Consider the following 138,821-nt stretch of genomic DNA (forward strand, 5'->3'; position numbering starts at 1 on the left):
GAGAGTGATGGGAATACCATTTCCTTTTTATAAAATCAAAATTCAGTAAATATTAATGCGACATAGTTTTTATCAACAGCAGTTTGATACCAATAGAGTTTCATCAATCTCTTTATAAGTAGAAGTTTATCGAGTATTTAGAACGAACGTAATTTAAAATGTATTAATAGGTCTTGTAGGTACAGAACATTTTTGTTGCTCTATAGTAAACAGTTATTTAACATTAATCAATTATTAAGAGATTATTCTTTTGCAATTAGGGGAAAAATGCAGTCATAATGTTTTCATATTTAAATACTTAGAACACCTCTATGAAGACTGGTCTATAACTCCCTTATAGAAATGTATCACTAGTGAATTAGTGATTAATCACTTATTTTGAGTACTTAAATTACTGATGTACAGTAATTTCTTGTGATTCAATTACTGAGCTTGTAGTGATTACAAGTACTTCAATATTGAAGATTTCAGTGATTAAATACTGCTAATATTTAACATTAATATTGAAATATTAAAGTATAACACTGCATCAGTGTTAAAATATATTAAAAATTTCAGTGATTAAATACTGCTAACATTTAACATTAGTATTGAAATATTGACGTATAATATTGCATCAGTGATAAAATATACGAAGCACTGATAAGAATTTAATTACTAAGATAAAGCATTAACATTAGTATTTCAATATCCAATAGTATTTCAATATTCAAAATTGAGTGCTTCAATTATTGTTGAAACTTCCTGTGTGTATTTTCTAAAATATTATTGCCTTTAATTTGAGGCTCAAAGCATAAGTATTGCTTTCAAAAATATTTAAAAAATTAGAGAATTTTCTAGCAATGAAAACTATGACATATGCGATGAAATGGGTTTAAATATAAAGTATATAAACATTATTTTAACTGTGATTTAAGTAAGGAAGAGAAAATAATGTACATATTTAATGATATTAAGGATAGGTGCATAAGTCAATGTAGAATAATAACAGGTGCACTTGTTATACAAAATTTCGTTATTGTCTCTTAATAATTTACATTATCAAAATAGAAAGTAAATATATAAAATACAATAGTAGGTAATACTAAAATATAAAGTAATTTTATTACATATAATGTTGCTTAATATTTCTAGCATTAATTCTTGATATTAATCTATATATTAATCTATACCAAAAAGAGAAATACTTACCCTATGATCAGAAAGTACCGGGAATTTTTAAATCAAACAAAATAGAGTTAAATTTCAGGCAAATTTATTTTATCTCCTTCAAAATATGATCCATCTGAAGCAACACACATGTGCCAACGCTTGACCCAGTCCTCCATGCATCCCTGGTAGGCCGACGAAGGGATGGTCTTTAGTTCCCTCGTCGCATTCTCTTTGATCTCCTCGATCGACTGAAATCTCTTTCCACGAAGTGGCAACTTCAACTTGGGGAACAAAAAAAAGTCGCACGGAGCCATATCAGGTGAGTACGGTGCTTGCTTGATGGTATTTACTTGATGTTTGGTCAAATAATTCAGTACAATTCGGGCTCGGTGCGATGGTGCGTTATCATCATGCAAAATCCAAGAATCCATACCCAAAACATCAACCACAATATGCTGTGCCGTTCCATATGCAATGCCAAGTTCACTAGACATCTCTGTTAAGCTGGTATGACGATTTTCAAGCACCATTTCTTTCACTTTCTTCACGTTTTCATCGGTGTTCGACGTCGATGGACGTCCGGAACGAGGGAAATCTTCCACCACTGTATGACCACTTTTAAAGTCTTTATACCACTCGTATGGACTTGTTTTTGATAGAGCAGATTCGCAAAATGCTTTTTGCAACATTTTCAGTGCATCGGCACACGAAATTTCGTTCGCAACACAAAATTACAAACAAACTCTTTGTTCAACAAAATTATTCATGGTAAAATGCGGCAAAATGAAAAAAGTTGACTGATGTAAACAAACGCCAGGCAGACACTAATGATCGGATGGCACTAAAACCTGACAGATGTGCGTCTTAAGGTCGTACCAACATAAGAAAAAAAAATAAACCGGTTCCCGCATGCGCGGTACTTTTAAATAAAAAATTCCCGGTACTTTCTGATCATAGTGTATGACAATAATATATTCGCATACATATATATCTCTACTAATGATTAAAATGTCTTTTTAAGAAAATAAAAACATAAAAGATAAATCACGGAGTTAAAAAACTAGCTTTTCTTTTACCAAACAATTCAATCTGTTTCAAGTGAATTCACCAGAGGAAAACAACAGAATTTTCATCTATCATTTGGATGGGGTGTTATAACGCACTTTTTAAATAACATTTCTGGAACAATAGCTACACATGAATCTGTCTGCTCAACTGTGCTAAAAATTAAGTTAGATGTAATACCAGTTTCTATATCTCTGCTTAAAGATTTACCGGTACAATGTAATTTTAGTCCTAAAAGAACACAAAGTTGCTTATTTGAAAGAGCAGTGTTGACAATCATTATATGAGTGAGAGACAAGAATTCTTTATCTTGTAGTTGAACGATATTATTTGACCTTTTGAACATACGTTCATATCCTTTTACATGATACAAAATATTGTTATGTATAAAGCGTTTGAATGTTTAAATTGAGTATCTCTTCTCTAACTAAAGCTTCAACCACAAGTTTTTTCACGTAATGTAAGAGTGTTCATATCTGGAATACCTAGTAACCGTGTGGAATCTCCATACTTTAAACAATGCCGCAAACTTTTTTGTATAAATAATTTTTTAAACAAATTTCTTGCAATGTCTGAACAGTTATTGTTCTGAAATACATTTGATGCCATTTCCTGAAGACTTTGCATTTTAAGATAAGTTTTACAAATCTGTAAAGGAACTGAGTGAGAATTCCTAAACATTTTTGACAGCACGCCATTATAATGTTCGTAAGGAAAAGCAGACACAGCCCATAAACCTCCAAAGTTTTTCACACTTTTGGGGATATGAAGAAGCAAATGGAAATTATATTTCATAAGTTCAGGTGTTCCATATATATTTTCAATCGAAAGAACAAATTTTCTAAGAGCTTTCGTAGCTTTTATAAACTCGAGCTCAGAAAATTGTTCTTGAAGAAATATGTTAATACTATATACTAATAAAAACCAATGATCTAAGTATTTTTTAGGGAGATTAACACTTTGAAGGCAAAGAAAGGAATAATAAAGAAGAAAATTTTTCCATTCAGAAGCTTTCCACAGTTTCCTGTCAAATAAAGATCGCGGAGTTTTCGTTATTTCACTAAGTGGTTTTATAGAAAACAATAATGTATCAATTTCTTTAATTTTTGTATCATTACCAATGTAAAAAGATCTATCTTTATTTTTGCCATCCATCCACCATGATACCACAGTTTTTACTAATAATACACTGTGCATATATTCTGGTACAAAAGATTTTATTATGTTAAATTCCTTTAATAGCAATAAGACTGATGAACCTTTGATTCCATTAAGAACACGACCATTTCTCATAACTTGTAAAGTGTCATTTCTATGTTGTTGAAGATTTCTTTTTATCCCTATATCACCGCGATATAACCTTGTTTTGCCACGTCCAACCAAATTCTCTTCACCTAAATGGAAGCAAAATGCACATTCTTGATTACCTCTGAAAGTTTTTATATTTTGTAACAAAGGCCTCGCCATAGAATCAACAGACGACAATAATGTATGTACTCTTATTGTAACAGGATTCGTAGTAAAAACCTCAATGCCTTCGGTATGTAAAATATTAAGCTCTTCGACAAAAGGCTGAAGAAAAGTGTTCATATTTGGTTTCCCAGGACCATACCATAAACCACATAACAAAACATTATCTTTTCGAATTCTAAATGGCAACTCATTAATACAAACTTGAATTGGCCATAATTCAATTTGTGATGACTTATGGAGTTGAACACCATCAGTGTTCCATTGTAAAGTGATATCTCGCCTTGATATTGTACCGTTTTCAAGTAACTTTTTATAAACAGCACCATTAATGACATCTTTATGGTTCTCATCAGTCCATCTTAATTGCTTTCTTATAAAGTTATTATTTAAAAGTTTAATTAACTGTTCTTTTAAAGATATGTACAAAAAGTAACATCCTGCCTGTTTTAAATTGGCTTTTGTGCATACTGCACCACACTCACATTCCATAACATTATTCTGAGCAAAGTACGCGCGCGCGGGGGATGGGATGGGTGGGAGTGGGAATGGGGTGGACCTCCCTTCGTGTGGAAAGTCGCAAACTCATGTGGAGGGAGCAATACATATGTAGACCTCGTTTCAAGATATCTATTTGTAAGTGGAATGTGTCTATTAATTAAATTAATTAATTTTATAAAATAAATTGTTTTCATGCCTTAATAAAAAAAATCTACATTGCACAAAAACTAATAATTTTTTTAATCCAAAATAATGTTTTAGCAAATACAAGCAAGTGTAGTAAATGTGGCAGTGATATAATTATTAATAAGCATTTCAAATTTCGTGCATATTTCTATCATAGCGCATGCTCAGTTCTTTACATTACGCCGAGATGACTGATATTCTAACCTGTACAATCGCTAACTTTAATGATTGATATCTCGGTTCTCGTGGCAGAGCGACACTTTTTTTTGCCAGATTTGTTAGTTTCATGTAAAAACGCGTCGAATAAGCCTAATTTCATCAAAATCGGTGAGGAAGACCGTCTCCTTCAGTATTACCATGTTTAATGGTCAATTAAATATATATACTAACAATAAGATAATATTTAAATATAAGTACTATAGAGCTTCACTTACGTCATTTTGCAGTGCATCAGCATTTTGTACATTCTGCAGCCGTCGCCGAAGAGTTGTTGCAGGTATAGGAATATATCTTGCAGGTATTGTCTATAAAGACCTCGTGGCATTTTATAGAAAAACACAATGCCTTCAAAAAAATAATGTTTCTATACACACGCTGTCAAGATGTAAATATCAATATGTAAATAGCGCAGAATGATGTATCGGAAAGCAAACTATAGGTTAAGTGTTTATTTTTTTACAAAAGCTTGGTCTCATTCCTTCCGTTGCCAAGCAACCGCGCACAATCAAGTACATGTACTGCATGCACTTTACGAGGGAATGCGCGCCAATCGCGCCATGCCCGCGCGATTTTTCAAGCGCGGTTTTTCCCCTCCACTTTGTACACAAAGCCGCTCTGTCTATTCGTATGGCGCAGTCGTCACATGAGTAGATAGAGCCTCTCTGTGTGTGTATGTGAAGGGGGAAAACGAGTGTGCATCGCATGTGTGCTCGAAATCGCATCACAAGTGCGCGGGAGTCTATTTCTTTATAAGTTTATAGTGGCAATTATACAATGTCCTGCGAAGAGATCCAGTCTTACAAAAATCTGAAATTGAACAACTCACAATGTTTGTTGTTCAATTGTTGTTCAATTTCGAAACGAACGAAAAAAGCCAATTCAAGTCGGCTTTCAAGCCTGGCTTAAGGATAAAAATATTAATAAGGAAGATATTATTAATAAGGAAGTAATTATTCATTGGCCACTTGAAATAGACATGGTGTGTGCAAAATTTATGGAAAGGAAATTAAAGAATCGGAAGGAGGACCAAGACAAATGGCAGGATTTACCAGTAAAGATAATTTCTTTTGGAGGTAGGTATACTTTTTTCTACTTATTTTACACAATAGAATAACAACTAAACTTTTAAAGTTAAGAGGTTAGGTTTTAATTAACTAAAGATTTGTCAATATCTTTGTAAAAATCAAAATATAAAAAAACATAATTATAAAATCACAAGGTGATTTTTCCTTAATTCTCGGACAAGCCTAAATAAAATCTCACTTGCTGTTCACATTATCTCACTCACTTTTATTCCCGTTTTATTCACATTCTCATCACTTTATAATATACAGCTCATACGATACTCTTATTACTTTGTTTAAAATTTTATAGAATAGACAGAAATGTGTCATCAAGCAAAGAATATTGAGAAATTTGGTGTGGCCAACGTAGATCGCAAGCAGAGACATACTTTTTTAAAGAAAAACGTTAATGAAAATAATAAAAGCGATAGCAATAACTCTGACACTAATTCAGATAAGGATGAGCAAAATAGCGACAAGAATGAAAAGGTTATATATAAAAAATATTTCTACATTTACATTTGATGGCAATTTATAAAATAAAATCGATAAAATGTGTACATTTATTAGATGCAACGTTTTCTTATCTAGTTTTTTTTTTAGTTTAAATATGGTAAAATAAAATTAAACAATAAAATTAGTCAGTCAACTTTAGGACCAGCTCCCAAAAAGAGTAAGACGGCCAGCAGCAGAAGCACTCAAAGAGATAATAAACAAAATATGAATACCACAGTCCTATCACGAATTGGGAACGTTATTCAGGAAAAAGAAAATGTAGTCAGTAGATTAATAAATTTTTTAATATAAAATTTGAATTATTAATTAGAATATTTATCACATTTTATGACAACAATTCTGTTATTACATTACAGGCTAAAATTATTGATAGTGATGAAGACAGTGATCATAAGCATCAGTTTCACAACTTGTCAAAACAACAGTTAAACTACAAAGTACTTATTTTGGAGGAAAAGAATAAAAAGCTGCGACTTGATAATGCCCGATTAAGAACACTTCGATGTGTAAATGAAGGTAAGTGCGTTTCTTTTAAAAAGTGAACACTTGCTACGCTCACAATAATATCACTGATATAATTTTCGTTTACAGATTTAGGGCAAATTAATCAGCTCTCCTCAAATATACTAAAAAATCTTGAACGTCTACAAAAGAAGTCTTTACCACCATTAGCTATGCCAGACAAATACCATGATTATCATCATTGCAGCAATGACAATATAAATAGTAGTAAGAGCGAGATGAGAAAAAGCAGTAAGAAGGATGCATTATCAGCACCAACTACGAATGTGACAAAAACAGCTGTATGTTGTTTACTGCTTTTTACTAATAAGTTATGAAAACATTTGTATGATTAATTGTAAGCGTATTAATAGATAAGATAATCCGATTCCTGCTTACTTCCCTTACAGAAAAGTATTACTAACAGTAATAAATTGGCGAGTAATTTAAGTAAGTACTGTTATTAGTACTTTTAAATTACTAAAATAAATAATATATTACTTAAATTACTCGCCAATTTATTACTGTCAATTAATACTTTTCTATAAGGGTTATATATTTCAATGATTGCGCAAGGTGTGATTAACTTAATTGTAGAAAAAAGTAAAAATAATTTAATTACTCTGCACACCGCCCTTACAAAATTTTATTCCTTATACTTTTTTTGCAGCATCTTTCACCATCAACGTGTACAGTAACAAATGATTATACAAATGATGATCACAATAATGTTCAACCCGAAGAGAATTATCAAGTTTGTATAACTAAAGATTAATCTTTCTTTTTACAAATAGCTATAGGATAACAATTAGAAATATTTAAATAAATAATAGCAAATAAACTAAATACATTTTAATTATTTTTAATAATTAGACTGCAACACTGACACAACCTGATGCAACGGATGGACAACCTGACAGACAAGAGAATCATCATTAAGATCGTGAAAATAACGACCCAATAACTACGAAAGTTGAAGAAGCAGTACTGACGGAAGTAGTAAGAAACCTAATTACATTATATAGTACACATAATATAAAGTTAAATATCTTACATAATTTCCGAAATAAATTATGAACTATAAATTATGACTAAAATCTTTGCTTGAAAATTTAAGTATAAATTTTTATTGATATTTTTCACCGTTTATGTTTTTAGGATGAGTTAATTATTGGTGGACGAATAATTGACAAAAGAAAAGTCATAAGGATTGAAATATCTAAGGGAGTTTCATACTTTATAACTACTCTCATGGGAATTGTTTTCACTAAGGAAGAAATGGGAACATGTAGCATGACAGGCGAAACAAGCAATTTTCAAAAAAATAAATGTGATTTGGCACCAATAGAGAAGAAACAGTTGGATCCTGCTGTTAGGGATGCTCTCATCGGTAACTTATTCTTAATTAAAATAATGCATTTTTTTTCAGTTTTACCTTCAAGTATACTCAATATATAATTAACGTGCAAAAACTCTCTCTTTCAGAATATGTGAAGCATGAATTTAAAGTAAACGAGGATGACAAAGCACAACTTCATAAAATTAAAACTGTTATAAAAAGCAAACTAAACAATGAAGCAACTAAACGGAAAAGTCAATTAATAAAACAACAAAAGGCAGCGATCTCACAACCGTAATGTAAAACAGTAATGTAATAACTACACTAATTAAATAAATGTCTTTCTTACGTAATTAAAAGATTAATTGAAATTACAGATTTTATTTTTCACCTAAACCTATAATTAATATAAATTATGAATTATTTAGCTAAGCTAACTATGTAACGACCCGTCTTTTTCCGCGCACGGGGCGGTGCGAGCGCGACGGACTAGGACGCGGATTGAGGTCGCCAAGAGAACTAGACTTTTTCCGGTTTAGGTGGTATAACAACAGTGAGTTTATTTCGCGTAATATATGTACAGTTGACGAGTAACGGAGTGGCTTAGCCACGACGCGCGGACGGACGGATGGCGGTGACGCTCGGACGGACGCAACAGAATTTACAGAATAACGCGCGGACGGACGAATGGTATATACAGAATGTTTATGCCGCGGTATCGGATAGAGCTATTGACACGGCTCGGTTCGCGGAATTCCGGCCTCGAGTTTTCCGAGAACTCGGAATCGGTGTTGACGCGCGCAGACCGTGGCCACGGCCGTGAATGACGCGCGCGGTGCGACTGTACGCGGATCGCGATTCCCGACGCGAAGCGGTTAATACCGCGATGTTCGGCGGTGGTGATCGACTCACGCCAAGAGCTCTTGGTAGAGGCGCGGAACTCCACACCCCAGGTCGTGAGTCGATACCCAAGCGGGGACGGCGGATCGGGAATGGCCGACCAGGATCACCTGGTGGAGCCCAAGGTGGACTTGAGCCCGTTTTATCGGCGGTGTCAGGAAGGCGGACGGCTCTTGCCAAGACTTCTTGGCGGAAGCTAAGGCGCTTAACTCCCTGGTGAGCGCTAGGAGGGCTTCTTCCACGGACAGGAGAGTGGCCGGAGAAGAAGACCGCTCGACTCTCGGAGCGGCGGCGCTTATATACCCGAATCTCGAGAGCAGGGACGGTGCGGGGGTACGGAACGGTACGGAATCGGTGGGGGTCTCCCCGCCGCTCGAGATCGGTCCGGCGGTCGCCACTCCGGTCGAGCGCGTGCGCGCGGAGATCTGCTACGCAGATCTCACGTGCGGATGCGTCAACGCGCGCTACGCCGGTATTCGCGTGTCTTTTCGGCGCTATGCGCCAGGTTTCTGCTGTCCGGCGGTTGTTCGGCCGGACAGCCCGGAACAGTGGACGGTCCGAGGGGGGGAGCGGAAAGGCGGTTTGTTACAACTATATTAATAAAATAATAATAAATATATATATATATATATATATATATATATATATATATATAATATATAATTATCAATATTGCTGAAATACTGAGAATTATAGATAAATACTAGCTGCCAGTAATTAATTACTATAGCTAGTATTTATCTATAATTCTCAGTATTTCATCAATACTAGTGATTTTCTCATGATCAAGTACTTCTATCAGTGATTTGGACGAAATACTAGCCAAAAAATTACTGAAATATTGCCAGTACTTAATCACAGTATTTTCCCCAATGATTCGCAGTATTACGTTTCTATAAGAGCTTAATAATTAATAAATATTTATTTCCAAATCTGTGTTCATTAAATTTTTTTTTTGTTTTGACAAATACATTCTGCTTTAAAAAAATCATTTAACGCATTTTTTATAACACTATATAATTAAATTACTGAATTATATTTTTCAAAGTAAATAGTTCATATAATCTTTATTACAATATATACAAAGTAATTTTACTTACTTTTCGTGATTATTAATAAAAAATTTAATCGCTACATGAGTAGTTGGAAAAGTTGTGAACATATTATTGAAGAGATCATGGGAATATGCTCCCACATATTTGGAACAAATATTTAAATGTTTTTCAAGAATGTGTAAATTCTCTGAACAACCAAGAAACTGCCTTTGAGATTTGAATGTTTTCTGTTATGCTTGCATGAACTGTTCCCAAAGAGATTCATTCGCCTTTATGAGACCAAAGCAAAACAGCTTTTTTTGCTGTAATAATGGTTCACTAGGAAAAAAATAATAGTAATTAAATAAAATTTGCTTAAGAGTACATATTTTAAGTATACTCTTATTTTACTTCACTATTCTGTACCTTTCGTTACTTTAGTAAAATATAATGATAATACAACAAAGATTATTAATATTTCATTTTCATTCGGTAAACAGAAATAATTATTGTACTTTATATCACTCCCTTTTAATTAAAATTAAACAGTGTTGACTCTTAACAACGTATTATGTAAAATATTATACATATTAAATCGATAAGATTAGCGTTATATGTCATTTAACATTAAATAAAAGTTCGATGAATAATGTATCTAAAATTATTGACTTAGAATTTAGCTGTCATACTTTGCGAATAAATTTTAATATTAAAATTGGTTGTAAAAAAATTGTTACTGCCATTGTACATTTCTTGAAATTTGAAATTAAAATCTTTTTAAATATATCTTTTAATAAAACTTACTTATTTGATATTGGGTCTTCCACATATGCAAGTAATTTAAAAGTAACTTTTGCTTGACAATCCGAAAGACCATATACACATTCATATTTGTACACGTGCATTTTAAGACTTTCAATGAAAAGATCACAACGATGTCCTTCTTTGTCGATACGTTCAAATAGTTTACGCATCAAATGCGATAAAAATGGCTAAAAAAATATATTTTATAATAATCATGCTAACACTAGCAAATTAAAGGTAAGTTGTGAAATAACTTATTAATTTCCTAACAACTGTTTAATAATTATTTTCAATGCTAGATGCTTAATGTATAACAATTTGTGAAATGTATTGTTATACATTAATTATTGTATCCTTTCTTTCTCATTGAGTTTATTAATTTAAATTAACTCAATAACTTGGTTCCGTGCTAATATCGTGTTGGACTGTGATATACGAGTACAGTGCGGTGCAATAATTCGAAGAGCCTAATAGATGGCTGACTTACCATTGCCACAGTCTAGCATATGTTATATAAATTCAATGATACGTGAAATTATTAGTACTCATTCAACTTTAATTTATGGTGCATTTCTTTAGCACGTAAAAATTTTAATAAAATAATGAATGTTTTAAAAATTTATGGTACTGACTGTGCTTGAAGGTATTTTATTAATGTAATATTAAGTTTCGAAACACATCTTCCGTCAAGAAATGCGATAACATTCTGAAGAGAAACAGCTAAAAAGTAATAAATAAAATATAAAATACTTTTTTAAAAATATAGGTACAAATAGATACTATAAAGTAAAATAAGATTTATATTGATTTTTATTTCTAAAACTTTGTCTTAACTATTGTTACATTTTTATTTTGAATATTTGAATAATTTACTTAGGACAAGCAGTAATAATTACATTCACGTGTCTACATATTATAACATAACAGATTTTTTGATAGTGTTAAGAGATATGTCCTTTCTTAAAACACTAGTATATATATTGTTACCGTGAAGTAACGATTCTTTTTTTTCGAAATTGATGCGGCCAAACAGCCGCAGATCACGAACAGGTGGTTCACTTTAGTCGCGCAAGTTATAATTTGTCGTTCAAATTGATGCGGTTGCCTTACGCTTAACACGTGCCGGAAGCAAACGTTGATGAACAAAAAACGCGGACAGTCGACGACCGCGATCCCCTCTGTTGTGAAAGAATTATTAAGTACGATCTCCTAAAAACCGGCGACGGATATCATAGATTAGCCAAAAATAGTCCGATTTATGAGATCACTTCGGGGTGATCTCTCAACAGCTTATAATTTTTACAAATAATAAACATTTAGTAAATCTAAAAAAAGATAAATTATTGTTTTTACATTATCGTAGAAATAAGGAACAATCGACATATTTTAATATTGTCTTCTTATCACCTCCCCCCCCCCTTTTTAGTACATATGCTCAGTACCAAAAACCTAGCTGTTCTAGCCTTTCTGTTAAAAAATAAAGTTTTAAAAAAAGTTAGAAAAATGTATTTTTTTCAGTGCTCTAGACCAGAATAATTTCTTAAGAATTATCTTCATTGAAAGATTTACACTCACGTGTAAAGCATCATGCCCCTGTTTCCATTGACCCTACTGCCGTAATGTGGAATAGCAACATGATCCATTTTCGGTACAAAAACAGTGCTATTGGTGAACTTTTCGAGTTCTTGCTTTGCCTTCTCGATAATATCGAGAAAATATGTGGTATGAACAAGAAGGTGTATTGGACTCCATATTTTCACATTACCGTCCAAATTTGAGACATAACCATAATCAGCGATCACAAATCCTAAAAATAAGTAGACATAATAGAAGTTGTTTCAATGTATGTCCATAATTTTCCGTCGGCTTCGTCGATTTCTGATCGTGTGGATACCATATTCAATAATACTGTATAATTGGGATAGTGCTTGATAAAAAGCTTGAAGGTCGTCTTTTATGGCAGGTTTATCCCAACACGGAAATGCTTACCGCGCGCAGATTGAGCGAAAATGTTTTACGGCTAACCATCTATAAAATTATAATTTGCTTTTTTACTTCTTGAACATGAGATTTTTCTATGCTGACACACGAGTAATTATGTAAACAAAAAATTTCAATAGCAATATAGATCTCTTTAGAGAAATCTCTACCGAGATTTAATTTTTTTCTCGGAAATTAAACTTTATTAATAAAAGAAAAGAGGAATTATGGCTACTCCGTCCTTACGGCTACGCTTAACTGTTAACTTCGTTAGGTATTGCAACTATTCTGTCCATCACTGTACACCTTTTAAGTTATGCAAAGTTAAACAAAAATGTGTGATTTTGCTAGTGCGGTTTTTCAAGTGAAATTTTCATATTAAATTATTTCTTCGATGATTTGGTTATTGCATTAAAGGACTCTGTTCAGAAACATTAAAGATATCATTTTATCCGTGGTGTTTAATGTTAAACAAAGATAAAATGATAATTCTAAAGTTACTTTGAATGTTTTTAAACACAAAATTTATTTAAACATAAAATTCAAAATAAGAAAAATTCTAAACAATGAAAAGTAAATTTTAAACTAAACCAAATTTCACTTTTGAGATAACCATATTACCATTACTTTTCCTTTTCCATCAATTACGCCGGTGAGGCACGTTTTTATAAATCACATCCTAAGTAATAAATATTTCATTACTTTGAGTATACATTCTGTTACACAACACTTTAACAAATATAATCATTTGAGTTTCAATATAAAATATTAATTATTAACAAAGTTATTTAATAAAGCAGAAATAGATGCCATACTATCCCCTTCTTCTTTATTTATAAATCATGATTTGCTTAAACAACACGGGAGGGTCCTAGATGCGCACAGGCCCGAACAGATACCACCAATCACGTAATCTAATCTAACCCAACCAATGGAAATACTCTAGGCATCGGCTGTTATCATTGGTGGTGTCCAATTGGGTTTGTGCGCAACTGGGACCCTCCCGACAACACTAGTTTGCAAAAAAGTATCTTTTTAATCATTTTGAAAGAGACAAAATGGTTCTTAAAAATTTTTCAATGCTAAAAACGATATAGCAAGCCAATTTTCACTGACCTGTCACAGTTCCGAAATAATTGTGGTTTAATAGACAAAAAATGGCTTTTGACGATTAAAATTTTTGTTTTTAAGGTTTATTTTATCAGTGCTATTAATACTTTAAAAAACTAATTATTGTAAAATACAAAACAATGCTATAAGAATTACTATAGTAATATATATAATTAATAATAGTTTCTTATTTGTAAAATATTATTCTAAAGTTTTAATTTAATTTTTGTTTAAGATATATAATTTCTAAGCAAAATGGAATGTTACGGTATCGGTGATATTTCTCAAATTATTGTGAGAAAGTGATAAATCTTATGAACGTTTAATACTATATAATTATGTATAAGTCAGTACAGGTGAGATAATTAAATATTACTTAAAATAATATCATATATTTAACATTCTAATCCTTTTGTTTAATGTTTTCACGAGTGTGCAAATTTTAATTTTTTATGCCTTTAGTATGTCATAATATGACAATTATTGTTAAATTTATGACCATAAATATTTACTAAAAATAAAAAAATTAATAAATAGCATAGCGGAATAAGTATGTCAAATCTGTCCCCACACCGATCGAGCTCAAATTGATACTGTTAGTTGGCATCTTTGAGATGTAAAATTTCCTTAAATAATATCCTTAAAAATGTATTTTTTAGGGAGTTATGGAGGGGGGAAAGTAAAATTTAAAAAGTGGTTTTTCTCGAAAACGGATGAATCGATTTTATTGAAAAAAATATATATTGTAAACATCTTTTAGGTAAATGTAAGGAATTTTGTGCAATTTTTGTGACGAATAAAAACGGTAAAAAAAATTTTTACAAATTTTTTTTTTGTGATATTTTTTAGATACCACTTTTATATTTACACAATATCTTTTCTAGACTCTCTACTTTAACATATTTTTTTTTCAAATTGATTGTAGTTGGGCAACATGGTTAAAAATAACAATCATTCACGTAACGTTGCGCTACGCGCGCTGCGCCGACCGGGCGGCCATGGCCCTGACGCGCCGCAGCGTACGATGGTCGTTGCCATGGAACTTACATACTAGCCTTCTTGCAGTATTGCAATGTTGTCAAGAAAATTAATAGAAATAAAGATTTAATTACTGCATAACATTTATTCAAAATATTCTAGTAATAATATGTAATAATACTACAACTTTGCTATATCAATCTCAAGCCTGGACCTCGTCACACAAAAAAGGAGGAAGGAGGAGGGATAGAGGAGTAACACCTCTGTAAAAAAACCGGGATTTATCTGGCCGGGTGATAACACCCTGTAAGGGCCCTTACCTAGGGAATAGGCAAGGAAAAATTGGTCTCAAGAGCCCAATAAGGCAACCAATTTAAGGAAAAAAAACCCTAAAAGAAAATTACCTAGCCCACCAGGATGAGGATTGAGACGTTACCTGGCTCTTAGAAAAAATAGAGAAGTGCTAAACCGACTAGAAATAGCCTCGAAACCACGGGCGGAGTTCTTAGGCATCGCACAACGTCGAAGGACGTTTTGAAGAGCAATATATAATAATATAATAATAATATGTAATAATACATAACATTTCCATTAATAACGTCTGCAGTTAGCCTATATGAAACTTATAGATCCCGGAGTTTACCACGAGGAGGTTGCAGTACGTTTTCAAACTCCTTTTTCGGGGTGCTTGTTTAAGGTGAGTTCCCTCGCCTCTCACCATTAAGAAAATTTTTTTAATCATCTTCATTATCATTTTGAATTACTGGGATATAATTATCTTTTTCAAATATATTACTGAGTATTTCTGCTGGTTTAAAAATTTTTGATAAATACCTTGCATAAGATAAATAGTATAATATTGCGTAAATATGTGAGCAACAATCAACAGTTCGTATACTATTAGCACACTCACATGCATATTGGATTACACCGGTAACACATACTATTAGGTTTGTACCTTATGAAACATCTGTATGTTGTACGAAAAATATGTTGGGATGGAACCATGGTGGAAGTAGACATGGTGTGCGCGAAATTCGCAAACCACGCCCCTTTTTCGCATCGAGAGACCGTAAGTCCCCAGGTCTGCCAACTACGAAAAACTAAATGTTTGATGATATCAAGTTACTACAACTGTTTTGATTGCATCTTTGTCATACCCTGCTATATATTTGTTGTGTCCTTTTCTCTGATACCTGATACATATCATTATGTCTCTGAAAGAATGCCTAATAATGTATTCTTCTGATGAATTAATTTATATTAGTAAAATTGTTAAAAAATGCTTTATAAATTTTCATGGTGACTACTTTTCTCAAGAAAATTATGTAATACACAAAATAATTACACTTTTTAAAGAAAATACCGAATACTATCAATGCATTCTTGATGAAATATTATAATTATTGTTTGGTACAAACTCATACTTATATACGAGTAGAAAAATAAATAAAAAATATGTTCAAAAAAATGATAGATTAATGTTAATGTTACGGCTGAAGAAGGTCAAGTAAGACCAAAACGTTCCTTACTCGCAATCTTTTTAGATTTTAATAAATTAATTTATAATTTAACAACCGTCTTGCTCGTTTACGGCCTATAATTAATCTGTGATTTATAACACGAGCACGAAACCATTGGTTTAAATATATCAGAGTTTCTTTCATATAAATAAAAGTCGTTTATTATTATCTTTTATTATATTAGTTTTTTTCTTTTAATATTATCTTACATTTATATATTTTATTATTATCTTACATATCGTAGTTGTCGTTAAATAAAATTGACCAGAAATAATGAATTACAATTGGTACTGAACTGGTCACAAACAGGAGATTTTGAAACCAGCTCTTAGAAATTGTAATAATATTACGATATTCTTTGATTACTATGCAAAAGTTTATTTATAAAAGCCCGCGATGCTAGAAATGGCTAGAAATTGGTCCGAGTATTCAGATCGAAAAGATTATAACCAATCAATGTTTAGCTTTTACGGAAAAGTGACAAGCTAATTGATCACACAGTTCTCAGCCCGAAAAGTTGCACCGAGTTTTAGCATCGTGGAGATGAGTCTTAACATTTTCTTTTCAAAATTATCGACATCTTCCATACGTTTTTTATGTCGAATCTAATGTACGTTTTATTATAATTATACGATAAGTGCAATCGTACGACATTCACGCACGTATACGATAAAAAGAGACCGATAGAATACTAAATGACGTGCGTGCAACGAAAACAACCACATTCAGTTGTAGCAACTTTACGGAGTTAAACAAGGTTGGTACACGTGGGGATATACGGTCAAAAAATAAGTGAGAGGGCAAAGAATTAGAGAGAGACACTTGCAAACTGCGCACACCTGTCTACTTCCACCATGGATGGAACGTATAGTTTAAGGACAATTTTTTCATCTTTAACATACTCTATGTTTAATTTTCCATTTTTATCTACCATCTCTACCAAATACGACACGGCTTGAGAAAGTTGGTACGAACCGGTAAATAAAATTTTCATATCTCTTTCGGTTAATTCCGGAAAATCCAAAAGATCGTCAGATGTAATACTTCGGAAAAGAAGTTTTTGGCAAAACCATCCTTTTCCTTCGGCCTCAATAGGCAAAGTATTTTTCATATTTTTTTGATCATGCATCCTATGCACAATTTCATCCGCAATTTCTATATCGGATTGTAATTTTTTCCCAAAAGTATTATTCAAAAATGATGCACTTCTAAAATAAACTCCAATTTTTGTAATTAACTTATTATCAATTTTGCGATCCAGAAGACGATACTATTGTTTCAATACTCCATGGACAGATTCAACTTCCCAGCGAATTTTAGTCACAACAAATCGAGACTGATTAGATTCCTTTGTTAACAATTGCTTTTGTTTTCTTTTCAATGCAGGCATTAAAACTGTAAGCTTTTTTTTCTCTAAATTATGTACTATATCTCGGAATCCGCAATCAAGGACAAAAGTATCACCTTCTGTTAACAGTTTACATAAATTTGGATCTTGAATAACGTTCTTCAAAATTATCGCATTATTTTGATTTGCAAGGTACGGTCCGAGCATGTCAATTACTCGTAGCATCGGATACGATAGATGTATATTCTAATCTGATGTCAAAAAAATTTATGTAAAGTGGATGAGTCTAATTTTAATCTTTTAATTTTATTAACTTTGTTGTTTAGTAGATATGTAAAAACATATCTAATACATTGTTTTTTTAATCAGTTCATAATTAACTCCTCCACTACAGGGCCGTGATTGAATTTAAAAAATTTTATTTTCTTTGATAAAAAAAAATAATAATTTTTTTATATTTGTTATTATGTATTCTTCAAACTATTCAACTTTTATTTAAAACATTTTTTTTTTATTTTTTATAATTGCGACAATCGATTTCTTTCGAGAGAAAAATACCAATTTTCATCAAAGGGCTGTTTTACCCCCTTAACGTGTGACGTATAAAAAAATATGTGTTACTTATTTTTATCTATATTTTAACATATCCATCATTAAAATTGATGCGGGACACTTGGTTGTGTTCCTTTGTTAGAAAATCGGCCTTGTGTCAAGTCTGAATTATTATAAGTTCTTATAAGAATATATGACTTAGAACCTGCACGATCAGTTTTATTGAAATTATTCTAAGTTCTTAAATAAAAAATGAGTTTGTATTTACACGATAAGTGTTAACAAAATTATTTTTACTCCTTAAATAGAAAATGACTTAGAATACACCTTAAGTGTGTTTACCTTTTATTCCTTAAGTGGAAATTGACTTAGAGCGATGTTCACTTATGAAATACACAATACGGACAGAGAATCGAAAATTCAAGTTCTTTCTGAAAGTTTATAGTTAGTTTGGACGTTGTCGTCACGTCATGCGGTACAAGGGTAAACGAGATCATAAGCGCAAACGTCGAGAGATTATGTATTGAAAAAGATCAATGATTAAAAGTACAAACGAGTGAGGTGCGAGCTGTCTGGGAACGACAAAGTACCTTTTCGTTAATTTTAATATTCTGTAACATACTTGTTGGATGCAGTTTTGTTGAAACAGTTGTTTCTTGTAGCATAAAGAATCATATTTGAAATACATCCGAGAGCTTTGGAGGACATTCGGATAATTTTATTTTATAATTAGAAATATATATATTATATATAACACAAAAATAAAAATGCATTTTAGAAATTCAAGCATTTAAAATTTTTTTAAATCTAAAACTAATATTATATAAATTGTGAATTATGGAACATGGTTTAATAATATTAATATGCAATATATACGATAATAATATACATTGCAGTAACTTTATTCTTTCTTATATATTCACAATTTGTATATTTATTTATTTTATCATACGTGGATCAAATCCTATTATGATGTATCGTTGTTTAAGTTGTTGGATTATTTATTTTAAGATGGATTGCTTATTTTTCAAAGCATCTAGTAATTTCGGCAAATTATTTCTCAGTTCTTCCAATTTTATTTTCCTTCTTGTTAAATCTTCTTCGTAATATTTATTATGTTGTTCAGCAAATGCTTTTATCTGTAACATAATATTTTATAATTACAGTTAAAAGATAATTAAAAAACAAAATATTAAATAATGATCTAACCTTGTTAAATTCTTCTTCCGTAAAACTATTGTCAATGAGCTTTCTAACAATATGTGGATTATCCTTAAAACTGCAAAATACATTAAACATAGCTTTAATTGTTCTAAAGGGTTATTCCAAACAATACATTTAAAACAGATCGTAAAAATTGTCGTCCTTAATATGTATTTTAATCATATGTACGTTGTCAGGGATGATGTAAACATATATTTTAGAAGATAAATGTCAATATTATCGTAATAGAAATTATTTATATATTTACATACATTAAAAAGATGATTGGAGTACGTCTGTTTTAACAACTAAACGTTATTATTTTATAGACCAATTCGGTTTATAAAGATAACATCTCCTTAAACAGTTTGTTTTGCTATAGGTATTATACTGTCACAAAAAAGGCAAATCTAAATATGAGAATGCATGTATCAGCGAACCTTAATGTAGAATAATAATTTTTATAATTTCCGGCTTATGCAAACTGCACATTACACATTTGTCAGAACAGTAATTAATACTTATTACAGAATACCTAACAATATTAAAATAATAATTTAGTAATTTTTTGATGTTTAGAAACATTTAACACATAGAATCTCTCTTCTCCGAAAAACTGATAAGAATTTTTAACTATTATATTGTTAAATTTAATTGTTAATTGAAATAACTGTATCCTAATCACTTCTTAATAGTATTAAGAATGCAGGTGTCAGTACGTCTTGTAAGTTTTAGGAACAATACAATTTTATTAGTTTATAGATTTTAAACACTAAACAACGTAATAAAAGCTTATTATTTTACAAGGGAAAATGCATATATGTTTTTTTTATTTAAATTATGCTTAAAGTATCTCTTATAGTGATAAACTACCCCATATCTATTTATTGTAGAATCTAGATTTGCTTTCTTGTTTTGACGAATACATAAAACCTGCTTTTAAAAAAATATATCTACTTTTTATAATATCTTGTATAACTATATTATATATTTATGTTTCCTAACATAAACAATGCATATAATTTTACAGTATATATAACGTGATTTTACTTACTTCTCGTAATTATTAGTAATAAGTTCAAACACTAAATCAGTATTTTGAAAATATTGAAACATGTTTTCAAAAAAAACATAATATTCTTTTGTATCGTTAGAAAGATAATTTAAATGTCTTTCAAGAATGTGCAGATTCTCCGAACAACCAAGAAATTGTTTATGAAAATTTGATGTTCTCTGTTGTGTTTGTAACAATTGATTCCAAAAAGATTCATTTGCTTTCCTGAGACCAATGCAAAATACTTGTTTGTGTTGATATGATGGATTAATAAGAAAGAAAAATAAACGTAATTTAAAGAATTTTATAAAAAATACATGTTTTAAGAAATACTTTTATTTTACTTCATTGTACTACTTCATTATTTTGGCAAACTTCGTTTTCTAGTATAATATAATGCTAATATGCTATAAATTAGAAATATTTAATTATATACTGTTACGTCCGTGAGCGTAAGATCGCTCTCACGCACCCGCGAAATTACAATAGTACTTGCGCACGAGAAATAAAGAGGCAGACTTTATAAAATAACGATTTTAGAAACGGCAAGACAACAACTGACAGTCAACAGTTGTCGACGGCCGATCATCAAGCCAATATCGATATTCGGCAAGCCATGTCAGACCGTCAATAGCGGACGTAACAATATTTATAATTTTTTCCTAATAAATTATCGTAATTTATTATATCTTTTATAAAATAACTACTCAAAGTTGCACGCTATTGATTTATTGTAATTAAACAATATTGACTATATTGAACAACGCAAAATACATATTAAATCAATAAGACCAGAATTATGTGCAACTTACAATTATACAAAAGTTCAATGAATTAAGTAAAAGTGATCATTTAAAATTTACTAGTCTTAATTTGCTAGTAAATTTTTATATTAAAAATGGTTATAAAAAATTGTCATTTTCATTGTACATGTGCTAAAATTTAAAATAAAAACCAATTTTTTCAAATGTATATGTATCTTTTAACAAACTTACTTATTTGCGATTGGATCTTCCATATATGCAAGTAATTTAGAAGTAATTATTGCTTGACAATCCGCAAATCCATATTTACAAACTCGTTCAAAAAGGTACGTTCTAATTTTTGTAGTTAAAACGTCATCCTCAGGATTTTCTTCAAAGCCGATATGTTCAAATAGTTCATGCATCAAATTCGATAAATATGGCTAAAAAAATATTTTATAATAATTAAGCTAATTCTAACAAATTATAGATAAGTTTTGATATAACTTATTATTTTCCTGACAACCACTTAATAATTAATTTAAATTAAATTTATTAATTCAAATTAATTTAATTTAGTTTTGTGACGATATCATCATAGACTGTGATATACATATTTTACCTTAAGGATTGCTTCTCCTTCAGGTACTACCCAGCAGAGATCATTTTGAAACATGTTTTTAATGGCACTGAACCATGGCGCAGGATCAGTTTCGTGTGAGAAATAATTTATAATTTCAATAAAAGTAGTAGAATCAAGTCGTTCAGTCTCCATCATGTAGTAAGCGTCGTCGATAATTTGTGCACGATTCAGAATTGGGATGTTGTGATAATTATCAGTATTAAGAAAAGTAGCGATTCTTTGCCAATTGGTTGCATCGTAATTTACACGATAAAATCCTTTTATCAAGAGTAAAAACATATAAAAGATTGATTAATTAAATAATCTATTTAATATTTTTATACTGACTTATAATGTGCCTCTATTAATCACAATTAAATTTTTAGAAACGTAATAGTAATGAAAAACGCAGTAATTTAAAATAAATATATCCATAATATATAAAAAGTAGGGCTACTAAGCAAGCTGGATCAAAATTTTATTTGTATGCATTGGTTAAATTGACAGAACATAACGTTAAACGTTTCAACCGTGTACTGTGGTCATCCTCAATGACAGGGACGGTGACTTTATGGTGGTGGGTATGGAGTACTTCAGACCTAAGATTTTTTCAGGTATGGAATTCCACACCTAGAATCCCGAAAAACAAGATTAAAATTAAATAAATTTTTTTCTGAATTATATATATATATATATATTGCACTTTTTATATATATATATATATATATATATGTACGAGTATATACAGACTGTTTGTTAATGATTGTCCCCACGAAAGAGCCGACGTGTGTTTTACCGATTGCACTTTTTTTATGAACAGTTAAACGATTTCGGCTGGAACGCATCGGTGCGCTCCCAGCGAACAGCGAGTCACGAATATTCATGGTCGTAAGTGACAGCCCTGTGGCCTGCAATACTTTTGACACTTTTGATTTGTAAGGTGATCAGTAACACAACAGAGTTCACTTGAAAAAAAACGTATTTATTGTCCATCCGCCATTTTGGGCTTCTCATCATCAAGTGAAGGTATATCTCGCAGTCTCATAGCCTGAACGATGCCAGCGCCAGAAACAGGAAAAGGGTCAACCGAGCAAAGACGTAACTGGAGCGCAACCGGCGCTAACATTCAAATTTAACACTCCCTCCCGAGGTTGCACCCCTCCTGTTTCCTCATACAAAATTTACGGTCATCGCTGACTTACAATTAAGTATTCTCGGTCAGGTTCTCATTTAATATCTAATTCATTAATGAAATACTGTTAAAACTGATACAATACATTTTGTTTTGGATACAGAAAACATGAATACTTTTAAATGTAAACTATGACTAAAGACTAAAATTTTAAACATCTACTTCTAATTTGGCATACAATTTCCTTCTTTGGGGAAACACTTTTGTCGAATTCCTTTGCGATGAATCCGGATTTACTTACTACGTCCATCTGTAACTTAAAAGAAGTGTTAAGATCGGCTTGCAGCCTACACAGTTTGAATATTGCAAATACAATTATAAAACCAATCGGTAAGGTTATCAATTTGTGAATTTAGAAGACAGAACAGTCGTAATTTAATATTTTGTCACGTAGTTTCGTGTGAGACTCAAAGCTTAGTGGCTTTGTCATTATGTTCGCCCATTGCTCTTTAGTTGGTACCCAATTGACTATAATTCTTTTGGATTTCACGCATTCTCTAACATAGTCTTCGTGTACCTCTGTCATATGTCTCAATTTGTTTCCTCCGCTTGTTTTGGTACAAAAGATTGCTGCCTTGTTTTCGCCATATAGAGTCGCAGGAAGGAAACTATTATTTAAAATTCTTTGGATTGATTTATCAATTGAGATCGTCTCCTGACACACTTGACTCATTGCTACATATTCAGCCTGACAGGTAGAAAGAGCTACATAACTTTGTTTCGTTGTTCTCCAAGAGATAGTATCGCCAAATAATCTTATTACGTAACCGCAAGTAGAGATTGAGTTTTTACAATCTGCAAAACTTGCATCCGAGAATGCGACTAAGTCATCTCGTCTGCCAAGGTAGTTTAGACCTAATGATTTTGTGCCTTTCAAGTATTGAAATACTCTTCTCACCATATTCCACTCCAACTCAGTTGGATTTCGTTGGTGTCTACTCAAAACATTTACTGCGTATGCTATGTCCGGTCTAGTTGTACCCGCGAGATATAACAGGCTTTCTACTGCTTCACGGTAAGGAAAGCTTTCTTTTGTCAAGTTCACCTCGGAATCGACATCGTCCGTATCTTCTTCTCTTTGCTTGCGCTCTCGATTTGCGACTTGTCGTGTGACCATGGGAGTAATTTTGGAATATTCGTCGTTGAATCCAAACTTGTTTAGAATTTTATTTACATAGTCTTCTTGAGTAATTAACATTGTCTTCATTTCTCGATTTCTTTTAATGTTCAAGATTAGAAAGTTCTTTGGTTCACCCAGGTCTGTCATTTCAAATGCCCTCATGAGTTTTGCCTTCACTTCAATCAGTTTTCTCTTATTATTACTGGCTAGTAACATATCGTCTACATAGATGATAAGAATTACTATAGAATTTTCTGAACTCCAGGTAAATGGACATGGATCATTATCATCGTTTTTGAGTCCTACTGAGTTTGCAATCTCTGTGAACTTTTCATTCCATCTTTTTGGACTTATACGCAGACCATTTAGTGCTCTTTTTAATTTGCAAACTTTCGTTTTTCTCATATGATCAGAGACTTGTACACCTTCTGGAATTTCCATGAATATGTCTTCTTCGATCGTCCCATTTAGGAAAGCTGTCTTTACATCTAACTGACAGGCATCCAGATTATAATAGTTTATCGTTGCTAGTATCGTTCTTACAAGGGTCAGTCTTGATACTGGAGCATATGTCTCTTTCAGGTCGTAAGTATTAGTATCTTTGAATCCTCTTATTACAAGTCGTGCTTTCAATTTCTCCTTTCCATCAACATTGCTTTTCTTCTTGAACACCCATTTAGAATCAATTATATTCGGTCTTTTCTCATCCTTTCCGTAAGTTGGTCTGTCAACCAGTGTCCACACCTCATTCTTGTACATCGAGTCGAGTTCTTCTTTAACTGCCTTTGACCATTCGTTTCTTTCGCTCGTCTTCATAGCCTCTTCATAGGTTTGCGGATCGTTGTTCAGTTTTGCAAAGAAACAGTACATTAATTCGTCTTCTGCTGGGTTTTTTGTTCGATCAAATTCATCTTCAATTGAGGGTACTTCATAATTTTCTATGTCCATTACTGTGTGAATCAACTGAGTAAAACTTGTATCTTTTATCTTTCTACTTCTGGTGTTATAGGGTTCTCGTGTTATGTTTGTCAGAGTTTTATCTTTCTTCTTTTGTATGGCCATTTCTTCTCCCTCCGTTTTCGAGCTGTCTTCCTTGTCCTTCCCTTTATTTTTCTCGTCTCCTTTCGTTTCATCCTTTCCAAACTCTGAGAACCAATCATTTAAATTAATTTTCTCATTCGGTATTGGCCAGTGTTGTACTGAATCTCTCTTGTATTTATCCCCATAAACAAGTTTCTCGTTAAAACGTACATTTCTAGATTCAAAGAATTTTCCTGTCTCAGGATTTAAAAATAAGTATCCGCTTGGTGTGTATCCAGCCAAAACACCACGAATTGCTCGAGGTGAGAATTTCGTCTCCGGTTTTCTGACAATCGACCAGTAAACCATACATCCAAATCTTTTTATTTGGTTAAGGTCGTAATGGAAATCTGGTGCAAATTTTGCTAATGGAGTTTCATAATTGATAGATCTGTGGGGTGTGCGGTTGTATACATATATACTTGCTCCGAGAGCCAAGTCCCACATGTTTAACGGTAATTTTGAGTCAAGCATGTAAACTCGTACTTTCTTTTGTATCGTCTGATTAAATCGCTCAGAAACACCGTTGTGTTGGGGCGTATCGGGACAAGCTGTTTGGTACTCAGCGCCTTCTCTCATTAAAACTTCATTTGTACGGCCTCCCATGTATTCAGTGCCTTGATCACTTCTAAGATAACATACTTTCTCGTTTCTGCCCAAGAGATTCCGGGTACTTTTCAGAAATCTTTCCAGGCAATGACCAGTTTGATCTTTACTTTTCATGGGATATGCCAGAGCTAAACGCGAGTAGTCATCTACAAAAACTGAAATGTATTGGTATCCTGCGGGATGTGTAGGTGGAGATATTTTGCTCATTACATCTGAATGTATAATTTGTAAGGGTCTTGTCGCGCGTCTTCTTTCTGTTTGGAATGGCAATTTTTGCAACTTCGAGAGTGCACAGATTTCACAATCTAGAATACTCTTGTCAAAGACGACATCCTGTAAATCTTTATTGGTTTTCCATAATTTTTGCAATTTTAATAAGTAATTCAACGATGAATGGCCCATCCTTGCATGCCAGAGCATAGCTTTATTTGATTTGATGAAGTCCCTGTATGATTTTGTGAATGGCGAGTCTGAATCAAGTAATTCAATTGTTGGTAGCTCATCAATGTTAGTAATCTTTCTGTCCATGATTGTAGTGTCGAAATTTGAAAATAAAGAGTCCACCTTTCCATTTATTTGTTCTGAGTCGTCTGTCTGTCTTAACGTGTTTACTGTCATTGATCCGTCGTTGGTTTGCGTCACTTGCTCTGCAGCCTCAGTCGTATTACATTCTTTATCCCTTTCAGAAGTAATTTGAAGTTCGTTTCTCAAATCATTCTTACAGTTTTCTTTGTCTTTTGCTACACACGTATCGTAAGTATATCCAATCTTTGATCTTGATCGCTTGTCAACTTCGAACTCGATTAGCCAGTACGAACTGTCATATTTACCAGAGATAAAGGTTTTATTAGAATTTGGATCAAAAATATTAATACTTTTATTATCTAACAGAATTTTCCAGCCGGCTTCTACAAAGTGTCGTAAAGACAGTAAATTTGAAAAGAGTGATTTTGAGCAAATTACATTATTTAGCACTAATGGCGTTCTTTTATCAGAATTAGTAATCAACTGAACTGTTCCTTTCCCTTCTGCGATCAAATCTGCATCACTATTTTTATTTGCGCATTTAATGATATTTACTCCTGTTCTATTAAGAGATTCGAAGATTTCCTCGGTATTAACTAAATGTTCTGTGGCCCCTGAGTCTGCTACAAATGGCGCAAACAGTCTATCGTTGCTGTTGAAATTGTCATAAGTTTCTGAAACCGTCTTACACTCGTTGCTTTCTGTTAAGTCTACATAGTTTGTACTACATATGTCTAACTGTCGTTTGCCTGTATCATTTTTGCTTTTATTTAATTGACTGTTACTTCCTAATTGACCATCAAGAGTTTGATTTTGATACAAGTTCTCACCTTGATTGTTATTCACCGAACCTGTCTGATCTTTTGTTGAGTCCGCTTGAGGAGTTGAGGTTGTTGCAGTCTTAGACGCTCCTCGCTGTCTTTGGTATCCTCCTCGATAACCACCTCGCTTAGCGTACCGACTATTCCGATAGCCCTGATTTTCTTTATTTTGGTTGCTTTGTCTGTTTGTATACTTATTTTTACCCCCGTTGAATTGTTTAGATCCTCTCGTCTTAAATGATCTTTTGTTGTTAGAATGCATTCGCTCAAATCGTTCTGATCCATCATTGTCGTATTGTCTTCCCCGACATCCGCCACGTCTCCTTAGGTTCCTTTGTCCTGATGTACGACTTGGGCACTCAGCAGGTTTGTGCGTGGAAAATTCACCACATTCATAGCACTTTCTCAAGCCCATACCTCTTCTCGGGCACTCATTTTTCATGTGACCAAGATCGTCACATTCGAAACAACGGACATTACATCCGGATCTCGCATAGGCCACTGACGTGATCGAGTTCTGTTTCGAGCTCGGATGATTTGTTGTTATCTGTCCGCGATTAGCTTCGGCTTGAATAATGAATCTTTTTAGTGCATCATAAGTGAGACCTCTTCCGGTTTGGCTTCTTGTCATAAATTCTATAGACTGTACTTCCGGTTCAGATTTTATTATGGCTGCGTAAAATGCGTCTCGTTTTTCCTGTTCAGTTAAGGGAGCAATATCTGGGAGGTTCTCGTAATTTCGTATAATTTCTTCAAACTTGTCCCAGAATTGTAAAGCGGTTTCTCTGGTGCGTTCGTATTTAATGGAGTAGAGTTGCTGTCTGATACTATGGCTCGTTACATTTACCTCGCACCTTTTGAATTCCTTTAGTTTCTCTAATATTTCAACGGGATCTTGAATATGTAATACCTTAGAGTGATAGGTTTGTTCTATTCTGTTGATCAAGATGTCTCTGACTTTGAATTTTTGTTTTTCCATTTGTTGCTCGTTCAGATTTTGCGGTGGCTTGATGGTCTTATCGATGACATACAACAAGTCATTGGTGCGTAGTTCAGATGAAAAGAATTCGTAGAAATTCGTTCAAATTTGGCTCGCTGGCCTAGTTTATAATCGCGTTTAGTACCGCTATCTTTACTTAAAAATTCTATTTTTATAGTTTCTTTAATTTGACTAGCTAAACTTTCATTGGAGGTATCTTCACGAATTAAGTCCTTAACGTCGCTAGTACTATTTGATGCGTTGTTTTGGACTGACGAAAAAGTTTGTTTGTTAGTACTATCACTCAAAAGGCGAGTACCGGGAGGTAAAGCTTCGATAGATGAGATTCTAGGTTTCTTAGTTATTTCCTGACTCTCGACCTCCCTTCGCTTTTGACGACTCTGAACCTCTAAATCTTCTCGCACCTTTTGATGCATATTCATTGTCTTTTCTATTAATGTTTGCAAAGCTTTATATTTTTCATTTAAGTCATCGTAACTGAGGGCTGCGTGCCTTCCCTCGTTTGCCTTCTCCATTTCGTTGCTGGGATCTATGTTTTCTGTAATAATGAATATATTTTAAGCTTATTTTATAGACAGTTGTTTCTCATTTTTTACAGTCGTTATAAATCGTTTGCCGTCGTTACAGATCTTTTACAGTTGTTACAAATCGTTTACCGTCGTTACAGATCTTTTACAGTCGTTACAAATCGTTTACCGTCGTTACAGATTTTTTACAGTCGTTATTTACCTTTCTCTAAATTCCGCTCAGGTTTATCAGTTCCGGAGAAGGAAGCTGGCACCGTGTGTTTAACTGTCTTTTCCACGGTCTGATCCGTGTCGCCAGTCGTAATACGGTCTTTACTATTATTCCCTCGGATCTCGTTAGCCTCTGTCTGCTCCTTCTTCTTAGACTCAACCAAATTTTTGTGACTGTTCTCGCCTGTACCGTCGCCTGAACCATGGCTTCCTTCGAGATTTGCTATTTCCTTTTTTAAGTCATACCATCTATCTTTCAACTTTTCTTTACCTAAAAATAGCGAAGTCGAATAACTATATATTGATGCATAAACTGTCATATTTGCAACAAACTCGAAGTTATTTGCTTCTCGATTGTCTTAGCCGAACACAGACTTCAACAATTCGGAAACGAATTGTTCGTCCACGAACGTTACTTCCGTTCGTTTCAGAGACAATTCTCGTTGCTTTAGCCTTTCTACGATGAACACAATCGCGTACGGACTAGGCAACCCAAAATTCTCGTATTTTATAGATTCCTCGTTAATTTGTATTACGATTTAATACACCGGCGAATTGGTTGGTCAATTCAGCGACGGTTAAGGATATGAACATCTTTTATTCTCATAACGAGTCATTAGAAGAAAACTTTTATTGTGCACAATGAGTACTACACTCTCTCCGGCCGCAAACTGCACTGTGAAAAGGTGCTCGTCTAATTTTATTGTGGCCTGAATGTCCTCCTCATCAATGGACAATGCTTGACTGCATCTGTCTATGATTTCTTTTAAAACTGACATTTCGGCCAATCAGATCGATTGTCTAACAATTTAACTAATCAGATTTCTGAAATATTATAACGTGATTTATACTATTATTTCTCTCTATTTCTTTCAACGCCGCATGCAAATAAATTTTTCTTTTCTATTTCTTTCAACATTGCATGCAGGTACGTTTCTAATTCCACGAGTTACTTTCTCGGCACTGTCGCCCTATTGCTATTCGTTCAAGTGCGCCGCAATGGCGTCACCCTTTACAAGGATCGCCACGCGGTCGCATCACCACGCGGTCCGTCCGCCATTTTGGATGAAATCCGCTTTCCGGAATTTCTTGCAAACCGTTTCATCATGCTCAATAGAAATATACATGCACAACTCAATCCTCGATTTTACATAGGCACGATGCCTTCGATTTCCCGTAAAAAGAATGCAAAAGGAAACCTGATGTGAGCGTCTTCGGTTCTCTCCTATTGTTCTCCTGTGGTGTTCCCGCTGTGCAAATTCGTCTCGCAATAATTTCTCAATTTTCCGGCTTTTTCCTAGTCTTCCTTCACTCGACGACTTTTGACGCAGTGGAAGCGTGCTGGGCCCATAACCTTTTGACACTTTTGATTTGTAAGGTGATCAGTAACACAACAGAATTTACTTAAAAAAACGTATTTATTGTCCATCCGCCATTTTGGGCTTCTCATCATCAAGTGAGTGTATGTATCTCGCAGTCTCATAGCCTGAACGATGCCAGCGCCAGAAACAGGAAAAGGGTCAACCGAGCAAAGACGTAACTGGAGCGCAACCGGCGCTAACATTCAAATTTAACAAATACACTATTTGTAAAAGTGTGAGTGTATAATACATGATGGATAAATATATATCACAAAAGAAGGCTGCGCTTGTTACAGGTACAAATGATCCTGAAAATGTTAGCAGTACCAGTACAAACTCAGGTGTTCGAGAAAAAATTGCGTGCATTCCCAAACTAACCGTTTGTCACAAAAATGTCGGACAAAAAACAAATAAAAATAAAATTTAGTTTTCTTTCACGGCTATTATCTAATTAAATTTATAATTGTGCTAATTATTGCAACTTTGCAGATTTTTCCAATGAGAACCCAGAGACTGTAGAGTCCAGTTCAATAAAAATTTTGAAGCTAGATTCTGACAAAAGTGATAATAAAGAAAACCAAGAAAACTATACAAAATTAGATAAAGCAGGTTTGATTCAACATTATTGTAATATATATTTCTCATTTATTGTCCTTTTAACGTATCTATTTAAAGAAACAATAATTTAATCAAATAAATGTAATGTCTATGAATGTTTCGCGATACAGGTAATAGTAATATTGTACTACCTAAGGCCTATGATCGCTGGAAAAAAGAATTTCCGTGGCTAAAATTAAATGCAGACTAAAAAGCAGTTTGTACCATCTGTATGGAAGCTTCAACTCTACAGTTACCACTGCCTTCAACTTCTCATGCTGTAAGTACGAAAGAAGCGTTCGTAAAAAAGGGGATTCCGTTGCTGGAAAAACGCAATAACTCGTTTTAAAATTCACGAAAGAAGTAAATTTCATCTTGCTGCTATAACTGCTTTATTGAATCTGAAGAAGGAAACAGTTGTCCACCATTTGTCTATTGCAAAGCAAAAGGAAATGGCAGATGCTCGAGAAGCTCTACGGAAAATATTTTCCACAATCAGCTATTTAGCGCGGCAAGGTTTAGCTTTCCGGGGAAAAACTAATGAGTCATCAAATTTATTAAAGCTATTAGAACTGAGAGCTGAAGATGTCGCAATATTAAATAGATGGTTCAATCAAAAAACATACAAATGGATTCACCATGATAGCGTGAACGAAATACTTCATTCAATGTCAAATAAAGTAATCAAAAAGCAACTCAACAAAATTAAAAAAGTTAAATTTTTTGCAATTATTATTGATGAAACTTCGGATATTTCACGATCGGAACAAGTATCCTTCTCGATAAGAATTGTGGACGATGACTTAATAGTCGAAGAAATATTTATGGGCTTCTTTGAAACGAACAGCACGACAGCCGAAACACTCTTTCAAATAGTGAAAGATGTTTTGGCACGGTACGATTTGGACATCCATAACTTAAGAGGACAGTGCTACGATGGGGCAGCGAATGTCAGTGGACGAATCACAGGACTGCAAGCTCGTATTAAGAAAGTACACGGAAAAAAATGACTTAGAAGTGGTAATTAAATATCAGTAGCTAGTTCGATATTTTCTATCAGTGCTAAAAATTGACTATTAAAGATAAAATATATTTGCTGCAAAATACAGTTTTATTAGCTACAATAAAATGTGTGTTTTAACACGTGTAGCTAAAAAAGTGGCAGCTATTTCTCAATATCTTAGTCCCGGACTACAATTAATGTTGCAAGCCTTAAATCGTAAAAATTGACCATGGTCGATTATTCTCCTCATATTCAACTATGATTGGTCAATTTCTTACGGCTTAAGGCTTATTACAGCTGTTGTAGACCGGGACTTAGAAGCGTGAAACTATATACGCATTTGCTAAACATTATTTGATTCTGGCAGCGAATATTTCTTGCTGTAACTGCTAATCTTAATAACTAATAAATTTAGCTCCGGCAGCAACAATATTAGCTGTTCCTATTTTAAAGACACATCTTAGTTTCTACAACTAAATTTTAACTTTGTTGACTAATCTTTTCTCTGCGTGTAGAGCCTCGAGCAGTATATGTACATTGCAATGCCCATACATTAAATCTAATAGTCCAAGATGGGATGGAGCGAGTACCTATTGCAAAAAATTTTATCGATAGTGTAAAAAAGATGATAAACTTCATTCGCGACTCCCCTAAGCGGCTTGCACAATTTAAAAATCTTCAATCAGAAGACAGTCCTGCATTAATGCAATTTTGTCCGACCAGGTACAAATATTCAATTTAAATAACATACACTTTAATTCTTATTAGAGAGTATAGTATACATATTTGCATTGTGTACGATATTGTATATATATATATATATTAGCATATAATAGTATTATATATGTATTTTTTCTTTGCCGTGGCTCCATATAACAAATGTGTCATCTACGTATCGGAACCACGTGGAAGGTTTGAGGGGTGCGCTTTTCAGAATTTTGTCTTCGAGATGTTCCATGAAAATGTTCGCAATAATGGGTGAAACAGGGGATCCCATTGCTGCTCCAGAGGTTTGTTCAAAGATCTCTCCTTGAAACTGGAAATAGGTCGAGGTTAGGCAATGTTCTATTAGTGGGACGAAGTTGGCCGGCAGTTTGTCAGACTTTTTGATAATGTCCAACGTATCCTGGACCGGGACATTTGTGAACAATAAAACCACATCAAAACTTACACAGGATGTCATTGGGTTTCGTTTTGATCTTTGTAATTTTGTTCACAAAATCAATAGAATTCTTGATGTGAGATCCATTGTGACCAGTAAGTTTTTGAAGTGGTTTGGTGAGGTAGCGGGCCAACTGGTAGGAGGGTCCCCCGATATTGCTGACAATAGGGCGAAAGGGGACCGATTCCTTGTGATTCTTGGAGAGGCCGTAGAATCTGGGAGCCGACGATTCCCGGGGGGTGAGGTATTTGATGATTTCAGGAGGGTAGCCTGAATTCTTGAGCAGAACGGATGTTTTTTTCTCTATGGTGGATGTTGGGTTCCGTTTCAGTTTTCTATAAACGCTGCAATCCGAGAGCATAACATTGATCTTATTACAGTAATCTTTTTTGTCCATTACTACTGTGGCATTTTCTTTATGATTGCTATTTTCGACAAAATCGAAATTTTGAATGCGAGATTACAAAAATCGAATCTAAACGTCCATGAAGCGCATGGTAAAGTGCAAGCCATCATGGAAGCTTTTGTCCTAGAGAAAAGAGTTTCGAAACCGTATGGAATGAAGCGACCACTAATGCCAATAATCTGGGATTAGAAGAGCCAAAATTACCTCGAGTTCGCAAGATTTCAAGGCGATTAGAAAATGAAGGTGCAGTTAGCGGGCACGTGTTTCATACACCGAAGGATCATTATAAAAAAAATCTACTTTGAAGTATACGATCAAGTCATCGTATCTTTAAATGAGAGATTCTCTTCAAGGACCATGGATCGTTTAAATCTGATCAAAAATATTGCCATTTGCCAGGATGAAAGTGACATTGAACGCATCGTTTCAGTCTATAAGACTGATTTTGATGCTGATAAATTAAGATTACACAGAGTAATGTTTTTTGACATCGTGGCAGCAAGAAACATAAAGATCTCGACTTTAACCCTTAAACACACCGATCCTGTAAAATACGGAAACACATTTTTGGGTCTAGGAGACTTTTTCAACTTTGAGAAGCTATATCTTTGATTACAATCAATACTTTTCTACAATCTTTTTTTTTAAACAAAAGTTCGAAATCTCAGGAGTGTGACTGCATAATTGGCATTGGCGAAAAATAATTTATTGTGAAGTTATAAAAACAAAAATCATTAAGCAAAAATGAAAAATTGATCAAAAATCCACTTTATCTTCAAAAAATCATATCTTTGCAACAAAAAACATATAAGAACTTTCAAATACGGCGCTTTAAAGCTAAAGAGTCACACTTTCAAAATAAAATTTGGCAAAGTCATTCCTTTTAAAAAGTATAATTATTTAACATGGAGAATATGGGGTATTTTTGGACATGTAAAAATCTACTTTTTAAAAAAAAATCTTTGCAACAAAAAACTTTGAAGAACTTTACAATACGGCGTTTTAAAGCTAAAGATTCATACTTTCTAAAAAAAATTATATTATTGTCATTTCTATTAAAAAATGTACTTATGATGTAACGATAGCATCGTTACGCAGGTAAATTATATCTCTTTCTCGCTCGCACGCCGGATTATAATATATTGTTCCGTCCTTTTTACTCGCACACCCGATCACGTGACGTCAGTACACTCCGTTTTGCTCACTCGCACGCGCGGCCACGTGACGTCGGTTCCGTCTTCCATCTCGCTCGCTCTTGCGCCCGGTCGCATGACGTCACACGTAGCATCGCGCGGGCACGTGCGCGTAGGTACACGCCGAAAAGTGGGGTAAACACGTGGTTCCGACTGCGTGGGCGGCTGGAGGGTATAAATACGGAGCCACACCAGGAAGGAGCAACCAGTCGGTTCCAAATCACCGGTACCGACACTCCGGGTGTACTCGGAGCTCCTTGGCTGGGTGTTCTCGGCTTCCTTATACCGGGTGTACTCGGTTTCCTGAAAACCCCTGACACCGGGCGTTCTCGGCTTCCTGACACAGACCGTTTACGGCCTCCTGATACCAGGCTTACTCGGTTACCCGTTTCTTTACCTGTTACCTGTCCTATAATTTCGATTCTTAATTTTTGTTTTATTTTCGCTGGCACCGACATGTGCATGTCCAAGACTTAAAAAACGCTCCGGAAGAAAACGAAATTTCAATTTGTAATTTTGTCCGTAAAGCCGTGCCCCTGACTTGCGACGCCTTTGCGTTACGCTTCCAGAAGAATTCGCGCCCCCACGTTGCCACATCTCTACGAGCGCAATTCAAAAATTACCCAGAAACCATTGTAAAAGCGCACCGACCTAATAAGGTCAAGTACCGCACACACAAGCACAGTCGCTTGCGAAAGCTCGAAGAGGCAACACGTCTTCGCAAGATCACCATGGCCGAAACCAAGGAAGAAATTTTCCAACGACTGTTCGGCAACATTTCCGATCTCTCGGACGAAGAACCAACTACTAAACCGTCGATCTCCGTACCATCGCAAAATGTACCTCGCGTCGGAACAATAATTCAAAGAGGCGACCGGGAGAATGCGGTAAAGAAAACGATCTTTCTCACGGATCTACCGAAACTACCGAAAAAACACCGACGTTCTCAACAAAATGTAAGCTCAAAAAAATGCTTAAATCTCCGGAAGACGGACATACGAACGGTTAGCGAGACCGCTAAATCACCACCGCAAGCAGATCCCATCGTCGCCGCCATTGAAGAAACTAGTGGTGACAATAAAAATCCGAAGACAATGGAGGCGCAAATACCGTGGCGAGCGCCAGAGCCATTGAATATTTGCGAACAAACGCCGGAGCCTTGTGACATTCGGGAAATTAATGTGATACCACCCCCGCCACCACCGGTAAAAATCACTTTACCAAACGGCCGCGTAGTGGACATACCATACTACGCCGCACACAAAAGTCGCAAATATAAATTGCCACTTATGGGCGAACGATGGATTATACGATTCAATCACCGAAGCCAAGTGACGATGTGCCGAAAATCAAATTAAATCTCCGCGCCACCAGCCTGAGAAGGGGGATGATGTAACAATAGCATCGTTACGCAGGTAAATTATATCTCTTTCTCGCTCGCACGCCGGATTATAATATATTGTTCCGTCCTTTTTACTCGCACACCCGATCACGTGACGTCAGTACTCTCCGTCTCGCTCACTCGCACGCACGGCCACGTGACGTCGGTTCCGTCTTCCATCTCGTTCGCTCTTGCGCCTGGTCGCATGACGTCACACGTAGCATCGCGCGGGCACGTGCGCGTAGGTACACGCCGAAAAGTGGGGTAAACACGTGGTTCCGACTGCGTGGGCGGCTGGAGGGTATAAATACGGAGCCACACCAGGAAGGAGCAACCAGTCGGTTCCAAATCACCAGTACCGACACTCCGGGTGTACTCGGAGCTCCTTGGCTGGGTGTTCTCGGCTTCCTTATACCGGGTGTACTCGGTTTCCTGAAAACCCCTGACACCGGGCGTTCTCGGTTATCCGCACTCCTGTGCCGGGCGTTCTCGGCTTCCTGACATAGGCCGGTTACGGCCTTCCTGACACCGGGCGTTCTCGGTTACCCGCACTCCTGTGCCGGGCGTTCTCGGCTTCCTGACACAGGCCGTTTACGGCCTCCTAATACCGGGCTTACTCGGTTACCCGTTTCTTTACCTGTTACCTGTCCTATAATTTCGATTCTTAATTTTTGTTTTATTTTCAGAGCAGATTTAGAATAATTTCACTCGGTCAGAGACAACGCGTTTACCCGGAGTTACAACTTCCTCGCCGGATTTTTTCCTTGGATATCCTCTGTCCCGAGCGTTTCGTCCGAACAAGCGCCCTCCTAACAAAGCGAGCGTATCTTGACCCCTTCCTCAGGCGAGCGATAGCTATTAAGTTGCGTTAGCATTAAGTCGCGTTACTTGTAATATTTTCCGAGCGTTAGTTTGTAAGATCCGCGTCTCAATCGACGCCGCGAGCGTCGATTAAGTCGATTAACCTTAATTTAGTTTAAGTTTTCTATGTGTTCTCTATGCGAGTACGTTATAATTAGTTTTAGGTTCTTTCCTTGTGTGATCAAACGTTCCGGGGAACACGAGTTCCGAAGGTGTTAACTTCCTCTCTTCCTAATAAATTTTTTTTTTTTTTTGTATCACGGAGTGTGAGGAGAAATTGATTTAAATAAATATTTTGTTAATTTCTTTTCAAATCGGAGTTCCTCTTTTTCTCGACCCTGGCACCGGCGAACTAATCCGTGATCGCGAGAAAAGTCGAACCGTTACAATGTAACAAGGCAAATATGAGGTATTTTTGATTAAATCGTATCTAAAATTGAAAATTGATGTGTTTCATGATATATTTCGGAAAAACTCCCTTTTCTACAGCATTTTATAGTATTCTAACTTTAAAACAAAGTATATGCGAGTAACATTCGCAAACCGATCTGTTCGAACGTATTTTGTCCAGCTTTTTTATGTAAAATACTCACAAAAAAAGTTTCACTTACACACTATATGGGTCACATTGACCCTAACAAAACTTTGCTGCCGTGCCATTCGAATCCTAATTGACCAAAAAAGTTGATCAACCATATCAATCGAAAGAAGAGATTTCAAACTTTTTTTACGTCTTGGTCCGAACTTTCTATCTCATTCCGTCTTTACACAGCAAGCGTTCGAAACTTCATACGGGGTCTCTCAGACTCACTTACGTGTTTAAGGGTTAAATGATGTGGTTGCAGTTCTACAACAAGATCCGACTGTGAGAAAACTTATTTCAGAATACACAAAAGTAATAAAACTTCTGCTCACAATTCCAGCAACATCATGTACTGCAGAAAGATCATTTTCAGCATTAAGGAGATTGAAAACGTATCTACGGTCCACAATGCTGCCAATCCTACTCAATTCCACAGCAGTGTTACATGTACACTCTGACGTAAAAAGTTTAAATATGGATTCACTGATGAATGAATTCATTCGCAGAAATAAAATTCGCAGTGCCACGTTTGCTTTAAAATAGCGTAGTAATACTATGATATTACGTGCAATAATATGCAATAATTTAATGATAAAGAATATGATAAAAAGTTTTTAAAAAACAATTCTAATAACTGTGTATTTTTAAGCATATGTTTAATAAAAGATAGTATTAAACAATTTATAAGTGATAAAAATTTTTGAAAAATACTGTTATTTGTCAATATTATGTATTTTAAAGTATGTGTTCAATGTTCCCCCTTCCCCCGCTACTCGACACCAGGCAGATTCGTAAGTCACCGCCCCTGCTCATTGACAAACACTATTTCAAAAGCAATCAATTTTAAATGCAATACAAAAAAAATTAAAATTAATGCTTACCACCTTCAGGAATTACTATTTTTTTAATTGAAATTGTATTTAGCATCAATGAGTGAGTAAGATGTAAGAATGGTCAAGCCGTGAAATCAAGATGGATTAATAAATTTCATTGATTAACATACAACTGAGGAATTCGATTAATCTGATGATCCGACTATTTGCATTTTCTATACTATTAACAATAGATTTAAACATCTTTTTTACACAAAGAATAATAAACCATCAACCTCATCTTTCCTTCCTAAATCCTTGTTCGTTCCTCTCCATAACATTCCTTCCTCCCTTATGCGTTTGTCGTTACTGTTTTTCTTTTGATTTTAACTTTAAACTTTGTTTTTTTTCTTCTTTCCGACTTTGAGTTTAACAAAAGCTATCACGGTATTAATTAATTTTATTTATTTTTTTTTTTTCTTAAATCTATGATCATACTTATTCAATTTTAATTTTCTTTTATTAATGTGACAATTGATTACTTTAATTTTATTTTCTTCTGATTTAAATTGAGTACATAAGATTAGAAAGCCTAAAATTATTATTTGGCATTAAGAGGATGCTATAGTGACCAAAGAACTTCCTCGACGTCGGTATTGCAGATTATTTTTCGAGGGAGACCAGGCTATCGCTCTTTGTCCAACGCATAGATCTGTATTTGTTTTTCGATTATTTCGCCATCTGCGAAAAGACCTATCAACTACAGTCACTACTCTGCTTGTCATTGTTTACGTGCGCTATGCGAAATTTGTACATGTACAGCTGTTCACATGTTAAACTTTTTCGTTAGGCTTTTGACTGAAATGGCATACAGTCAGTGTTGTTCGTTAGAGTTTTCTAAAGTGCGGCCTGGTCTCATTTTATACATATGAGCTACAGAACGTTAGTAAATGACAAAAGTTAACCTCGGTTGACAGATCCACGAGCCAAAAATAAATAAATTTTTAATTTTTTGTTCGATTTTCTCGTAAAATTTACCAGCCCGCACTTTGTTTTGGTGCGTACTTTTATTCTGTAAAAGGATTTTGTGATCTGTAGAACCAATTCAAAAATTAATGAACACTGTAATGTGTCGGTAATTCCCGTCACTATAGCATCCTCTTAAGAACCGCTGTGACAAAGGCCTTCTATTCTTGTGTTTTAATTTCGTCATAACTTATTATTGTTTAAATTAATTATTTTGATTTTTTTTCTTTTATAAAGTAATGACCATGTTTTCCACACTTTTAAATTCTTCTTATTAATATGACATTTATTATGAAATTAATGTTTGCTTTTTCTTTCTTCATTCTTTTATTCCTAATTTCTAATTTCTGTCTAAATATTTACATTACAGCTTAATAAATAATTCTTTATACTGACGGAGACATTTCAAATGGTTTTACACATTGTTATGAAAATATTAATCCATCTCAGACTCACGGCATCCTTGCTCTTTATTCACTCAATGACACTAATTGTAAGTATGATTTCAATTGAAGAAATAGTAATTCGGAATATTGCGAGCGTTAATTTAAAATTTTTTTTATTATTGCTCGATGTTCTTGTCTTTTTAAGTGTATGTTTTGTTCTTGATAAATATTATATTAATTCTGCCTACATTAAACTAATTTGTAAAAATTGTGTGTGTGTATGTAATTCAGTATATTATATATATAATTACCATAATTACTATTTCTACCTTTAAAAGTAAAAGTTGTAAGAGATCAAATTTGACGTTTTTAATCTGTACACAATTTGACAAATACGTCGTCAGAATACGAAAAAACATACATCTCACACTCTATGCACTGTCTAATTGGAATCCTATGATTACTGTTCTTAATACAAGGAGATTGTATAAAGAAGACAGTATAAAGAATTATTTATTAAGCTGTAATGTAAATATTTAGACAGAAATTAGAAATTAGGAATAAAAGAATGAGGAAAGAAAAAACAAACATTAATTTCATAATAAATTGAGTCGAAACCTTTGGGTTGGATAATGTAATTTGCGTCATATGAACGCCCTTTTTCATAGTTCCAATTAATAAATATTTGCACAATAACATCTGGTGCTGACTGTTATTGGTAAAAAAATACCATTTAATTCTGTTTGTAGCGTTTAAAATTAATTGCTTTTTAAATATTGTTTATCACTGAGGATAAACACAGTGCACAGTCGAAATTTGATGTTATGTTCTGTCTATTAAACCATTGTTTATAAATAACGTTTTAACCCAGCTTGCTTATTAACCTGCTTATTTTCCACATATTGATTTCAAATACTAAGAGCACGGTTTTATATTTCAATTTAAAAAAATATACGTATTAAAATGTTTTTACCTGTTAGATTCTTATTTACAATAATCCAGTCATTAGTGTTCACTCCTTCGATTATTGTATCCTCGTCATGCGGTTTCAGCCAATGAGTGGCTAATGTAGACGAGAAGTCCAAGCTACTTTGCGTTGCAAAATTTATAGGTATCCACCATGTTTCCTCCTTGTTTCCTTTATAGTTAGAATTGTTTTCCGGATGTGTAAATATTTCTTGCGTCAACCTGATTTCGCCTGTAGTATAATCTCGATGAACAGTAACGAGAGGATACCATGCCTGATCGAACCAAGTGTTCATTACCTCTTTTACTTTAAAATCATCATGGGGTACATTTGACTCATCGAAAGCGTCTTGTAATGTCTTCCATAAATCGTTTAGCGTAGCACTACTATATTCGCTAAAAACCAATAATATGCGTAAAATTATTTGTTATTTTGCATATAAAAATTATAATAAAGTAATAAATGATTTAAAAATTTATTGTATACTGACTGTGCTTGAAGGTATTTTATTAAACCGTTCCGAAACACATCTTCTGTTAAGAAATGCGATGCCATTCGCAGGAGAAAAGCCGCTAATAAATGAGAAGCATAATATGAAATTATTTTTTAAAAAGCAGACAAATATATAATATGAAGTAAAATAAGATTTATACAGATTTATATTTATATTTTAACATAAAACTATTTTATAACAATTGTTATAATTTTATTAAAAATGTTTGAACACTTAAAGCGAACACAAATAATTACACAATTAAGTTAAAAAAAAACTACATTGCAAAATCGGGTCTTAATATTCAATAATAATTTCAAGAATTGATATATATTTACAGGTTCATTTAAACTACTCACAGTATATTTGCTGGAATTTGAACACAGCTCTATAAATTCATTTAAGAAATTATTATTGAACACTGAGATTCGTTTTCAACTCGGATGTAGCCACTTTCTTAGGCCCGGTTTTTCATTATCTGGTTAACTTGTAGTTAAACTTAACCTGATGTTTCAACCAATGAGCTTCACCTATGGCATCATCATGAGTGAAGCTCATTGGATAAAACATCAGGTTAAGTTTAACCACAAGATAACCGGATAATGAAAAACCGGGCCTTAATGAAAAATGTGTTAGTATACATAACCGTCTTAACACGTCATTGTTTATTCACAAATAATTACATTAAAAACTTATGTACATATAAAAATTAAGTTGATATAATACGTTTTATATATAATAATGTTAATTTAATAGGTACATACTTTCTTAAATTACACTAATAAAAATATCACTCATGAAGACAGTAATGAAATTTCACTGATTGCGAGAATTAATGAATATCACTGTTCTTCACTATATATGTTAATATTAACACTTTATATTTCTATTTTATATTTTCTTGATATTTCTAATATATTTCATTAATCGAACTAATGCGCACTCAGTGTGGACTAATGACAGAGTTTTGGCACAAGGTCCAATAGACAGTACTAATCGATTTGCAAACGCCTCATTATTGTTCATTAAAAAACGCTGTAACTAATGACTTTAGTAAAATCTTCCTGATTTATAGTGTTAGAATTATAATTACGATGATCAGTGATTATTCACTATCTTTTAGTGATTACATATTGATTCCGTTTTAAAGAAGCGTCTCATTATACATTGCATTGCACACGAGTTATACATTGAGTTTTTCCGTATGATAAAATGTTACTGCAATTTTATATAATTATTTCGGTACTTAAGTTGTCACATTCCACAAATAATAATTATTCGTGTATGATGAGTTATATAAAAATTTCTTACATTTCATATATGTTCTGGGAGAATATGCTTTAGAAAGGACATCTGAATGACCAGTAATATTTACATGAATTGGCTTGGATTCGCTTGAATCATTATCCAGCATTTGTTGTTCCAGGGTCACTACAGTATAATCCATCAATCGCTTTTCTTTGAAAAACTGAGAACAACAAATTCATATTACAAAAGAAAATTGTATGACATATTTTGATTGCATAATCTGTTGGTACCTTATCAGTAATATAATGACTTAGATATGTCGAGATGCCTTCGCTCAACCACAAATATTTCCACCAAACTGAACTGACTAAATTTCCAAACCATTGGTGCGCTAATTCGTGAGTGATTGTCATAATATGTTGTATGTTACTATTTAAACTATTGTCTCCAAGAAGTAAATCTTGTCTGAAAATTTTTTATATACAAATAGAAGTATATTGAAAGAAAAATAATGATGTATTTGTTATATTATGTAATAGTAAAATAATTGTAAGGAAATATTGTGTGACATGTATATTATTATTTATAATACAGAATTAGTAAATATCCCTCTATTCTAATTATGTAGACATTTTATTGTAATTTCTTTTTAATTGAAGAAATATTTTCTCTAGTCTAGAATATTGAAGTTTTCTATTTTTTTATGTATTTTCTTTTACTATTTAATAAATCTTGCACTGACAAGAAAAATTATGCCAATTGTGTATGATTCTTGTCCAGACGTTTCTCTCTTTGATCGTCCGTTCTAATTGGACGATTCCGGCAAATGGCGTCAAATCTGGGTTAAACCATATATGTAATACTCCTATATTGCTAGTTCCGTATCTTCACAATGAGCGGGACGAGCCCCGTAAAAAAGAGATGCACGAATTCCAAATATGGACATGGACGGTCAAGCCTCATTATGCGCAGGCGCGTCTATTGAGTGAGTGTGAGCGAGAGACAAGGATTAGGAAATGAGACGGAAAGGACGCGAAACAGAAAAAACATTACCCGGTCGCGACCGAATGCTTATTTGCAACTTCTAACGGATAAATGTTAATTAACGAATAATAATATTTGAAGAGAATGATTGAAATTATAGGTGTAGGGTTTTTCATTTTAATGGACATTCTAAAATATCTCGAGAATAAGATATGGAATAGGAAAATGTAATCTTTTTAGATAAAAGCGTTTTTAATAGTTCAAGCAAGTCATTATTACTGTTTTAAATGGAACAATCTTAAGATTTAATTACTTCCTCAGAATATTTAGCTTAAAAAGTACGAGTAAAATAGAAAAAAATGGAATACAAAATATTTTATGCCTTAATCCGACGATTTTGGCATAAAATATCTCGTAAATATTTTTTCAAATTTCATGAAATAAAAATTTCATGAAATAAATGATCTCATCAGTAATCTTTCAGAAAAGAGAAATGGTGGTGCATAAGCAAATACATAAAAAAAACGTACATATTAGATCGGATCAAATTTTATGTGAAATTATAAGAAATACATTTTATTTGGATTTTTTTGAATTTGTGAAATGTAGGATAAACTAAAGATTGCGATCATGTCCACAACAATTTCTTGTAATCGGTTACGTAATATGTATAATGTTACATTTCTATGAATATTTTTACATAATTAGTCGTGATTAAATAATATTAATTTTGTGTATTTATTTCTAAGATAAACTTCCTTTTCAGACATTTTATGGGCTTCGTAAAATAATCGAATATTAAGATACCGGGTGTCCCAGACCACCCGTCCCACCCGATTTTTTCGTAAACGCGACATTTTAAAGAAAAATGTTTCAGACAAAAGTTGTAGGGTTTTAAAAGATCAATTTACTGATTTTATCAGTTTGACCTTGGATGGCGTCGCCAAGGTCAGATCAAAATAACATTAACTTTTTTAAATAGGACACCTCATTTTTGGTTCCAGAATCTAATAGCTGGTGTCAAGACCTTTCCAAAACACTATAAGAAAGTTTATTTTTGTTGAGTACTTTCCGAGTTGTGAGGCTTGAAAGTTACGGTGTACTGTTACCTTCAAGCGTCATAACTCGGAAAGTCCTTAACCAAAATAAACTTATTTATAGTGTTTTGGAAAGCTCTCGAAATCGACTACAAGAAAATGCAATGAAAAATATACCTGTTTCAGACCACCCGTCCCACCCTTTTAAAACGTAGGGATGTGCTTGTACAAAAAAATGGCTCAGACAAAATTTGCATGATTTCGAGGGATCAACCTGATGATGATCTTGAATTCGACCTTGAGATCGATCTTGGGCATAAAGGTATAAGTCAAAGTAACATTTTTAAAATGTAAAAACGAAATAATCGGTGCCGCCTGTAGGTATTAGCGTTACCTAAGGTGTACCACGTGTAGGTAACAAGATCGTACTTACACCTTATCGGGGTGCTTTTTTAAGGTGGTTCCCCTCGCCGTCACCTTTGTCGGGGTGCTTTCATAAGGTGGTTCCCCTTGCCGTCACCTTTGTCGGGGTGCTTTCATAAGGTGGTTCCCCTTGCCGTCACCTTTGTCGGGGTGCTTTTTTAAGGTGGTTCCCCTCGCCGTCACCTTTGTCGGGGTGCTTTCATAAGGTGATTCCTCTTGCCGTCACCTTTGTGCATACGCATGTTGTTCAGTCTCGATGTTCAAAATGTCCACCACGTGCATTTATACAGGCTGTTACCCTACTTTGGAAATCATCCGTCGCCCGACGAATTTCGTCAGTATCTAGAGACTGAATGACTTGTCGAATTCTGTTTTTCATATCTTCTGCAGTCGTAGGTCGTTCGCGGTATACAAGGTCTTTTATTCGTCCCCACAAATAATAATCTAAAATTGTAAGGTCCGGTGATCGTGGTGGCCAATTATGTGGACCATGTTTACCTATCCATCGGCCGCGAAATATGCGGTTCAGTTGATGACGAGCAATGACAGACGTGTGAGCGGGACATCCATCCTGTTGAAACCACATATTTAGACGTAATTGGAGTGGAATATCTTCAAATAAACGTGGAAGTTCGTTTTCGAGTAAATCGGCGTATAAAAAACGGTTTAAATTCTCTTGAAAGAAAAATGGTCCCACGATATGCGTATCAACAATTCCGCACCAAACATTGACTTTCCAGATACGTTGATGATCCATTTCTCGATACCAATGTGGATTCTCTTGTGCCCAATAACGAAAATTATGTGTGTTTATTTCGCCGTCACTTTTAAAGGTGCACTCATCAGAAAATAAAATACTTCTATGGAAATTAGGTAATTGTTGAGTAATCCAATTACAGAATATCAGTCTTTGTCTATGATCGTTCAATGTCATGGCCTGGTGAAGTGACATTCGATATGGATGGAATGAATTTTCACGAAAAATTCGACTGATCGTGCTTCGACTTATTCCACTATCTCTTGCTCGTCGCTTTAAAGAATCATTCGGGGTTACAAAGGCAGATGCAATTACATCAGGTGCTCTTACTGAACGAACTGATCGATGAATTTGCCTTCCCTTATTATGATCCGGCTGAACAATACCTTTTACAATTATTCGACGTTGTAAGCGACTGAAAACTTTGCGCGAATGTGGTGTATGATCGGGATATTCATTTCGCCACATTATTTCAGCTGCTCGAAAACTTCCAGCTCTACCCAAAACTGACATCATTAACGCAGCTTCTTCGTTCGGGTAAGGCATAACTACAAATTACGCTTACGACCGGGTTGCTTATTAGAAAACGTGAATTGGTGACGAGTTGCGTAATATTATGAATTCTAAGCAATGACTTTTAGGAGTGGTATGTAAGGGTGCTTTTTCGTGAAAATTACTTTATTGCTACAATAATCAACATTAAATGAAGATTAATATTAATAAATCAAGAATAAACGGCATCATAGAGCTGTACCGAATGTTAGAGATCTCGGTAATTAGGTATCTTCAAAACTCTACGCGTAGGACTATAGGTACACGCACCGGCAGAAATGGTGTCTCTCGACGCTAGCGCTCGGCTGCCGCACACACGCGGAGTCGCGCTCGTACGTGTGTCTAGGCTGCGCGGCGACGATCGGGGTGCGGGCGGAAAGTGGTGGGGGGCTTTACGATAGTGCATCCTCCTCGCTCGACGCTGGGTCGAGAGAGAAAGCATTATTCGACGTGATACCATGGGCGAAGTCGGTGTCCTCTGCTTATATTTTTCATTGCATTTTCTTGTAGTCGATTTCGAGAGCTTTCCAAAACACTATAAATAAGTTTATTTTGGTTAAGGACTTTCCGAGTTATGACGCTTGAAGGTAACAGTACACCGTAACTTTCAAGCCTCACAACTCGGAAAGTACTCAACAAAAATAAACTTTCTTATAGTGTTTTGGAAAGGTCTTGACACCAGCTATTAGATTCTGGAACCAAAAATGAGGTGTCCTATTTAAAAAAGTTAATGTTATTTTGATCTGACCTTGGCGACGCCATCCAAGGTCAAACTGATAAAATCAGTAAATAGATCTTTTAAAACCCTACAACTTTTGTCTGAAACATTTTTCTTTAAAATGTCGCGTTTACGAAAAAATCGGGTGGGACGGGTGGTCTGGGACACCCGGTATAATTCTATAATATTTTTGCACAACTGAGTGCGATGATTATCTAAAATGTCTTGAGATAATACATGATTATCCATCACATCATTCGAAAACGGAATGCCAATGCGATTAAAAGTTTTATTAAGTAGCTCGCGCTTAATATTCTTTTTCATTAAACCATCGTTTTCTCGGATAATTTTTTCACACATGCGACAAATCGTGCAAACATCTGCAGATGGTGCAATATAGGGTCCTCTGTTTTTTATCGCCGACAGCAAAGGCATTTTTGATCCTACTACTTGAGCCCGACATATATCACAATGCAAGCTATCGCTAACGTGTTTGCTAACGTAACCTGCGATGTACAAAATTATATTTTCAACATATGGTGACAAGTCCCAATATGTTTTAATATAGTCGTGGCCGAAATCAATGGATTCGTGTAAAAAACTGGAATCACCAATTGGGCATTTTACATTTTTTACATTAGACGAGACGTGCAGTATGTCTATTCCGTCAAAAAGGCAATTACCATTCTCGAACTCTTTAACTTCGTGTCTAATTAACAATCGTTTATACGCACTTTTGAGTTGTTGGGCATTAGGGTTGTTATTGAACCCTCCTCGGCTTCTAATTGCGCTGAAAAATGTTTCCAGATAATCTTGGGTTAATTTGTATGTCAAAAGATAAGTTAGACCTACTAATTTTATTTTATCAAATAGGCTAAACATATTCCTGAGACATACAATTATTCCGAGAAAACCTGTTTTTCGGCTAGTCCTGAGAATGGGAGTGCCATTTTGATCGCACAGCGTGTTGATGTAAGTCTCAAAATCATCCGCGAAAGCTTTTAATTGCACATAATTATCGTCGGTTAGAGGGGTATTAAATGTTTCTTTTGAAAACCGATTTTTACAATTGAGCATATCAGCCATGTTGTTAAATTGGAGACAAAATTCAGCAGTTGGCATGCAGCCTTCAAATTTACTTTTCACCGAATTGTCATTTAACTGCATTAAAAAAACGAAAGCTTTATAGACGCTATTGCTAAGTGTTTGCATCGCTAATTTAACATTCATTCTACTATTTTGATAGTTAATATGTTTATTGGTTAACTTATTAGCTGCTCGTAAACCTTGTTCTTTTTGGAACTGATGAAGTTTAACAATAAAGTCCCACATAATTTTCTTATCGTCAATAGTCATAAGAATTTTTTTGTCTCCAAGAGTGTTTCGGACCAATTTAATGGCATGACACAAATCGAGAAAAACAAAACATTGCTCAGAGGTAGCTGGATTTATAAAATATGGCTTGAAATTAGGCCCGTATTGAAAATTAGCACCCAAAGCAGTACACATGCTGAGATTTGATGATGCGCCATCCATCGTTATCGAGTATACTTTGCACTTGTAATCTTCTAATGCTTGCAATGCCTGGGTGAGTAAATTTGCTCGTTCACTGCCATTTAACGATTTTATTAAAAAATACCCAATTGGTACTTTCCAGTTGTCATTTAAGGATACTGCCATAAACATTAGCGCGTTTTTTGCTGTAGGCACATTGTCGTTGTCATTGTCACATTCGTCGGTGGTTCCGTAATCGATACCACCATGAAATCTATCTTTATCGTAGATGCACTGCTCACGAATAGCCATTTCGTCTATGACTAGATTAATGATAACCGGTTTTGGTCCTTCCGCTCGTAGTGCTATGGCATTTAATGCTTCTTTCGTGAAACCCGGGCCTCCATCAACGACTCGGTACCAATTTCGGATGGTAGAAGGGTTTGGCAGCAGGTTGTCCCACATTTTTCTTACGTAACCGTAAGCTTTTGGTGAATAGAAATGTAATGTGAGTGCGAAACTGCGAAGTTCAGGTGAGTAACGTCTATTGCCTTTCAGTTTTCTGTTTAACATGTGTTTCACCTTTTCAGGCATCATGGCCTATGAAAGAAAAAAAATTACTGCACATTTGTTTTGATTGGTATCAATAAAAAGAAAAAAATGTAGCACAAATATCATTTTACAATTTCTGTAAAAAGTTGATTTTTGTTTTTGCATGCTATAATATTCAATAAAATTCTGAATAAATTGTATAGACAATAAAATTATAAACAACTTATAATTCTTTTTTGTATATGTTAATAGTAATTTCAAAATTATGTTTTTCAAATTTAGTTTTCTCACCTGTTATTTAATACAGCTGACGAGATGTGTTCATATGCAGTGCAATATGACAAACGGCAATGAGTACCACGCGAATATAATAGGACTTATTCAATTGTAAATCAAAATATAAATATTTTGAATTTCAATTGCATTAACGTCATTGTGTGAACAACCCTTTAAAGTTTGCGCGAAATATTAGTAGAAAACATTAAGTGACCAGAGACAGTTTATCCCATTTTATTTCATTGTCGGTATTTTAGCACGATGTTACTTGTCTCTGTGGCTAATTCATGACCAAAGGAATTTAATTATTTAATATAAATCTATTTTAAACGTTTCGGTTCAAATCTGGACACTCTTAAGAAAAATTAAAATTACAATTTTAAAATTTATGTTGCTTCTTCTCTCTCGTTCGATGACAGCGAATTTTAACACTTCAGTTTTTTTAAGTTTATACTTAGGAATATCAAAATATAAAAGAGATATTTTTCAACTTCAGAAGGTGGACTACATTTGAAGCAGCTTTAACAAGATTAAACCTCAAGCAATCTGCGCAAACTGCGGGTCTGATTAGATTTTGAACCAATTTTGATGCCTGATAGCTCATTCTCTTCATAAAATGATCCATAAATGTAAATATAAAAAAAATATTTTCATAAATAAACAGTAAATAATAAAAAAGTCCGAAAAGTTACTTTGTTTGTCTCATCTTTCTTTATATCTGAAAATATTTGCTCAATCTTTAAAAAATTATCATAGCACAGTCTTATCAGTCCTATAAATAAATGACAAATAAAATTTGCACTAAACATAAGTTTTTCATTTTTTTTAGAACAGTTAAATGTTATTTTATTATGTTCACGATCATTACGAAACCCTATTTGCATACTTGTATATGACTTGTATATGACTTTTTTTATTTACATTATCACCTTCAGAAGAAAATGTGTTATCAGACATGAAAGTCAGTTCATTGGTCAAACCTTCATTAGCTGCGTTCGGCATTCCAAATCAGAGACATCCGTTTGCTCTTTTACCTAAAAGATCTATACGTATACGTGATAAATACTATAAATTTTCGAGGTGGAAGAGCAAACGGATGCCTCTGATTTATAATGCTGAACGCAGCTATTGACAATACGAGCAAACTGGAGCTCTATTCTTGAAAACATGCAAATAACTTACGTATACGAAAGTGACGAAATAGCCAATGGAAGAATACAATCGAATAATTTCATTGATTATTCTGTTACTTTCGTAAACGAAAGTTATTCGCATGTTTTCAAGAATAGAGTCCCAGATTCAACCTTTGTCGTTATTTCGATAGATACTATACCATTAAAGCGTCACCACCTTCCTCTGATATTAATGCTTCTTTACGCAAATGCGTTACCATTTCTTCTAAAGTGGTAATGCGTTTACACAGCTCTCGATTTTTTTTCTGCAGATTGTGGATCAAATTACGTTTTTTATTATGGATTTTGTTCACCATAGCAATGACTCTTCGAGTCCTTTTCGGTGTTGAGAAATCGGAGCTTACAATGTCTGATATGAACCGAGGTTCTGCAAATCTCCGTTTCTTCGGAGGAGTATGCAGCTGTTCATTCTCGTGACCTGTTATTAATAAATCAACATGGATTACGTTCAACTAAAGCTATAACAACTCCTTTCAGTATTTAGTACCCTCAAGAAAAATAGTTTAGTTTTAAATTTACGTGTCTCATCCATCACATTCTTGGATGTTGAAAATTCCAGTTCTCCTACATTTGAAACTGATGTGAAATCTGGAGGAACATCAATAGAAGGCACTGATTCTATAAAACAATATAAATAATGTTGAACCATAGCTGTAACAATACTCTTGTCAGTATTTCCTACCCTCAATAAAAAAAATTTTTATGTTTCAATCTTACGTGTCTCGTCCATTGTATAATCAGATGTTAACTGGAACTGCAGTTCGGCAGCTGAAGGATTTGGAACATCAATAGAAGGCACTAATCCTATAAAACAATATGAATAATGTTGAACCATAGCTGTAACAATTCTGTTGTCAGTATTTACTACCCTCAATAAAAAAAATTTGTATGTTTTCAATCTTACGTGTCTCGTCCATTATAATCTCAGATGTTGACTGGAACTGCAATTCGGCAGCTGGAGGATTTGGCACATTAACGGAAGGCACTGCTCCTGGTTTCAATAACCACTTTCTGCTACACAGTCCTATGCTATTTTTATAATCACTTGGTACAAAGTGATCGGAGCAAATGTGTACATGTATCACATTGTCCTTGTCAGATAATTTGCAGGCATGTAACCACTGTGCCCGAATGCTCACCTCTTTTGGAAATCTACAAATAATTATTATTTATTCCATCATGCTGTTAACTGCTTGATAATCCAATCATGTGTTACAGTAAATCTAGTGTAATAATGCTATGCAAATAAGTTGAATTAGAGAAAATAAGTATAACGTTTTATAAATACATTTTACATGTAAGATATTTACTTGTGCATTGCAAAATTTCCATCCTTTGCTGCCTTTTTCTGACACAAAAAACAAATTCGCACCATTGTAAATTTTTTCTTTGGTTTGTCTCACTTGGGACGCTTATAATATGCGTTGTTTACCGTCGCACACACGCACAAATCACGAAAACAGGTTATGTGAAAATCGCGCCTAATGGTGTTTTAAAAAATGTAACCGCATGCGCACAAATCAGCTGGGCCGTTCGCGAGAGAGAGGCTATTATACGTCTGCACCGTAATGTTTGGGCTGACGGTCAACACTCTTCTAGCAATATAGGAGTATTACATATATGGTTAAAACCCACTGCAGTTGAAAACGCCATTAGTATTGGGATTTTAACTCGTGTCCAATATGGCCGCCTCAATAAGGTTTTTCTATGTCTATGTTCACACTATACACTCAAATATGTACACTCAAAGTATAGTGTGAACACAAACGTGAAATAACCTTATTGAGGCGCCCATAGTTGAAATCCTAATAGGAGACTAAGCATTTACTTTCCGCACAAAGCAAAGCTCACTTAACCCCTCTCCTCTTCAATGTGGAATTTCGCTATGAAATCAAACGTTATCACTATGATCATTACTTGGCTGAATTTGTATTTAAACGACAATTTCAATACCATGATTATATAGATAAATTTTTTAAAATAATAGCTAAGTTCTACCCTATTAATAATGATGATCATGCTGTTACAACAAATAGTAAAAATAAATAAAATTATAATGCTTAAATAAATAATATATTGTTAAACTTATTTTAATAACAACTTTTTAACAAATCACGCCAACTAAAAGCTTTTGAAGATTAAGCTGATAGCACAGAAAATGCATAACATCACATAAGCACAACATAGGACAAATATACCAAATAAGATCTTGTGTTAAAATCAATATGACGATTTTATGTTAGACGCTCATTGGTTTTATGTTATGTCTATGTTCTGTTATAACTTTCATATGCTATAAGCTTCACTTAGAATAATGATGTTGATAACATATGTCAAGATCAACGTAATCGGAGCTGGACTTGTATATTAATTAATTACCGAAAATTTCAATATTAGAGACAGTTTCAAGTTTTGAGTCTAAAGTTAATAATTATCAAATCCTGTACCATTTTGCTTTTTTTGCAGTAGTTCATTAGAAATTAATTTAAATTATAAAGATTTACAAATCAGCGTGCATCCACGTGATTCTGCAATATAAGTGCAATTGTTAATGTTTAAGGTTGTCAGGCACGTGGTGAAGTAATAAAAGAAGTGCTTTAAATAACAATGCTATGTATTGACGAATGTCACTTTGTTCTTTACAGAATTTTATATATACTTATATATAGAGGGAAGAAGATGATTGTGATGATATATGTATACAGATTTGAAGACATGCGTACAATTCAAAAAGCCTACTTGTTACACAGTAGTGTTTCCGTAAAAATAAAGTATTAAAAAAAATTGAAAAAATGCATAATTTTTAAAAGACCTTAGATCAAAAATCTCTTCTTAAAAATTTTCCTTCAATGAAAGATTTATACTCACTGATAGACAATCATACCCCAATTTTCAGTGGCCCCAGCGGTGTCATAGTGTGGAATAGCAACATGATCCATTTTCGGCACACGAACAGTACTATTGGTGAATTTTTCAAGTTCCTGCATTACCTTTTCGGCAATATCGAGAGTATATGCGGCATGAGAAAGAAGGTGTTTTGGACCCCATATTTTGATATTACCGTCTAAATTTGAAACATAATCGTAATCAGCAATCACGAATGCCACTAAATTGGTAGACATAACAGGAGTTGTCTCAAAGTATGTCCATAATTTTCCATCGGCTTCGTCGACTTCTGATTGCACGGATGGCATATTCGATAATGCTGTATAATTAGGATAGTGCTTGATAGAAAACTTGAAGGTCGCTTTTATGGCAGGTTCATCCCAACATGGGAATACTTGTCGCGCGAAAGTTGGCTGTAAATGTGTTACTGCTAACCATCTATAAATATATTATTTGCTTCTTTACATTTTAAACATGAGATATTTCTGTGTTGACATATGATATAAAGGAAAATTTTTAATACCAACATAGGTTTTCTAAAGTGACATGCTTTTCTTTCTGAGATATTAAACTTTATTAATAGTCCTAGTAACAATTTCTGCAGAGCAGAATCCGGCAGAATCTGCGTGCACTTAAACAGCAAAATTGAGTCAGATGTGCAAAAGATTACTTTCACTATAGTCCTACTGACAGTCTGTCAGAAAGATTTGTGCAATGAGATATATATGAATTCTGTTTACAGATACTTGCTCCAAAAATCAAATTTAATTGAAACAAATTCTTCTCGCTAATTGGAGTCTGTAAACAGAATTTGCAATTCTCGCATCAGATATATGCAAGTTTCTTTTGCAAGAATTTGCCTTACAAAATTTTTCGGAGGACTTGAGCAGAATGAGGAAGCAGATCATAGTACGCAAAAGTCTTGCAGCAGTCTTGCAGTAAATTGCTACTAGGGTAAGGAGAAGGCGGTATATTATATGTACTGTGAACAATACGTTTACCCCTGTTATCTCTGTTATTAGATTACGAATTTTAATAAATTGCTTATAAAATTATTCATTTTGTGATCGAACATTTAGTGGTGCTAATATGTCAATGCGCAATAACTGACAATTATTATAAAGCGTTTTGATTTTTGAGTACTTGTAAACTTTCTTAAGGTATACATTTCAGCATTTAATCATTTTTAAATTTGAACGTATTATCACACAAATGCATATATGTACATGCGAATGTTTTTTTTTTGTTATTTAACTATATATTTATTTGTATATATTCTAAGTTATGCACAGTTATACAAAAACATAATTTTGTTAATATGGCTTTTTAATCAAAATTTTTATAGCAAAATATTTCATTGATAAATTGATTGTCACTCTAAAAGACTGTGTTTCTAAACTTTTTTTAAAACATAAGAGATAAGACTTTTAACAAAAGTCAACACCCTTAGGATTTTTCTCTCCTCCGCCCTTCTTCTTGATTTGCATATACTGTATTAAAAATTCGTAAAATAGTGTAAAAGTAAAATATGTACACATCTTTTACAAAAATTAAGATAGCGTAATTTTTCTAGCTTTATTTTGAAAGACAATGTAAGAGCTATTTACAGTACATTGGCTTTACATTGGTTAACATTGGCAAAACATTGGTTATGTTGGAAGTACATTGGCCAATATTTCCCAATGAAAAGCCAATATTGGTCATAGAATTAATTGCACATGTAGTTGTAATATTGTTCGTCAATTGTTATACAATATTGCATTTACATTGGAAGTGCTGTTACCGATTAGATCGTCTGGGCGTACCGGTTGGAAACGTAGTTAGTAACAAGAACGCGTGTGGCGCTACGTCGTTTTTGTGAGACATGGTGGATGAAGAAGATCGTCGCACATGGCGATCCGTTGAAATAAAGTTGTTACATTTGGAAAATCCGTCGAGTCTAGTCAGTTATCATTCCAAAATAAACATTGGCGCCCAACAACCCGAATCTCGCCCACAGTCGGTGAATCGCAACGTAAATCAGCATACGTCGGTCGGACACAACGGCCGCACGACACAAGCACGCACACACACACAGCGTACTAGCCTGGACGCGTCGTAACAACGACGCTAGGAAGCATACGTCGGTCGGACACAACGACCACGCAACACAAGTACGCACACACATAGCGTGCTTACCCGGACGCACCGTAACAACGACGCCAGGAAGCAGTGCAACGGTCGGACACACCGACCGTATAACACACACGCACACGCACACAGCGTGCTTGCGCAGGCGCGCCGTAACAACGACGCTAAGAAACGCAACTCAGCAAGGATCGCAAGGATCAGTGAGACAACACAGTGAGACAACACAGTGAGACAACGCAGTAAGACAACACAGCGAGACAGCGCAACAATATACACATCGAAGCGTTGCATCAACAAGGCAACGCAACATCATATCGAGGCTCGATTCGGTTATACAACGTGGAGCATCGAGGAAAACAGGTTAGTGAGTCGCTTCCCATAATTCATTTCCAATAATATCCTCCTTTCAATACAGTCGTAACTTGTAACACGTCAGTAGTATAAATATTTGCAAAATGTCAGAATTAACAGAACTAAAGCAATGAAGAGATAGGGTTAAAAGTCAAGTCACCAGATTACAGAGCTTCTTTGAGGCTAACTCGGAATGTTCAGCAGCAGAGGTACAGGTTAGGCTCAAAAAATTGGAAGAACTCTGGAATTCATTCGAGGAAATTCAGCAACAAATAGAGGAAATAGACATGCAAGACGGCGTGCCAACGGAAGACGACAGCGAGCAAGTAACTTTCGAAGAAAGATATTACAGCATAGCAGCTAAGACACAGCAAATAATCATCGAAAAAAAGGATCGGTTACAAGCAACGTTGCAACAGCAACAACAAAGAGACAGCAGTCACAATCAGGCATCAACCAGCGGGCTCAGACAAGAGAGCATCCCCTATCGGGAAAGGCGAAACAAACCAAAGCTTCCCGAGATAAAGCTCCCAGAGTTTAGTGGAGAATACATCAAATGGTTGTTTTTCAAAAACAGCTTTGAAACCACAACGATAGAGATTTAACAGGACCACAGAAGTTTCAGTATCTCATCGGAGTGCTAACAGGGGAAGCACGAAAGGTCATCGAAGGCTTCAGCAACGAAAATTACGAGAATGCTTGGCAGCTTCTAAAAAACACATACGATAATGAAATGATGATCATAGAAACGCATCTAGATGCATTATTCAATTTTCCGTCTATCACAAAAGACAACAAGGCCGAATCAATAAGGCAGCTCATATGGCACATACAAACGCACAAATCTTCGTTGAAATCCCTGCATCAGCCCGTGGATCATTGGGATACGATAATATTGCATCTGTCAAAAAAGAAACTTGATTACATTGAACAGCGCGATTGGTAGGATCGTGCAAAGGATCATACGCCACAGAATATGCCGAAGTTAGATGACTTTATCGCTTTATTTCTGACAGAACACTGTCACACATTACGCATGCTAAATCAAAACAAGATTACTCAAACAAAACAGCAGCCGTCTCCCAAAGACAATCAGGAGAAGAAAACAGGAAAGAAGATCGTATTAGCAGCGACTTCACTTCAGTGCAAAATTTGTAACGAGGCACATCAAGTGTTCCGTTGTAACGAACTGTTGAAATTGGCTCCAGACGAGCGTAAAAAATGCATTATGGAAAAGAGGTTATGTATCAATTGCCTCAATACAGTACACCAAGCGAAGGAGTGTAGAGCATCAACATGTAAAAAATGCTCAGGCAGGCACAACACGCTCTTGCATAGAGAAGAGCACAAGAAGACAGAAGAGGAAATCACAACAGCACCAGTTGTCGTACACTGTACAAATGCAGTGAATGTATCAAGCGCAGCGCATAAAAATACAAGTGCGCATCACATTCTCTCCACAGCTCAGGTTTATATTCGAAACAGCGATGGAAAACGAGTAATCTGTCGTGCATTGTTAGATCCAGGGTTGCAGTTGAATGTTATAACAACGGATCTACTGCAAAGACTGAAATTACCATGGACTAAAGGTGACGAACCAGTCAGTGGAATAGGTCGAGTCAAAACAGACATTTGCAAGGTCGTGAGAATCAGCTTGGAAGCAATTCATAACGACTTCAAGACGGAGCTCGAGTGCGTCGTTTTGCCAGCCATAACGGAGCAAATTCCGCAAAGGAAAATAAATTCACACGAGATAATAATGCCAAAGGGAATACAATTAGCAGATCCGGCTTATAAGGAGCCTGGAGAAGTTGATTTACTTGTGGGATTAGGTTTATATTGGAAACTAGTCATCAGTGCACTAAGAAATCGCATTGATGGTCAGCCAGCATTGCAGAACACTAAATTGGGGTGGATCATCGGTGGCAACTTAGATTCAGGTAGCTCCAAGGTAACAGGTCAAGCATCAACATGTTTAGCAATCACGAATGATCAACTGTATCAACAAGTTGAAAAATTCTGGAAAGTGGAGAGTCTTCCGGAAGTCAGGCACTACACAGCAGAAGAAGAAGCTTGCGAAAGGTACTTCATAGACACAACACGGAGAGAACAGGATGGTAGGTTCGTTGTCCGTCTACCTACACGACCAACGGTTCAACTCGGAAATTCGCGAGATCAAGCTCAAAGGAGATTGCAAGCAGTCGAGCGAAGCTTCCAAAGGAATCCAGATTTGCAAAAGGCATATTACGAATTCATGGACGACTATGAGCAGCAGGGTCATATGTCAAAAATTTCAGAACAAGAGTTTCAAGAATACAAAGAGGTATATTTCCTGCCACACCAAGCAGTGCTACGACCAGACAAGTCAACAACAAAAATCCGTGTCGTATTCGACGCGTCATCAAAGACGGCATTGGGTACGTCTCTAAATGACAAGCTCCTCACGGGGCCCAATTTGCAAAATAGTCTTTTTAAGGTATTAATAAAATTCAGAATGCTTCCATTTGTCATAAATGCTGATGTAGCACAGATGTTTAGGCAGATATTGGTTGATAAGAGAGACAGGGCGTTACAGCTCATCCTTTGGAGACGCAACTCTAACGAGGAACCACACATTTATCAGCTAAATACCGTTACCTACGGAACTGCAAGTGCATCGTATTATGCGATGCGTTGCATCCGGGAATTGGCGATTCAGCATCAAGAGGAATACCCGATGGCATCAAAGGCAATAATCGAGGATTCGTACATGGATGACATACTTTCAGGAGGTAATACACGTCAAGAAGTAATCGAACTCCAACGACAGCTGTTCGAGTTGTTACAAAAGGGGCAATTCTTTCTTAGAAAGTGGAGATCAAACGATCGTCAAATCTTGCAGCCTTTACTAGATCAGCGGCATGGTGAAATGCTTACGTTAGACAAAGATGAGGCAAAGACGTTGGGTCTTTTGTGGTGCTCATCAAGCGATACGTTGCAATACAAACTGGATCTGCCAGTAAGGAAGAGCCTTACGAAGAGGACTGTACTATCACATGTATCGCAAATTTTCGATCCATTGGGTCTACTCGGACCTGTCTTGATAAAGGGAAAGATCTTCGTGCAAAAATTATGGGCAGACGATTTGCAGTGGGACCAACCGTTACCCCTGCAACACCAAGCAGCGTGGCACGATTATTACGAGTCATTGTCAGGGCTCAGTTTAATTCGGCCACTACGAAATGTCAACCCAGATAACATTAGAGGAGAGTCCAACTTGTTTGGATTCGGGGATGCGTCTCAAAGCGCGTTTGGAGCGTGCTTGTACATTGTTAGCACAAATCAAAGTGGCAATACAAGTTCGCATCTTCTTTGTGCCAAGTCCAAAGTGGCACCGCTGAAAACACTCTCTCTTCCTAGATTGGAGCTAGAAGCAGCACTTCTTTTGGCGCAATTGTACGACAGCGTTAAGACTGCTTTAAAAGGGAAAATTCGTCAAGTTCATTTATGGAGCAATAGCACAATTGTTCTTGGTTGGATAAAGATGCAACCTCACGTTCTTAAGACTTTCGTTGCCAATAGGGTGGCGAAGATACAGGAGTTAACGGCAAGCGAGGCTACATCGCGACATGTCCCATCGGAGGAAAACCCTGCGGATCTTTTGTCTCGAGGTGTCGCTGTCCAAGAGCTCGAGATTAGTGATTTGTAGTGGCACGGACCAAACTGGATTAAGAGAGATGATCGATGTCCAGAACACATGCAAGAGCCAAGTGAGAGTTTACCAGAAGTAAAGGCTCCGGCTATCACATTGGTTACGACACAAGTAACACCCTCATTTCCTTTATTGCTGAAACATGAGTCGTTCGGCAAGATATGCAGGATAATCGCGTATTGTTTTAGATTCATAGATGCCGCGAGGCGCTCAGCTGATAAAAGCAAGCCGAATAAGCAGCAGTATATGGCGAGGTCAATCGGCATCGAGGAAATGAACAGAGCAGAGAAAGTTATTCTCAAACAGACTCAGAGGGAAGGGTTTCCTCTCGAGCTGCGAAGCTTAGCAAGCAATCAAGACTTGCCGCGAAAAAACAAGTTAAAATCACTCAGTCCGTTCATAGACAATGACGGTCTGATACGGATTGAAGGACGACTAAGGCACGCACGCCTATCAGAAGAGCAGAAGCACCCCATCGTTTTACCGGCGAGGCATCGTCTGGCGCTACTCATTATGCGCGAGGAGCATATACGCATGTTGCATTGCCCTTCAGAACAGCTGTTACACAGCGTGCGACAAAGATATTGGCCTATTCACGGGCGGAGATTGGCGCAGAAAATAGTAAGAACATGCGTTAAATGTTTTAGATATAACCCAAGAATACCAGATATCAGCATGGGAGATCTGCCCAGGGAACGGGTCATAATGCCCACGAGACCATTCATGGTAACGGGTGTAGATTACGCCGGCCCGTTTCAACTTCGAGAAAGTCGCCGACGCGGACGGCTCCATGTATCAAAAGGCTATGTGGCCTTATTCATTTGTTTTAGCACCAAGGCTGTGCACTTGGAAGTGGTGACAAGTCTCACAAGTGAGGCATTTATAGCAGCGCTGAGTCGTTTCACGGCTAGACGTGGACTATGCGCACAACTATTTTCCGACAATGGAACGAATTTTGTAGGAGCCTCTCGAGAGCTCCAGGAAATTCAAGAATTTCTAGAGAAAACAGAACCAGAGATAAAGTCTTTTATGGTCAAACAAAGGATCAATTGGAGCTTCATTCCTCCCAGATCTCCTCATTTTGGAGGGATATGGGAGTCGGCCGTGAAACTTATCAAGCGGCATTTGTACACGATTACTCAAGGAAAGGTACTTACCTATGAGGAATTCAATACTTTAGTGACTGAGATTGAAGCCGTTCTTAACTCACGTCCTTTAACGCCATTGACCAGTGATCCATAAGATTTTAACGTACTTACTCCTTCTCATTTCCTTATAGGCGACTCACTCACTCAACCTGTTCAACATTGTTTGCTTAATGTTCCGGATAATCGTTTGTTTCACTGGCAGCATTTACAGAAACTACGTCAACAGTTATGGCAGCGCTGGCAACGAGAGTACTTGCAGGAATTGCAAAAGAGGAGCAAATGGTTTGTGACGCTAATGTTGGAGTGAACACTCTCGTTCTACTCATCGAGGATAACGCTCCCCCCTTCAAGCGGCCTGCGTCGAGTGGTTGCGGTGCATCCCGGCGCGGATGCTAAAGTTCGAGTCGTGACAGTCAAGACATCGACAGGGTCCTACAAGAGAGCTGTCAAGAAGATATGTCCATTGCCCTTGTCGAATGACCATACTATGTATTAAAATTGAAGACTCTATAGAATAAGGCTAAGTTTCATTTTAAATTTAGTTCAAACCACATTGTTTAATTTCAAACAAAGTTCAGTTCAGTTCAAATCACATTGTTTATGTTAACGTTCATTTAGTCAATTATTTAGTCACTGTCATTTCAGTTTTGAGTTATATTGAAAGAGGATCTTTCAAGGTGCCCCGGAAATGTTACCGATTAGATCGTCTGGGCGTACCGGTTGGAAACGTAGTTAACCTAACAAGAACGCGTGTGGCGCTACGTCGTTTTTGTGAGACATGGCGGATGAAGAAGATCGTCGCACATGGCGATCCGTTGAAATAAAGTTGTTACATTTGGAAAATCCGTCGAGTCTAGTCAGTTATCATTCCAAAATAAACAAGTGCATTGGCCAAGATTTGTCAATTAAAAGCAAATATTGTTTTTTAAAGAAACAGTAATGTGCCGCCAATGTTACGAGTCAAAAATTATACAATATTGCACTTACATTGGAAGTGTATTGGCCAAGACTTGCCAATCTAAAGAGAATACTGTTTATGAAAAAACTGGTAATGTGCTGCCAATGTTACGAGTCAATAGTTGTACAATATTGCATTTATATTGGAAGTGCATTATTGGTCAAGATTTCCCAATCTACAGCGGATATTGGCTATAAAAGAAATGTTAATGTGCTGCCGATGTGCTGCCAATATTACGAGTCAATAATTGTATTGCAAATATTATCAATAGACGAAATAGGTCCATAAATAAAGAAACCTCGATCTACATCCCAATGAGCAAACAATATTTTTCAATTATTAAAAAAAATTTTTTTTATATTTAATTTAATTATTGTATTATATTGACATATATTTTCTAATTGCATTCTTACTCAAACAAATAACAGAAAAATTATTCCAGATACTATTCCGCATTTGTGAAATTAGTAAAAAAACTATAATTTTATATTTGTTTATATAAATAATGTGCTTTAATTATTCACATATTCCATTTTTTCGATAACGTATATTGACCTGATTTACCAGTTATATACGCGTATCAGCACAAAGTGTTCACAGGTCATCACGAGAGATCAGTTTGCCGCAATCACACAGGTCAAGCAACGTTCACCGGAGTTGCGACTTGGATGGATGACCACTTGGGTCAAAAAAAAAATTCGACTAATATTGCAACTCCAATATTGGTTAAACAAGATAAGGTGTTAACCTTCTAATATTGGACCAAAGTTGAAAACCCAATGCACAGCCAATATATAATATCATATTTATATATATATTTTTTCAATATTGGACCAATATTGCAACTCCAATATTGGTTAAATAAGGGTCGATAGCAAACTTTGCAATATTGGACCAATATTGAAAATCAATTCACACTCAATATAGAATATTAGGTTTACATTATTTCCCAATATTGGACCAATATTTTGTGCTACTAGGGTACTTCTAAACCGATTAAAAACCACTTTAAAGTTATATTGTTCTGGTTGGATTTGAACTCCAACCTTTGGCATGGAGAGCAAACTCGCAACTCCTTATGCCACATTGTCACTAGATCGAATATACAGGGTGATCCATAATGGTTGAAACAACTATTTTCCATGAGAGATGACTTACTGATTTCATTCCATATAAATTACATGGAGTGCAGTCGGTAAGTCATCTCTTATGGTAAATAGTTGTTCCAAACATTATGAATCACCAACCATTATCCTGTATATGGCGGACCAAAATGTAAAATTTTTGGGGATTTGAATAAATCGTATTCCAAGGATTTTTGTGGTAACTGATTATAAATCTGTAATTAAACTTTCAAATTTAATACGGCGGACAAAAGTACTTAATTTTGTTGGGTTTGACAGTGATATTTGGTCCGCTATATTAAATCCGCTATTTTAAATTTTGAAATCTTAATTACAGATTTATAATCAGCGTCTCTGAAAACCTCTAACATAGCATGAATTAGATGTTAATTTCATGAAAGGGTTAAAAGAACATAAAATGGTTAAACAGGGGAAAAATAATATTTCTAAAGATACTTTGAATGTTTTCGAACGCAAAAAGATTCTAAACAATGAAAAATTAAAAGTATGTAATTTTGTAACAAAATATTTTGTATATTTTAAACTAAACTAATTTTTAAATTTTACTTTTACTTGCTAATCATACTACCGTAACTTTTCCTTTTTCACCAGATTATCGACGATGCGTCATATTTTTATAAATCACAATCTTATAAAATAATAATTTTTTTAATTGTTTGAAATCGAACAAGATGTTTTTTATAGATTTTTGAATATTAAAACATATTATATCACAAGCCCATTTTGATCAGCACATTAAAGTTCCGAAGTAATTGTAAAATTTGAAACAATATTATAAAAATTGCTATAGTAATATACGTAATACAACTAATACATAACACTGTCTTACTTGTATTATGTTTTCAAAGCTTTATTTTAGTTTCTGTTATAATATATAATTCAACAATGTGGTACGACGCGGTATTAATAATTTGACTTTAATAATTGCAAGAAAGCGATAGTTCACATAAACGTTTAATATGTAATTTAATAATTAGATATGAGTCAGAGTACAGATAAAATAATTAAATATTACTGAAAATAATATCAGTTATTTAACATTCTAAACTTTTTGTTTAATGTTTCTACGTACACAACTTTTTAAGTTTTAAGTCTTTAAGTTTAAGTTTAAGTTTTAGTATATGATAACATGATGATCATGGTGTTCAATTTATGAGTATAAATACTATAACATAAATATTTATTAAAAGTATAAAAATTAATAAATTAACAGAAAATATATATTCTTTGTTATACAATCTTCTACTCAGTCAGTCTTTAATCTTTTTTTAGAGTGGTAACCCGTTAGCGTACTTTGGGTGTACGCTTATTTACAATTTACACAGATTTAGAGAGATTTGCAATTTAAGGCCACTTCCAACTGGTCTAATTAAAAAGGGTCCTTATGGCAAAATATTTTCTGCAGTTTACGATTACCTTCCGAAATAGCGATAGAATAAAATGTTTCTCATTGGTCGAATTTGAACTCGGGACTTTAGCATACAGAGTAGATGCACAACTTTTTGAGCCACAATTACTTCTTGTGTCATATAATATATGTAGATCAATAAATGTTTTCTATTTGCAGTTATTTGCTTCATATTTATGTCATCTTGTTATATTAGCATATAACGTTACATTTGCATAAATTATTATTAATAATTATATCAATTTTTAAAATAATTACTTACGCCTCGTGTCCTTTATCGTTAATATAAAATCTTTCGGACAATCCAGGTTCCCAAGAACCTGGGCGTATCACACCCGTAAAAGTAAAATGCAACGTATACATTACAGGATCCAATAGTTCCTCAAAGCTTAATGTCAAAATTTGTGTTTCAAAGTTATATATATGCTGCTTTGGAACATACTCCGATTTAGAATTTACATCTACGCCTTTGCGAATTAGCTTTGTCAGCGATTCGTCTATTGTGAGGTCTAAAACGTGCAATTCGATGTCATTCGTCGATTCGCGCACTTCAACATCGATGTTCGTTTCGCCATTAGTAGTAAAATTATTTTCCACAATATGTGGTATTAGTTTTATATCGTAATGGATGGGCACAACATTCTGTCGTAGACGAAATCGATTCTCGTTGACATCTTGCACTATTTGATCATTTACTGTTTCATTATCTTGAAGAAAAACGCCTTGGCTGGTGAGAAGTAATAAGACTGCTGCCAATAAACTTTTGACGATTGCCATTACGTAATTATTTATTTAGCGGTTACAACAACTTATAAGACTGTCTCTATAAGACTAACGAAATGACTTGCTCGTCGCATATAATGTTTGAAAAATTCTATTTATATATCATGTACATGCTTAGTCATAGAAAAACGGTTTAACAAAAATATTATGGCTTGACTGTGTTGCTATCGTTCCATAGGTTATCATATTCACTGCTTTGAATGTTTTTTATTACACGGAGAAAAATAGCTGTCGTAGCTAAAAGAATGCATGTGGTAACTAAATTACGTCGTAATGGGCAGCTAATCTTTTATCTGCAATTATTTATAAATATTTCATTTGTTATATCCAAAATATACTTTAAAAGAAAAAAAAACTTACAATTAGTAGCTAAAAGTTATTCTAGATAACTTCATAATTAGCTACCAAGTGTATTACCTATACACTAACATATTGGTTAGATCCAATAATTATTTTTATGTTGCTATACGATGTGATTCTGATAGACATGCATGTTTTGCTACTTTACTAAGGTATTAGGAACAACTGCAAATCGTTTTGCTGTAATCATAAATTCATAGTTACGACAGTAAATATAGCCTTAGCAAACCATGATTCGCTATAACAGCGAAAATTTTTCTTTCTGTGTATAAAATAGCATTTTAAGTAAAATATTATTTATAAATTACAATAGTACGTTGAATGAATGCTTTTTAGATTTAAAATCAAACAAACAATTGTTAAGAGCTATAGAAGCAGAGCTAGGTGTTGATATAAACAATCTTTAGATAATAACAATATACTATGAATCTTTAGACGTTTTGACCGTAAATGTGGTCATCTTCAGTAAAAATCAAGTAACATTATTAAAATTATGTATTTAACAGACTGCTGCCAATAAACTTTTAACAATTGCCATTACGTAGTTATTTATTCAGCGATTGCAAGAATTTATAAGACTGACGAAATGACCTGCTCGTCGCATACAATGTTTGAAAAATTCTGTTTATATGCCATGTATATGTTTAGTCATAGAAAAACGGTTTAACAAAAATATTATCGCTTGACTGTGTTGCCATAGGTTATCATATTCGCTGCTTTGAATGTCTTTTATTTAGACAATATCTTATATTATCTTATATTAGGATTAAAATTTGTCTCGACCAAAAATGGTATCCTTCTTTGCATAACTTTTTACATTTTAAGCAATACAATACGAAAAAAGATCAAGGATTAAAAGTACAAACGAGTGAGGTGCGCTGTGGCGGCCTTTGAACGGCAAAATACTTTTTCCTTAACTTTAATATTCTGTAACTACTTGTTGGAGCCATTTTGTTCAAACAGTTGTTTTTCCATTCAAAAAAATATTTTGCTGATGTAGTTAGATTTCTCACTATTTTTTGTATCTGCTGATAAGAATTGTTTGTTACATATAAAATTCATAGAAGTAACATTTAACATTATCTTCTAGAAAATTTAGATTTTATTACCAGTTACAGTCAAATTTTATAATAAATATGATTGAATAGACCTCATAAACAAATTTTCTTCTGAAATTTCTCAAGTAGTTTAGATATAAATTCTGTCTCTATTATTTAGATTAGTTAAGTATCAAACATCATGCAATATAAAATATTGTTAATCGTTTATCTTAGTTAACATTTTGCAGCCAAAAATTGTACTATTTTTTTTTAGCGTGATAGAATAAAGAATTATATCTAAAATACATCCAAGACTTTTGGGGGATATACGGATGAGAAGAATCATAAAATAAAAATAAAAACGCATTTTAGAAATTCAAGCGTTAAACATTTTTTATTTAAAATTAGTATTACATTAATTGTGAATTAAAAAGCATCATTTAATAGTATTAATATGCAATATAGAATATAACGCTATATTAAAATGTTATTTCTTCTTATATATAATATATATAATTTGTACACCTTTTTTCATTCTTTTATTTTAAACTTGGATTAAATCTGATTATGATGTATCATTGTTGAATGTATTAACTGACTGTATATTTTTTAAAACACCAAGGAATTTCAACAAATTATTATTCATTTTGTCTAAGATTGCTTTCCTGTTGTTTAAATCCGTTTGTATATTGATTCCATATTGTTCAGCAAATGCTTTTATCTGTAACAAAATATTTCATAATTCCAGATAAAAATCCTAGAACAATAAAATGTTTAATAATGCTGTATAACCTTGTCAAGTTCCTCTTCCCTGAAACTATTGTTAATGATTCTCTGAAGAATTAATGGTTCATGGATACTGTAAAACATATTAAAACTTATATTGATTATTATTAAATACAATCTTAAATAACAATGAATGTCTACAAAATATCGTTAAAAATATTGACATGACTTATGCAATGTCTCAGGTAACATTAATAGAGAATGTTACCTGATAATAATAAAGAAAGGAAGAAAGTGATGGAAATACCATTTGTTTTTTATAAAATCAAAATTCAGTAAATATTTATCAACAGCAGTTTGTTACCTATAGAGTTTTATCAATTGCTTTATAAGTAGAAGTTTATCAATTATTTAAAACAAACGTAATTTAAAATGTATCAATAGGTCTTGTAGGCATAGAACATTTTTGTTATTCTATAGTAAACAGTTATTTAAACATTAATCAATTATTAAGAGGTTATTCTTTTACAATTAGGGGAAAAATACAGACATAATTTTTTTATATTTAAATACTTAAAACACCTTTTACTATGAAAACTGGTCTATAACTTAATAAATATTTGTTTCAGAATCTGTGTTTATTAAATTTCTTTTTGTTTTGACAAATACATTCTGCTCTCAAAAAACCATGCAACGCATTTTTTATAACACCTTTTATAATTAAATCATTCAATTATATTTTTTGAAGTAAATAGTTCATATAATTTTAATTACAATATATACAAAGTAATTTTACTTACTTCTCGTGATTATTAATAAAAAATTTAATCGCTACATCAGTAGTTGGAAAAATTGTGAACATATTATTGAAGAGATCATGGGAATATGCTCCTACATATTTGGAACAAAAATTTAAATGTTTTTCAAGAATGTGTAAATTCTCTGAACAACCAAGAAACTGCCCTTGAGATTTGAATGTTCTCTGTTGTGCTTGCATGAACCGTTCCCAAAGAGATTCATTCGCCTTTATGAGACCAAAGCAATATAGCTTTTCTTGCTGAAATAATGGTTCACTAGGAAAAAAATAATAGTAATTAAATAAAATTTGCTTAAGAGTACATGTTTTAAGTATACTTTTATTTTACTTCACTATTCTGGTACCCTTCGTTACGTTAGTAAAATATAATACAAAATAAAATATAATACAAAAAAGACTATTAATATTTTATTTTAATTTGGTAAACAGAAGAAATTATCGTACTTTGTACCACCTTTAATAAAAATTAAACAGTGTTGACTCTTAACAACGTATTATATAAAATATTATACATATTAAATCGATAAGATTAGCGTTATATGCTATTTAACATTAAATAAAAGTTCGATGAATAATGTATCTGAAATTAATGACTTAGAATTTGGCTGTCATATTTTGCAAATAAATTTTTATATTAAAATTGCAAAAAAATTGTTATTGCCATTGCACATTTCTTGAAATTTGAAATTAAAATCTTTTTAAATATATTTTTTAATAAAACTTACTTATTTGAAATTGGATCTTCCACATATGCAAGTAATTTAGAAGTAAGTTTTGCTTGACAATCCGAAAGACCATATACACATTCATATTTGTACACATGCATTCTAAGACTTTCAATGAAAAGATCACCAGGATTTCCTTCATTGTCGATACGTTCAAATAGTTTACACATCAAATTCGATAAAAATGGCTAAAAGAAAATATTTTATAATAATCATGCTAACACTAGCAATATAAAAGTAAATCGTAAAATAACTTATTATTTTTCTAACAACTGTTTAAAAATTACTTTCAACGCTAGAGTCTTAATGTGTAACAATTTGTGAAATGTATTGTTATACAAAAGTTTTCTTTTTTTTTTCATTAAATTTATTAATTTAAATTAACTCAATAACTTGGTTCCGTGATAATATTATGTTGGACTGTGATATATAAGTACAGTGCGGTGCAATAATTTGAAGAGCCTAGTAAATGACTAATTTACCGACAACACAGTCTAGCATATATTATATAATGTTAGACTGTGGTGTCGATAAGTCAGCCATCTACTATAAGCTCTTCAAAGTATTGCACGGCACTGTACATATATTACCTTAAGGACTGCTTCTCCTTCGGGTAATCGCAAATAATCATTAAATTCCCAAATGTTATTAAGAAATCTCCACCATGGTGCAGGGTCAGTTTCTCGTGACAAATAATTTATAATTTCAACAAAAATGTGTAATTCAAGCCGTTCAGCTTTCACCATGTTGTAAGCGTCGTCAAGAATTTGTGCACGATTTAGAACTGGTATCTTATCGTAGTTGTCAGAATTAAGAAAAGCAGCGATTCTTTTCCAATTAGTTGCATCGTAATTTACACGATAAAATCCTTTTCGTTAAGAGCAAGAACATGTAAATGATTGATTAATTAAATAATTAATTCAATATTTTATACTGACTTATATCTCTCTTAATCACTATTAACTTTTTAAAAACGTAATAGTAAGAATAGTTAAAAATTTTAAAAATATACAGATTAAAATATATTTACCTGTCAGGTGCTTATTTACAATAATCCAGTCATTAATGTTTACTCCATTAATTGTTATATAATTGTATTGCGGTTTCAGCCAATGGGTGGCTAACGTAGACGAGAAGTCCAAGTTACTTTGCGTTGCAAAATTTATAGGTATCCACCATGCCTCTGCCATGTTTCCTCTATAGTTAAAATTGTTTTTAGGTGTAAATATTTCTTGCGTTATCTTGATTTCGCCTGTAGCATAATCTCGATGAACAGTAACGAGAGGATACCACGCCTGTTTGAACCAAGTGTCCATTACGTCTTTTACTTTAAAATGATCATGCGGTACATCTGACTCATCGAGAGCGTCTTGTAATGCCTTCCATAAATCGTCTGATGTAGCACTGCTGTATGCACTAAATTTAATGATACGTGAAATTATTGGTACTCTTTCAACTTTAATTTATGGTGTATTTCTTTAGCACGTAAAAATTTTGTTAAAATAATGAATGTCTTAAAAATTTATGGTACTGACTGTGCTTGAAGGTATTTTATTAAGCCGTTTTGAAACACATCTTCCGTCAAGAAATGCGATAACATTCGGAAGAGAAAAGCAGCTAAAAAGTAACAAGTAGAATATAAAATACTTTTAAAAACATGGGTACAAATAGATAGTATAAAGTAAAATAAAATTTATATTGATTTTTGTTTCTAAAACTTTGTCTTAACTATTGTTACATTTTTAATTTGAATATTTGAATAATTTACTTAAGACAAGCAGTAATAATTACATACACATGTCTACATATTATATCTATACTAATATAACAGTTTTTTTGATAGTGTTATTAGAGATATGTACTCTCTTAAAATACAAGTAAATATATTGTTACGTCCTATGGAGTAACGATACTTTTCTTTTGAAATTGATGCAGCCGAACAGCCGTAGATCACGAGCACGTGATCCACTTTAGCCACGCAAGCTAGAATTTGTCGTTTAAATTAAAGCAGTTACTTTACGCTTGACACGTGCCGGGTTTGCCTGGAAGCAAACGTTGATGAACGAAAAACGCGGACAGTCGATGACCGCAACCCTCTCGATGCTAAACATCTGTTGTGAAAACATTATTAAGTAACGATCTCCTAAGAACCGGCGACGGATATCATAGATTAGCCAAAAATAATCCGATTTATGAGATCACTTCGGGGAAAAACGTTTTTCTGCTCCTGATGAAAGTAAGATAATCCTCGCCAAGCCCTAGAGACAATAACAGATTAGAAGCCAAAATTCTGAGAAAGTGTAGGGATAATAGGTGATAGTACACTTGGGGCTTAAAAACCCATAAAAATCATTGGCAAAATCAAGTATAAAAAGAAGAATTAAGCGCCAGGGCACCTCGCTCATTACATTAATTTATTACTCATTACTTATTCCTACTCTAGTGGTAACGTCTCTCAGTCCGTGACAGTCATACGTCCGAGTCTGTGACACCCATCCGCTGTGTTCACCCATCCGCTATCTTCTGACTCAAAGCTTTGCGCAACGAGTTGAAGTTCCACTCTCTGACACCCTGGTCGAAGTTGTGCGCGACGACTAAGAGATCCTTCCATCTTAATCGACTGAAGTCTAGTACAGTGCGGTGCAATAATTTGAAGAGCCTAGTAGATGGCTGACTTATCGACGCCACAGTCTAACATTATACAATATATGCTAGACTGTGGCATCGGTAAGTCAACCATCTACTAGGCTCTTCAAATTATTGCACCGCACTGTACAAACCCAGTTATTTGCGGTGATACTCGATTGGCAACAAGTTCTGCCTGTGTAACGTGCCATCATAAGAATTCAGCCTAACGACGCCGTCCCTTGCGTGTGACTGATTGTGAGAGCCTATAGATGAAAAGTAACCAGCCGTCCACTGTCTCTCCACAGAGACCCACATAGCCCATCTGCTGCGCACGGGTCTACCATTGTCTAGAAACCTGATTCTGATAAGTATAATAATAAGTGACCGGATCATCCTCTTATTTTACTTTCATGAATAAGCATACTCTTTTTCTCTTATTAATCTTTCGCTTATTGTTGACTAACCTTTCTTCTGAAGATAAATTGTTTCAATAATCCTTCATACAATTCCGAGTTCAATTTTGATTTAATGTTAATATAATGAAGAGAGAATCAGGAGCTTCATTTTTAACCCCCTCTAATCGATATAAATAAAATAATTTTAGTAAATAACCAAATTCTCCCCTACCGCACCACCAAAATAAATGACGAGTGGCCGTGAAACACCGCCGGAATCGACGGAACAGCCGAATATGTAAACAAGCGATTAAGCTTCAACATTTAGTTAATAAACCTACTTTACCTACCCCCAATTTTTTTTATCATTCTTCGGACTCAGCTCCACCAAACCTAGCAGAAAACCCCTTTTCCCCACTTTTGGGATACCCTAAAGAAAGATTTTCCTTCCCCCTAGCTTCCCGTCAAGAAACTGAGGAACTTGTCAACCATCTCCCTCTAAAAATCTTAGACGAAATAGCAGATCTATTCATTTCTCTTCCCTTAATCTAGTTATCAACCTTGTAAAGATAATTAATATAATAATGGTCAAAATCTAACGAAACTATTTACCTCTTTCTATAAATATTAAAGAAGTCCCTTAGATTTTTTTTACTCTGCGCCTCATGTTACCTACACGCACACCCACATTTATGTACAATCACTTGCATGTTAAATTACCATTACGTTAACCAAATGTAACCGCCTTGAATTTAAGTTTATTAACTCTATATTTTTTTATTAAGCAATGATTTTTTTTATATTTTTGTTATGTCTATTACAACAAAATGGTATGTCTTAACCACTCCATATTATAAACTAATGTAATCATTTCTAATTTCCTTTATTATTATTATGTTAGAATAAAGTGTAATTTTTAATTTCAACCATTTTTATTTAATTTATTTCAAGTACTTCTGATCCTTTGCTCCAATAAGATTGTACTTAATTCGATCCCGCGTAAAAGCGATTAGATTCGTAAATAAGGACCAGACAAATGCATGAGTTCGAATGAGAGTCACAAAGTGTCATTCTCGACACCTGACCTGCATTCTAGCTCACCTGATGCATTTGACTCGTCGCACGCGTCCTGAAACATGTGTATGCGCAAAATTAGGCTTGGTACGTCCTTCCTATCTCACTCAAGTTACTTTTATATATCTGGACCCGCAAGTTGACCCAAGAAAATTCTTCAAAAACTCTGAACGTAATAATATTAATTGTGAAGATAATAAAAGAATTTCACTAAGAATCAGTGACTGTATCACCCATTTTCAATATAATCGTTTGTTTTGCATTTCTATTTTGTATTTTACTGATATTCTTAATTAATTCTTTCAATGAAACTGTACTTTACAGAATCAAAAATATAACTGCAATTATCAGTAATTATTTACTTTCTTTTAGTGATAATATATTGTTTTAATGAATATTCTTCTTCATACATATATTACACTCAAGTAATATATTAAATTCTTCTGTTTAATAAAAAATTATTAAGGCAATTTGATATATTTATCGCAATGCTTATTTTAATATATAATATAATAATTATTTATGTAGGAAGAATAAGAAAAAAGAAAGAATGAGAAAGAAAAAATAAGAATAATATAAGAAAACAATAATAATAATAATAATATAAGAATTTCTTACATTTTCTTGAATTTTCGACAGTTCTGTTAGCAAATGGTTCAAAAATGTGTGAATGACCAATTATATTTATATGAATTGGGGTGGATAAAGTTGAATCTGTATTCAGCATACGTTGTTCAACAACCACTATTATATAATCCATGAATCGTTTTTCTTTGAGAAGCTGAGAAAACCAAACTCATATGAGAAAGAAAAACGTGTTTGATATATTTTAATTGTACATTCTTCTTACCTTGTCAGTAATAGAATAATGCAGATATGTCGTGATGCCTTCGTTCAACCAAAAATATTTCCACCAAACTGAAGTGACTAAATTTCCGAACCATTGATGCGCTACTTCGTGAGTGATTGTCGTAATATCATCTATGATATTAATCAAAGGTAATCTCTTGTCTCCAAGAAGTACATCTTGTCTGAAAATTTTCACATATAAATAAATGATGTATTGATAGAGAAATTATATGATGTATCTATTATATAATATAATAGTGAAACAATTATAATAAAGTAATTTGTGATATAAATCACTGCTTATAATACGGAATTAAAAAATATCCCATTCCAGTGAGAAATGATAAGTTAAAAAAACCTCTATTCGACTTCAATACCGTTTATAGTTGATATTAATAAGTATTTCAACTACTTTTCAACCACTCGAAAATTTCGTTTTTATTAGATGTAGTTTTGCAAATATATAATTAACAAAAATATTTAACGTCACTATTTTCTTCTCTTATCCAGATAACATAAGGTTGAATATTGGGTCATGTAAGACGTCTTTTAGACGTTTTTTATTAATTCGACTTTCCAACATTTTTTTGTATTTAAATTAATTATTGTATTATATTGATATATAACTTTTAATTGCATTCTTATTTAAACAAATAACAAAAGTTATTCCAGATGCTATTCCGCATTTGTAAAAATAGTAAAAAAACAATAATTTTCTATATTTTTATATAAATAATATTCTTTAATTATACATGTTTCATCTTTTCAATAACATATAATTGACCTAATCTATCAGATATTTACACGTATCAGCACAAAGTGTTCACAGATCGTCACGGAGAGATTAGTTTGCAGCGGGAGTCAAGCATCATCCACCGCGGTCACAACGTGGATGGCTGGCCGCTCGGAAATTTCCAAAAAAAATTATCTGAGAATCTTTTTTTACGAAAAATGTTTTTTAAAATATTACAAAAATTTTGTCTTGTTCATTGAGATTATGTGGTGCAATAATAAAATTTTTATGTGGATATTTTGAAGAAAGTATTCATAGAAGACGTCTAATAGTGATCTAATTTTGATGACACAAAGACGTTGTTAAGTTTAATCGATCAAATTTTCATCTATATCAACTGGTTTATTATACGTTGATTTGACGTCTTTTCAACCTGTCATTTCTCACTGGGTCCGTTCTAATTATGTAAGTACTTTGTTGTATTTTTTTAATTAAGGAAATATTTTCTCTGATTTAAAACTTTGAAATTATCGACTTTTTTACATTTTTTTTTAGTTTAGAGTCTTGAAAATATGTCTGTAAAATATTAAATAAAAATTCAAAAAATATCAAAGTTATAATATCAAAAAGCAGAACGTATCGTAAAACATTTGGAAATCTAGAACAATTAATTGTTTATTTGTAAAGATGTGATCTTTCGACGCTATTAGAGGATATTACTAATTATGATTAAATAAAATATAATTTTTAGTATAACTATGGTCACAAACGTCTTCTTGTTATCTCACTACCTTTTGTCCTATATTTTCCTACAGTTCAGCTTGCTATCTAAATATATTTTTCCAGGTAAACTCATTTAAATTACTCGAAATAACAGAGGGCATGTTTCCGTTATAATATTTGCTACATCATTAATATTGTTATTAAATTAACAAAATATTTCCAAGATAGATTATAGTTATTACTGGGGCGCACTGATTACATATTTCAAGTGTCGGTGCAACTAGTGTGTTTGGCTGGTCAAGTAGTGCATCCCTCATTGATGCCGCATTGATTTCGTCTGGGCTTGGTACAGCGCAAAGGTGCTTTTTAGGTGTACAAAAAATCTCTCATAAAATAGTCGGAGCCAGTTGGTGTAATCGATAATATTGCAGGTAATTCGAGTAAAATCATCACAGTGCAACACTGTACAAGTGTACACATTTGCAACAACTCTACACAAATGGCACACCAGCAGACCAACCGAAATCGCTATTAGATAGATGTTGATTCAACAACGTCAATATCTTTTTATTATGTTATAGATAACACAGGTTTACGAAATTTTGGGCGGGGGGGGGTCTTGTGCATTAAACACTGAAAGATATTTCTATAGGATTTCGATGCGCTGAAAACGGCGCTGAAAAAACTTGTCCATTTTTTTCCGTCAATTTTCAATTTTTAAATAATTGCAAAAATTTTTTTTAACTTTACTTTTTTATGAATTTTTCTGTCTAAAGAATAAATGATAGCAAGGTCAGTTTTACGGCATGCTATAGAAACGTTCTTACAATACTGAAAATATTTCTTTGCATTTATAAAAATGTATTATGCAAACTGTAAATTAAAAGCTTTGATAATATCGTGAAAAATGGTAAAAAAATGTTAAACTTTCAAATATAAAACCAAGTAATTCAAAAGAAAAAAATATTTGACCATTTAATAAGCTTAAAATTGCATGTTTCTAGTTTAAATCTATTTAAAAAAATTTTTTTCTAACAAATAGTTTTCAAAAATTAATTTCTGAAGACTATTTGTTAAAAGGTTATTGAATTTAAAGCATAAATGCATCCCACGCGCGGCGTCGCCTACAATGCGCGATCAGACTTGAAAAGATATCCTATTGTATCAGAATATGAGAGCAACATGACGAGATTAACATTATTAAAAAATTTAAATTTAAAAAAATTTTAATTTATTTAACAACTTATAATTTTTACAAATGATAAACATTTAGTAAATCTAAAAAAAATAGATTATTGTTTTTACATTATCATAGAAATAAAGAATAATCGACATATTTTAACATTGTTTTTTTATTTCCCCTTTTCCCTACATAGTGTTGTGCTCGTTCGGCCGAGCTTGAGAAGCTGGCCGAAGGAAGATCTATCGATCAGACAGAAGAAGCGCGGCCGGCTTTTGTTTGGTGTTCAGGACGCGGAGCCGTCAAGAATTATTCTGTACAATTACGCTACAATATTATATAAAGTTCCACGATTAAAGTTTGAGTTCTTTTTGTAAAGAATGTTTATTCATTTTGTGTCGCGCGTTCGAGTGTCCTAGCGCGAGTGAATCCAGATAGCACACAATATTTATGATAAATATTAATAAATATTTATCATAAATATTTTTTATAAATGTTATAGAAATATTTTATACATATTTTTATATATATATATATGACGGAAAAAGATTATAAAAATCTTTATCAAAAGTATTATTAAAATATTTTTTAAAATATTGGTCGCGACTTGGATGACCGCTTCGGAATTTCCGAAAAAAATTCCTAAGAATGGAATTTTTTTGCAAAAATTGTTTTTTAAAATATAGAAATATTGTTTTACTGATTGGGATTATATGGTGTAATATAATATTTATGCGGATATTTCGAACATTTTCAACATAATTATCATAAATCATAAATATTTTTGAAACATTTATGATAAATATTTATGATCAGTCCAATCTACGGCCATAAAAACATTTATTAAATGTTTTAATAAATGTTTATAAAATATTAAAATAAATATTATAAATATTTAGTAAATATTTTATAAATATTTTGTGCTATCTGGGAAGCGTGTGCTCGTATCGTCGAGTATAACAATATGTTCAGTACCAAAAACCTACCTGTTCTAATTTTTCTGTTAAAAAACAAAGTTTTAAAAAAAGTTAGAAAAATGTATTTTTTCAGTACTCTATAGATCAGAATAACTTCTTAAGAATTATCTTTATTGAAAGATTTATACTTACGTGTAAAGCATCATACCCCAGTTTTCAGTGACCCTACTGCCGTAATGTGGAATGGCAACATGATCCATTTTCGGTACAGGAACAGTGCTATTGGTGAATTTTTCGAGTTCCTGCTTTGCCTTCTCGACAATATCGAGAGAATATGTGGCATGAGAAAGAAGGTGTTTTGGACCCCATATTTTCACATTACCGTCCAAATTTGAGACATAACCATAATCAGCGATCACGAATCCTAATAAATAAGTAGACATAATAGGAGTTGTCTCAAAGTATGTCCATAATTTTCCGTCGGCTTCGTCGATTTCTGATCGTACGGATGGCATATTCGATAATGCTGTATAATTGGGACAGTGCTTGATAGAAAGCTTGAAGGTCGCTTTTATGGCAGGTTCATCCCAACACGGAAATGCTTGCCGCGCATAGACTGAGCGAAAATGTGTTACGACTAACCATCTATAAATTTATAATTTGCTTCTTTACTTCTTGAACATTAGATTTTTCTATGCTGACACATGAGCAATTATGTAAACGAAAAATTTTAGTAGCAATGTAGGTCTCTTAAAGATCCGAGATCCCATTTTTTCTCGCAAATAAAAATTTATAAATAGAAGAAAAGAAGGATTATGGCTACGGTGGACGTTACGGCTACGCCTGTTAACTCCGTTAGGTGTTGCAACTATTCTGTCCATCACTGTACACGTTTTGAGTTACGCAAAGCTAAACAAAAATATATGATTTTGCTAATGCGGTTTTTCAAGCAAAATTTTCATATCAAATTATTTCTTCGATAATTTAATTATCGCACTAAAGGATTTTGTTCAGAAACATTAGAAATATCATTTTATCCTTGGTGTTTAATGTTAAACAAGGATAAAATAATAATTCTAAAATTACTTTGAAAGTTTTTAAACACAGTAAAATTTAATATAAAAAAATTTTAAACAATGAAAAGTAAATTTTAAATTAAACCAAAATTTACTTTTGAGATAACCATATTACCATTACTTTTCCTTTTCCATCGATTACATTAGTGAGTCACGTTTTTATAAATCACATCCTAAGTAATAAATATTTTATTACTTTGAGTATAGATTCTGTTACACAACATTTTAACGAATATGATCATTTCAGTTTCAATATAAAATACTAATTATTAACAAAGTTATTTAATAAAGCAGAAATAGGTGCCATACTATCCCCTTCTCCTTTATTTATAAATCATGATTTGCTTAAACAATACGGGAGGGTCCCAGATGCGCACAGACCCGAAGGGACACCATCAATCACGTAATCTAATCTAAACCAACCAACGGAAATATTCTAGGCATCGACCGCTATCATTGGTGGTGTCTAATTGGGTCTGTGCGCAACTTGGACTCTCCCGACAACACTAGTTTACAAAAAAAGTATCTTTTTAATCATTTTAAAAAAGACGAAATAGTTCTTATAAATTTTTAAATGCTAAAAACAATATAGCAAGCCAATTTTCACTGACCTGTTACAGTTCCAAAATAATTGTGGTTTAATAGACAAAAAATGGTTTTTGACAATTAAAATTTTTGTTTTTAAGGTTTATTTTATCAGTGCTATTAATACTTTAAAAAACTAATTATTGTAAAATACGAAACGATGTTATAAGAATTACTATAGTAATATATATAATAAATGATAGTTTCTTATTTGTATAATATTATTCTAAAGTTTTAATTTAATTTTTGTTTAAGATATATAATTTCTAAACAAAATGGAATGTTACGGTATCGGTAATATTTCTCAAATTATTGAAGAGAGAAAGTGATAGATAATACAATATAATTATGTATAAATCAGTACAGGTAAGATAATTAAATATTACTTAAAATATCACATATTTAACATTCTAATCCTTTTGTTTAATGTTTTCACAAGTGTGCAAATTTTAACTTTTTATGCCTTTAATATGTGTTAATATGACAATTATTATGTTAAATTTATGAGCACAAATATTTATTAAAAATAAAAAAATAAATAAACTTGAAAAATATATATTTTTGTGTCATATAACCTTTTATTAGAGTCGTAGTAGTCCCTTCGTAGCGTACTTCTGTTGTGCGTTTTTTTACAATTTGCACAGATTTGAACAGATGAAGTCTACAATTTAACTATTTAACGTCTCTTTCAAACGGCATAATTTTAAAAAATTCTCATGACAAGATAATATCGATAATTTGCGATTGCCTTCCGAGAGTGACCGAATAAAATCAGATGCTTCTAATCGGATTTGAACTCGAATGTTCAACATAGGAAGCACATAGACAACTTTTTGCCATAATTACTACTTGTGTCATACAACATCGATTAATAAATGTTTTTTATTTGCAGTTATTTGCTTCGTATTTATGTTATCTAGTTATAATATTAGCACAAAATTATTATTAATAATTTTAATCAATTTTGAAAATAATTACTTACATCTTGTTTCCTTCGTCGTTATAATAAAATCTTCTATACAATCCGCGTAGGACCCCATGTCCAACATTACGGGATGAATATATTACGCCCGTGAAAGTGAAATGCAGCGTATAGATTCCAGGATCCAATAATTCCTCAAATCGCAGAGTCAAAATTTGTGTTAGAGAGTTATATTCATGCTGCTTTGGAACATACTCCGATTTAGAAATTACATCTACGTCTTTGCGAGTTAGCTTCGTCAGCGATTCGTCTATTGCGAGATCTACAACATGCAATTCGATGGCATTCGTCGATTCGCGCACTTCAACATCGATGTTCGTTTCGCCATTAGTAGTAAAATTATTTTCCACAATATGAGGTATTAGTTTTATGTCGTAATGGATGGGCACAACATTCTGTCGTAGACGAAATTGATTCTCATAGGAATCTTCCACTATTTGAGTATTCACTGTTTTATCATCTTGAAGAAGAACGCCTTCACCGGTGAAAAATAATAAGGCTGCTGCCAATAAACTTTTGACAATTGCCATTGCGTAGTATGCAGCGTTTATAAGAACTTATAAGACTGACTCTATAAGACTGACGAAACAATCTGCATGTTACGTATAATATTTGAAACGTTCCATTTGCATACCCAGTAACGTAACTTTAAAATTTGGACCCGAGGACATGTCCTATCATTGAAAATAGTGAGTAATACATTTTCCTTAATTATTTGATTAGACTTAGGCGGTTAAAAGATCATAAAGTAAAATCCAAGGAGATGTACCTGCACACTATGGCTTCCGTTTCACACATGATGCGCATGATGTATTATTTTTTCCTTGTAATTTCCTGAATGTCAGACAAGGATAAAATGATACATCATGCACATCATGCGTCAAACGTAACGTGGCCTATATTGCACACAACTTGCACACAGTGGTTCTCCGCGTGCGACACGAGATCGTGCACGAACATCCAAACGTCAAATCTTAGTTTGCTACAGTAACAGAGTATCTTTGTTAGCCAAGATTTTATGGAATCATTTCTGATACTTTTTTGGCGCTGACCGTAAAAATTTGACCTAAAGTTGAGTTTTTAAAGAAATCTTACAAAGTTTCTGAAATAGACGTTTTTAACATTTTAAGTTAGTTATTCTTTCGATACAGAGATCTACTGGAAATGACTTGTAAAATGTGAAGACAAATTGTATTGGATAATGTAATTAAAAAGAAATTAAATTTCAAGAGCCCCAACGTACCACCCAAAGGACCTAAATACATTATTTTGTGTACATATGATAAATTATTACAAATTTATTTAATATTTCATATATATAGGCTTCATACATATAATATTTGATTAAAAATACGTTATGTATGTTAAGTCAATTTAACAAGAAATGTTACTAACAAACATCTAAATGAGGCAATAATGCAAATAAGAACTCTTTCCTCTCTTAAAAAATAAAAATAATTTTTCTTGTCTGTTTATAAATACATTTTTAACTTAACGATTTAATTGTTATTTATTTTCAATATTAAAATTTATTTTACCAGCACATGGAAACAAAATGACAAAATTGACATATTATTAAAAAATCTAGATTTTAAGAAATTTTAATTTATTTAATAGCTTTTAATTTTTAAAGATGATAAATAAGGCTTTAGTGAATCTAAAGAAGATAGATTATTCTTTTTACATTATCATAGAAATAACGAAAAATTGACATTCTAACATTTTCTTATCCCCTCTTTTCCCTTGTATATGCTTAGTTCCAGAAACCTACCTTTTATAGCCTTTCCGTTAAAAAATACAGTTTTAACAAGTTTATTGAAATTATTCCAAGTTCTTAAATGGAAAATGATTTCAAATTTACACGATAAGTGTTAAAGAAATTATTCTAACTTCTTAAATGGAAAATGACTTCGAATTTATACGATAAGTGTTAACGAAATTATTCTAAATTCTTAAATGGAAAATGACTTAGAATACACACGATATTGACATCATTTTAAGTCCTTAACACTAGAACCGCAGCCGCGGTCAAAATGACCGTTTCAATAGTTACATGAACATTTAAATAAAGGCAATTTATTATTTTTAAATGTCCGCTGTACCTAGGCATGTATCTGATAATTATTGTTAAAATTATAATAATCTAAACGCTAATTTTTAATGAGCGGTTAAATTTACCTCTGCCGTGGTTCTAGTGTTGAGTGAAAATCGACTCGATTCACTTATGAAATACACAATACGGATCGAGAATCGAAAATTCAGTTTTTTCCCAAATTTTGAGGGATTATATGTATATGTATATTATGTTCGGTACGCGTGTCATCATTTTCTCTCGGTTTCCATTGCGCGTCTTTGAGTTTGATTCGTTTTCATCGCACTTTTGCGATTGCCCTATTTTCATCGCCTACTCCTTTTTTCTCGCGAGTTTTCCCTTGGCAACAAGTCTCTGTTTACGCATATTCCCATAAAGCGTCGTGCGTCTTAGACAGGTGAATATTCGCGTTTCTGATCGTCTTTTTTGATCCCCTTTTCTTTGCTGCTCTCGCGCTCCGCGATCACAATTATTCATAGTTCAGTCACCGATGCGTGCAGACGTATCTGTATATTTTTTTTATTAAAGCGTGTCGATATTCTTGTACCCGGTTTTTCGCAAAGGCTGTAGTGTGTTTTCAAAGTTCTAAATAAACTTATTAAAGAAATTAGAGAATTAGCCAGCAATTCTCGACCGCGCGTTTTCTTGTGAGTTATTTGGTGCGAAACGCGCGGACAGGGCACAAGCCCCAGATTTTGAGAGCCATTCTCGAAACGAACATATTATATGTATAATTAGTTTGGACGTCGTCATCGCGTCTCTCGGTATAACGAAAAACGACATTTTGCGTTTGAGCATCGTTAAATTACATATCGATAATTGTATCACGCACTATATTTTAACCTTCACATATTTCCATTGTTGTTAACCGAAATTTAGACTATGAAATAATAAAAAATGATTTATTTAATGGGATCGATTCAATTAATTTGGGACACTCTAGAACGGAATTTAAATCTGAGAGGCTACCTCTCATGCCAAACGACGACTCGCTTGCGCACGCTGCGATTTTTTATCAATAGGCTTCCGTCTAGTCGGCCGTCGCGCATTCTTTGCCGAGCATGCTAAAAAATCATCGATTATTATGACCTATCTCAATTATTTTTTATCGGTAATTTGTGATTAAGCGCATTGACATGTGCTGTGAGGGAAAATGCATTTTATTCAACTAAACTAATGCCGGACGTAACAATAGGAACAATTATAAATTAAATCAAACAAAAAATAATTAAAATAATAAACATAAAAAACTAGAAAAATAAGATCAAAGATATATCGAATGTTCGATACCTCTCATATTTCAGTATTCTTGAGCTATCAAACAGCGATTTCTGAAACATATCATGTTTTATGTAAACCAAAACATATGCCATTTAATCAGTCATAATAAAACATTATTATCAGTTATCATTTAGTAATGGTTTGTTAAATGATCATGGTAGTCAAATAACAATTTGAATCTGACGCAACGCAACTGTTACTAATCGTTGAGAGAAAGGAAGCTACAACTAAGAAAAGAGTTAAGTAATAATAATTGAACCTAGATGATTGTTATTAATACCATTTTATTTTTTTTTAATAATTCAGTAAATATTAATGCGACACAATTTTTATCAACACCATTTTAGAAGTTTAATAAGCATTTATAACAAACGTAATATACAATGTACCAATAGGTCTTGTAAGCAGAGAACATAGTACATTTTTGTTTTTTTATAGTAAAGAGTTGTTTAAACATTAAACAATTTAATGAGAATTTATTGCAGACACAATATTCTCATATTTAAATACTTAGAATACTTGTTACCAGAAATGAGCATTATTGAATAATTTTTTTTTAAATAATAAAAAATTAAAAAATAAAAATTTATTCGTTATTCTGTTTAACAGGCTGTTACAATGAAGACTGGCCTATATCTCATTAAATATTTGTTTTAGAATCTTAGTTCATTAAATCTTCTTTTGTTTTGACAAATACAATATTTTCTCAAAAATACACGTACTTTATTTATTATAACAACTTATACAGGGTGTCCCAGACCAATGTATAAATATTACTACAGTAAGGTAGAAGGGATCAAGATAAATCAAAAAGTCTAATAACAGTTTGTGATATTTGCAATAATTTTCGTGTAATAAAATATTAAAGTCAGCCGAATAAGAGCGCGCGGAGAGGCAAACAGTTGGTCGCCTGAGCCGTAAGACTGCCCGGCTCGACACGGTGCAGTGCCAAGCTATCCTTTCCCTCGCCGCGCGCCACTTACCGTCGCCTACAATCGGGCCACAGTGAGCGGTCCTACGGCTCAGACGAGCGACCGCTTGTCTCTCCGCGCGCTCTTATTCGGCTGACCTTAATATTTTATTACTCAAAAATTATTGCAAATATCGTAAAATGGTATTAGACTTTTTCATTTATCTCGATCCCTTCTACCTCATCGTGATAATCTTTATACATTGGTCTGGGACACCCTGTATATAATTAAATTATACATTTACATTTTTTAAAGTAAACAGTTTATGTAATTATCTTAATAATAATATATACAACATGATTTTATTTCTCGTGATTATTAATAAAAAATTTAATCGCTACATCAGTAGTTGGAAAAATTGAGAATATATTATTGAAAAGATGTTATGTCTTCTTGTATCTTCGGAAAAAAAATTTAAATGTTTTTTTAGATTATTTAAATTTTCTGAGCAATCAAAAAATTATTTATGAGGTTTTAATGTACTCTGTTGTGCTTGTAAAAACTCATCTTAAAGATATTCATTCGCCTTTATGAGACCAAAGCAATATTGACTTCCTTGGAATAATGATTCACTAAGAAAAAAGTAATAGTAATTAAACAAAATTTGTTTAAAAGTATATGTTTTAAGTATACTCTCATTTTACTTCATTATTTTGGTACCCTTTGTCACTATAGCAAAACATAATGCTAATATGCAGATATGAACTGTAGGCAAAAATTTTTGTGTACCAACGTACGTTTGTCTTTTAATTTTATATTTGTGCGCAATGGACCTTATTGGCTATCGAACTGTAGACAAAAATTTTTGTGTGCTATGTGACTTGTGCGCAATAATGTCATGTGTACAAACGTACGTACATTCGTTTCTCAATTTAATAATATTTGTGCGCAATAGACCTTGTAGGCTATCAAACTGTAGACAAAAATTTTTGTGTACAATCAATTTTGTAGATAAAAAATTTTGTGTACGAAAAATTTGAGGACAAACGTGCCTTGGCTATCGACGCTGTAGATAATCGATTTGTAGGCAGTTGGGCCCTTCCCCTTATTTGACTGAAATTTGTGTCATTGAAATAACTTATATTTATATAAAATATTATTTGTTTAAATAAAAATTTTGTTGTTTTGTTAAAAAAATTTCTATTATTTAACAAAAATAACACTATTATTTAAAGTAATATCTTTCAACCAAATAATATATTATTTGATTACAATAAGTATACGAACAATGAAACAAATAATTTATTTATATGAAAATAGCAAAATATATAGACAATATGTTTTTTGTTTCAAACAAATAATTTACTTAAGACTTAAGAAAAATATATATTGTTTTAAATTTAAATAATCATACTTATTGATTCAAATATTGGTTTGTTTCAATCATTCCAAATAACAAATTTGTTTCGATTCAATAAGATTTATTAAGTTTGAAGAAATCGTTTTCTCTGTGTATAAATCTGTCGGGTTATGTAATATTCGTGGAAACTCACCGGCATGCAAATCTTTGATGCGTCTAATCTTGAACGCGATCCATTGCACATCGGATAACTTATCCAACTGGCAAATCAATTAATTTAATGTTTGAAATTTGCGATATAACACATAGACGACAACATCGAAGATGAAGCTGTTAATCAACGACCGCGCTAATATGTAGTAAAGCAGCATAGATGCTACAGAAGGTTTGTTTGCTAAATATTGTACGACAAGATAATAATACAGAGATTGAATAATTGAGCTCAAAGAACAAAAAGTGAACGTCATGAAAACGTTTTGACAATTTTTATAGAATAGTCATTCATAAATATTTCTTTCCTGATCTTCTGATCGAGTTCTTTCAATATATCCATTAGTTTCGGCCATTTGTTGTACCAGCTGATTCCGTAATAAATATAATAAAAGATTGATATGTAACACATCATCCATTTCAGAAGATCTATCCCAAATAGCACAAAATATTTATAAAATATTTACTAAATATTTATAATATTTATTTTAATATTTTATAAACATTTATCAAAACATTTAATAAATGTTTTTACGGCCGTAGATTGGACTAATCATAAATATTTATTATAAATGTTTCAAAAATATTTATGATTTATGATAATTATTTTGAAAATGTTTGAAATATCCGCATAAATATTATATTACACTACGTAATCCTAATGAGTAAAACAATATTTTTATATTTTAAAAAACAATTTTCGCAAAAAAATTCCATTCTTAGGAATTTTTTTCGGAAATTTTGAAGCGGTCACCCATCCAAGTCGCGACCAATATTTTAGAAAATAGTTTAACAATATTTTTGATAAAGATTTTTATAATTTTTTTCCGTTATATATATATATGTATAAAATATTTTTATAATATTCATAAAAAATATTTATGATAAATATTTATTAATATTTATCATAAATATTGTGTGCTATGTAAGCAATTTATTTTGGTCGGAATATGGGGCTCCGCCCCTCCCCCGCAACTCTCCCCGTATTTTTTCTAACCCAACCTAACCCTATTTTAATTGTAATTTGATATCTAACCAAAGATACCAAGGATATCTAATTGACGCTGCAATATTAGATTTGAAATTATGGCTCACCTCCTTTCGCACCCACCCCGTCATTAGTGGACCTGAGACGAAGTGGATTGGATTAGAAAAAATACGGGGTGGAGGTTCAAGGGGAGGGGCGGAGCTCCTCCCCCGCCCACGCGTTCTCTGTATATTGTAGAAAAACTGTTTTGCGTCAAAAACTTTTTTAACGCAAAACAGTTTTTCTACAATAACGACGAAAGTATTGAAATTAGGTAAAATATATATATGACCTTTTTTATAGAGCTTATTACTAGCTTCATTTTTGCTTGACACATTTTTTTATAAAATAAATATTTTTTGAAATAAGTAAGAAAAACTGTTTTTTCTTTCTGTAATGATATTTTTTGAATAAAAAGTGAGCATTACTTAAAACCTTGTGTATGTCACTCAGTACCGTCCCATTGATAACATATGTCAAGATCTAGGTCGTGCTCCCCTTTTGTAAAGGTTTACCGTAATTTCTTGTAAACAATGATTTTTTTCGACTAGAAACACCATTATTGATTGCGAATTTCTTTTAAGAGGTAACACCACTGTAGAGCCTCCAAAGAAGGCCTATTTTTGATCATTTTTTATGGAAAAACAAAAACGGTAACGCCAACGGTAAAATCCATTTTAAGTATCTTATTTTACATACTTTAAAATATTTAAAAAAATGTTTTTGCATTTTTTTATTACAAAATAGCGGTGACAAAGCTTGGCAACAATGATCAATCGTTTCGGAAGGTGTTTTACTGCCACACCAAAATCTGCTATAATTTTGGCTCTAGAACAACGGTAATTCTTCTTAATTATAAAATAAATTATTACGTTACATATTTTTTACTAATTATTCTTAATGCATTATTATTAAATATTATGTTATATAAATATTAAATTATTTATACTAAATCTTTTTTTAGTTGAAACTTTAATAGAAAATTGTACAGAAGATGTACAAGTAAATATGCCCAAAGTTAAAATCAGTTATTCAAGAGTCAATTCAACAGGTAGAATATTATTTATTAGAGAAGCTTTTAGTTACATTAGAGTTTATTTACTTTACTCGGAAAGTTTTTAATTTTTATTATATTTGTAATTTTAGATGATGTTTCAAAAACAATAGATTTTAATTCATCAAATAGCGTTGTACAAAGAAGATAAAGCTACAGAAATCAAACCATAATTATCCAACCGTATACCAAGGAAAGAAGCTCTTAAAAGAAAATGTGACGCTGCAGAAAGAAGATTAAAACAAAATTTAAATATAATAACAAAAAGAATTTAGATGATATTACTTATAGCGATTTTCAGAAACTTTTTTACAAATTTCATCCAAAGCCGATAGCTAATTTTATGAAAGCTCAGAGAGATAATCTTAATAACAAAAAAAAAAAAAAATGGTCATAGATATCAAACAATTAAGTTGACACGTAAAATTAAATTAAGTCTCAAAAGAACTTACAAATAATTCTAAGTACGTTCGTTTTTTTAGTCTTTTATTAGGTGTAGAAGTATGAAACCGGAATTTCTCTATAGATGGTGCTAGCCATCAGTTTAGGGATCGTAAGACCTAAAGTCACTAACAGCTGGCAAACATTTTCAACACACAACAACCTAAGTTCCATACACCGGTATATTTTTCTGTAACCTTAAACATGTTGAGTTTTGTGCCTACAAACTACGATTTGCGAACAGCATTGGTTTTCTGTTATCATTTGAAGAAAACTGCTGCAGAATCGCATAAAATGCTTGTCGAAGTTTACAGTGAACATGCTCTTGGTAAAACACGGTGTTTCGAGTGGTTCAAAAAGTTCAAAAGTGATGATTTTGACGTGAGAAACGAAGACGTGAGAAACGAAGAAACCACCGAGAAAGTTCGCAGACAACAAATTGCAAGCCTTATTGGATAAAGATGATACTCAAACTCAAGAACTCGCGAATTAATTGAAAGTGACGCAGAAAACCGTCTTCATTTGTTTGAAAGCTATGGGAATGATTCAGAAAGTGGAAAAATGGGTTCAGCATGAACTGAATGAAAGACAGCAAGAAAATCGAAAAACCACTTGATGCTGCTTGACAGATACAAAAGAAAGTCATTTCTCCATCAAATCGTAACAGGTGATGAAAAATGAATATATTTTGAGAATCCTAAGCGTCGTAAATCCTGGGTAAATCCAGGCGAACCATCGACATTCACTGCAAGACCAAACTGCTTTGGAAAGAAAACAATGCTCTGTGTTTGGTGTGGGATCAGAAGAGTGTAATCTATTATGAGCTGCTAAAACCCAGTGAAACCGAGTTAACACTGATCGCTACCAACAGCAAATGATCGATTTAAATTGAGCATTACGTGAAAAACGATCGGAATATGGAAAAAAGCAACACAAAGTCATTTTGCTCCATGATAATGCCCCATCACACACAACAAAACGGGTCAGGGAAACGATCGAGACATTCAGTTGAGAAATACTAGCGCATGCGGCTTATTTTCCAGACTTGGCTCCGTCCAATTATCATCTATTCGCATGACTGGGACACGCATCACTGGGACAACTGTTCAATTTGTATGAAAATGTACATACGAAAATGGCTCGATAACTAGTTCGCTTCAAAAAAAGAACTGTTTTTTTGGCGTGGCATTCATAAACTGCCGGAGAGGTGAAAAAAATGTATAAATAATAATGGAGATTATTTTGAATAAAATATTTTTTATCATTTTCAAACAACAGGCGTGTAATTTTTACAAAAAAATTCCGGTTTCACACTTCTATACCTGGTACATTACTAAATTATAAATTCCCTAATAGCACAAGACGTCCTCGGGATGATCCTAAATTCGTTCTGAATGACCTTGTTTACACCGAGCACTTGATACGCGTACTAACTAGTAATTTTCTATTAAATTATCTTAATTTCGGCAATAAATTTAAAAAATAGTATATTAAGTTGGTACAATATGAATCAAGATAATTAAATATATGTATTATGTATACACGCATTGTCGACAGTAAGATAAATTAATAGAAAGTTACGAGTTAGTACGCGTATCAAGTGCTCGGTGTAAACTAGGCCAATGTCCCGGGACAATAATGAGACGGACATAGGACATTATACTAGGATATAAATGCTTATACATTTAGACAAGAAAAGTAAGGCAAATATTAATCGTATCAAAGAATTTTACAACGGTATCAATAGACAAAATAGATCTATGAATGAAGAAACCTTAATTTATATTCCAATAAGCAGACAATATTTTTTTAATGTTTTTTTAATAAAAATTTTTTTGTACTTAATTTAATTATTGTATTATATTGACATATTTTCTAGTTGCATTCTTATTTAAACAAATAATAACATAAAGTTAGATGCTTATCTGCTTATTTCAAAAATCAGTAAAAAAAACTATAATTTTATGTATATTTATATAAATAATATGGTTTAATTATACATATTTCATCTTTTCGATAATATAAATTTACTTAATCTATCAGTTATATACACATATTAGCATAAAGTGTTCACAAATCATCACAAGAGATCCAGTTTGCAGAGATCACGGAGGTCAAGTAACGTTCACCGGAATCGCGATTTGGATGGGTGACCGCTTGGAAACTTCCGAGAAAAAATTCCCAATTGTTTTTTTGCAAAAAATGTTTTTTAAAATGTTATTAAAATATTGTTTTGCTTAATTAAAATTATGTGGTGTAATAATAATATATTTATGCGGATATTTCTTAAATATCCTAATATAGTCCTGGGGTCAATCATGTAATTTCACGTGGAACTTTTCACGTTTCACTTTTCACTTTTCATTTTTCATTTTTCACTCATAGAGAGTTCACGTGAATCTTTTCACGCACAGCGATTATGTATGAATAATGCGCGGAAATTTAGTTTGCGTTCCGAAATTCACCATTAGAGGCTCTGTCATTGCAACTATCAAGCGATCGTGAAAAAGGTTTCTATCTGCTTTTACAGTATAACTTTTACTGTAAAAATTTTGTTATATAAAAAAAAATTGTAAAAAAATATTCATAAATAAATAGCAATATTTCTTATATTGCATAAACTTAATTTACAAATATAATATATATTACATTTATTTTTAATGATCCGTATATTGTAACAACTATTTTATTATGTAGTAATCTAATACTCAAAATTACATTGTAATTTAATTCAAACATTGTTTTTCAAAATTAATTTTAATTAGTTTTTTATGTGTGCAAATTTTAAAGTAAATTAATTTCATTAGTCATTAAATTTAACTTTGTTTAATTAAAAAATATTGAATAATTTAGAATATGGACCTTGATCAAAACTGAATTCTCCGCTCACACATGTATTTTCCAAATTTATAAGTTATAAACACTTACATGATTGATTAATATTCTATTTCACAAGACGCACCTTTCTTATATCATTGAGTATCAAAACGCGTTTAAAGTATATTTTTATCTAAATTTACATTTGATGAAACCTCATTCTATATAATTATCAAAATATCAATTTGTCAAATATAAATATCAAACCTAATTACATCACAAAAACATTATTTTTATTTATGTATAGTATGTATTACTTTATCCTATCAACGCAATGCAATACCAAAATGGTTAACCTTTTCAATAATACCTTTTCAAAGTGTTACCACACTGTTACCACACTTTCATTCTTATTTCAAAATACATACAATTTATTAATGCCCTAAATTTTCACCTTTTCGCCATCACGGCTGATGGCGAAAAAGTTCACGTGAAAAAGTTCATATTTCCGTTCATGAGTGAGTTACATGATTCCGTGGAATCGTACATGATCGTGCAGTTCACGTGAAACTTTTCACTTTTCACGTTTCCGCCCTAGGAGAAATGTTACATGATAGACCTCCTGAAATACGTATGTATATCCCATCTTACGAATGGACATCTTTAAGACTCCCGATGGGATGTCCACAGGATGTCCATAGGCAAGAATGAGGCGCTCATTTGGTAGTCCACGGGGGAGGGTCCCAGATGCGCACAGACCCGATCGGACACCACCAATCACGTAATCTAATCTAACCCAACCAACGGAAATACTCTAGGCATCGGCCGCTATAATTGGTGGTGTCCAATTGGGCTTGAGCGCATCTGGGACCCTTCCGTCCTTAAGACGTCCCGTGGACGTCTTTGTGCTACTAGGGTTCCCTACTGAAAAAAATCACGTGACAAAATCAGGGAGGGTCCCAGATGCGCACAGACCCAATTGGACACCACCAATTATAGCGGCCGATGCCTAGAGTATTTCCGTTGGTTGGGTTAGATTAGATTACGTGATTGGTGGTGTTCGATCGGGTCTGTGCGCATCTGGGACCCTCCCCAAAATCACATGATAAAATCATGTAACGATCAACACATAATGAATTAAATGTTTCAAATCAGTATGTAATTTTTGAAAATTATAATGTTTGAAAAATCCTCTATCATTAAAAAATTATATTATTTTTAAAAAATTAGATAAATTAACATATGTAAATTTACTTTATTAAAAAAAATGTGTGATTTTTTTAATATTACGTAATTTTCAAAAATCACATGATTTTCAAAAATTACGTAATAATTTGGAACATTTTATTATATGATTTATGTCATTAATTACGTGACTCATTAAGTGATATTGTCATGTAATTTGGCACGTAACTTTTTTCAGTAGGGTTGTATTTAGCACAAAGTTAAAATTGTATATCTTTTAGAAATTGTACATTTTTATAAATTATATATTTTTGGAACAATTAATTTATACCCATATAGAGTACAAAATATAAAAGAATTGTATTTTTATTTTATAAGAGAACATGAATCATTGAATTTATACTGTAAATCGACGTTTTATGCATAATTTGTAATAAATTTAATTGTACATTAATTTCAATTGTTTATTATTAAATAAAATAAAAATAGTAAAGATAAATTGTTTATTTTATTTTATTAATTTACTACCCTTAAGGGCCTTGCACATGAAATGCATAACATAACATAAGCACAACATAAAACTGATGGACCAATGACCATCCAACATAAAGTCGCCATATTAATTTACATAAGATTCCTATTGGTTCAGAGGCTTTATGCTACGTTTATGCTCTGTTATGCATTTTATGTGCGAGGCCCTTTAAGGCTATAATACACACCTTCCATAACCGTAACCATAAGACGTACAGTAAGAATTAGCCAATCACAGTCAAGAATTAAGAAATAAGAATCTGAATTCTCGACTGTGATTGGCTAATTCTTACGTGAACTCCCCTTGGCGATTCTCTCTCCTAGAGGTTGTCTAGTACTAACTGTCCTATATTTATAGCACCCCTCTTAAGGTTGGTTCATACAGGCAGTAAAGGCTCTAGCACACACTTTTGAATAGCTGCATAACCACATGCATAAAGAAGTTGATTGGTCCATTTCCTTATGCATGCGCTAATGGACCAATCAATTTTCTTATGCATATTGGTTATACAGCTATGCAAGAGTGTGTGCTTTCCGCTTAACCGCTAACTTATGCCGAATCTGTAAAAAATTGACCAATCATAGTAAATTATTTTTCTATAAATCGATTATGATTGGTCAATTTCTTACAGATTCCGGCATAAGTTAGCGGCCTGCATAAACCAATCTTTAGTGCGTTGACTGCATCAATTTTGACTTGAAGCATTTGATGCGTCATGACGTTATTTTTTTGTGACAGCTAACGAAATATTTATATATTGCGTTTTTGTATTTTTATTTTTACGATGGAAGAGCAATTACACGAATAATTAACGCGATCGGCGTATAATCTGTAATTTTTTCAGTTTTAAAGCGCAGTATTAATGCGTTCTATGCGTTTCATGCGCAATAGAACGCACCCATTCTTATACCATGCACTTGTCTATCATGTGCTCCACTGCTCCCTACACTGTGCTTGTGTCAATAAAGGAAAGTGTAGAAGTAAATATATTGCTTGTAAAAATTTATAATCAAGTACGAGCAAGTGTTATTAATTTCATAAATTGTGCATTTTCAGCACATACCCTATGATCAGAAAGTACCGGGAATTTTTAAATAAAACAAAATAGAGTTAAATTTCAGGCAAATTTATTTTATCTCCTTCAAAATATGATCCATCTGAAGCAACACACATGTGCCAACGCTTGACCCAGTCCTCCATGCATCCCTGGTAGGCCGACGAAGGGATGGCCTTTAGTTCCCTCGTCGCATTCTCTTTGATCTCCTCGATCGACTGAAATCTCTTTCCACGAAGTGGCAACTTCAACTTGGGGAACAAAAAAAAGTCGCACGGGGCCATATCAGGTGAATACGGTGCTTGCTTGATGGTATTTACTTGATGTTTGGTCAAATAATTCAGTACAATTCGGGCTCGGTGCGATGGTGCGTTATCATCATGCAAAATCCAAGAATTGTCGGCCCACATTTCCGGCCGTTTTCGACGTACAGCATCTCTCAAACGCTTCAAAACGGATAAATAATATTCTTTGTTGACTGTCTGGCCCGGTGGAAGGTACTCATAGTGCACAACGCCTTGGCAATCGAAGTAAACAGTCAACATCACCTTCACTTTTGAGCGGCTTTGACGCGGTTTTTTCGGTTTCGGCTCGTTTTCGAAGCGCCACTCGGACGATTGTTGCTTTGTTTCCATGTCAAATTCATAGACCCATGTCTTGTCGCCCGTAATTATCCGTTTCATGAAGGTTGGATCACTTTGGGCTTCAGAAATCATCTCTTCAGCAACTGTCTTTCGGTGGTGTTTTTGCAAGAAATTCAGATCCTTTGGAACGAGCCTGGCTGCCACGCGTCTCATACCCAAAACATCAACCACAATATGCTGTGCCGTTCCATATGCAATGCCAAGTTCACTAGACATCTCTCTTAAGCTGGTATGACGATTTTCAAGCACCATTTCTTTCACTTTCTTCACGTTTTCATCGGTGTTCGACGTCGATGGACGTCCGGAACGAGGGAAATCTTCCACCACTGTACGACCACTTTTAAAGTCTTTATACCACTCGTATGCTCTTGTTTTTGATAGAGCAGATTCGCAAAATGCTTTTTGCAACATTTTCAGTGCATCGGCACACGAAATTTCGTTCGCAACACAAAATTTCAAACAAACTCTTTGTTCAACAAAATTATTCATGGTAAAATGCGGCAAAATGAAAAAAGTTGACTGATGTAAACAAACGCCAGGCAGACACTAATGATCGGATGGCACCATGGTCGTACCAACATAAGAAAAAAAATAAACCGGTTCCCGCATGCGCGGTACTTTTAAATAAAAAATTCCCGGTACTTTCTGATCATAGGGTATATCAATACGTTGCTCAATACATGTCAGTATATCTGTACAAGGACTTTGATTCTGTCCATGGGGAAATTTTCCAAACTGAGAAGTCACCACTTTCTACATACTCGCAGTTCATGATTAATGAAACGACTAGAGCTTATTGGTCGTTACGTTAATCATGAATTGTAAGTATGTAGAAAGATAGCGACTTCTCAGTTTGAAAAATTTCCCCATGGACAGAATCAAAGTCCTTGGGTGTATATACGTATAAATAGGTCTGTTCGAGTTGCTTGAAATCCCCAAAAATTTTTGCACTCGAGATGAGATAAATATATATTCGATCGTAAGAAAGAGAGAGACGACAAAGAAATTAATTCAAAAAGGGCAGCAACACGAACAGGCTTAATATTGTATGAGTTTTGATAAAACAAAAGCAGCTCTGTGAGGCAGTGTTCTCATTGGCTGTGTTCCGTTTTTACTGGCAGTACTGAAAATTTATAGTTCATGTCACCTATACTATACATTTTCAGTACTGGCAGTTAATATCGGACATTGTCAGATTGAGGGATTTCTGACGCATGCGCAGTAAGGCACATGTGCTTTACCTAGCAGTAGCGCGCATAGCTTTACAAATAATAGGTATCGGGGAGCCAGTCTCAAGAAGAGAATAGGAAAAATAAAGGATTTATCTGTAAAGGACTTTATCGATTAAAAAATATAGTTATGGTAAGTAATGATAAACTTTATTAATTTTTTGCGTCTGCAGCCGACTATACAAATAACAACATTTGTTGCAAGGGCAAGGAAAACTGCAGAAAACTTTACCAGTATCCGAACAAATACAAAATTATATAATTATAAATGTATTATATTATTGTAAACAAAGAAATATAAATGTTATTATAATAATTATTTGAGTAACATATTGACTTGGGATCTCCCGACTTTCCAGAGCGGGTATCTTGACAATCAACTTAATATCACTCATGCAGCGTCTCTAAATGTACTCTCAATGATATTTTTATTTTTTCAAAAATGTTAGGTCAATGTGCCAGACATCACATTAACAAGGAATAAATATTTATTGTTGATACTTTAAATTATTATTTTATTATTATTCTTTAAATTTACATTTTTTACAATACCTATTTATTATATATGCAATATAGGATTATGGGGCTAAGAATATAATAATATGTAAATAGAAATTCTATTATAATTATATAATATTAAATTAATATTAATATATAATATTAAATATATGGGCCCCAAATTGCGCCCAGCAGTGTAGCCGAGCACGAGTCTGTCATCAACATAGACATAGGATCTATAGACCGAGCATTCGAGGAGTGGGGGTAAAGTTCTCGCGTGAAAAACTAGAAAGAGATAGCCTGTTTTGGACCACTATTTTGTCTTTGTCTAATGACGCGCGTGGGGGTACAGTAAAGGTAACGAAACTCTCGGTAAGGTTAGAGAAAAAGAAAAGGGAAATGTAAGTGAATGTGAAAAAAGAATGAAGGGGAATTGAAAAGCATTGGAAAAAGTGCCAAAATATAAAATTATATATAATGTAAAATTGTGTATTAAAATTTAAACAATAAAGTATTGAATAAACATTTAAAGCACCTGGCATAATAGTAATAAAAAAATTAACTCTGCTGATCTTCATATATATCTATATATATAATATATGTTATTGATTTTTAAATAAAATGAGTTTTGTGAATTTAGATCTTATTTGTCTAATTTTGTTATTCTTAGAAGCAGCATAATGATGTATACAAAGAGTGAAAAACTTTTCTAAGAGAATACAAATCAATTGATTTCTATGATCCATCAATGGAGCTTGATTAAAAGCATGTTTCTTTTCAGTAAATAAATCATTTATTCTTAGTTTTATTAATGTTAAATTTATCAGTTTCTTTATTATCTTTGTAGACGTCAAAATATAAAAAAAGAAACAAGTGAAGATTCCCCACGCGCGTCATTAGACAAAGACAGAATAGTGGTCCAAAGCTTGCTATCTCTTTCTAGTTTTTCACGTCCCCACTCCTCGAATGCTCGATCTATAGATCCTATGTCTATGGTCATCAATGCATATGCATGAGTGAAGTCCTATCTGTGATGACCAGTGCTACTGCGCATGCGTCAGAAGTCCTTCAATCTGAGAACACTGCTGTGAGGTTATATTTTGTTACGAAATAATATATTACAGTATCAAATAAAATACGACAAGATGTCTGAAGACGAAGTGGAAAGCTTTGAAATCACCGATTATGATTTGGATAATGAATTCAACATAGCTCGTCCTCGACGCAAACTCTCAAAGAAACAACAAATGCTAGGTACGTATATTATAAGCAATGTTAATTATCGCATTTGGGTAATTATGCAGTTTAGCTATTTCACATCCGATTATTATGAAACTAGTCTCATTCGACGCGTTTTCACTTGAAACGAACGAATCTGGCAGAAAAAAGTGTCGCTCTGCTCCGCGAACCGAGATATCAAGCGTTAAAGTTGGCGATTATACAGGTTAGAATACCTCTCATTGTAACGAAAGGGGCCTATTCTCGAAAAATATCGCATACGAAAATATACGAAAATACTATAGTATACGTTACAAATATTATAGAGTTCCCTAGTATTTTCGTATGCGATATTTTTCGAGAATAGGCCTCCTGGGCATGCACTGTGATAGAAATGTGTATGAAATTTGAAATGTTTTCTTATTAATAATTACATCATTCCCACATTTACTACACTTGATTGTGCAATGTATATTTTATCTATTCCCTCTTGTTAATTATAAAAGATATTATAAAAATATTTAATAAAATGTAAACAGTGTTGGATAAAAAAATTTATTAGTTTTTGTGCAATGTAGATTTTTTATTAAGGCATTAAAACAATGTATTTTATAAAATTAATTAATTTAATTAATAGACATATCCCACTTACAAATAGAAGCACAGGGGGGGATGGGGGGTAGGGGTGGAAATGGGGTGGATCTTAGCATGGAAAGTCGCAAACTCATGTGGAGGGAGCAGTACATCTGTAGACCTCGTTTCAAGATTTCTATTTGTAAGTGGGATGATTAATTAATTTTATAAAATAAATTATTTTAATGCCTTAATAAAAAATTTACATTGCACAAAAACTAATAAATTCTTTAATCCAACACAGTGTTCTGGCAAATACATTCAAGTGTAGTAGATGTGGCAGTGATTAACATTTCAAATTTTGTGCACATTTCTATCACAGCACATGCTCAGTTCGTTACAATACGCCGAGATGACACGTATCCTAACTTGTACAATCGCCAATTTTAACGCTTGATATCTCTGTTTGCGTGGCAGAGCAACACTTTTTTCTGCCAGATTTGTTTGTTTCAAGTGAAAACGCATCGAATAAGACTAGTTTCATAATAATCGGATGTGAAGTAGCTGAATAATTATCCTGATAAATAATCAGCACATAGTTTGTATGAACTGTTAATTGTAAAAGTTTACATGAACATTATTAGGTACCAAGATTTGTTGCTGACTGACAATGGTACTTTTTTTACTTTATATTTGATAATTTCATTGGTTCTATATATACAAGTTTCACTATAAGAGAATCTCTAATTCTATACATAACACAATTATACAGTTATTATGTTCTTTTAAATATAATTGTTTTTTTATGTTTTTATTTTTGAACAGGAATCTGGGCAGATGACAGTGATGATGATGATGTGTCTGCCAGACCATCTTTCAAAACTTATAATAAGGGCCCTAAGAATTATACTGCACCAATTAATTTTGTCGCGGGTGGTATTCAGCAAGCAGGAAAACCAAAAGAGAAAGAAGAGAAAGAAGATGAAGATGATGAAGAGGAAATGGGAGAACCTCAAACAAAGCATAGTAGCTCAAGGTAAGGTTTCAATAAAATGTAAGAAAAGTGACAAGTTGTAAGAAAAGTGACAAGTTGAAAGTAGTTTTTGTTCAAGAAAGAGAAAGGAAAATTGTGTAGTTTAAAATTAACTATTTACAGCAATATTAAACAATATTGAACATTAATTGATTAATTTATTTGTTACTAAAATAATTGACCAAAAATTTAAAAAAATATATAATGATTAATTCAATCAATTATCAAATTAATTGTTAAACTATTTTATATAATTATTTGATTAGATTTTGTGTAATAAAATAATCAATTAAAAATTACTGATAACCTTAATGATAAAAGCATCCAAGAGATATTTGATACAACTCTTATTGCATACAGTTATATTTTTGAGTGGGTATTCTTAAATACTGTAAGTTTTTTCATCATTTCAAGGCAGAGACCCATTGGAAAGAAAAAAAATATAATAGTAGAGAAATGTCAAAATCAGTATTATGTTTTTGGATAATATTTTTTAAACAAAAAACTAAAAACAAAACTTTAAAAATATAATTACAATTTAGAGAGTCTTATATAAAATAGTATAGCAGTTTTTATATTAATATTTCATATTTTCGTAATAATTAATGTTTTTGCAAGAAAATTCAAAAAAGGCATCTGAGAAATTGATTTTCAAAACTGGCACCCTACGCAGTAATGACAGAATTCAGACATAGCTCTGTAGCGGAAGAGTTAACTATGAAATAAATTGATAAATGAGTAATGAAATGTGTTTTCATGTATTAAACAACAAAGTTTAAAAAATTAAAAGGATAGAATTTAAAACATAAAACTGTGCATTGTACACAGAAAAGTGCACCGATATACCTTGAGAACAGACCATAGGTAATCTCACTTATGATAATATTGATATCAATGTCGCTACAATCCATGTATAGTCAAAGGGCTTAATACCTTTTTTCTCGTTTTAGACATCTTATCTCGATTAGTAGTTTTGCAGGTTAACAATGGTTTAATATTTTTAACAGGCAAACTTTCTTTTTGATCATCAAGTTGACGTCAACTTGAACACAGTGCTGAACATGATCAGACCTATTGTTTATTCTTACAAAGAAGTGTATCAGTTTACTTTGCACAGTGTTTCAAACTGTACCACGAGGAAAATATGAAAGAAAAATATAAATTAAACAGTTTTAGAAAGTTACAATGATTTAATAATTGTCAATAATGTACTCACTATTATTTAAACTATGTAACTTGCAAGAGAAAATTGTAGAAATTTAATTTTTGTTTTTCAAAAATTTGTTTTATAGCAGATTTTATATTAAAAAGAGCCATGAATGTATGAACAGTTTTTTTAACCCTTAGAGAGGCATTTTTCTTTTAAAATTTTGAATTTTTTAATGTAAAATTTATACATATATAAAATCTACATATTGTACAAAGTTTCCAAGTTTATTACTGGCCACTATAGTGGCCAGAGTGACCCGCTAAAAATTAATTATTTAAATAAACATTTTTTACAGTACAATGTTTAATTTCCAAGAAATATTGAAAGTACTGCTTTAAAAGAAATGTGCCAGAATTGAACTTTCCTCAAACAGAATTAAAAATTTTTTTATATAGAGATCTGTTATGCATTTATTATTCATCTTATTAGAAGAAAACTAATTCATCGTGAAAACTAACTATTCTTAATCTATTACGGATTTTATTATACAAAATATTATCCATAACAGATTGGGAAATTGGGCTTAAATTGGAAAAATTTCTTTCAATTGACAACATTTTCTTATTATTTTTTATTTATTTTATCATTTATTTTGTCGTTTTTTTAATAAAAAGGATTAGGCGTTTTTATTGTTTTTTTTTTTTCAAAAAATATTGTTTTTTTTTCTGGTATACATCTTATTTAAAAAGTATGGAATTTTATCTGTTTTATGATATTGTTATGTTTCTTGTTTTCATGTTTTCTTATTTTTATTTGAATTGTATCACTTTCTGACTGAAGGCCGATATATTTAGAACAATTTTCATAATATGAAACTTGAAAATGTGTCATTTTTTTATTGTGTTGCTTTTCTTGCGGAGATGGTATAATATGTTCTAATATAAATATATTCTAAATATAAACTTTTGTTCTTTGATATTTATTAATGTACACTTTTATATATACATTTGATTTCTTTTATTCAGTTCAGAAGATGAGGGGCCAAGATCACGACCATCCTTCTCCTTGAATTCAGATAACGATATCGCAGGTTTGCGACAAAAGCACAATCAAGTAAATCCGTTATTGATGAAAGGAGATATAGGTAAATGGCAGAAGCATACTAAAGCCATTGGCCTTAAAATAATGCTACAGGTTGGTTTTATAATCGTTTTATCAGCAATAATTGTTATTTATTTTATAAATTATAGCAATATATTATAACATAATAATTTAAATAATATTCTTGATTTAGTATGGATTTGAGGTTGATAAAGGCTTAGGTAAAGATTTACAAGGAATAAATATGCCGATAGAGGCACAAATCAGAAAAGGAAGAGGCGCAATCGGTGCATACGGTCCAGAAAAGACGCCGAAAGTTCCTGAGAAAAAGAAAGATGACGATACGGATGAAACAAAAGACTCAAAGTCTAAGGTATCTCAATGGCGGAAGGGTAATAATACCAAGAAGAAAATCAGATATTATTATAGAAGTGTAGATGAAGTTTTGGAAGATGGAAAATTAAAGCCTAATAGAAAAAGAACAGTTCCACTATCTAATGATATGACTAGAGTTAAAGTTATCGACATGACAGGGCCTGATACAAGAATTCTCAGTGGATACCATGCAATTGGTGGTCAGCAATGTCCCGATGAGACCGTAATTACATCCGATAAAAAATCTAAAGTAAACTTTGCCCTACCCCAATTACAGCACAATTTGAATTCACTTGTGGAAATGTGCGAGCAAGACATTATTCAAAATGATCGGCGAATGAGACATTTGAATGATAGAATGATAGCTTTAGAAGCGGAAAAAAGGAATTTGTCCAAAGTTGTGGAGCAACATGGTCAATTAATTGGCACCTTGGAGAATGTGCTCGCGATTGTGGACAGATTGATGAACGAGACAAACGAATTGTCGCTGCAAGAGACTGCGGAGGCTTTCAAAACTTTACAGGATAATTATTATGAAGAATATAAGATGTATGAGCTTGGCGAATTGGCCAGCAGTTTCGTGGCGCCAAAGATAAAAGATTGCCTAGTCAACTGGAATCCATTAATGCAACCAAAACAGCCAATTAAGTTATTTGAACAGTGGAAGGGTATCTTGGAGAATGGAACTAGTTCAACACTCCAGTCACGAACTATGCAGTCGTACGATCAACTAGTATGGGATGCGTGGATGCCGTCTATTAGAGGAGCTATACAGTAAGGAATTTCTATAACAAATATTAATATATAAAGAATAATTTGAAAGAGAAAAATAAATCGCGAAGGATATTAAATACATTTTTATTATACAATGTTTGTAAATTTGTTGTTTTTTTAAATTAATTTTTTTGAAAGTATGTACAAACAGTTTTTTAAATATCTATCTTCTAATATCTTTTATGTATTAACACATTAGACACTGGACATGTAGGCAGCCTGAGCCTTTGATTGAACTAATAGAATCCTGGATGCCATTACTACCTAATTGGATCTTAGAAAATTATATATTAGACTTATTAATATTACCAAAATTAACATTGGAGGTGGAAGAATGGAATCCTCTTACTGATACTGTACCTATTCACACATGGATTCATCCTTGGTTGCCATTATTACGTAAGTAATGTACTCTGATAAATTTTTTTTCAAAATTTTTTATATAATTTAGAATTTTTTATATAATTTAGAATTTTTTAATAATTTTTTTTTATTCTTGATTTTTTTAACAGTTTTCTGAATTAAAATATTTTTCAAAAATAATTTGGAAAAATCTGAATATTTTTCAGATATTTTCAAATTAGCACAGTTTCTAAAATATTTACATAAGGATATTTAAATCAATTTGAACTACTAGATACAGGTATTTGTGTTAGTATAGCATTTAATATATAATACTGCATTATCAAAATACTTTATCTACTTTTATTTCAGAGTCCAATTTTAGGTTTTCTCTTCAAAACATTACTTTATTATTTTGTTAAAATTTACATAGTTGAGAAATGTTATAATGTTTTTTTTATTCTATTTGGTGCAGTTTTTAAAGTTCCTAAGTAAAACTTTGCGTTAACGACGCAGTATCGTAGTAGAAATTAGAATTAATAAGCATAAAAAGGATCCCTGACACTGTAATAGCTTCCAAATAATGGAATATGTATAACTATGCAAACATGGCGTTGCGAGTGTATTCACAGTATTGTTTCATATTTTGATTGTATTTTACACAATTAAAGTTTCAAGATATATGTGGGACTGATTGTTGCCAGCACTATCTAACGGTTTATATTCTATTTACTAAGAGAAACCGAAATGTTTGGACAAAAACTCGTCCACTTCGCACAGGCTCCACTTGCAGTGCAGGGTGAAATCCCATGAAGGTGGTGTATGGCGTACCGGTGTATGACAAAGAAACTTTGCCAATTACAGGCTTTACGATCGTTTTTCGTTACGCCAGTATGGGTTTATGCTAGTTTTTGTAGCATTCCAGGATTTACGTTATACACACGTACACACACGTACGCAGTTGTGAAAAGTTTATATTATTCATATATACACATTTGTTTTGACTTTATGTATGAATATGTTAAAACGTCAATTGTCTGTTCCATGGGGTGTATTTGCGCCGACGTAATGATCAATAAGCTATTCACAAGATATCTTGAGTATCCATTTTGAAAATAATTGTAAAAAGACTTTGTGATTGACTTATTAATCTTTACGCCGCATAAATACACTCTATGGAACAGCCGATATTTATGCTGACAAAACAAAAGCAGTTGTAAAGCCTGTGATCGACTTAGTTCCTTTACACCATGTACTGCATGCCCAATCCATAAGACTTCACCTTCAGGGGGCTAGGTGATAAGTGACGTGTTGACAACAAAATTTTATCTTGCATGCCATTTCGTTATTATGTGCTTTATTGTGAAAATATGTTATTGTCTCATATTTATCAAAATTATAAAAAAGGGCCGCAAGTAAAGTTACCTTTGAATAATATACATAAAAGCATATTTTTCACTCCTTTCAACAGCTGTTTATTTTTTTTTTATTTGTTTTTTATTTTATGTGACTTTTATAACCATTCATACTGACTCAGAAGGGAAAAGGCTAGTCATTTTTACAAGTGTTTTAAACCTAGTTTATTATTTTCTTTCATTCAAATTCTGTTTATTTACAAATAGCATGCAAGAAACTTTAACGTGTCATTTTTTGCTTATGAGGTTTTGATTCACATGGCAGCAGTAATTAGGAGATTACGAGAAAATAGAATTCCACCATGACTATCTGTCGACGGTATCATATATTGATCATTCGATCTCGTTGCAACAGAAGACTTTTCAGAGCAATTATTAAAAGAAATTTGAAAAAGTCTACATCTTTCCTAGAAATATTTATATATGTGAATTTTGATATATTCTAAGTATTTTTCATTCTATTTTTCTGAAGAAATCTAAAAGAAATTTAAAAAATATGAAAAGATGCGTGCGTGCATATAAAAGTTTATATCCTTTCTAAAAAAGTCTATATATGTGAATTCTAATATATTTTAAGTATATTTCATTCTATAATTTTTGAAAAAACCTTATAAAATTTGAAAGAAATGAAAAGATTTTAAAAAGTTAAATATTTTTTACGTTTTTGTACATATGAAGTCTGACATATTTTAAGATTTCTCATTCTATAATTTCTGGAAAAAAAAACAAAGTATTTTTGCAGAAATTTTTGTAAATTTAAAATATAAAAAATTTTGAAATATTATATGAAAAATTCTAAGAAATTTTCATCCTTCAGAATATCTATATGTTTTTATATTATATCGAAATATTTTGTCATATTATTGAATTATCAATGTATAATAATTTTTTTCAGGAAATCGTTTAGATACCTTGATTTATCCAATAATACGTAGAAAACTTGGATCTGCATTAGGAGGTTGGCATCCATCAGACAGATCCGCTAGACTAATGTTGCAGCCTTGGGCAGATGTGTTTGCCAAGGGAGATATGGAAGCGTTCTTAGTCAAGAATATTATTCCGAAATTGCAAATAGCCTTATCCGAGTTTCTTATAAATCCACATCAGCAACACTTGGATCAATGGAATTGGGTGTATGAGTGGAAGGAATTAATCCCCATTCACATCATGGCAGGTTTGCTTGATAAATTTTTCTTTCCAAAATGGCTACAAGCTTTGGCGTTTTGGCTCAATCATTCGCCTAATTATGATCAAGTTACAAGTTGGTACATGGGATGGAAAGGGATGTTAAGTGATAAGTTATTGGCTGAACCATTAATAAAAGGTATGTTGTATTGTAATGTTTTTATCATCTTTTTCATGATTAACATTTATTAAAATATTAAACAAATGTGATTTACAGAGCACTTCAAGAAAGCATTAGATATGATGAATAGGGCCGTCAATGGGCCACAAACTCATCAACCTGGTGCGCTAGAACAAGTTTCGTACTTAACGAGCTTAGAGAGAACTCAGCCAGCGATGTCACAGATGGCACCGAATGCGCAACCAAGAATGGAAGTACGTATTATTATCAAGGATATTTTGTAATTTTTCCATATAATATAATTTAATCAACATTTTGATGAAACTTGTGATCAATATATAGCCAATTCTTAATTTTAAAAAATTGTTTAACTATATTTTTCTTTAAACAACTCTCTAAAATAAATAAAATATAAAAATTTTGAGAAACATTGATTTAGAGACGAGAGTAAATCAAGAGTAAATGTTTGCGAATTATACAGTTCTCTTTAAATTGATGTTATACTAGTGAAAATGTAGTGACAACGCTTACTACATTTAAATCACTTTTATTAACATTCTTTTTTTTAATATTTATCAACATTGTAAAGAAAAAATTTTAATAGCAAATTATTGTTATTATAGCTTAAATTTAGTTCATTATTTGTTATTTTAAAGATAGTAATACCAAAAGTTGCTATGTTAGAAGACATACAGTAGCGTGCAAAAATTTACTTTATTATTAAAGAAACAGCCTAATAAATTTTGTGTAATTACCATTGTTTTACTATATTATTTTGTTACTTATATCTTATACTTATATCTGATAATTATGAAAATTTTATTAGGCTGATTTTTAATAAATTAGAGTACAAAATGTCACTGGCCGAAAACTTTTATACGCCACTCTATATGAATGAGGGGTCACATGACTCTTCTCAATTTTTTTAAGTTGAAGAAAAATTGCTTGACACAGTGGCGTAGCCGGAGGGGGGGGGGCTGCGCCGTCCCCCTGAAATTCTTAATAGTTTCAATAATTTTGTAGTTAAATTTTAATATTTAAAAAAATAGGATTTTTTTTAAACGTTTAAATTATTGGCGAAAGTTTAGTACATCTATTTTTTTATAAGAAAAAATTTGAGCGTTTCTAGTGACAAAATAAATCTGCAAAAATAGAAACATGATGAACGGTTAACATGCAAAGCAAGGGCCTAGTCGTTAGCTTTGGATCGCGCAAAGTGTGGGTAATATTTTACCGTTAGACGTGCCTAATTATAGTGATAATTGTAACCAATTATAGTTACAGCGCCCCCTGAAACTTTTTTTTAGTTACACCACTGGCTTGACGTTATTAATGATTTAATATTATGTATGCTATTTTTTAATATACTATTTTCTTGCAGAGACTCGCAGAGGCAGTGCGAACAGCCTCTCAAATTCCACAGGGTTTCAAAGATTTTGTACAAAAAAAGTGCGAAGAGAGAGGTATATTATTTATGCCGATTCCAAACAGATACAAAGAGGCCAAGCAGGTGTACAAAATCGGCAATGTTCAGGCGTACATCGACAGCAACGTCTTATTTGTGTGCCATAATGGCACAAATTGGTTACCAACGCATGTAAATGCCTTGCTAGATATGTGTGAACTTTAATATTTGACTTACTGATACAATTGTAAAAAATTTAGTATTATATTTATGTTTTAAATATATTTTAAGATATTTCTCCTGGACATCATTAGACAAGTTGATTTATTACCTAATTACTTTACATTGCTGTGTAAAAATACATTGAAACTGAATAACACTTTCATATCATTGAAACTGTTTGATAAATCAATATGGTATTTTGCACATGCATTTTTATTGTTTTCTAGAAGCATTAATTAAATTGAAATGTATGCTTGTTTCAATATTAAATTACGTCACCTAATTCCAAAGTTGGGTAATAACCAGTTAAAAGGTTAAATAAATTTAAGGCGACATTGGACTGGTCTCTACACATGCATATTTTTATGCACAGATAACTCTTAATTGGCTTTACAGATTGCAAAATCCTTTTACACAATTAAAGTAGTGACAAAAACACATCGCTAGCTATAATTTCATACGAAAAACGAAAGTTGGTAAAAAAATTAATATTAAAAAATTATAGTTAATTATCGGTTTCTGCAGCCGATTCGTGACATATGCTCATATAAAAATTTTAGACAATTGTGTGTATGAAATAAGTAGTTAGCGAGATGTGAATTAAATCAAAGAACAATACGGCGCTTGCAGAACAATCCTAGAAGCTTTAGTATAAAAGATATAAATGTATGAAAATTTGTTATGTAATTTTTACGTGTATTAGTGCGAAGAGCAGAAATTATGTTTATGGTAGTTCAGAGATCTCGCATTAGAGACGCTAAAGTCAAAAAAACAAGGACAGGTGAGTGCGTTTGACAAAGAACGCTAGCCTATTCCCCTTACTTTTCGCCTCACGCACAACCCTCAGTTCGTTAAAGAAAAATTTGCAGCAATTTGCAGTACCGACGTCGAGTGAGTTGCACTGTCATTCAAGCATCGCTTTAAGAGGATGCTATAGTGACCAAAGAACTTCCTCGACGTCGGCATTGCAGATTATTTTTCGAGGGAGACCAGGCTATCGCTCTTTGTCCAACGCATAGATCTGTCTTTGTTTTTCGATTATTTCGCCATCTGCGAAAAGACCTATCAACTACAGTCACTACTCCGCTTGCCATTGTTTACGTGCGCTAAGCAAAATTTGTACACGTACAGCTGTTTACATGTTAAACTTTTTTGTTAGGCTTTTGACTGAAATGGCATACAGTCAGTGTTGTTCGTTAGAGTTTTCTAAAGTGCGGCCTGGTCTCATTTTATACATATGAGCTACAGAACGTTAGTAAATGACAAAAGTTAACCTCGGTTGACAGATCCACGAGCCAAAAATAAATAAATTTTTAACTTTTTGTTCGATTTTCTCGTAAAATTTACCAGCCCGCACTTTGTTTTGGTGCGTACTTTTATTCTGTAAAAGGATTTTTTGATCTGTAGAGCCAATTCAAAAATTAATGAACACTGTAATGTGTCGGTAATTCCCGTCACTATAGCATCCTCTTAAAGTTTCTGAGTACTCGCCGCGGCCATATTGAAGTCGTGACATTAGAAGCGAGAAATCGCATGAAATGACACGTAATTTTGTCAAACATGCTATTTGTAAATAAAGCCAATTTGGATAAAATAAACTAAGCAGATGGCTTTAAAACACTTCTAAATAGCGGTCACGACTATTCTTTTTTCGCCTAATAGTCAGTAAATAGTCATAAAAAGCATGTAAAATGCAACTATTGAAACAGGAAAACACACGGTCACATAATTTTGTCAAACATGCCATTTCCCTAGTAGCATTTTCTACAGGACAGAATCTGCGTGCAGTTAATTGCAGTAGAATTGAGTCAGATGTGTAGAAGATTATTCCTAATACAGCCATGCTGGCAGATTGCTAGCAGACTGCTTCAATATTTGTGCACTGTACTTGTACGAGGTGTGTTCAAAAAGTATCGCGAATTTTGTGTTTTTTCAAAAATTATTTATTTATTCATGAATATCTATTTTGTCCCCTTCAAAGTAATCCCCATGAGATATTATACACTTGTGCCAACGGTTTTTCCAATCTTCGAAGCACTTCAAAAAAATCATTTTTTTTTATCTTGTTCAGCTCCTCCTTCGATGCCGTCTTTATCTCGTCAAGCGTAGCGTAACGTCGTCCTTTCATGGGCCTCTTCAGTTTAGGGAACAAGAAAAAGTCACAGGGGGCCAGATCTGGGGAATACGGTGGCTGCGGCATCATTAGTGTGTTGTTTTTGGCCAAAAAGTCGCGCACAAGCAACGATGTGTGAGCAGGGGCGTTATCGTGGTGCAAAAGCCAATTTTTGTTCTTCCACAAATCCGGGCGTTTCTGGCGGATTGCTTCGCGCAAATTGCGCATAACTTGCAGGTAATATTCCTTATTGACCGTTCTACCTTGTGGCAAGAACTCATGATGCACCACGCCCCTGCAATCGAAGAAAACTGTCAGCAAAACTTTCACATTCGACCGAACTTGGCGCGCTTTTTTCGGTCTTGGTTCGTGCGGCAGCTTCCATTGAGATGATTGAGCTTTTCCACGTCATAACCATAAACCCACGATTCGTCACCAGTTATGACCCTCTGGAGCAAATTTGGGTCGTCGCGGACAGAGTCCAACATCTCATTAGCAATGTTCATGCGATGCTGTTTTTGGTCGCAATTGAGCAATTTTGGTACGAATTTCGCGGCGACCCGTCTCATGCCCAAATCATTGATAAAAATCGAATGGCACGAGCCAATCGATATGTTTAGGTCCTCAGCAACTTCTCTAACGGTGATTCGACGATTGGCCAATACCATTTTCTCCACTTCATTAATTTTTTCGTCTGTTGTTGAAGTGCTCGAGCGTCCGGCACGCTCTTCGTCGTTCACATCTTCTCGGCCTTCTGAGAACATTTTGTACCACCGATAAACGTTGCTTCGGTCCAAGGTAGCTTCTCCGTATGCCACAGTCAACATTCGGAATGCATCCGCGCACTTAATTTCGTTTTTCACACAAAATTTGATACAGGTTCTTTGATCCATTTTTTTGAATAGGTAAAAATCGAAGACGATCCAAAACACGTGCAAGCAAAGCAGCTGTCAACAATTAAGTGAACATTCAAAATGGCCGAGCTTGTCGGCATAAGTGAGAGACATGAGTACCAACATAACGCCACAAAAAGATCGAAATTCGAATATACGTAACCCGCGAAAATTCAAAATTCGCGATACTTTTTGAACACACCTCGTATATGAACTATTTGCAGAAACTTGGTACAAATATTGAGCTATCTTGAAGCAGATTCTTCCCGCAACTGCAGTCTGTAAACAGTCTAGCAAAGTTCTTCAGCAGAGTGACATAAGATTTTCTTCAACTAAAGTAGCGTACAGATATTTTACTGATTTTGTTCAAATATAATCAGCAGTTGTAAGTTTCTTACAACAGAAATGGCGCGCAGATCTTGTGCAGATATTGTACAAATATGATCTGCAGATTTCTGCAAGTTTCTTACAACGGAAATCACGCGCAGATCTTGTGCAGATATTGTACAGATTCTGCTTAATCAGCGGCAAAAAGATCTGCTGCAAGGTTTATAATACTTTCGGAATGAAATAGATTTAACAAGTGAGTGCTGGTGCCACCGCTAGGCGGCCACGCCGCGGAAGATCTCGTGAACCGAGTGCGGCCACAGGCGTTATATCTAGGCGCCGCCGCGACCGACTGTCCAGTTTATATTTCAGTAAGCCTTTATATAGGAGCTTGTTATAACTTTGCTCTTATTCTTTTCAAACATGATGTTTATGTGGAACGTTGTTCCACATAAAATTTTATATTTTTACATGTAAATAACAATTTATATTGTTATTTAATCTTGTACATAAATGTTTATTTCAAATTTAATTGTTTTTTAATCCATTTTAAGACTATACTAATATTCTGGTGAAAAAATTTTACAAATCTTGCAGCAGATATGTATACAAATTTCTTGCAAGAATTTGACTGCAGAATCTTTCAAAAGAATTGAACAGAATGAGGAAGCAGATCATAACGTTCGGTTGACCTACTATATGTGAACATGATACCCGACTTCAAGAAAAATAATTTTTGAAATACGCATTCAATTCAGCTTGGTTTGTATCACTTTCTTTTTTGTTTGTACCTCAAGGGGAAAAATATAGAAGGTTCAAAAAATGTTAGCACCCCACTTTACGATATTTAAAATCTGCAAGTGGGTGCTGTTTCGGAATCGTTTGTACCCGATTGTACCACCGGCGATTTTGTTTGTACCCCTAAGAGGGTGATTGTACAGTAGTTTCAAAATAGGGGTAAGAGCAAACTACGCCATTTTTCAAGATATTCAAAATTCGCAAGCGGGTGCTGTTTCGAAATTGTTTGTACCCGATTGTACCAACGGCGATTTCGTTTAGATTCTTAAGGGGGTGATTGCACTGCAACTTCAAAATAGGGGTAAGAGCAAACTTCGCCATTTTTCAAGATATTCGAAATCCGCAAGCGGGTGCTGTTTCGGAATACAAGTTACACATGTTTTTGGAGAGTAACTGTAAGTGATCTTTTAATTTTGCTGTTGAACAAAAACTTAATCTTTGCTGAAATCAATATTTGAAAAATATCGTAAAAAAAGTACAAAACGATCTTCTAGATCTCATTTTAAAGAGCAAAACTTTTCGATTATTTAAGTTTATTTTTCTAGAAGATTCTTTTACACTAGAAAGTGAAGGAAGAAATTCAAGAAAAAGAGGCCATTTTTGCTTCAGTGTTGCCTAACTCAGTGAAAAAAAATCGTACAACGCTCATCAAAAACGCAAATTAAAGGTAAAGATCCACGCTTTTAAATGCTGTAAACCGCATTTGCGTGCAATTTTTCGCGTCGTAGAGCTTTGCAAAGTTTGTAAAATATTTTAAGATTTGACGCATCCCCATTTAAATCCGCGTGACTTTGTAAACAATCTGTAAATCGTTTAATGACTTATCAATTTTTTAAAACTAGAGATTTCAAGCTATAAAATATATATATATTTTTTAATTGTATTACAAACATTTTTGACAAAGTTACGCTCTTTTGAATTACACCTATTTTTCGGAGTCATAATAGGTGTTTATATTATTTTGTCCAATCTCTGTGCGTGTGCGTGTGCGTGTGCGTGTGCGTGCGTGCGTGCGCGCGTGTGTGTGTGCGTGCGTGCGTGTGTGCGTGCGTGCGTGCGTGCGTGTATGTGTGTGTGTGTGCGCGTGCGTGTGTGCGTGCGTGTGCGTGTGTGTGTATGTATACAGGGTGAGGAAAAAGTACCGGAACACCAAAATATCTCGAAAACTAAGCATTTTAGAAAAAAATGTTTTAGATAAAAGTTATAGGGATTTAAAAGATCTATTTACGAATATTATCAGTTTAACCTTGAATGACGTCGTCAAGGTCAGATCAAAATTACATTAACTTTTTTAAATAGAATACCCTATTTTTGATACCAGAATCTAATAGCTGGTGTCAAGACCTTTCCAAAACCCTACAAGAAAGTTTATTTTCGTTGAGTACTTTCCGAATTGTGAGGCTTGAAAGCTACAATGTACTATAACTTTCAAATGTCATAACTCGGAAAGTATTTAATGAAAAATAACTTTTGATTGAAATTTATAGGGTTACAATGGTATCACACAATCTATACGTAACACCAAAAACACCTATTTTGCTTTGGGGTGCGGGGAAAAGGGGTAGGAGGCGAAAAAATCTTAAATGCAATGTGGGTTTGTGTGAGGATTTGTTTGAAAAGGTTTTTCGAGAGCTGTCTCGTACTTGCAATGCGTATCGAGAGTATAATTGTTGTCGCGGTTTGCATAATTCAAGAAGCGGCTTCCACCCTCTGATGATCCGTGCTCGCTTAATTGGTCAACTGATAAATCAAAGCATGAATTATTTGCAAAACTTTAGCACTGCCGTTTATTGATGGCGCACGTGCTCTCAATTCTTTGTTTCCATGTTCTTGTTTGAAGTTTGGATCACGAATACGGTTGAAATTTATTTTAATGCTCCCACATTGTGAAATTGATTTCACACGGCCCTACATTACATTTAAGACTTTTTCTCCCCCTCTTTCCCCATCCCTCCAGGGATGGCAAAATGGACGTTTTTGATGTTATGTTTTGATGTATAGATTGTGTGATACCATTGTAATACTATAAATTTCAATCAAAAGTTATTTTTCATTAAGTACTTTCCGAGTTATGACGCTTAAAAGTTAAAGTACACTGTAGCTTTCAAGCTTCATAATTCGGAAAATACTCAACAAAAATAAACTTTCTTGTAGAGTTTTGGAAAAGTCTTGACATCAGTTATTAGATTTTGGAATAAAAAATAAGGTGTTTTATTTAAAAAAGATAATGTCATTTTGATCTGACCTTGGCAACGTCATCCAAGATCAAACTGATAATATTAGTAAATAAATCTTTTAAAACCCTACAACTTTGATCTGAAACACTTTTTTTTCTAAAATGCTTAGTTTTGGAGATATTTTGCTGTTCCGGTACTTTTTCCTTTACCCTGTACACACACGCACGCACGCACGCACGCACGCACGCACGCACGCACGCACGCACGCACACACACACACACACACACACACACACACACACACACACACACACACACACACGCGCGCGCGCACACACAAGCTTATTTTGTTTTTAATTGTATTATATACCAAACGCAATCTAAATACAATTAATAATACAGCCACAAAAAAGATGTCATGGGCGAAAGATTAGACCTATGTTTTCCTATGTATTTTGACGCCCTGAAACCAAGTATGACTTCAAAATTGCTCCATCAGGTCATGATTTTTTTTACACTCAAAAAATTGCTAAATATTTTTTTAAATTACAATATACAGCCCGATAAAAAAGTTCTGACCTGATGGAGCAATTCTTAAATTATATTTGGTTTTGGGGCGTCAAAATACATAAGGATACATAGATGTAGTATCTCACGCATAAAATTTTTTTTGTGTGGCTGTGTAAATATTAATATTTCTTATAAATATATATAAATTATTTAAATATTATTTTTTAATATAGAGTATGTATAAATCAAATCGTATTTTTCAGACTGAATTAGGTAAATTGAAATTAATATAGAGTACACGTTTAGATTTTAGTACTTAAGTAAAAAAAAAATACTATTAAGAAACAATAACAAAAATAGATTACTTCTTTATAGTAGCTTATATTGGTCCAGTTATTAAACGATAATTTTACCATAAAATTAGATAAAATTTTAATAAAATTTAAATCTTGGCTTTATTATTTTTCACCTGATATTTTAAACAAGAACGCTTTCTTGAAAAGGATTACCGGAAATATCCGTAGATATGTAATAACGTTACATGTGTATACATAGAAGCATCAATAAACAGGTTCCATCTGAAACGCGGGCACATTCACTCTTGGGCTTCTCTCTGCCTACAGCACCAGGATATGACCAGGACAAAGCACCGACGCTACTCTTAGCAGCTCAGAGTGGTTCTGCAAAAGAGGATGGACGTCTTTCTCGCCTACACGCCTAGCGTATAGCCTGTCGGGTGTCAAGAATGCATTTGCATCAGATCGAAGTGTCCCTGCCTAGTAACCGTGCGGCTGCAACACGCGTGTGAACGGTCCTTGCACTCCGCAAACGTGTGAGTGCTCGCCGAGAACATCGTGATATACACGTTAACGCATTGAAGAATATGTTACGTAGAAAATACGATAGTTCTCCAGATAATGCTTTTTATTATAAAACTGGGATTTATTTATTTTATTATTTTATTATGATTTTTAAATAATTTTAAAAATGTGAAATGTATATTGTACGCGAAGGATTTCTCTTACAAAAACCAAACAAGTTTAAGAAGTTAAATTTTTAAAAACAAAAAATTCATTAAATTAATTTTTGTGTAAACGTTATAATCTTTTCTTTGGACACACAATAAATAAAAATAAAGAATAAAGTTGTAAGTTTTAATTAGTAATTTAAAGACTTATTGAAAAAACTTCGTTTTTTTTTGGTTTTTACGGAGATTTCATATGTATATTTACTATCTATTAATATTTACTATCTGTTATGTTTTACATTTATTATTTTTTATAACATTAATAATAAAAAAGGAAATATTTAAAATATAAGTAATAACTTTTTTCACTTTTTATTTTATAAAATTTTACAAATTGCTTTTATCAAAATCATTTCTTTATACATTCTCTTTATACACATATAGGACTTTTTTATTCAAAATAGATAAAAATAAAATTTTAAATTGATATTTGATTGATATTTTAAAGATTTATTTAAAAATTTAAGACACCTCTGAACTTACTTGGTTTTTGTTATTTATTTATAATTTTTTTTTGTGTTTAATTTTTGTTGGAATAAAATTGTTCATGATGTGACATTACAGAATGATTTAGCACCATACCTAAATTTAAAAAAAAAAATACTTTTTTTTTAGTTTATCAACTTTATCAACTTATATATATATATATATGTATTTTATATAAACTGAACATATGTTCAACACTATAAAAAAATAATTAATTTTATAGAAATTGTTTCTTGCAATTTAGAATTAACTTTTGTTATAAATAATAAATTTATAACATTTATAAAAATACATGTTTTTATATATATAACATTTATTATCTTTTTTAAAATATTTGTATGATTATAAAGATTATTATAATATTATATGATTTTATAAATGATAATAATGCCCTAGTTTACACTGGTTGATTGACGCGTATTAAACACAATATTCGTAATAAATTGAATTAGTTTGGTAATGTAAACGATGACGTATTAGTCTACTCAAATTGCTCAACATATTGAATTAAAATAGTATATATTTTCAGCGCACATGTAACGCTGTAAACATTTACTTATAAAGAAAGACTCTGAGATGTTCTTTTCCAATTTTAACGAGCCTTTAATATGTTGTAGTACAAATAAAAATATGATAAATATTTTTTTTATATTTGCCGGTTTTAACTTTTAGGGGAATAATTAGGGGAATAAAATACCCTTTTGAAGAAAATCGGGTTTTTTTTAAGCGGATATCGTTGAAACTATAAGAGATAGAGAAAAATGTTCTAATTGAGAATAGAATGGCTTGAAGAGTACTTTATATTAGTAATAAAAAAATTTAAAAAAAATTATTTTATATTTTTCCCCATTAGTAATAAAAAAATATTTTTTTGTCACAGTTATAAAGTACTTTTTAAGCCATTTAACTTTCAATTAAAACATTTTTCTTTTATAGTTTCGATGATATACAAAAGAAAAAAAACCGATTTTCTTCAAAGGGGTGTTTCACTCGCTAAAAGTAAAAACATATATAAAAAAATACGTGTCTCTTATTTTTATCTGTACTACACGTATGAAAGGCTCGTCAAAATCAGAGGGGGACACCTGGGAGTCTTTCCTTGTTAGTAACAAAGTGTAAACTAGAGTAATAATATTTCAATATACAATAATTCTATATTAACTTGAATGTTTGTGTCATATCTCAAAGCTCTTGAGTACTTGCTGCGGCCATATTGAAGTCGTGTCGTCAGAAGCGAGAAATTGCGTGAAATGACACGTAATATTGTCCGACGCGCCATTTCTAAATAAAGCCATTTTGGATAAAACAGACTAATCAGATAGCTTTAAAATACTTTTAAATATCACGACTATCTTTTTTTTTACCTAGCAGTCAGTAAATAGTCGTAAAAAGCACGTAAAATGACGCCTATTCAGACAGGAAAACATACGGATAGCTATTGAAAAGAGTGAAAAATGTACTTTTATGTTTAAAATTCAAAGAAACTTTACTTGCGGTCCATTTTTACAAATTTGTTAAATACGAGACAAGTCATATTTTTACAATGAAACACGTAATAACAAAATGGCATGCACGACAACAGCTCATTGTCACTCTGTCACGTTTCACGTCTATTAGTTCTAATTTTGTCCGCGACGGAATGTCGCTACCGCCAACGCAAAGTTCTCGGCTGAGAAATCAGGAGCCTTAAATTTATCAAAAATTTTTAAATTTGAGCATAGTTATGTTATTAATTAATTTAAAAGTTATTTTTTATTTTTTTGTTTTTTTCTCAATTCTTATTTAAAATCGCATTTTATAGTATCATTTGCAAAAACAAGGAGTAATATTAAATACAATTTTTTACACATAGCAATAAAAACTCTGATTAATGTTTGCACAAAAGTTTATTTGGATCCATTTACTTGACTTAAAAGTTATTTATCTAAAATTGCAGCAAAATAGAACTATTTTAAAACTATTATAAGCTAAATTTTTTATTGTTTTCTTTTTTATAACTAATTTCAAGGCCAAAATTTGGATATTTATGACCAAAATTTTTTGTCATTGAATAAAAAAAAAACTCAAAAAACCTTGAGTATTTAAATTTCGATAATTTTTAGATAGATCCAAAACATCCTTAAATAATGTTCATATTAAACTTGTATTGAAAATACTCCATTTCCAAAAAAAATTATTTATGTAATATATATATATATATATATATATTAGGCGTAGTAAAAAGAAATCCATTATTTTTGCATTAAATTGAAGGTTTTATTTAGTATAGTTAGAATAATCCGATTTAGGTCAAATATGCACCGTTTTGTTCGAGCACTTGTTGCCATTTTGAAGGTAATTTCATTATGCCTCTCTTTCTCATAGAAACACTCGTCCTTATTGGCAAAAAACTGGGACAGTCGATTTTCACAAGCTTCTCTTGAGACGAAGTTTTCACCGGCAAAATTATTCGCCATAGACAGGAACAGGTGGTGCCAATCACTTGGTGCCAGATTCGGACTATAAGGTGGATGCATAAGAACCTCCCAACCAAACTCCCGGAGCTTCTGGCGAGTCACTATCGATGTGTATGGCCTGGCGTTGACCTAATGGAACACAATTCCTCTCCCATTGGCCAAAGCTGGCCGCTTCTGTGCGATTGCTTCTTTCAGACGGTCCAGTTGTTGACAGTACAGGTCCGCATCAAGAGTTTGGTCGTAGGGAAGCAGCTCAGAGTAGATGATTCCCTGCCAATCCCACTAAACACACAGCAAAACCTTCCTGACTATCAATCCTGGCTTAGCCACCGTTTGCGTCGGCTCACCGCAATTCGACCACGACCGTTTTCGCTTGACGTTGTCGTAAGTGACCCATTTTTCATCACCAGTAACCATCCGCTTCAGAAACAGGTCGATTTTATTGCGATTCAGCAGCGATTTGCAAATGGAAATTCGGTCCATGAAGTTTTTTTATGGCACTCGTGTGGCACCTATACATTAAGCTTCTTTTTGTATTCAGTCTTATTTAAGTGGTTTCAAACGATTTTTTGTGCAATGTTTAACTCCTGGGCAATCAAAACAGTGCTTACATGACGGTCGGACTCGACAATTTCCATTATTTTATCGACATTTAAAATAATGGATTACTTTTTACTACAACTAATATATACATATACTATATATAAGTATATGATGTACATACAAATAAACACAATAACATATACTATAAAGTGTAGTAATATATGTTTTCTCTTTTATCATTTTTATTCCTGTATATAAGAAAAATAATTAAAAGAATAATTTTTATATTATTTTTTTCAAAGTAAAATTTTTAATTATTATATTATATTTATACATATGATAACATATAAAGTATACAATTATATATGTTAATGTATGAAATTGTATAACTGTATAAATATTACACTGTGAAAATAATTTTATTTTTTGTAAAAAAGGAACAATGCAGAAGTTATTTTTCTAATTACTTTATCATTTTTTAAAATTATATATATATATATATATATATATATATATATATATATATAAACAAAAATTATACAAAAAAAGGAAAAACGTATATTATTATATTTTAAATATAAATATAGTTATAAATGATTATATATATCTATATATGTATATAACTCATTCTTTCGATTTGTGTAAAAGAAAAAATTGCATTATATTATTTTCCTATTTTCTGTAGTTTGAGATTCTTTAAAGGAAATTTCTCGTGTAACAGAGGATTCTACGCACTTATGAGACGCAATAGCGCAGTCATAATTTCTTTAAATAGATCGTGGTTGCACCGGTTTATCCTTCGCATTAATGGCGCTCGACAACTTGTTTGAGATTTTTCAGCGACTTTAACCGACGAGACGCGGTCCATTTAATTATCGTGCAAGATAATTGTCGTTTTACACGGTGCACTCACGCAAAATAGCAAATAATCCGAACTGTATTACGATTGTAATTTCAACGTGGCAATTAAATTATTCTTTCTCGCAATATTGCTTAAAAAAAAAAAAAAACACAAAATATCAAGAAACTCATGAATCGAAAGAGGATATGAAATTAGCATAAATAATTTTCAGAGAATCCACATGTTGAAGGAGTCACATAACATCACGCACGTACTCGCATTTTAATATAAACCGTGATCGTGCTACGCGTACATTCCAATCCTACGCAAATCGCCATTTCTCTCTAAGCCTTCACGCAAAACATTAAGTATTCGAACACCAAACACGGCGATAGTTTTAAAATTCAAATCAACATATACAATTATTTTTCACAACGTACTTCTGAAAGTTTTCTTGATAATTGTACATTATTTGTGTGTATGAAGCATATTATTTGTAGAAGCTTATTAATTATTAAGAGTTCTAACTTTATTTAATAGTTCTACAGTTCTTGATAGATTAACAAATATTTTCTGTCATTAAAGCCAAAAAATGCCTAAGAATTACTTTATCAGATTTACATAATGTCTTATTTTGTTTTGCAAAAGTTTCGGTCATAATTTTTGTCGAAGTTTAAAAGATCTAAAATTTTATAAATTTTTTAAATAGATTCCAATTATAAACATTGCGTTTTTTAATTTTTAAATAATTCTTATTGCTCAAAAAGTTGTTTTTATAAGAACAAAAGTAAGACACGTTCACGCAGTGGTTCGGATTAAATAAAAGTGGAAAAAAATATTTAATTTTGTTATCATTATTATAGTAAATTCTAATGGAATTATTTTATTGACAAATGTTGACAAATATTAACAAATATTTTATAGACAAATATTGACAAATATAAGCATTCACATTTTGCAAAATAATGCAAGGAAATGTAAACTTTATGTCCATAAAATTAATGTAATTACAAAACAAGTTATGTAATTTGAGAAATTTTTTCATAACTGCATAGGAGAAAAGAGTGTAATTCTAAGAATATCGACATATATGTATTGAAAGAGTAGCTTATCCAGGGAGAAATGATAAGGCGTTTCGACATCAAATCGATATTATTTTAACGGTTGAAATGAAATCAAATTTGACGTCTACATTGATATTAAAATGTTCGAATTTTGATGCTATTTGGATGTTAATATCGACACCGGATTAATATCGATTCGATATGAACTCTATTATTTTTCGGGAATTGTTTATTATGGACTGAAAGAACGGAAAAATTATATCAAAAGTTAAAATATTTAATTAAAAATACATTTTATTTAGAAATATAATATACCATTTTTTTAAAATATAATATACATTCCGTAATATAATACAAAATAAATATAATAAATATTTTATAAAAACAATAATGAGTGGGTGCCCTTAGCACACGGTGCGATATCACACATTTGGATAGCACAGATTACCTGGTACGTTCACAATAATCGATGCATCTTTACCGCCTTTTTATGTAAAAAAGTATATATAATTAAACTCTATTTAAAATTATGTTTACATATGTTTTTCTTATTGTGTTGGCATTTAGAATAATCTTAAAAATCTCATTTAAAAAAATTATATTCCAGTATAAAACATTTAATACAAAAAATACTTTTAACACTAAACTTTTAATTTAATATAATTTAATTTCTTAATGCAACTTTTAATTAATTTAGCTCTTTGTGCAACTTTTAAATTTTTTATCGAGGTTTATTAACAGTACCTACTAAAAATTGTAAATGCTGTCGATGTCGAGATACTAAAAGTTAAAACATATTACTAAAGCAATTAAGAATGTACTTTTAAAATATTATTTATAAATACGTGTGCTACGTGTATTACGTGTGCTACGGAATGCTACAAAAAGCTACGGAGTGCTACGGACTGCTACGAATACTACGGAGTGCTACGAATGCTACGGAATGTTACGGAATGTTACGGAGTGCTACAAATGCTACGGAATGCTACGGAGTGCTATAAATGCTACGGAGTGCTATGAATGCTACGGAGTGTTATGGAGTGCTATGGAATGTTACGGAGTGCTACGAATGCTACGGAATGCTACGGAGTGCTACGGAATGCTACGGAGTGAGTGCTACGGAGTGCTACAAGTGCTACGGAGTGCTATAAATGCTACGGAGTGTTATGGAGTGCTACGGACTACTACGAATACTACGGAGTGCTATAAATGCTACGGAATGTTACAAAATGTTACGGAGTGCTACGACTGCTACGGAGTGCTACTGAATGCTACGGAGTGCTACGAATGCTACGGAGTGCTACGAATGCTACGGAGTGCTATGAATGCTACGGAGTGTTATGGAGTGCTACGGAATGCTACGGACTGCTACGAATGCTACGAAATGTTACGGAGTGCTACAGAATGTTACGGAGTGCTACAAAATGCTACGGAGTGCTACGGATCGCTACGGAAGCTGATTATCAAAATACAGTTTTTCCGCAAATGCGCGTTCTCTATCTAGTGATATTGAGCACACAAAAGTTCTTCTTCTTCTTCTTGTTTGAGCCACTGGATTTCTACTATCAACGATAGCAATAGTACCACGTGTTTAGATGAAATTACCCAGGACTTTGGCCATGGACCTGGTATAGACCTCTGGAAAATTACACAAGAGTTATAGAGAAGAAACAAAAAGAATGGTACCAGATTCTACCTAGTTACATAGTGATTCAACCAATCACGTGGCAGATCACGTTTAATACTCAACAATACCTGATGCAAATAGTATAATTTCCATTAGACTAAACAATATTATTTTCATTATATGCAGTTAGAAAATAATTTTTTTCAGTATAATTTCCATTATACTAAACAGTATGTACAGATTTCATTATACGTAAACAGAATACTTTTAAATTATTAATTAACTGAAAATAAAAGATTGAATAAACAATAGTTGAAAAATAAAATAATAATCGCGATATTAATGAGTTTTTGGAAATTTCATGCATTATAAGTTATTTTAATAAAGTTAATAGTCAGAACTCTCTTTGTAAGATGATTAACTCATTAAAGCCAATGGCCAGAAAAGTAAACTAAAAAATAACAATGCGACCGTAAAAAAACATTATTGACATGAAAAGTACGTAACAAAAATTAATTTTGAACTAATTGTTATAAACAAATTATTAGCATAACATAAGAGATAAGAGAATAGTTTACATTGTACATATAATAAATGCACCTTTGTTAGTAATTTAAATAATAACAACTATTAGCACATTCAACCTTCAATAATGTGCATATCCAAAACGTAATATCTATTAGATGTCTGGGTGTTTTTGCTGGATATTAAGTATCCATGAATATCAAAATGATAGCCACTGGACTTGCTTTGGATACCCAAATGTCCGCCAAAAGAGAGCTGTTAAATATCTACTGAATATCTAACGCAATATCCACTAAACATCCATGACATATGTACTAGATATCTGTTGAATATCTGTTGAATATCTACCAGACATCCATGGCATATCTACTAGATATGTGTTACTTAATATACAAATAAAGTTATATAAAAAATTTTTTTTTTTAGTTTTTTAACAGATATTATAACTTAATCTGTTACTTACTGTTTTGCATATAAGATTCTTAATTTTGCTAATTACAATTACGCATTATTTTACAATTTTTGAAAACGCATCCGCGTTGGCGGGATTCCAACCTAAGATCTTCGGGACAGTTACCTAATACGCTAACACTGAGCTAATCGTACACTTGTGATATCGTTAATAAAAAGTTATGTTTGAAGTAAAGCTGATTTGAACAGGAAGAAACTTATATCTTGAATATCGCGCGAACACTTTCTCTAGCCCTTTGATTATTTAGCCTTAGTTATTTTTAATATAAATTATATAAATAACACTCGACAAAAATCCAATATCTTTTTAACTTTAAAGTAAACGCAGTCGTTTTTAATAGATTTTGATGCGCTGATTACGAATCTGGTCGCAAAAATGTCATATCACGTCAATATTCTTACTTAAAAGTGAAAAAAATGAGATTTTTGATCATTTTCCACGACTTATAAAACGTCTAACAATTTTTTTCAGCATCCAGTTGGATGTTACATTAATTAAAGTGTTATTTTTACCCTTTTCAACGCATATTTAAATGCTATAATCCGACTTTTTTTCGCTGAAATAGAGCAAATCAAATTTGCATTTTTTATACTTTTTAACCTTTTGTGTCACATTTATTTGTACCGAATCAATTGTTTTTAAAATTTGTAACCGAGGTTTTTTTGGGTCGCTAATTACAAATCTGAAAACAAATTTTCTAAATTCAAAATAATCGATCTAATATGGCGGATCAAAGTCTCAAAAAATTTGATGGACATGAATATGTGGACAACACGTGGACATCCAATATTCTTTGTAGTTATTCGATGGACATAAATATATGGCTAATACGTGGATATCTAGTGGATATATTCCATAGATATTCGGTGGATATGGATATGTGGACAACACGTAGATATCCAGTGGACATCTTCTGTAGATATTTGGTGGATATGAATATGTGGACAACATGTGGATGTCCAGTGGATATCTTCCATAGATAAGAATATACGGGTAATTCATTACATATCTACTGGATATCCATAACAGATATGGATATTTCATAGATATGTAGATATGCATAAAATATCTACTGCATGTTTTCTTCTGTATGGGTAATAATTACTGCAATGCAGTAATTAGTTATGTAAATTAACAAAATTTACTTCTATATATTTGTTTATACAAAATTACTAATTTCTATATTATAACGAGGACTTGCATGAATTATGTTGAATACTTAAAATATTTGAGACAGTTTCGTACTGCACATATACTTGTCATGAGACATTTTTGTATCTCTTTACTATGCAAATATGTATTTTTTCTGCATGTAGATTGCGTTCTTTAGTTAAAGTAAAAAGTAAATTAATTTAAAGTTAAACTATATTGATACGAAATATTTTTATTAGAATATATTGTTTTCATTCGTCTATTGTTTTCTTTTTGTTTTTATATTTAAATAATAATAAAAATAAGTAAATTATTTATAGATTGTGATTATATAAGCTTGTGTTTTTAAAATTGTGTACTTGTCTTTGATATTATATAAAATTGTATAGTGTATGTAGCTCATTGACGCAAGCGTAGCGCACGCTGTTGTATTCCAGTTATCGACAAATTAACATAATTAATTTATTACGGAGGCATATAAAAAATATTCGAACGTTTCGGATGTACTTTCAGTCCTCATTAGCGAATATTCACTCCAACGCTTTCGAATGAAGGTCGAATCCCATAAGATATCATGCAGATGCTTTCACTTTTTTTATACCAAACTGTCACAGTCTTCATAAATTTAGAGAATAATCATGATTTATTTATATTAAACTTTATACCGTATTTTGTGCACTTATAAAAGAGGTGTTTAATTTCAAAATACATAAACGTTTTATTTCTATCTCCGGTTTTTAAATATTATTATACTTAATGTTGTATGTGTCATATCTCAATTATAAAAAAGTAATTATAAAAATTTCATGGATTGTTCTATTATTTGAGTATCCAAAATATGAGCACAATTCTTTTATTGATTTAAAAGGTATTTAATTTTTTGTTTACACTTAATTTTTATACAAAATTGCGTTTTATCGTACTTATTTGCAAATTTGATGAGAAATTACAAGCATTACAAATAAAATTAAATTTTTTCATATACTTATAAACCTCTAATAAATATTCATGCAAACATTTATTTATTTAGATTTAATTATCATTTCAAAGTTATTTATTTAAAACTACAGTAAAATGGTCATTTTTACTGCAAAAACCATTGTTAATCAAATTTTTTCGTTGTTTTTTTATAACTTGTTTCAAGGTTAAAATTCAGGTATTCGCCACGAAAATTTTTTATCGTTGATTAGGAAAAAAGAGAACAAACTTGAGAAGCCTTTTTTAATTTTGATGACTTTTAACTCGTATTGTATAGTTAAAACATCCTTAAACATCGTCCAAATCTGAAATACTTTTATAAAATAGAGAAATAAAACATTTTAATATTTGAAAATAAAACACTTTTTATACAACTATAACAAACTATTTAAAGATTTTCTTTAATTTTTTTTTTGTATCTCTGAAATATATTTTTTTTAATATTTAGACTGGCTTGTCAAATTATCCTATCAGCGCAATTAGCCGAAAAACCGATTAACACCTTTGCGATTAATACATGTGTATTCGAGCCGAAGTATTTAGGCGTAGGTATTAGTTCAGTCTGCGGTACACTTGCATAATCTACAATCTCCATATCCCTCGAGCGGTACAAAATGACCGATTAGATTTGCGCAAGCGTCGAATAAGTTTGACGTGTGATTTACAGGATTAGGTATTCCAGGGAACACAAGGCCTATGACTTAACCCATTACCGTGGTACGGGACGTGGGCGTCGAATGGAGATTCGAGGCGCGCGAGACGTTTACATTTACGCTGCATTGTAAGGAGATACAAAAGAATGTTAATGCGAGTGTGGCGTGGTACCGCTATATATACGCTATTTATAAATGATCAGCCTCGTGACAGGTATGTATTTTTTAACTCGCGCGTTATTTTCATTTACTCGTTCTTGGCGGTCGATCAAACTTAAACTTTTTCACGCGAGAAATCTAGTTGCTTATTGCCCGATCCATTCATTTATGATTACGTTAAAAAGAACTAGGATTCTAGTAATTTTGATATAACGATTATTTTTTTATTGTTGCTTTCGCAGGTAATGCGAAAATTTTATCCGACGATTTTAAGTTTCTTTGAATTATTGTCATACATATAATTTAAAATGATGAAAGAAAAGAGAGCTTCAATAAAACTTCAAGAAGAAGAAAACTATTAAAAGTTAATTTTTTCATAAATAAATAATTAAAATTGAGATAAAGGTAGAGTAAAGGAATTGATTACGTAATTTCTGTTTATTAATTGTAAATTGAATATTGTCTATTTTTAATCAACTGCACTCTTTTATTATCCCGAATTGTTATCATTATATATAATAGAAAGAAATATATGCGTTTGCGTCTACATTTCAATTTTTTTATGAGTATTATTTTTATTCGTCAGATTTGTAATGGTATGAATTGAATCATAAATCTCCAAAGTATTGTGATTAAAGATTACATCATCCGTTTATTTCATAAGCCGAGTTTTTTCACTCTGTCTTCTTGTTATGTTAATAAGAGAATCAATTAGACTTAAAGATGTATAGGACATTTCTCAAAACATTAGGAAAATCATGGAAAAAAATTTTATAATTGACTAAACAGATTGTTTTATATTGTAATTAAAAATAATAGAAAAATGGCGACAATTTTCTATCTGGATAAAAATAACTTATTTTAATAAGTATACATGTGCACTATTGAAAATACAATTAATAATGAAATAATGAAATAAAGCATAATAAAAAGAAACCTCATTTTTTAATTTAAGTACTTTAAATATTCAATATGATATACGCAAAGTTTCATTGCAATGCACAGATTAGTTCTATAAAATAAACAAAATTAATTTATTTATTTACAAAATAAACGGACAATCATAATAAAATTTTGTATAAATCATCTTAGCTGCTTAAAGTACTTAAACAAATTATGATTTTTCGTAATGTTGTAAAAAATAATTTTATATTTAATAATACAGTAAATAAACTATAAAAATATGTTATTAAATAAAAATCTAATTTTTGTCGCACAACTTTTATATGAAGTTTGTTTGAATTGTTAATATTAAACACAATACCTACTTTTTTTAATCCCTTTGCAGGGATTGAATGTCTGATACATCCTTAACCCTCTGCTGACACACTGGGTGTCCTACACCCGGGCTAGTTTACAAAAATGCTTGGATTCATAAATCGTTCGCTCCTTCTCTTCTGAATATTTTGAATATATTCAACTTCTCGATTTTTACATCTATTTAGTTTTTTTCTTGACCTTCTGGCGTATCGATTAAAGAAAAAATTGTTTAAATTCTATACATTACGTACCGACATGTACACAATTGAAAATGGTCTGGTGACGTACACCTATATGTGGTAAAACATCGAATCCAATATAGTGTGTCAGCTGAGGGTTAAAACATCTTTAACCTTAGCATGCTAAGTACTCATATTTTTCTTAAGCTTTACACAATCATATAATTTGCGATAGAATTAAAAAAAGAAACCATTAATCACAGTGTCATCCATTAAGAGCCTCCACCTGCTGCGATTATCCGTCCTCACACAATCGAATTCTATATATAATTTTAAATCAACTTATGGTTCATATATGCTATAAAAATTTTGTCTTATCTATAATTATATTCATAATATGACATATAAAATTACAAATAAAATGTCTTGAACTTTGTTGCAAAGGAAAGTAAAATCATCGGACATTAGCCTAAATGATAGAATATTTACTTAATGTGCTGAATCTTTGCAAACGTTTATTACAAATTGAACTGACAGAAAAATATTAAAAAATGTAAATATTCAAAGTAGCAAAGTTTCGTCGAATACTCATCAAAAATTAAACAATACATGAAATCTTCTTGTCTTTATTTTCTTGCCTTATCATTTCTAATAAGAATTTAAGTTCTCAGTAAGTAAGGAATAATAATAAATCAAAATTTTGACCTAATAATCTTACATGTGTTTTATTAACGGTCTTATATAATATTTTATAAATGTTTTTAAATATTATCTAATAACATATTATGGAACATTTAAAAAATGTTTTACTAATATTACAAATATTATAAATGTTTAATACATTTATTGAGATAAGTTCAATATATCTGCACTAGTGAAAAATATTTTATGTTTTAGTTAATGTTAAAATAATAAGAATTTCATACTGTTAAAATGTTGTATTTTCAAATTTTTTTTATTTTACATTAACAGATTTTTTAAAATAACAGTTTGAAAAATATATTAAAGATTTAACATTTACATTTACTTTCAGATCAATTATAAATTTAAAATAATGATTTTAGAAAATATTAATCTAATGTCTATTTTACATTAATTATTTATTTAGAATTATAAATATAACAATATAAAATAAACCAATAAAATTTTTTACATTTAATTTAATTATTGTATCATATAATTGGCCTTTTTTTTATGGTTATGTTCATTTGATTTAAATAAATAACAGAAAAGTTATTCCAAATGCTTTGCATGGTATCCGGCCAATTAGTCGAAAACAATTGATCAAAAATAATTAATCGAAAACAATTTATTAAAAATCAATTCATTGAACGGACAATTGATTTGATTTAAATAAATAACAGAAAAGTTATTCCAAATGCTTTGCATGGTATCCGGCCAATTAGTCGAAAACAATTGATCAAAAATAATTAATCGAAAACAATTTATTAAAAATCAATTCATTGAACGGACAATTGATTGAAAAAACAATTCATCGAAAGGAAATTGGTCGAAAAGACAATTTATTGAAAGGAAAGTAAATTGAAAAAAATTGGTTGAAAGGACTTTTGGTTAATTGATCGAATAATTGATTTAATAAACAAAAGAATTATTGTATGTAACGATAAAAAAATATTGTAAATATTTGAATTTTTGATGATCCGTTCTTAGTGTTACCCAGAACCAACTGTGAGGAAATGACGGATTAATGGTTCTATTTTTGTTTTCTTTTTTGCCATTTTTGTTTTTTTACATCATGTGCAAAGAAATGATGGATTTAATAAAGAACACAAATCCTTATCAAAATATTTAATTATAAAGGATGAAACGAGGTCTGTAATTGTTCTGTTCCACACGGGTTTGCGACTTTCAACGAGGTGTTACCATGTTATTGTTTTCATTTCACACATTTTATGATTTGGATATTTAAATATAGCTGAAGAAACACAATTTAATTATATTTTAATTTTATTTTTGTTTTTGAACAAGTTTAGATTCTTGAGGAAAAATATTCTTGTATACATCACTACAAACTACTTTATTCTAAAACGTTAGCAAATATTCATCATTGTTAAATTGATATTTTGCTTATTGAGAGTGGATAGCCTTGAATTCTCCTAGTCGCCACTACGTTTGCTCAGTGTAGTTGTGTATATATATTCGAGAGAATCTTGGAACATCTTTCTCAGATTTACAAGTACTCGCTTATTATAAACACGTGTGTGATACTTCTATTCCTCTTTTGTCTTTTTTTTTTTACTAAGAGCGGACAGCGTATTGCTAATAAACGTAAGGAAAATTATTTATCTTAATTTAAAAAGTCAAATTATTAGAGAATGCAGTTGTCAGCACATAATTATATCACTATATGTTGACTAGATATCTTGTATTTAGATATTTTGTATTTAGATTATAACTGAAGTTCTCTTTAGAGCAAACACATATTTTGTTCATTTTTCTCTTTTTATGAAATCAATCACCTGTATAACACTAAATTGGTGCATTTTAAAGGCTGCTACATATAAAATATCTACATAGTGACGTAATGTAATCATGTATCAACAAAGAAATAATACACGTATATTCGGTTAATAATGTAACAAAACCATTATTGGATATTTAATCGTTTAAAATATTTATTTCGTTTTATACTTTTAACTTTGCTAACTTTATGTATAACAGCTTTTAGCATGGAGTAATCTGTGCAAGTGTAACTAAATTCGGTCTATTAGTTAGTAATTGAAAAGAATCGGAAGCTAATGGAAACATTTGACACTTTTTATTATCACTTTATCTCTATGTCTCACGTTTATAAGCGTATGTACAATTTTTTTCAGCCACTTGGTTTAATCCAATAGTAAAAGATGAAGTACTTGTACGTAGGTTTTATGTTTTTCGTATATAACTATTATATAATATGGGGTCAAAACTTAACATTTCTAACTAACGAAGAGACTGCTCACGTCAGCGATGATAACTCTACGGTAATACAAATATTAATATAAAATTATATAAAGTGCTACTAAGTTAGGTTCTTATACAATGGTCGAAGGTGACGGAGCGTATACCCATCGTATTCCCAAATAAACGAGATCGTTGCCCAAAAGGTATGATGCTCTACCCAAGCAATAATGAGAAGAATGAATCGGTTTGCAATTGTAAACCTGGGTACTTGTCATTGAACGATTCCTGCCATGAAGCTTACAGACAAGGTCCATGTCCACTCAACAATTACGTCGTTCTTTCCGAAGAGACGGTTCCTCATTGCGTAGAAAATCCTTGCTTGCAAGATAGCATGGTGCAGTATAACGACAAGTGCTATTATCTTAGAATGAAGGGACCATGTGCGTCCGATGAGATATTAGATGTGATTGAAAATACCTTTCAATTGGAATGTATAAAAAGTTTTCGAGAAAATGGTTTAATCGAAATTAACCCTCCCTTAATAAAATGTCCACCAGGCAGCCAAAGGAGTCTTATATCTGGAAGATGCTTACACGTAAGAATGCATATGTATTTTGATCCAATTTGTCACATGCTCTCTATTGTAATGTCTTACATAGATTTCATATGAGATATATTGTAATTATATATATATTCCAGCTTATACTGCATAAAGAACATCAGGCTGCATTAGGAGAATAGAGGAGAAGGAGGTATTATGGCTAATGTGGACATTTCGGCTAGTCGTATTATCTCGTATTATCATTATTAGGTGATGAATTCTACATAGACAAAAAAGATTTTATTGGGATTAATATTCTATATATTTATTTGATTGAAAGTTGTTTTATAGAAACAACATATGCTTATAAAAAACATCATTTGTTTGCATAAAAATGTTGTTTTATTCAAACAACATTTATTATTTCATGAAAATAACATTATTATTAGTTGTACTAATTAATTCAAACATTGGCTTGTTTGGACCGTTCCAAATACTTTCTTGGTTACGTTTATTTGGTTACAATAAAATTTATTGTCTAAACAAATCGTTTTCTCTATGTAACGATTGTTTGTGGAATTATTTGTTTAATACCTCATTGTTTTTAATGGCGTTAATGTACCAATACACAACTGTTAATTAATATTAATAATGCATTATTACTTTTAAGCACTTTTAAATTTCTTCAAGGTATATTTTAGCACTTAAATTACACATACTTTCTCATTATTTTTAAACTTATATTGTCACACGAATGTATGTACATTTAATGGTTTTTGTGTTATTTATCATTTTATTTAACTGCACACATTTTGAGTTACGCAGTTAAAAAGTAACATGAGATTTTGTTAATATGGTTTTTTAAGTAAAATTCTATATCAAAATATTTCTTCAATACGGATCATCTTTAAATATTAGTTCTTGCATGCAGAAATCAAGAAAGATTAATAGCTGTTCTAGCTTGAAAATTTCCGAACAAATTAAGATTCCTGAGGAAAAATATTCTTGTATAAAACACTACAAACTACAGTAGTCTAAGACATTATTACATGTTATTAAATATTCTAATAACATTGCTAAATAATTTTGCTTATTGGGAGTAGTTAGCCTTGAATTGTCATAGTAGCCGTTACGTGTATAGTTGTGTATACTTAGTGTATAGTTGTGCGTATATATTCGAGAGAATCTTGAAACATCTTTCTCAGAGTCACAAGTTCTCGCTTGTTATCAATACGTGTGTGATATTTCCATTTTTTTCTCTTTCTTATTAAAAGCAGACAGAGTGTTAATTGTTAAGAAATGTAAGAAAAACCATCTTAATATTAAAACCACTTCATAATCGTGGGACAATGTCCCCGAAATCATTATGAAATCTTTACGAAATTCTCATGTAATCATTTTGCAATCAGATGTAATCATGAAATCAGAAATCATAATGAAATCATATGAAATCACCAGATATCACACTGAAATCATATGTAATCAGCAGAAATCATTTGGGATTTTTGTGTAATCAATGAAAATCATGCGTAATTATTATGAAAATTATTATGAAATCAGTGCGAGCTTTTAGCTCTTGTAGTCAATTTTTGCTGTTTCTAAAAAAAAAAGTCATCAAAAATTTTTGTGACAGTTTTTTGAAGATTTTTTACGAACTGTTATGGACTTCAATAAAATCTTAAAGTCAGCAATCAAGTGCATATCTATTTTCTGTATGGTTATGCCTCAATTTAATTTTACTCGAGAGAAGTTAACAATCAGTAATAATGGTTCTAATTAAATAAAGTCATTTTTAATTACAACAAATCTGATAATTATATATGCAATCACGAAAAATCATTATGTAATCAGATGAAATCTTTTGCAATTAGATGAAATTACTATGAAATCCTTACGAAATCATTTGTAATCAGATGAAATCATACGAAATCATTATGAAATCCTTACGAAATCCTCGTATAACCATTTTGCAATTAGATGTAATCATAAAATCAAATAAAATCACCAAAAATCATAATAAAATCATATGAAATCATCAAAAATCGTATGAAATCATGTAATCTTAAGACAACATTTTAACTAGTGATTACCCCCTTAATTAAAAGTCCAATTATTAAAGTCAGAATGCAGCTATTAGTGCATAAATATATCACTGCATATGACTATTCAGATATTTTATATTTAGATTATAACTGACGTTCTTTTCAGAGCAGACACGTATCGCAATGAGAACAGGTACGTTTTATTCACGTGTTTTACGTAAAATACATGGATAGGACTTTATCGACATGATATTCACATGAATTTTACGTGGACAATTCCACGTAAATTTTAATACATTTAATCCACGTAGAATTATTGAAATTTGACAAAGATTAAGATGGGAAAAAGCATATGGATTTCATGGGAATAAATTTACATCGACTTTTATCATGTACAATCCGTGTAGAATTGTTGATTAAATTTAAAGGAAATAAAACTAAGAGATAGGAATGTAGAATTCACGTAAGCAAATATAAATTAATTTTTATCCTATGTAATTCGTTGAAACTTTGTTATTTAGTGACATAGATGTAGACACATTAAGCTCACAAAATTGATTTCTTTATCTGCGGGATTATTCCGTTTAGCTATAAATACTTGTGTTTCTGAACAGCATATACAACTATTTGAAGCTTATGCTTGTGCTCTTTTGATTTTGAAATTCAAGATTTCTTTCTTGAACATTGTACTGTTAAAAAACATAAATATTATCGATAAACGAAATAGGTCCGTGGATGAAAAACCTCGATCTACATAAGCAGATAATATTTTTTAAATGTCTTTAATCATTTTTTTTATATTTAATTTAATTATTGTATCATATTGACATTTTTTTAGATGCATTCTTATTTAAATCAATAAACAAAAAAATTATTTGAGGTGCTATTCCGTATTTGTGAAAGTCAGTAAAAAACTGTAATTTTATATATGCTTATTTAAATAATATGATTCAATTATATGTATTTCATAGTTTCAATAAAATATGTATATTGATCTGATCTATCAGTTATATACATGTATAAGTATAAAGTTTTTATAGATCATTACGAAGGATCAGTTCGCAACCTTTTTTGCTAGAAAAAAAAAATATATAACCGATAATAAACACATCTACTCTGTAAACTATCTATTCATAAAAACAAAAACCGAAATCATTATAATTGCGATGGCTTTAGTCCTAAAATACTGTACCGCTTATCTGATAAACTACAAATAAGTAGAATGTTTTTCTCATGGTTTATTGCAACATTAAAAAAAAAACAATTATAGTAAGAAAGTCCTGAAAATAAACTAATTTAAAAAAAAGATCAGTTTGCAGCAATCACAGAGTTTAAGCATCGTTCACCGGGGTCACGACTTGGGTGACCGTCGGGAAATTTCCGAAAAAAAATATTTCTAAGAAAAAAACTTTTTTTCGTTGAAAAAACGTTTTTTAAAATGTTACAAAAATATTGTTTTGCTCTTTAGAATTATATAATGTAATAATATAATATTTATGCGGATATTTCGAAGAAATTTATAAGAGAATTTGAAATATTGATTAGATTTCTACGTGGAATCTAATATTGTTTTTGAGAGAACCATCCCACTTGATTGGTAACGCAAATTTCTACCTGGATGATCCATATCTAAAAAGAATATTCATAAGGATTCCACGTATCTGTTCTTATCGGGATATTTTGATTATTTTTCTCTCTTTTATTGAATTTGATCACCCACATGACATTGAGTTAGTACACTTTAAAAGCTGCTACATGTAAAATATCTACATACAGTAACATAATGTAATCAATAATGAAATAATTTATATATATTCTGATAAAAAATGTGACAATATTATTATTGAGTATTAAAATATTAAAAATTTTAAAATATTTATCTATAATACTTTTACATTTAACTTTTATAAAATATAAAGTATTTTATATATAATTATTGTATATAGAATTATACATATATCAAATGTGTCCATTTATATTAAAATATTTATAATTACGCATGATTTTTAATTATGTACAATAATCATATACAGTTATATATAATCCTGTATAATTATATCCTAAATATATATGAAAATTGTGTAATAATTATATATAATTATTATACAATTTTACATATAATTATATATGATTACATGTAAAATGTGTCCAAGTATATTAATGTACATATATACACATATATATATATATATATATATATGTGTGTGTGTGTGTGTGTGTGTGTATATATATATATATATATAATGTATAATTATATATAATTATGCATATTTTATATGTTGTATATGTATATATTATTATATATAAACATTTTTTCTTAGACACTAATGTGGTGTTGACCGAATTCGATCTATTAATCGTTGAAAAAGATCTGAAGCAAATGGAAAAATTTGACATTTTTTATTATGTCTTTATCTGACCAGTTGATAGTCGTCTAAGTTTTTTTAGTTGATTCAGCGGAAGTGTTTTATATAACAGCGATAAGTTTCATTTTCAAATCTTATAATGTAAAAGCTGCAACACACACAATATTGTGGTTATATTATAAGTTGCCCTTTTTTTTTAAAGTAACGATGACATTTATATTATTATTTTTTTATATAAAATCCATATAGTTTCAACAATTAATTTCTATATGTTGAAGCATCACATGTTCTTGTTATATAAGTAATATGTAGCATTTGCATATTTATATTACATAAAACAGAGTGCAAGTAATCATCATTACTAATTATTTGTTATGTAAAGCATTATTTCTAATTACATAGCAGTTACAAATTGCGCCTACTGGATTTGTTTTTTACATTCTGACTTTAATTGACTTTTATATGTATAGATATATTTAAAAAAACCTATTTTTTTATATCACGTTTATAAACATATGTACAATTTTTTCAGCTACTCTGGTCTGGTCTAATAGTAAAAGATGAAGTGTTTGTTTGTCGGTTTTATGTTTTTGGTATATAACTATTATGTAATATGTGGTCAGAACTTGATATTGCCATCTAACAAAGAGATTGCTCATGTCAGCGGCGATAACTCTACGGTAATATCAATATTAATACAAAATTATATAAATAACTATTTTGTTCTTTTCTTATATAATGATCGCAGATAATGGCACAGCGTATTCCAATCTTATTCCGATATAGACGAGTTATTGTTGATAATCCCTCAGTAATTATCCCTCAATTAAACAAATGTCCACCAGGCAGCCGTCGGAGTACACTTGGAAAATGCATAAAAGTATAAATACATTTATGATCTAATTTCATTTATAACATGCTCTCTATTGCACTGCCTTACATACATTTTAAATATATGATTCAATATACGAGATACATTGTAATTATGCTTAATTTTTCAGGTTACACAGCGTAAAATGCAGCGTAATCACGTTGCATTAGGAAAATAGAGAAGAAGGTATTATAGCTACTGTGGACATTACAGCTACTCCTTCTTATCTCTATTATTAGGTGACGGATTTTAACGATTCCTTATAGAATTATTTGTTCACCGTTTTTTAGTGAAGCTAATATGCGCCAATATGAAATAGCTGATAATTGTTATAAAGCATTTTTACTTTTGAGCACTTCTAAATTTTTACAGGTACACTTTAGCGTCTAGTTACACATAGTTTTTCATTGTTCTTAAATTTGAGCGTATATTACACGAATGTATGTATACTCAAGTATTTTTGTGTTATTTATCATTTTATTCGGTTGTACACATTTCAAGTTAAACAAGAACATGAGATTTTGTTAATATGGTTTTTTAAGTGAAATTTTATGTCAAAATATTTCTTTGATAAATTGATTATTACTCTAGAGACGGCGTCTCTTTGTTTGGCACTCTACTGTGATTTATAGAGAAATTCGTCCATCTTTCAAGAAACAGCAATTTACATTATAAAACTTGATATGATAACTTCGTGTTGTTGTTCCTTGAATTTCTTGAGAAAGATGAAGAAATTTCCCGAATGATTACTACAAAGTGGTAAACAAGTGTTTCTTTAATAAACTCTTATCACTGATTTTACAATCAGTCTATTATTTATTCGGTTAAGAAAAAAATGTTCTTCTTTTAAGAAACTATAACTCTGTACCTTGGTGCTACAAGGACCAATGTCCAAATTTTCGAATTATCTGAAATTTATAATTTATTTTTTATATTTTTAAAACGGCAAGTAAATTTGTATGTAAATTGTGTTCTTTATATTTTAGTTATTAATGTAATGTTTTTTATTGATATTTTAACAGTGTTAATGAGTGCTGAGTAAACGAGGCCCATGTGCACATTAGCTGTTCTTGCACAAAGGTTAAAATGAGATTGGCTTCCATACAATTATTATTTAAATGTGTTCAAAATGTATAGAAGGACATAGGCCCTTTTTACAATAATAGTGGCTCTCATTTGAATTCATTAATATATATAACTCGAATTTGGCAATTTTGGACATTGGCTCTTTTAGTACCAAGACATAGAACTTATCTTTTACTTGGATCACATTCCAAACATCCTCTCCGAGGAAAAGTTTAGCTGATTTAATATAATATACGTTAGGTGCCTATTATACGTACATATTTTGAATAAAATCTTTCTCGGAAAATACGCTTTAGAACTTAACCTGCCGGGAAAAAATTTTTTGTGTATAATTTATATATGAAAAATTTTTTCTCGTGTTCGATCTATTTTACTCGTTCGAAACATACACACACACTTGCAATTTTAAGTAGATTTTAGAATAGATATTATTCTAACGTAAGAAAAACATTAACGCAACATTATTGAAATGTTATTTTGTTGATTAAAAATAAATATTGTTCTAATGTTAGAAAAATATTAATGCAACGTTATGTGCATATTACTCATTTCAATGTCAATGAAACCTTAAATATACGTCAAAGTTTGTTCACAATGACGTTGTATACAATGTTACAAACGTGCTTTAAAACGTTACATGTTGTTAAATATCATTGTAGTAACGTTGTTGAAATGATATTTTACTTACTCTAGGTTAATATCTCATAATTCATTCTGATATCGTTCAATCTTATCTAGCCCAATTAACATCATTCAATCTGTCACAAATTATTCTGAGATCCAGGATCAACGAAGTAAGAATAGTTAAATGGGACAGGAATGATAGGAAAAGAAAAAAAAGATAAGAAAATGTCATGTATTCTTTAGTTTTTGTTCAGATTTCGACGAAATTTTGTTATAAGACTTTGAATACGATTTTCAATACTTTCACAACAATCCATTTGAAAATAAATGTTTGCAAATAATTCAGCGCATCAATAAATGCAAGAAAACTTAAGAATGGTTCTATTGGTTAGGTCAAAATTAGCTAAATACAGATCTGAAAATAATTTTATTGAGCCACCAAAATAATTATATACGAACGTTCAAGCATGAAGAAAGTAAGGCTGCAAAATATTTTAATGTTCAAGCAACTAATTTGACTATTTTACATAAATCATTTGTAGAGACAGCACGAAAAAACATGGAAATTACTCTTTCATCGTGAAAAGATGACCAAGCGTCACTGGTGGCAGACTAACAAGCTGTACAAAAAGCTGATCTAACAGAAAATATTATCGCCGTCCTCGCGGAAAAAAGGGAATACGTACTTCCGTTTACGTTCCAGCGGGAAATCTAATGCTGTTGAAACACAGAGCACACACGTGCATGTAATATTATCCGCCAGATCCACCTCCACTATCATGCGATTATTATGTAGCTCGATCTTCTTTTTGCATTATCTGCGGAAGGACTTCCCATATCGTAAGATAATCGCAAATGGACAGTCATAATGCATGAAATTATATCGCCCTGCTGCATGGGCGTGGCGTGCTCGAAACGAATCATGAGTTTTATGTTTGTAACAAGCACACACCGATTGTGAGACACAAACTGCTTCGTAACGCGCAAGCATAGAAAAAAGAACGTCTTATTCTGAAAGCTTTATGTATAACGAAATTTTGTATGTAGTTTCTTTAAAACAATATATATTTATTCAACATTATTTAACAATAATTTTGAAGTGAGAAGAAAAATTATGTGGTAGAAAGTAACAGTATCTTTAAACAAAGAATTAAATTTTATTAATAAATGTTAGA

General features: G+C 32.4%; 5 protein-coding genes and 1 long non-coding RNA gene across 8 annotated transcripts; 2 read left to right on the top strand and 4 right to left on the bottom strand.

Annotated features, from left to right (window-relative positions):
- Positions 1 to 19,115: 19,115 nt before the first annotated feature.
- Positions 19,116 to 64,978, bottom strand: LOC113003428 (aminopeptidase Q-like). The gene is made up of 10 exons (XM_039448971.1): positions 64,393 to 64,978; positions 53,282 to 53,737; positions 42,718 to 42,892; positions 42,491 to 42,647; positions 41,177 to 41,258; positions 40,693 to 41,081; positions 21,865 to 22,142; positions 21,495 to 21,685; positions 19,452 to 19,521; positions 19,116 to 19,381 (listed from the first exon to the last, which is right to left on the bottom strand). The coding sequence occupies exons 1-10, from the start codon at positions 64,905 to 64,907 to the stop codon at positions 19,244 to 19,246; spliced, it is 2,451 nt and encodes an 816-aa protein (XP_039304905.1). The 5' UTR covers positions 64,908 to 64,978; the 3' UTR covers positions 19,116 to 19,243.
- Positions 29,592 to 30,291, bottom strand: LOC113003355. The gene is made up of 2 exons (XR_003268419.2): positions 30,148 to 30,291; positions 29,592 to 29,773 (listed from the first exon to the last, which is right to left on the bottom strand). It is a non-coding gene; the product is annotated as an uncharacterized LOC113003355 (long non-coding RNA).
- Positions 49,264 to 52,857, bottom strand: LOC113002905. Of its 2 annotated transcripts, XM_039448973.1 has the most exons (5): positions 51,724 to 52,828; positions 51,318 to 51,565; positions 51,131 to 51,217; positions 50,933 to 51,031; positions 50,374 to 50,831 (listed from the first exon to the last, which is right to left on the bottom strand). In XM_039448973.1, exons 1-5 carry the CDS (start codon positions 51,786 to 51,788, stop codon positions 50,548 to 50,550), a joined length of 783 nt encoding a protein of 260 aa, XP_039304907.1. In that variant the 5' UTR covers positions 51,789 to 52,828; the 3' UTR covers positions 50,374 to 50,547. The 2 variants fall into 2 exon arrangements, with proteins under 2 accessions (XP_039304908.1, XP_039304907.1); XM_039448974.1 differs by lacking the exon at positions 51,131 to 51,217 and having other exon boundaries at positions 49,264 to 50,831; positions 51,724 to 52,857.
- A 1,710-nt stretch (positions 64,979 to 66,688) lies between the features above and the next one.
- LOC105201356 (aminopeptidase N) lies at positions 66,689 to 80,326 on the bottom strand. Its single transcript, XM_026141356.2, has 11 exons — positions 79,724 to 80,326; positions 77,273 to 77,725; positions 73,529 to 73,709; positions 73,297 to 73,459; positions 70,117 to 70,198; positions 69,612 to 69,997; positions 69,172 to 69,449; positions 68,582 to 68,769; positions 67,840 to 68,112; positions 67,106 to 67,172; positions 66,689 to 67,034 (listed from the first exon to the last, which is right to left on the bottom strand). The coding sequence occupies exons 1-11, from the start codon at positions 80,251 to 80,253 to the stop codon at positions 66,879 to 66,881; spliced, it is 2,757 nt and encodes a 918-aa protein (XP_025997141.2). The 5' UTR covers positions 80,254 to 80,326; the 3' UTR covers positions 66,689 to 66,878.
- Positions 80,327 to 97,086: 16,760 nt separating this feature from the next.
- LOC105202149 (tuftelin-interacting protein 11) lies at positions 97,087 to 107,055 on the top strand. Its single transcript, XM_039449296.1, has 8 exons — positions 97,087 to 97,312; positions 98,675 to 98,885; positions 101,058 to 101,226; positions 101,327 to 102,282; positions 102,482 to 102,681; positions 104,935 to 105,363; positions 105,442 to 105,599; positions 106,727 to 107,055. Exons 1-8 carry the CDS (start codon positions 97,204 to 97,206, stop codon positions 106,973 to 106,975), a joined length of 2,481 nt encoding a protein of 826 aa, XP_039305230.1. The 5' UTR covers positions 97,087 to 97,203; the 3' UTR covers positions 106,976 to 107,055.
- A 22,253-nt stretch (positions 107,056 to 129,308) lies between these two features.
- Positions 129,309 to 137,550, top strand: LOC105202148. Of its 2 annotated transcripts, XR_005574847.1 has the most exons (7): positions 129,309 to 129,501; positions 130,050 to 130,196; positions 130,265 to 130,711; positions 130,816 to 130,927; positions 135,598 to 135,745; positions 135,814 to 135,945; positions 136,067 to 137,550. XR_005574847.1 is itself a non-coding variant. In XM_011170538.3 (4 exons), exons 2-4 carry the CDS (start codon positions 130,077 to 130,079, stop codon positions 130,855 to 130,857), a joined length of 609 nt encoding a protein of 202 aa, XP_011168840.1. In that variant the 5' UTR covers positions 129,314 to 129,501; positions 130,050 to 130,076; the 3' UTR covers positions 130,858 to 131,326. The 2 variants fall into 2 exon arrangements, 1 of the variants encoding a protein (XP_011168840.1); XM_011170538.3 differs by lacking the exons at positions 135,598 to 135,745; positions 135,814 to 135,945; positions 136,067 to 137,550 and having other exon boundaries at positions 129,314 to 129,501; positions 130,816 to 131,326.
- Positions 137,551 to 138,821: the final 1,271 nt, after the last annotated feature.

The sequence above is a fragment of the Solenopsis invicta genome, chromosome 5 (assembly GCF_016802725.1).
Source record: "Solenopsis invicta isolate M01_SB chromosome 5, UNIL_Sinv_3.0, whole genome shotgun sequence".
Taxonomy (NCBI): domain Eukaryota; kingdom Metazoa; phylum Arthropoda; class Insecta; order Hymenoptera; family Formicidae; genus Solenopsis; species Solenopsis invicta.

What these genes read in the sequence shown, in the direction of transcription:
- LOC113003428 (XM_039448971.1), bottom strand. Translation starts at nt 64,907, where the DNA reads ATGGCAATCGTCAAAAGTTTATTGGCAGCAGTCTTATTACTTCTCACC. An exon ending in AAGGAGAAGCAATCCTTAAG is followed by an intron (nt 21,686 to 21,864) that starts GTAAAATATGTA and finishes ATATTTTTTTAG; the next exon opens with CCATATTTATCGAATTTGAT. An exon ending in GAAGATCCAATCGCAAATAA is followed by an intron (nt 19,522 to 21,494) that starts GTAAGTTTGTTA and finishes TGTATTTTGCAG; the next exon opens with TTTTAAGGATAATCCACATA.
- LOC105201356 (XM_026141356.2), bottom strand. Translation starts at nt 80,253, where the DNA reads ATGGCAATTGTCAAAAGTTTATTGGCAGCAGCCTTATTATTTTTCACC. An exon ending in AAGGAGAAGCAGTCCTTAAG is followed by an intron (nt 68,770 to 69,171) that starts GTAATATATGTA and finishes ATTTTCTTTTAG; the next exon opens with CCATTTTTATCGAATTTGAT. An exon ending in GGGAAGAGGAACTTGACAAG is followed by an intron (nt 67,035 to 67,105) that starts GTTATACAGCAT and finishes ATTTTGTTACAG; the next exon opens with ATAAAAGCATTTGCTGAACA.
- LOC113002905 (XM_039448973.1), bottom strand. Translation starts at nt 51,788, where the DNA reads ATGGTGCGAATTTGTTTTTTGTGTCAGAAAAAGGCAGCAAAGGATGGA. An exon ending in GGAAATTTTGCAATGCACAA is followed by an intron (nt 51,566 to 51,723) that starts GTAAATATCTTA and finishes AATTATTTGTAG; the next exon opens with ATTTCCAAAAGAGGTGAGCA. An exon ending in TTATACAATGGACGAGACAC is followed by an intron (nt 51,032 to 51,130) that starts GTAAGATTGAAA and finishes ATTGTTTTATAG; the next exon opens with AATCAGTGCCTTCTATTGAT.
- LOC105202148 (XM_011170538.3), top strand. Translation starts at nt 130,077, where the DNA reads ATGAAGTACTTGTACGTAGGTTTTATGTTTTTCGTATATAACTATTAT. An exon ending in TCAGCGATGATAACTCTACG is followed by an intron (nt 130,197 to 130,264) that starts GTAATACAAATA and finishes CAATGGTCGAAG; the next exon opens with GTGACGGAGCGTATACCCAT. An exon ending in TATCTGGAAGATGCTTACAC is followed by an intron (nt 130,712 to 130,815) that starts GTAAGAATGCAT and finishes TATATATTCCAG; the next exon opens with CTTATACTGCATAAAGAACA.
- LOC105202149 (XM_039449296.1), top strand. Translation starts at nt 97,204, where the DNA reads ATGTCTGAAGACGAAGTGGAAAGCTTTGAAATCACCGATTATGATTTG. An exon ending in AAAGAAACAACAAATGCTAG is followed by an intron (nt 97,313 to 98,674) that starts GTACGTATATTA and finishes ATTTTTGAACAG; the next exon opens with GAATCTGGGCAGATGACAGT. An exon ending in ACAAAGCATAGTAGCTCAAG is followed by an intron (nt 98,886 to 101,057) that starts GTAAGGTTTCAA and finishes TCTTTTATTCAG; the next exon opens with TTCAGAAGATGAGGGGCCAA.